This window comes from Cibotium barometz, chromosome 21 (genome assembly GCF_041138505.1).
Source record: "Cibotium barometz isolate CiBa-2024 chromosome 21, ASM4113850v1, whole genome shotgun sequence".
In the NCBI taxonomy this organism is placed as follows: Eukaryota; Viridiplantae; Streptophyta; class Polypodiopsida; order Cyatheales; family Cibotiaceae; genus Cibotium; species Cibotium barometz.
This window is the reverse complement of record NC_141066.1, coordinates 54,510,505-54,654,683: the sequence shown is the minus strand read 5'-3', so window position 1 is coordinate 54,654,683 and position 144,179 is coordinate 54,510,505. Positions and strand designations below refer to the sequence as shown.

Below are 144,179 nucleotides of genomic sequence, written 5' to 3'. Positions count from 1 at the left end.
TATGAGTAGACAAAGAGCCTCAACAAAGCTACTCGCAAGCAAATATTTAAAGAACTCGTCTTTCATCCCAATTTTAGGGATGTTCAACCTAAAGAAATGGGTTACGCTTGGGGGGGTTCACTCTATTAACCCCCTAAAAGCATGTGCGCTCAAGGGGTATTTAAAAAATTCCCTACTTACAGGTTTTCTTATGGGGTGCACTACTGAGAAACCCTATGTATCACGTGCATTCAAGGGGTATTAAAACAAACCCCTTACCTGTGAATTTTTCATGAATATAAAATTACCCCTTTTTCTTTATGGACTATTTTTAGGTGAACCCCTCGAGTAGGTTTTTGAATTTTAAAAACACCCCCTTTTGTAACACTTTTTACAATAAAAGTATCACTTCTATACCAAAATTTTTACCATTTCAATTAAAAATCCCCTTATATATGTAAATTTTCTAAAACTCCACAAGAGAAAAAAACCCCTTCTATCGAACTCCACAAGAGAAAAAAACCCCTTCTGCTGAACTTGTGTGCTATCTTACATATTTTTGAGTGACCCCCCCTAAGGGGTCGTGAAAGAGCGGTGCTGGCCAACATTTGCAACACTTTGACAACACAAGTCAAAGTGCCCCGATCAAAAGATGAGCTTTTCTTAAAGAGGTCATCTCTAATGATGGTAGTTAATGGTGATGGTTTCAATGGAGATGGTGGCAACAACAGAACTATCAGTTTAGCAAAGGCAATAAAGGTTCTATGTATCCACAAGAGAAACCTCTCTGTGTAGCCAATGCTTGCCTACAATTAGAAGAGGATGGCATCTTGCCCCTGCAACCTCAAAGTAACATCATCACACATGAGGTTAAAGATCTTATTTTAAATTTTGGATGTCAAAGACACGAGTCTCCCCCAACAAAAAGCTGTTTGTAGTAGTTACAGGATAGGGAGATGTGTTATTGTAAACAATCCCATATATATTTTCTTGACAAGCCTCAGGTTTGTACTCTACTTTTATCAAAGCCAAATTAAAAGCAGTCCTAGAGCACCTTAAGACACTCTCAAACTTGTAGCATCACTAGCATTAGCTTAGGATAATGAGTTGTGGGATTAGGTCATTAAAAGATGTTATATCAAGAAGTGGTTACGAGAGGGCTAGTGGGGAGTTAGGATCTTGTGGAGGTTATGGGAGCCCAATAGTCACATGGATATCCCAAAAGTTTCATGGTTGGATGGATGTATTAAGCCCCTCTTGTATGCAAATTGGAGGGGAAATACACTCTGATGTTTTTCTTGTGTCTTTATCTTGTTCTTGATCCATGTATCTTACTCCATGCTCAAGTGTACATGTGTACTCCATGGCTATGTGTGTAGAAGCATGTGTTTTCCACCATGTTAGCAAGGGTATGCTAACACCATACTTGACTCACATGTGCCACCTTTTGTTGAGGGTGTTTTTGATCCATGTATCTTACTCCATGCTCAAGTGTACATGTGTACTCCATGGCTATGTGTGTAGAAGCATGTGTTTTCCACCATGTTAGCAAGGGTATGCTAACACCATACTTGACTCACATGTGCCACCTTTTGTTGAGGGTGTTTACCCTCCCTACCTTCATTATTCACTTTCTTCCACTCCTTCATTGGTGGGCATTTGTTTCCCATCTTTCGTGCACCTCCTTTCATTATACCTCCTATTATTGAGAATCTTTCATATTTATTATGCCATTCCTCATCCACTCATTAAAAAAATGTGTTTGGTGGGTTTAGGAACCGCTCATGCATTCACTGCACCACATACATGAAATCTCTATCCTTTTGTTCTCCCCCCATGGTCTAAAGGCATTCTAATAGGTTTGGTTGGCTAAATGACAGAAGGTATAATAAACCTTCCATGTCGTGTTATCCATAAAATACCCTCCCTCCTCATCAAAGGGGTATAGTAAATCATACCACCCTCCCCAGGCATATCGTTTGTTGCCATAGGTGAAGGTGATCGCTCACCTCCCCCAAAGTATTCATCGCACCCACCTTCCCCACTATTGGATCACCAACAGCTCTGAGAAGCCCTTGTTGAGATATCACCACTTGAGTGGCATCGTGAGGATACCACATGCTAGGGAGATGGCACTGCGGATAGGAGTGTGCTGCACTAGGAAGACCTAAAGGACTAGGAATAGGGAAAGTGGAAGAGTGAGAGGTAGGCAAAGTAGAAGTGAGAGGGGTAGGGAAGGCGGTAAGATGTATGAAAATGGGTGACTGTGGGATAGCTGGTCTCTGGTACATAAAAGGCAGGGGATAAGCTTAATGAATTATACATATGATTTAAGCCATAATACATAAGCTTAATGCATTAATGCATTAACGCATTAATACATTAAGTATAAGCCATTATGCATTAAACTTAATGCAAAATGAAACAATACATTAAGAATAATGTTAATGCATAAATGCATTATGCATTATGCTTATGCTTGTGCTTAATGCATTATTACATTATTCATTAAGCTTAAGATTATGCAATAATGCATCAAGTATAAAGCTTATGCATTAATGCATTATGATTAATGCATTAATGCATTATGATTAATGCATAATGCAATAATACTAAAGCACACGTTTAATGCATGGATATTAAGCTTAAGCTTATGCAATAATGCATTAATCATAAAGCTTATGCATTAATGCATTAAGCTTAATACGTAATTCAATAATACATTAAGCATAATCTTAATGCATGAATGAATAAGCTTAATACATAATTCAATAATACATTAAGCATAATCTTAATGCATGAATGAATAAGCTTATGCATAATGCAATAATACATTAAGCATAATCTTAATGCATGAATGCATAATCTTATGAATGCATTATGCATTGGGCTTATTCTACCCCTCACTTCAAGTGAGCAACAACCCCACTCTCAAGTGGGAAAACATTCACCTTTAACATATATATTCTCCCTCTTATTGGATTGGATAAATCCCATGGAATCTCAATGTCCACACTGATGGGTGGTGGTGTATTGGCATCCTTAAATAGATGATCAATCCAATCACACATGAAGTGGAATATGTTATGGCCACCATCAGATCTATGAGATTGTGCAACCCGAAGAGGTAAACCAAGAAAATGTAGTTGAACATTTGAGCCCCAAGGTTCAGAGATTTACAAATAGAGAAGGTTGTAGAGTGTACATGAACACTTATGGGAATAAATTTTACCCTAATATTCTCACATGAGAAACCCTTTTGACCACACAAATGCTCCCTTAGAAAGAGGTTCCCCTTTAGTGTCAAAGGGTAGGTATAAACCCTTTTAAGAAAAATCTATTGGAAAAGCTAGATCCTCTTGCCTTGAACCACCCACCCTTGGTCAAAGATTATTCTTGTGTGGAAATGCCAACTGTTCACACCACATTACCAAAGCGTACAACCATTCCATCAAGTTTAGGACTACCTCATACGTCTTGTGTGGAAGTGCTAACTGTTCACACCACATTATCAAAGCATATAACCATTCCATCAACTTTGGGACTGCCTCATACGTCTTGTGTGGAAGTGCTAACTGTTCACACCACATTATCAAAGCATATAACCATTCCATCAAGTTTGGGACTGCCTCAAACGGCTCAACTTAGCAATGAGCCTCTGGATTTCTTAAAAAACCTAGCAAAGGCACCATCACGTCAAGACCCCATTCGGAGGGACCAAACCTTTGAGAGTATTGTGGGACACTCATTCCTAGGTTGGACTTATGAGAGACCTAGAATAGTGCCATATTTATGCCAAGATGTAGCATGGCTATTCCTTCACCAAGGACAATTGTCATGCCTCAATAAAGACCATCACTTATGCCATTTATACTGCCTATAGTATCAACCTCTCTAGCTCCATAAGAACCTTTAATGGCTCCTCTCGTACTAGTGTGGGGATGTCTCTAGAAATGTTTGCCTTTGTCAAAGCTATGGGAAAAGGTTTAAGGACGAGAATGACACCTACTATTCCTAGAGAACCTCGTGAATAATTTCCATCCAAGGCCCAGCAAGTTCAAATATTGATGATATAAACAAGTATGATGGTACACAGGAAGGTTTAAGGACGAGAATGACACCTACTATTCCTAGAGAACCTCACGAATAATTTCCATCCAAGGCCCAGCAAGTTCAAATATTGATGATATAAACAAGTACGATGGTACACAAGAAGCTCTAGATCATTTAGAGGTATTTGAGCAAATGTGCAAAGGAGTAGGTGTTAGTGAGATGAGTCTACTCAGATCTTAGCTTTTGGACTAACTTTGGATGAAGCAGCTGGATGATCGTTCTAAACCCTAGAGCCTCTTATAAGGCCACTTATGTTGCCTTAAAGAATTCTTTTATGGTAGAGTTCTCAAAGATTGGACCCAAATGGAGTCATGTACACCAATTAAAAAATGTCAAAGCAATAAAAAAGTGAGTTAGTATGGGAATACATTCGACCCATACGATAGATTTACACCCGCTACTCAGTTGATGAGAAACTAACTTAACCACGATTGATTTTGTTGTTTCTTGAGGGATTGAAACGGGAATGTGGATAGCTGCACACTCCCGGGTGCTCACCCATAAGCTTGCTTGACTGCCCAAGTTCTTCAACTTGGGTGCCCTCACCCCTAGACCCCAGATGCACTTGCCGTCCGCACTCTGGCATTCGAGCTTCGCATTTGGTTGAGTTCCCACATGATGTCAGGCTATGTGACATTACCCCCCTCTTCTAAAGAGTTATCGTCCACGAAACTAAACTGGGGAAAGCTTTTTGGTAAGCGCATAGTTGTTCTCCCTTGAGACCTTTTATGACCTATGCTTCCGCTTAATAATTGCTAATCGATACACAATACACCTCATGTTCTGATCTTTAAACCTAGGAATTCTCCTTGGTTCATGTGGAATTACAGTAATTGCAAGGACTCAACTACAACTTTAAGACAAACTACATTGTGTTGGCGATACATTGTTTTCACATGCCACTGACATGAAAAACTAGATGTCCTTGAGAGCTCTCCAGCAACTCAAGTGTGTAGACTACGCTACCAAAGAGTTGAATATTATCCTTTTATAGCTCTGCGGCCATAGGAGATATAGATTAGAATCCATGCAACAACCTGAATGGAATTTATCAAGTCGATAAATGTTAAATAGCAAAAACCAAATTCAAGAGGTGACAGGTACTTCTCTCAACCTGATTGCTTTTACTGCCATATGCACAAGCATATCCTCTAGAACTTGGTTGAATTTTTCAATCTAACCATCAAACTCTGGGTGATCGGTCATATACATTGTTTTCCCTTTAAAAGAGTGACTATATCAAACCTTGTATCTCTACCTAACATTATATCTACGAGCAGGCCATATAGTTTGTAGAGATGTTTGATAAAGAGTCTACCGAGAGATTTTTAGTTGAAAGAAATTTTGTCAACCTATTTACTCTTTCCTACAAGAAGAGTTTTCATCTGTGAAAACGATTCAAAAAGTTGTAAACAAGTTTCTGTGTGTAGACCATATGGTCATCTATGCTTGTAGCTTCCATAAGTACTACGACAAGGAATGCAAGACACAACACATATTTTCCTTAAGTACTATGACCAAGGAAACATGCAACACTCGTGTTTCATTTGGAACCCCAAACTATAGTTGCCACTTGCAACTATGAAAGATGTCAATAAAACACAAATTACTACTAAGGCATCAAATAACATCGTGCCTTTAGTATATGCCAGAAGTTTTCAAATCCTCAAGAACTTAATAACGAATGTGCTTCAACACTCAAGGAATTCCTTTACATGTTCTACAACATCAAAGATATTTATAGATTCTTAGGTAGGTTTTAAGGGGCTACGACTAGTTCCTGTAGCTCTTTGGCAAGTTACGGATTCAATTCTTCCTCTAAAGAGGCTAAAGAGATGTTCGAAGCTACTGTCCTCACCTAATCCCACTTGAACTGTCACACAATCTTTTCCTTGTCCTATCTTCTTGGTTCTTTGTCTTCTGGTTTTTAGGGAAACTCTAGTGTGTTTTGAAAGTTTATTGGCTGGTAGGACTCAGCCGACCTATGCACCCTTTGAGGATGGGAATATGAAGCTTGTTTGGATTCATGTGAGCAATAGCTCTCCTCCTATTTTGCATTATAGTCATGACATTAAGAGGAATCGTTTGTAATAGCCCATCCCTAATTCTTAACAAATTAAGGCTTGTACTTGGTTTGTGCTCTTAGGCTGGATCTAGATTGGATGCTCTTAATGGGAATCCTTGTACCTATGGTCAACACCACACTCTGTGCAGAGTGGTACTAAAGCCTATGGGTTGGTTGGTGCAAGTGTCATAGCCTTATTGATGGGACATTCTACCACCCGGTAAGGTTCCTTATAGTGACTTTGGTGACATACACGATCCTAAGCCATTGATGTCCCTCCCCTTATTCTATGCCATCATACGAGCATCTAATAAAAGGCAGACAAATACATGATGAGGTTGTCAAATAGGGGTTGTTGGAAAAAATCTAGTGTTTGGCAATATTTTACTGGATATGTATGTGAAATGTGGTGCACTTGCAAAAACACAATGAGCGCTTGACGAGCTTCCTATTTGGAATGTAGTCTCTTGGAATGCCCTGATCGTAGGATATGTCTGCAAGAAAAGGGTGAGGAAGCATTGAAGTGTTTCAATAAGATGCAACACAAGGGCCACTCTCCAGATGCAATGACCTTTATCTGTAGCTTGAAAGCTTATGCCATCATATAAGCATCTAACAAGGGAAAACAAATCCTAGAGCTTAGCCCTGATTACAACCTTTTAGATCAAAGCTTTGAATAGTTAGTGTCATTCTCCAAGGGTTTTAATTTTGTAGTCAAATCTTTGCTTTACAGATACTATGACACATTCCTTCCTTTCCTTCTGGAAGCCTCAATGGATGCAAATAATGATGTGCCACAAGTGAGTATGCACATTTGTATTTTTGTTTTCCAACATGAATTTTGTTGAAAACACACGTCTTTCAACTTGGTATACATTTTTTTAAAACAAACAATAATATTCTACTTATTTTTTAGTTTTTTTTATCTAAAGAGTGCCACCAAAGTTTAAGTTTTATTAGAATACAATAACTTGAGGTTAGCAGGTATCTCATAAGCATTGGCTTTCATGTTGGAAATTTGGATTTTTCACTATATGTGAAAAAGACAATAAATGGTTTCGTGGTGATTGTGATTCACGTGGACAAATTGATAGTCACATATGATTGTGGGAATAATATTGTTGAAGTGAAAGCATCATTGGGTAGCTAGCTTAACATGAAAGACTTGGGAGAGTTGAGATTCTTTCTTGGAGTTGAGGTGGTGAGGACATCACATGGCATATGATTGGTGCAAAGATAATATGCCTTGGATATGTCGGCAAAGTATGGTATGACTACTTGCAAGCTTATGGCAACACCATTCAAGCAAAACATAAAACTAAGGGCTAATTTTGATGAAGAGTTAGAAGATATTACCATGTACAAGAAGATGGCTTTGGTCGCTTAATTTATGTAACTATCACTAAAGTAGATTTATGTTGTGTGGTGCAAAGTCCCAGGAAACCACATTTGGATGATGTTAGGAGAATCATGAGATATGTAAATACCACTCCCCATTATGGTTTATTTTGTGATTATGGAAAGAATGTGATGGTTTATCGATGTAGATTGGGCAGGAAGTTCTTATGAGAGGATGCCTACTAGTGGGTATGCATTTAGCTTGGGAAGTGTTGTTGTGAGTTAGAGCAGCAAGAAGAAACCCACAATTAAATTATCTAGCATGGAGGTAGAGTATAGAGGAGACACTACATGTGAAGTGATTTGGCCAAAACTACTTGATGATTTGGAACAACATCATGATCGAGTGGTGGTCATACATTGTGAGATAACATGAGCAATATTTAGTTGGCCAATAATCCGGTATATCATGCGAGAACTAAACACATAGAAGTCCATTATCATTTTCTTAGAGAGAAAGTGTTGGATAAACAAGTTGATTTAGCATATGTGAAGTCTGAATAACAGGTTACCCGCCGCCGCTAACATCTTCACAAAGTCACTTAGGAAAGAGAAGTATAAGCACATTAGAGACAAACTTAGAGTACTAGAGATGGACATGATGTACTTGAGGGGGTTGTTGAGATAGCATGCTCATCTGAATAGTGTCGGTGTAACATGTGTGGTGTGCAAATTAGCAATAGGAATGTGTGGACAATAATTAGTCATGACCAATGGCCAAGTGTGTGGACATTTGGTGTTACATTAGTATGGTGTGAACTTATCATGAAGTGTTGGATTTTAAAGATGGAGAGTGTGTGAAGGAAAATAGAATAAAATAACTTAGCCCAATGGCCAAATGTGTAGACACTTGATATTACATTAGTGTAGTGTGAACTTATCATTAAGTGTGTGGATTTTGAAGATAAAAGAGTGTGTGAAGAAGAATGGAGTCCATGGATGAGTCTCAACTACGATACAGTTAAGGGCATGACTGCGGATGTAAGTAGGGGAGAATATGACACACCTTAGGGTTGTTTTGGGCACATTTTCCTAGTACATGCCCCACCACGACATGGCTAGAAGAGGAGGCCACGTAGCTAATACGACCAAGCAAGCAAGCCTATAGATAACTGCTAATGCCATGTGGCAGTAGCCACCCTTGACACAGTTGAGAGTCATTCTATAAGGGTGACTAGTACCAAAGATGCATACATATACATGCATAGGTAAAAATCATATACGTACTTCTCACTGCTAGACTTCAGCAAAGTGCTTCTCTACACAAGGCATGAGGTTGGCTAACGGATCTCCTGTGGCGTTGTTAACCCCGCTGAGGGAAGATCACCCGTACCTCTATAGCTGACCCCAGCAACAACCAAGTAACCCAACACCACCCATTTGGTGTCCGCCACTAACACCAACCCAACAAAAACACCAATAGTAACCATGAGGGGCACCATCCTTGATAAGGCAAGAAACCTAAACACAATCCTCAATGTCCTCCCATCTCACTTTTTACAGGGAAAAACGAGTGGTCTTCTGTCTTAATGGAAAAGTGTAGGCTCAATATTTTCATCTCAATGGCATAATTAAGGATCCATGTTATCATCACAACACAACTCACACACACACCTTGGAATGGAGTGAAGCTTTAAAAGGTTTTGAATATAATAGACACCACCACAATGACACCAACTCCTCAATACCACCTACCCATGATTATTCCAATGAGAATCATCTCCACAACACACTCTCACAACACACATGCACACAAGATACCCCTTGTCAGCATCAAGCCTAATAGAGAACACACAAGGTGAGAGGCTGAAAATCTTTTTCTTCTTCACTCAACACTCAACACACCATATACAAGATAAGAGTACACACAATATGAAAGGTACTCAACCAATACATACACGGGTTCTCTATAGTGTGAACCCAACTAAAATGAGTTGGCGCTATAACTATGCCAGTCTCTAGAATGGCTGTCACACAGCCTGTCATCCCACTGGCCACATATCACCCATGATCTCACCAACCATGCCAGTGGTGTGTGGGGCCTATCTCCCAGGCGGGTCATCAGTGTCCACCGCCTCACTAGATGAGCTCGATATCTCAACACTCTCCCTCGAGCTCAACTCCATCTCATGTACACCAAGCGAAGCCCTGAATCTGTGGAGCTTCTCTGTACCCAATGCTTTGGTGAAGATGTCAGCTACCTGATCCTCTGTGCTGACATAAACAAGGTCAAGGTCTCCTGCCAAGACCTTCTCTCTGACGAAATGGTAGTGGACCTCTATATGCTTCGTGCAAGCATGAAAAAACTGGTTCCTGGCCAACTGTATAATGCTAATGTTGTCACAAAAAATGACAACTTGTCTATCCACTGATAGACCCAAATCTGCAAGTAGCTTTCTCAACCAAGCTACCTCACATGCTGCCATAGCAGCTCCTCTGTACTCGACCTCTGTGTAGTACTGGATAGAGCAACCATAGGCTGCTTCTTGCTGCTCCAAGTCACAACAGCACTCCCCAAAGAAAACATGAATCCACTGGTAGATCTTCTATCTGAAATACTACCAGCCCAATCACCATCTGTGTACCCATGTACACATATCTCTGTCCCAGTCTCATAGAATAGTCCACAATGCAAAGTAGACCTCACATACCTTAGTATGCGTCTCAATGCATCCAAATACGGTTTTCGTGGAACCTGCATAAACTGACTCACCAATCCAATAGCATAGCTCAAATCTGGCGGCCTGGTGATCGTCATGTATATCAAGCTTCCTACTATGCGCCTATACATAGTAGGATCCTCCAAAATCTCTCCTGAATCTGCACTCAACTTGCCATTCTGATCCAATGGCACTGAGATAGGCTTACAGCCTGTCATACCATACTTGGACAACATGTACAAGCCATACTGTCTGTGCAGTAATCCAATACCATGTGGTGATGTAAGAAAGCATTATGGGCCTAAGGCCATGGACAACTAGTAAGTAGGTGTGAACTCTTGGGTGGTGGAGTATAAATACCAATGTAAATGGGATTATGGCTGATTCATGATAATGTTATCTGTTCCAAGAATCAATGGTGAGCTTCTCCCGTGAGATGCTAAGTGGTGACTCCTTCATGAGCCACTCCCTTGGTGAGGGACTAAACCACCCCTGTTACTTTCTTTCATTGGTATCAGAGCATGGCTTTTGATCCATGATTTTTAATTTTTCTTTTCTTCTTCTCATTTCGTGAAATTTCTGCTTCATTTGATTCATGGGGGAAGGGGATATGGCTAAGGTAGAGTTTGTGGTTCAAATTTGAGCACATGGACCTAATTTTTTTGAATGAGTGGACCAAATTGGGGAAAATTCACTAATCTTGATTAGCAGTTGTTAATCAAAAACGTTTTTCTGTTTGGGAGCTTTCTTGCAAACCCTAGCCATGGAATCTCAACATGAGCAAAGGGCATTGAGTCTCCAAGTCAATTGGGAGTGAAAGCAACTTTTCAAGCACACCAAAGAGCACCAGAAGAGGGGCGGCTAACTGCAGCAGCCCGCCTCAGAAAACGCCATTTTTCAAGCTCACAAAGAGCTTGGCTTACTAAGCCAAGCTCCCCATTGAAGCTTGGGTATGTTCTCTCATGTATGTAGCAATGTTTTATGAAGTATTTCACCTATTTTCCATGAGCAATGGGGCTCCCAATGTGGCTGAAAATCACTACCAAAGCTGCCCACGTTTTTCACCAAAGTGACCCTAATCTTCATCTCCTTCAACAAATTCAAGCATTAAGGCTTCCCGGGTGACATTGGTGAGTTGCTCCATCACTTCCTTACAATTTTGAAGCATTCTTTTAAGCTATGGAGTGAATTAGGGTTTTATTACACATAAAACCCTAATTTTTAAAAATTGGACTTTAATAATGGCCATTCATGCTCTTCTTTATGCATTATGAATGCTTGAATGCTACACATAGCCATTCAATGCTATGTCTTGCATATTGGCATAAGTGAGCATAGCTTTTGGCACATTTGGGGGATTGAATACATACTTCACATGATTTGGATGTTGTTGATGTATGTGGAAATGTATTGACATTGCCATGAGTGGATGTGATGAAGGAAGCACTATGAACCATGTATTATGATATGAATGAGCATGAGTCATGCTATAAATCAATTGTAAGTCAACTCTACTCATTCATTTGAGCTTGTAACCACATTCCACTCACGATTGTACCCCACTTTATTCCTAGAATCTAGAATGAAGTAAGGGTACCTTGGCATTTGGAGGAGAGGCCAAGGGGAGAATGTCTTGAATCTTCCTTGCCGTTAGTGCCGGGTAACGCGGTAAGGAAGAGGATTAGGTACTTGGTGGTAAAGAAATGGCCTCAACCTTCACCTTAGATGTAAACTTGGTGAAGGGGTGAGAAGTGCTTGGCCGGGAGATCGGCAAGCATCGACGTGCTTCATCGACCACTTCATTCAACTTGAGCAAACAAGCAAATCCTCTACATCGACTTCTTATGCAAAAGGACAAAATTGATGCCATAAGGTCACATGCTCAGATATGGAAAAATGATTGAGGATTGATTTGATTACAGTGGTCAAATGCATAAGGATTTTAATACTTGATTGAGATGCTTTGATTTGATTGAGATTTGGTGCAAAAAGAGGGGAGACTATGGCAAAATTTTTGTAAAATTTGCCTACTTGCAGCCAGGACAAATCCTTGAATTTCTAGGGTTTTTCAAAAGCTTTTCAAATCTGTCCTGAAAGCCCTTCAATCTACCCGAAAACCTCTTTCAAACAAGCTAAAGATCACTCAAACCGGAGTAGTATTGAGCGGTCAAAGTCAAGAGTTGACTTTCAGCTAGAATAGTTGACTGGTCAAAGGTTGTTGACTTTTTCAAATCTGTTTTTGAGGATCCTTACTCGTCTCGTTAAGAGCTTCGCATCGATATAAAGATCACCCAAATCGGATAAGAATTGAGCGGTTAACATCAAGAGTTGACTTTCTGCCGGTACAGTTGACTGGTCAAAGGCTGTTGACTTTTTCAGATCTGTTTTTGGGGATTCTTATTCGTCTTGTCGAGAGCTTTGCGTCGATATAAAGATCACCCAAATCGGATACCGTTTGAATAGAGAAAAAAAAATCAAGTAAGTGGTCTTTGCAAGGAGGGATCAATTACGCGCATGGAAATGACTAGAGGAGGTCAAAACAAGGGAGCCCGGAATGAAAATGATCAAAGACAACCGGAAGAAATGATGGCAACGAGTTCATCAACGAGGAATGAAGAAAGTTCAACCATAAAAGCACCATCTCCAAATGAATCTCAGCCAGTGGAAATGCCTCAATCTTTGGGAACTACTCCGCTAACAGTGGACATGATGTTAATGGCTATGGAGAGTATGTTTCAAAGGATTGAAAATAACCAAACAAATCGGCAACAACAATTTGGTGAACACCTCATGGAACGGTTCGACAAGCGACACCACTACCTGGATGACGTGATGCAAAGAGGGTTAAAAGACTTGGAGAAAGCCATTAGTGAATTGGCTCCTCTCAAGCTCAACCAAGAAGCCGATATGAATGCAATGGATGGTGTACATTATGATGCCAAACATGATGGAAAGCCTTCTATGCCAGAAGAGAACAAAGTAAGACAAATGATGCCACCTCAAATGATGCCACATTCTTCTTACATGGACAAGGGCAAGAGACCTATGGGTGATGCTTCTTATGAGAGATCAAATGCCAGTATTCCAAGAACTTCATCCTTTATGCAAGATGCAAGAAGAGGGTATGGACAGAAGGGATTTAAAGATGCAGGTGATTGGCAATTGGAAGATGAGCAAATGCATAGACACTTGGGTGAAGGAAGAGGATTTGATGATCCAAGAGCACGGCAGAGGGGTTCAAGAATGCATGGTGATTTTGACAATGCTGTGAAGGACAAAATCATATTTAATAAGTTCAAAGGAGAATCAAATTCTATCGAAGACTTTGAAGAGTGGGCAAACAAGATGGATCTCTACTTCGAAATCAGCCCAAGGAGCAAGATTGCCAAAGTCTACTTCGCCTCACTTCATCTTGAAGGTTTTGCTCACACTTGGTGGAGGAGGAAGCAATCTCATGGTTATGTCATCACTACTTGGGAAGAATTCAAGAATGACATGGCAGAAGAGTTTACTTCTCGCATGCAAAGGGACAATCACATTGTGGAATGGGACAAGCTAGAGCAAATCACTACCGTGAAGGAATATTCTCACAAGTTTCTAAAGCTTCTATTATACTTGGACGACTTTGATGAGCATTATCTTGTTATCAAGTATATAAGGGGCTTGAAAGCTCCTATTGATGGTGATGTCAAGTCTCATGAACCCGCCACTTTGAAGAAGGCAATGATGCTTGCAGAAATCCATGAAGAGAAGTACTTGACAAAGTGGGCTAGCAAAGGGAATATCAAAGGGGAAGTGATCACAAGGACTGAAATGGGTTCTCATGCAAACACAAGACCTAATCTTCCAAGATTTCCTACCGTGTATGGTAGAGGGTCTAATAGACTTCCATTTAAACCACCATTTATGTCCAACAAAGCTACATACAATGAGTCCAAGCCAGCAAATGGGGGTTCAAAAAGCAAGGTTATCAAGGAGGACCGTTTGCATGAAATGAGGCTCAAAGGTCTATGTTTCAAATGTGGAGAAAAATGGAACAAGGATCACTTCAAAGTATGCAAATCCAAGGATATTTCCATAAGCTACATTATCACTGAGGACAATGCTAATCATGAGGAGAAGGAATTCCTTGAATGCAATGATGCCTTAGGATGGGGAGATCCTCATGAGGGTGGAGGTTCTCATGATGATGGTTTTGATGAAGAAAATCCCGAGTTTCCTTTTGATCCGGGTGGGAAACTAAAGTTTGCTCATGACAAAATGGATGATGGGATGCCTCTATGCGTGTGGAATGAAAACAATAGTGCACATACTACCTTGTGTACAATCTCTCATAATGCTTATGCGGGAAGTAAGGGTGCCAACACATTGAGATTGAAGATCAAGGTGAATGGAAGAACATCATATGCACTCATTGATACTGGAAGCACGCATAGTTTTGTCAATAAAAGGTCTTTAAACACTCTCAAAATGCAACCAACTTCTTTACCAAACAAGCACATGGTGCAAGTGGCCAATGGTGATTCAATGGGTTGCAATATGAAGTGTCAAAGTACAGAATTGGAGTTGTCCAAGAACTACTCTTGCAAAGTTGAAGTGTCAAAGTAGAGAATTGGAGTTGTCCAAGAACTACTCTTGCAAAGTTGATCTTTTGGTGATTGAGTTGGGACCAATTGACATAGTACTTGGATGTGATTGGCTGTCCACTTTGAACTCTTTTACCATGAACTTACAGAAAAGTTTCATGAGTTTTGTGCATCATGGAGGGGTTATTACATTGAATGGAATGCAAGGGTCCAAGCTCTTCATGATCAATGCTACTCAAATGAAGAAAGAGTTCAAGAAAGAGGGCTATGTTTATGTACTACAGCTTTGCAAAGAGAAAGATAATAGCAAAAAGGATTGCATCGAAAATGTGGACATGGTTAAGCTACTCAAGGATTATGAAGATGTGTTTACCATGCCAAAATCAATGCCGCCAAAGAGGAGTGTTGATCACGCTATTGATTTGGAACCAAATGCCAAACCAATCAACAAGCCTCTCTATCGTTTGTCAAAGGTTGAAAAGGAAGAGGTGGCAAAGCAAGTCAAAGAACTCATTGACATGGGATGGGTTGAAACCAAGTCAATCTCCTTTTGCTTCTCCGGTGCTACTTGTGAAGAAAAAGGATGGTACTTTCCGCATGTGCATTGATTACCATGATTTGAATAAGATCACCATCAAAAATCGATTTCCAATACCAAGGGTGGATGATCTTTTGGATGAGTTGAAGGGTGCCACATGCTTTTCAAAGATTGATTTGCGTTCCGGATACCATCAAATAAGGATAAAAAGTGGTGATGAGTTCAAAACAGCATTTCGTACGGAAAGGGGTCTTTACCAATTCATGGTTATGCCGTTTGGATTATGCAATGCACCGGCAACTTTTCAAGCATTGATGAACAAAGTGCTTCAACCTTTCCTCTACAAGTTTGTATTGGTCTTTTTCGACGACATACTTATCTATAGCAAAGATGAGGAAGTGCATTTGAAGCACGTGAAAGAGGTTTTGGAGGTCTTGAGGCAAAACAAGTTGTATGTTAAGGAGACAAAATGTACCTTCATGGCACATGAGGTGGAATATTTGGGTCACATTGTGAGCAAGGATGGCATTTGTGTGGATCCAAAGAAAGTGGAATGTATTAGGAATTGACCGGTTCCTTCAAACACTACTCAATTGAGGGGATTTTTGGGGGTTATCTTCATTCTATAGGCGCTTTATTGTCCACTATGCAGAAATTGCAGCCCCAATGACGGACAAATTGAAGAAGGAAACCTTCTTTTGGGATGCCATTGCCAACAAAAGCTTTGAAGATATGAAGAAGATGCTCACATCAGCACCTATTTTGGTATGTCCAGACTTCACCAAACCTTTCACAATAAGGGCGGATGCAAGTGGAAGAGGGATTGGTGCGGTACTTTACCAAGACCATGGAGTCATTGCTTATGAAAGTAGAAAGATGAATGACAAAGAAAGAGAACTCCATGTGTATGAGCAAGAGATGATTGCTATACTCCATGCTATCAAGAAATGGCACCATTACTTATATGGGAGTCATTTTTATGTGAGAAGTGATCATAGGGTGCTGAAGTATTTCCTCACACAACCCAATTTGTCTCCTAAGCAAAGAAGGTGGGTAGCAACACTACAAAACTATGATTTTGAAATCACATACACAAAGGGCAAAGAAAATGTGGTTGCCGATTCCTTGTCTCGTATGTGGGCCTGCTCATTGTATGCTATTTCTGAGGTGCATAAAGATTGGATCATGGAGATACAAGAAGAGCACTTGTTTGATGAAGAAACCTCACAAATAGTGCAAAAATTACAGCAAGGTGTATGTGAAGAGTTACCCCATTATGAGCTGAAAAATGGTCTCCTCTACTACAAAGGAAAAGTCTACTTGGTTCTTACTTCATCATTTATCAAGAAGATCATGGAAGAGATGCATTGTACTCCTATGGCTGGTCATTTGGGTGTCTACAAAACCTTTTATGCAATAAGGAAAAGTTTCTTTTGGAAGGGGATGTGGAAGAGCATTCATGCTTATGTAAGTGGGTGCCAGTCATGTCAATTGAACAAGGATCCTACACATAAACCGGGAGGTTTGCTTCAGCCATTGCCCATTCCCGAAGGCAAATGGAGTCATATATCAATGGATTTCATTACTAACCTTCCGCGCACAAAGAAAGGGTGGGACAGCTTGTATGTTGTGGTGGATAGATTGACCAAAGTGGCCCATTTCATTCCTTCCAAGGTCACATATTCAGCCCAAAATGTTGCCAAGCAATTTGTTGATGGGGTTTTCAAGTTGCATGGTATGCCGTCACAAATTGTGAGTGATCATGATGTCAAACTCATGAGCCCTTTTTGGAGAACATTGTTTGAATATATGGGAACCAAGCTTACTTCAAGCACCGCCTATCATCCCGAAACCGATGGTCAAACAGAAAGAGTAAACAAATGGGTGGAAACATATCTACGCCACTATTGTCATGATACTCAAAGCACATGGGATGATTGGTTACCTTTGGCTGAGTTTGCTTACAACTCAACATATCATGTGAGCATTGGCATGTCACCCTTTGAGGCTTTATATGGTTACAAGGTCAATTTGCCTATGCTGGTGGGTACATATGAGACTTCTAACCATAATGCCAAGGAGGAAGCTGAAAGGATGCAAGCTTTGTTGCAACAATGCAAAAGTAATTTGAAGGTTGCACAAGAGAAAATGAGACAATATGCCAATGTTCATCGAAGACCATTGGAATTCAAAGTGGGAGATTGGGTTCTTTTGAGAATACCAAAGTCAAGATATGCGTCTTTGAAGGGAAGCACCAACACCAAGCTAGCTCATCGCTATTATAGTCCTTATCAAGTGATACGAAGAGTTGGGGAGGTTGCATATCAACTCTTACTTCCATCTACAACAAAGATTCATGATGTGTTTCATGTCTCTCACTTGAAAGGATATGTGGGTATGATCGATCAAATGGTTGATGAGTTACCTCCAATGAATGAAGAGGGAATGATTGAATACATTCCAGAAGCTATCTTGGGTACAAGGAAAAAGGTACTTCGCACTCGTACCTTGGTGGAGTATCTTGTTCAATGGAAAGGTTTACCTAAGGAAGAAGCTATCTTGGGTACTTCGCACTCGTACCTTGGTGGAGTATCTTGTTCAATGGAAAGGTTTACCTAAGGAAGAAGCTTCATGGCAACCTATTTAAGCATTGGAGGGATATGAAGCATTGATAGAGCAATATGGGTTGGTGTAAATTCAGCCACATGGAACATTCTTCTCCAAATTTGGGGTGTTCATTTGAGGTTTCGAGGACGAAACCATTGGGGAAGGGATGGTTTGTAAGAAAGCATTATGGGCCTAAGGCCATGGACAACTAGTAAGTAGGTGTGAACTCTTGGGTGGTGGAGTATAAATACCAATGTAAATGGGATTATGGCTGATTCATGATAATGTTATCTGTTCCAAGAATCAATGGTGAGCTTCTCCCGTGAGATGCTAAGTGGTGACTCCTTCATGAGCCACTCCCTTGGTGAGGGACTAACCCACCCCTGTTACTTTCTTTCAGGTGACCTAATCACCTCAATGCCCAAGAAATATCTGAGCTCCCCCAGATCCTTCATTTCAAACTTTTGTCTAAGCAAGATCTTTACATCAAAGATCTCTACATCATGGTCCCCTGTAATGATCAAGTCATCTACATAGATGACAACAAGCACAACCCCTCTATCACCATGTCTCACATATAGCGAGAAATCTGCATTGGCTACATGAAAGCCAATAGTGACAAGATGTTCAGAAATCTTGTCAGACCATGCTCTTGGTGCTTGCTTTAAGCCATACAAGGCTTTCTTCAACCTGCAAACATGCTCGGGGTGACTCACACCCTCATAACCAGGTGGCTGTAACATATACACCTCTTCTTGCAAATCCCCATGCAAGAATGCATTCTTTACATCCATCTGATGTAAAGACCATTGCTTTGACGCAGCCACTGCTATCACAACTCTCACTGTTGCCATCTTGGCAACTAGGCTGAAAGTTTCCTCATAATCAATGCCATATGTCTGCGCATACCCTTTAGCTACCAACCTAGCCTTATACCTATTTATGCCTCCATCACTGTTATGTTTTACTTTGTACACCCACTTGCATCCAATGGCTTTCTTGCCTTCTGGCAATTGCACTAAGTCCCAAGTTTCATTTCCATATAGTGCATTCATCTCCTCATCCATAGCTTTCTCCCAACACACATTTCCAACAGCCTCATCAATGCATGTGGGCTCAACAACCTGCACAACCTTTGCCATATATGCAGTGATGTGCCACATAACCATCATAGGTAAATCTCTGCACAGGATTTTTCACTCTCCCAGATCTTCGCAGCTTTTCATTCATGGCTTCCATAGCCTTCTTTACACCAGGTGTTCTCATAGCTGGGATCCCAAGCTCCTCATCAAGGCTCATATCTGAGCCACTAGACTCTCCATCAACATGAGAATGCCCTACAGAAATGTTAGGCATACCAAGGGGTTCAACCACTTTCTCTTTTCCTTTACGTGATGTACTAATCACATTTGTAGGACTGGTATTATGACGCAGCCTGCCACTCCATGGTCTATCAATAGACCCACTAGATGAGGACTCTCCTGGTCCACTCAAAGACTGTCATTGCTGACCTGCATTCTGTGCAACCACACTTCCACTCACATCAGCCCCAACAGCTTCTTTTTCAGCAGCATACCAGCTGCTCATCTCATCAAAGACAACATCCCTGCTTACCCTCAACTCACGTGTAGCAGGGTTATAACACCTGTATCCCTTTTGCTCAAGGGAATATCCAATAAACACACATTTTTTAGCTTTCGGATCCAGCTTAGTTCTCAGCTCATCTGGCACATGCACATATGCAATGCATCCAAAGACTTTCAGATGAGACAAATCTGGTTTTCTGCCAGTAAACCTCTCCTCTGGAGTTACATCATGTATGGCTGCAGTTGGAGTCCTGTTCATGATGTATACTGCTGTAGAAACAGCCTCAGTCCAATAGCTATGCGGCATATTCTTCTCTTCCATCAATGCTCGCGCAATCTCAACAACGTGCCTGTTTTTTCGCTCAGCAACTCCATTTTGTTGCGAAGTGTATCTGCATGTAAACTGTCTCCGAATACCATTCTTCTTCAAAAATTCAGAGAACTCATTGGAAAAGTACTCTCCCCCCTCCATCTGACCTTAGGCACTTTACATATTTCCCTGTTTGCTTTTCAAGTAAAACTCTGAAATTCTGAAAGTGAGTGAACACCTCACTCTTCTCCTTCATGAAATATACCCACACTTTCCTTGTGTGGTCTCATCAATAAATGTCACATAATATCTGCAGCCTCCCATAGACATGGTCTTCGTAGGACCCCATACATCTGAATGCACAACATCTAGTGCATTTCTGCTCACATATCTATTACGTGGAAATACATGCTTTGTTTGCTTTCCAAATTGGCATGCTTCACATATTCTCTGCATACCTTCCACTTTAAACTTTGGCAGCCCTGTCACAATTCCTTTAGTCTCTGCATAGACTTCATTCGCTGCACATTCACATGTCCAATTCTTTTATGCCAAATGTCTGTGTCTGCAACAAATCCTGAACCATTTGCAAACATCGCAGCACTCATTTCAGGCATGTCTACATTCAATGTAAACATTATGCCCACTCTGTTGCCTTTTGCAACCAACCTGCACTTGTCTTTAAAGTCTTCAACATAACAACCTGCACTTGTCTTTTGCAACCAACCTGCACTTGTCTTTAAAGTCTTCAACATAACAACCATCAAGGGTTAAACCGAACCTACAAACCTGCTCAATCATCTGGCCAACTGAAACCAGATTCTTTGTTATGTTTGGAACGTGAAGTACATCTGCAAGGTACTTCACTTTGTCATCCTGCATAGACAATGGCACATCTCCAACATGGACAATTGGATGAGCAGTGTCATCCCCTGTTTCCACAAAACCTGGTCTTTCCGGGTTTTTCATCTCCTTGAACCACTCCCCATGACTTGTCATGTGGTTCGAAGCACCTGAATCCACATACCATACATCATCTTTTTGTGCTGCATCAACATTTTCAGACATGGCATTCACGACATGCTGCATAACAAACAACCTTTCATTATCCTCATTATTTCTGCTTGAGGATGCATAGTTGTTTTGCTGCACTTTCCCATTTTGCATGTCAGCCTGCTTCTTATAACATTCTGCCTGCACATGTCCAAGCTTACCACAATAATAGCATTCATGTGCATCATTATACTGCCTTTGCCAATTTCCACGGCCTCTTTGACTCCCCCTGCCTCTGAATTTACCTCTTCCACCTGCGTGTTGTTGTTGTTGTTGTTGTGTATTCTAGAACTGTTGTTGCTGCTGCTGGCCATAATTTTGATTACCTGTTCGCCCACCTCCTTGACCGCGTCCACGACCTCCTCTACCTCGTCCTCTTCCTGAACTTGTGTAGAAGGCTTGTTGCTCTGAACTGTTTTTGTGACAACTCTTGGTCTTCACCCAAGATCTTCTCTTCTATAATCAGCATAGACACCAAATCTGTAAAGTTGGGAATGTTTTCCCGAGTCTGAATAGACGTCTTGAATGCCTTGTATCGTGGCCCGAGACCACGTAGACAGACCTCCACCTTATCATCATCATCTACTAACACACCAATAGATGCAAGGGATTCTACAATACCCTTTATCTTCAATGCATAGTCATTCACAGACATGCTCTTTTTCTCCACAGTATGAAGTTCATTCTTCAACTGTATCTTACGTGCCTTGGTATTTGTTTCATAAAGCTTTACCAAGGTGTCCCACGTCTCCTTGGGGGACTTGGCATTCTGAATGTGCCCAATCATGGTGTCCTGTATACTAATGGAGAGCCAATACATAACTTTCCTAGCTCCTTGGTTCCAGTCTTTAAACCCTTTCACATCTGCAGCAGTCGGATTTATGTCCGATACCTCTGGTGCCTCTTCATGCTCACCTTCTATGTAGTCCCAATAGCCCTTTCCCATCAGGAAATTCATCAACCTGAACCTCCAAGCATGGAAGTTATTCTTATCAAGCTTCTCGGCCACAATCTGGGTTATCCCATCATTTGACATCTTGGTAAACACACAATTTTACCAGAAACGGCACTCTGGTTTGTCCTGCACAAACTGCTGTATTTTCTGCAGCGGTACTGTAGTACTCTCAAATGTCACAACACCCAGTGGCAACTATTGACCTCTTTGCAGCACCCACAGTGTCTGCACAGTCAATCTGTCTTCCTGCAGTTCTTAAAACAGAGTTCTGCAGAGAATCGATGACTTACCCGCAGTGCTCGAAATCGCCTGCTTTCTGAAAAACAGAGGTCTAGACGCGCCCGAAACGCATTTTCAGCCCAGAAATTGTCGTCCAATAGGACAGTATAGTTGCCCTATAGCTTTACCCCCGCAAAGAAAGCTCCTCAATCAGAGATCGCTTACCGGTGCCTCCCGTAGAGCTCCCGACAAGGGTGTAGTCACCAACACAAATAGGGAAGAGTAGTTGAAGCTCTTACCCTCATACCGCTTCCTGTGGTTCTCTTGCTTGCAACTCAGCCCTTAGCACGAACCAGGCTCTGATACCATGAAAAGATGCAGGGGGGAAGAGAGCTTGAGCTCTTGCAAGCACACACACACTCACAAAACCCTAATAGAGAACACACAAGGTGAGAGGCTGAAAATCTTCTTCTTCTTCACTCAACACTCAACACACCATATACAAGATAAGAGTACACACAATATGAAAGGTACTCAACCAATACATACACGGGTTCTCTATAGTGTGAACCCAACTAAAATGAGCTGGCGCTATAACTATGCCAGTCTCTAGAATGGCTGTCACACAGCTTGTCATCCCACTGGCCGCATATCACCCATGATCTCACCAACCATGCCAGTGGTGTAAGTGTGGGGCCTATCCCCCGGCGGGTCATCAGTGTCCACCGCCTCACTAGACGAGCTCGATATCTCAACAGTATTCACATAGGAAGGTGGCTTAGGAGGCTAGATGGTTTAGAGGCATATTGGATTAGATTTGGCACACCACCAAATAAGCCACATGCTATATTGGACCATAATCTCATAAATGGTCCAGTTGGATCAGATTTGGCACACTACCAAATAGGCTACATGATATACTCTAGACGATTTTCTTATAATGGTCCACACATGGAGTAGGTGGTATTTACTCTTGGATACCATGTCCTGACATTGTGAGGCCCAAACAAGGCCCGTGAGACGATCTTGAATGGTCGTGGGAGGTGGGGATATTGCTTAGCAGACTCTAGTTCGTCTTTTTAGGACATATGGATGTAAAGAGTGTATTTTTTTTCTCGTATCTTGTTTAAGTCTAGAACTAAGACCTGACTGTGGAGTTAATTAATCATTGCCACTCCGATTAACTCGTATGAAAATATAACATTATAAATAGGGTGCAATGTTTTATTTTTAAGGTTTGAAGAGCCCTTCTAGATAGAATTGGATTTGCTATAAAAGTAGTAGCACAGCATTGCTAGAGAAGTGCTTCAAAAAAATATGTCCTCCGCATTGAAAGGTGAAAAGATATGAACCTTGCATATGCAAAGCACTTTTTGAATAAAAATAATAATATATGTTTGCTTGAATAAACATTAGTGTAAATTTAAAAAATATTTATTTTATTGTAGTAATTGATTTTAACTTAAGAAGGAAAACTTTATGTTAGCTAGTTCCTCAAAGGTGCAAAGAACAATCATTTCCCTCTTAGGGAAAAGAAACTTTAAAGGGACATTCCTAGCAAGCAAGGTCCATTCCTTGCAAAAATGAACACTCGAATTAGGTGAATATATAATAATCTTTGAGGCATGTGTATTGTTGAACCTGTCCATGTTGTTATGCACTAGATAGTAATTTGAAAATCTTGTCCTTTGAGTAACTAATATTAGAGGCAACAAGAAATGTGTATAGAAATGGATTGAGTTCAATGGTATGTTACCTCAAATTTGGTAATTTGCAAGTAATGTTTCGTTTCAGCAAATTTCAGAGCTTTGTAATTCGTGGATTTCGATTAGTGAGTAATATGTGTACATTATTAAGAGATTTTAGAGCTTTGTAAAATACAGATTCAATAAGTGGGGTAACAAAAGTGCATATACACTTTCTTGTAAACACACAATTAATATGTGTATACATATATATATTTATCTATATAATGTAGCTATGTACTTTCATGTAGATGGAGCACATTTTCTCTCCAAAAATTACGAGTAACCAGCAATTTATTAGCATTAAATGATTGCAATAGCCACCCCATTGTGAGGCATTACAAGAGCATAATGCATTAAGTAGTAGTTAGTGCTTTGAATGTAATTAGTACACTGGACACCTAAATCTAAATATATATGATCTCCAAAGAAAAAGAAAAAAACAGAACGCCATAACAATATACTCACGCCCACTTAAGATCCTTCAACAACACTATTTCTGGTAGAGAAAACATTAATGATTGCTATAACTCAAAGGCAGCCTGAACCAAGCATTTCAATTTAAGTACAAAAGCCTGTACTATTGCAATGTTCATATCGTAAGCAATCTCTCTCTCTACAGGAACAGTCAAACAATTTTTTACCTATATAAAGACCACCTGAACAAGTCCATCATCCATGAAGTTTTACATAGACTGTCATGTCATGCTGCAAGAATTTACAGACCCAGTATGTGGGAGGGAATCACCCACCCCAACCCTATACGGAATCCAAAACCATGGGCTTTACTTGAGAATCTCGGTCATGCATTGAAAGCCTTAGAGTTGAATCTATGATAGAAGGTTCTGCCATGGCTCCATTACCATAATCTCCACATGCTAGCTTCTTTGGTATGGGGGATATAATTGCAAACCCCAAATCTTTGACTGATTCAAGATGTTTTTGTGTAAAAGGGTTGTCCCACATGAATGTATTCATGGCTGGGGCGACAAACACCGGCTTTGAGTAATCCCAAGCACGAATGATGCATGTAAGAAGGTTATCACACAGGCCACCTGCTACCTGCATGCATAAAACCAGTCTTGAAAATCAGCAACAAAATGAGAAAGCTTACCATGCTATAGTTAATAATACACAAAACTGCCAATGAAGCTCAGAACTAAAAAACCTTATGGATGATGAAGAGGACATAAACCCCATTGTATGTCCACAATTCCATGGCATACAGATGTACATTAATGCTTCTGACCAAGAGACAGATGTCTAGCAATCCCCATGAATGTCAAGAGAGTGGACAGAACAAGCAGTGTGATCCTCCAGAAGAGGCCAAACACTTGCCACCAATGGAAAGTTCAAAAAGGAAACCTTAAGTAAAACCCTCCCCAAGAACACCTTCCTCCTCTTGTTTAAGATCCTCAATTAGTCATGAAAGAACATCTGCAAATGCGGACTACAAACCATTCTCAAGTGGAGTGATATGTACAACCCTCAAATGAGGTGTGATACGAAAAATAAGAGGGGAGGCTCCCTCCCAGCTCGACGCTATCAGAGGGAATTTACATCAGGGGAATGGGGGGGGGGCGCAAAAATGCCATGATGGGTGCTCCAAGCCCGTAATAAGGAATGGGCCTCATTGTTTGGCCCTCCTAGCTCTATTTCACATGATGAAACCCATGCCCGGATACCAGACAGGTGGAAGAAGACATGGGGACAGGGTCCATGAAGTTTGATTAAGAAAAAGCACCATTCTTGGTCAAAAAGCAGGAAAAAAGCAAAAAGCCAAACAGGGTTGACCGCGAGCCAAGGGCACCATTGGAAAGAAGAGACTGAACCCGACCAAAAAGCTAAAAGGCACTTTCTCAAGAAGCAACTCTAGGGCCAAAAAGCAAGGCCCTGAAGTTAAAAAAGTAAAGTTTAAGAACTTTGACAAAAGTGAGTAATATTTTATTATAAAGTGGAAAGCAAAGGAAAAAGGCAAAAGCAAAAACTTGGTTAAGCTTTTGACAAAAGCAAAGCCCTCTTCAAGTAAAAAAAGGCATGAACCTCTCTTGTAGCATCATGAAGGAGATCATGGAGTGTATGTGTGGGAATCATTATGATCATGGAGAGCTTCTTCTTCACCATCAACACCTTCTCCAACTTGCTTTTCAGATGTACGGTTAGCCCTAGACTTGTATGGGCATAAGCATGGGCGATACGAATGCATGTACAAACTTGTACGGAGCTATACGAACATGCGTGGACAGATTTCCAAAACCCTAAAAATTTCAAAAACCCTAAAACTGCTCCAAAAACCCTAAAATATGCTTTTTTGGATGTTTTTATCGCCCGAAAACCATTCAAACAGGTTTCTATCAGTTTTCTTGCGAGAAAGAGCTTTTCCATGGTTTTCTTCATGGACAAGGCTCATAGTTGTCACAGTACGAAAATACGATACCATACGATACAATACCGTACGAGAATTTTTGGTATGATATAAAATTTTCAGATACCGTACAATAAAATACAGTTTTTTTTTAACACTTATAAACTATGGAGCTTCAAGCTTGAATGTGAGGGAAGGTTGGGAGGGGAGGAGTCTACAGTGCTTGAGGAACCAGAACATGGATATGTCTCTCCCAGTTGGATCTCCCGATTGTCTCCAAAAAAGAACCTGGATGGGTAATGCAATACCAAAGGTCTCCCAATGTAGCGTTTATGACTAAGGGACCATCCTTGCACAAATACGAGCAGTGTGAATGGAAGAATTAGGGTTAGGGTTTCATGTGGGAGACATACACAAAGAGAAGGAGAGAGAGAGAGAGAGAGACATATGTGGGGATAAGTCAACTCAATGTATGAGTGTGTGACTCCCCTATCACACACTCATGTATGTACTATAACTTATGGGCTTGTACACACTAAAGGGTGGGCATAATGCCTTTACCCCAACAACTTCCCACTTCAAGGCAAAGTGCCCTTAAGTAAACAAAAAGAAAAATCAGCATGTACATGATAATATACAAGGCCATATCAAGGCTGAAACTGGCCTCATCCAATGAGCAAATCGCTCTGGAGGCAAACTCTTTGTCAACAGATCAGCCGGGTTGTCATCTGTATGAATCTTAACAAGCTGAATTTGCTTGTTCTCTATCACCTCTCTGATGAAGTGATACTTCACATCCACATGCTTCGTCTTTGCATGAAAGACAGGGTTCTTTGCCAACTGGATGGCACTTTGACTGTCACAATGCAACAATGGAATATCCCCTGTATAACCCAAATCAACCACTAACTGAGATAGCCATAATGCCTCCTTGCAGGCCTCTGTGGCTGCAATATACTCGGCCTCTGTAGTAGATAAGGCAGTGCACTTCTGCATCCTGGATATCCGTGACACAGCACCTCCTGTGAATGTAAAGACATAACCGGTAGTAGACTTCCGGTTATCTGGATGACCGGCATAATCCGAATCCGCGTAACCATGCACTAATGCATCTTGTTTGCCAAAGCATATGCACATATCCTGTGTGCCCTTTAGGTGTCTCATGACACCTTTCACTGCTTCCCAATGCTTCTTGCCAGATTTGGCCATGTATCTAGAAACCACTACCACTACAAATGCAATGTCCGGCCTAGTAGCAACCATGGCATACATGAGACTGCCACAAGCTGAAGCATACGGAATCTTGGCCATATCAGCCCTGTCTCTATCCGATTGTGGGCTGTCCATAGCACTGAGTTTCACATATGGAGGCAAAGGAGTACTAGTTTTCTTCCCCCCATCCATATTGAACCTCTGCAAAACTTTGCCAATGTATTCCTTCTGAGACAAATACAACACATGCTGATTTCTGTCCCGAAGTATCCGCATACCCAAAATGTGATTTGCATCACCCAAATCCTTCATATCAAAGGTCTGATGCAGCCTCTTCTTCAAGGCATCCATCTCTTTACGAGATTTCCCGGCAATCAACATATCATCAACATACAAGATGAGGATCAATAGACTGCCATCCAAAGCTTTCTTGGTGTATGAGCAGTGATCTATGTCACTTCTCCTGAAGTCCTGGGATTTCATGAATGTATCAAATTTATGATACCATTCCCTTGGTGCCTGTTTGAGCCCATAAAGACTCTTTTTCAGCTTGCATACAAGCTTCTCCTTTCCATTCACTGCATAACCCTCTGGCTGTTGCATATATATCTCCTCATGGAGATCACCGTGAAGAAAAGCAGTCTTCACATCCATCTGAATCAAATCCAGATCATCATGAGCAACCAAAGCTAATACAGCTCTAAGTGTGGTCATTTTGACCACTGGAGAGAAGATCTCATCAAAGTCCACACCATATTCCTGCTTGAAGCCCTTAGCCACTAACCTGGCTTTGTATCTTGGCTTTGCATCAGGTGCAACTTTGAGCCTGTAAACCCACTTGCATGGCAAAACCTTCTTGCCTGTAGGCAAATGCACCAACTTCCATGTTCCATTTTTGTGCAGAGAATCCATCTCTGACTTCATGGCACGCTCCCAAAGAGCCTTGTCTGCCCTCTGTAAAGCCTCCTTATAACATGAGGGCTCCCCACAGTCAGTGAGCATCGATGTCCATCATCATCAAAGATGACTCTGCCAGGCTCCTGTTGCCTTGCAGGCTCCTTATACATGCATGTTTCATCAAAAATGACATCATTGCTGCGTATAATCTTTCTATCCCCACGGGATCCCAAAGTCTATACCCCATTTCACCTCTGTCACCATATCCTAGGAATATGCATTTGTGAGACTTAGGATCAAGTTTGGTGCGCATTTCCCTGCGTATGCACACGTACGCAACGCAACCAAACACTCTCAAGTGCTTGTAGGACGGAGGCTTCCAAGTCCATACTTCCTCTGGCACTTTCCCACCAAGCCTCGTGTTAGGTGACCTGTTTATAAGATGAACGGCTGTCATAACAGCTTCAGCCCAAAAACCATGAGGTAACGCAGCATGTGACAATATAGAACGGACCTTCTCCTGAATGGTCCTGTTCATCCTCTCTGCTGTCCCGTTTTGTGGAGGATCATAAGGAGTAGAGAGCTCCCTCTTGATGCCTTTAGCATCACAAAAGTCCTGAAACTGTTTGGACATATACCCTCCACCATTGTCGGAACGCAAAGCCTTCAGTGTTTTGCCAGTTTGATTCTCAACAAGAGCAACAAACTTCTCAAACACTGAGAATGTATCACTCTTCAAACGAAGAGGATAAACCCACACCTTGCGTGTGGCATCATCTATAAAAGACAAAATATTTTGCCCCTCCCAAAGAAAGCTGAGGCATCTCACATACATCTGTATGCACAAGCTCTAACTGAGCATCTTTCTGTCCAAGAGCTTTCTTGTGGGGGCACTGGAGTTGCCTGCCATATATACAATGCTCACAAAACTGAAAACTTGAAAACTTTAGAGAAGGCAAGTAACCAAAACGAGACAATTGCTCCATTCCTTTGACACTCATGTGTCCCAACCGGCTATGCCACATAGAGATTTCCGACAGCTCGGTTGCATTTACATTAGCATGGTGACAAACACCTGCATGCATGAAGTAAAGAGTGTCCACCTTAGAGCCTCTGGCAACAACCAGTGAGCCCTTACTAATCTTCCACTTTCCACGACCAAATGTGGTAACATAATCAGCATCATCAAGCTGTCCAGTGGAAAGCAGGTTCTTCTTGATCTCAGGCACATGCCTGAGATCATGGAGCATAAGCTGTGAGCCATCTGAAAACACAAGTCTCACATCACCTCTGCCAAGAATCTTGCATGCATGGTTGTCACCCAAATAAACTACTCCTTCATTGCCAGCAGTATACCTCACAAACAAGTCTCTGCAACCTGTGACATGAAAGGAGGCACCTGAATCAATGATCCATGAGTGCATACCATGACCATCTCCTGCAAGAAGTGAATGGGCATCAAGTGAAGACGTGAATAGGACCTCATCCTCACTGTCACCTGCATGTGACACATTGACTTCTTCAATCTTGACTCCACTTTGCCCTTTGGCTTTGCATCTTTGGCTTCATCTTTGTCTGTCTTTTCCTTTGCCCTTTTCCTTTTGATCATTCTTCCATTTGTAGCATTGCTTTTTGAAGTGTCCCTTCTTGCCACAATAATGGCATTCCAAGTCCTTTTTGGAGCGGGACTTGCTCCTTCCCCGTTCTTGGCTTTTACCCCTTTGCTGGGATCTCCCACGTGCATTCATTGCATTGGACTTTCCAACAAAGTTGTTCTTCCTGTTCATCTCCTCTTGAAGGAGAGCACCCTCCACATCTGCATATGACAGCATAGCATTTGAATTGCTAGTGGCTGTCCTGAATGTGTCCCAACTCTCTGGCAAAGTGCATAAGAGAAAGGTGGCTTTGAACTCATCGTCCATTGCCAACTTTTGATTAATGACCTGGCTGACAATACCATTAAACTCATTTAGATGGGCTGTCATAGACGCCCCTTCCTTCATCTGAAGACCTATGAGTTTCTTCAACCAATACACTTTGCTTTAAAAAGGTAAAAGCAAAAGCTTGGTCAAGCTTTTGACAAAAAGCAGAGCCCTCTCTTGTAGCATCATGAAGGGGATCGTGGAGTGTGTGTGGGAATCATTATGATCATGGAGAGCTTCTTCTTCGCCATCAACACCTTCTCCAACTTGCTTTTCAGATGTACGGTTAGCTAGACTTGTATGGGCATAAGATGGGCGATACGAACGCATGTACGGAGCTGTACAGACATGCACGGAGCTATACAAACATGTACGGGCAGAAATTTCGAAATGTACGGAGCTATACGAACGCATGTACGGAGCTATACAAACATGTACGGACAGAAATTTCGAAATCCTAAAACTGCTCCAAAAACCCTAAAACTGCTTTTTGGATGTTTTTATCGCCTGAAGACCATTCAAACAGGTTTTATATCAGTTTTCTTGCGAGAAAGAGCTTTTCCATGGTTTTCTTCATGGACAAAGCTATAGGAGTTGTGGAGATTAATCATGGGATGAGCAAGTGTTTCTTGGACTTGGACATAGAGCTTGGACATGGAGAACATGGGCATAGAGCTTGGACATATAGCTTGGGCATGAAGCTTGGACATGAACGTGGAACTTGGTTATGGGACTTGGACTTGGACTTGGACTTGGATTTGGATTTGGATTCATTGAACTTGGATTCATTGGATTTGGATTTGGATTTGGATATTAGATTTGCTACTAGCCCGGTGAGAGATACTTGTGGGTCATCCCCATGTTGTGCTTGGCATCAGAGATCTTGTGCGTCGACATCGACATCGACTTGGATATCCTACATCGGCATATATGTTTGTTTTGTATTCATTGATTGTATTGATCCTAGCCAGCGTGCTTGTGGATTGTTCCTGAATAAATTCCTGAAAGGGAGCGGGGCCTGTTCCCCGTTCAATGTGGTGTACTGTGCAAGATCCCTATTCTCCCCCCTCTCTATATCTCTATCTCTTGGACACGTGGTTGTGTCTGTCACGATACGCCCCACTGGGCTTACATGGGATGATGGCTACTGCTCCTGCTGCTGGGGTTTGGGGACTGTCTAGGCTTATGTCATGTGCACACATGGACATGGTTGTTTTCTAGGCTAGTCCTTGATTAGGCAACACAAACAGTAGGTTTAGGGCAGTAACAGCCTTAGGACAAGGCAGGACCCTGTTGGCCTAGCCAGTAATGCCAGGCGTTTCTGAAACGATAGGTATGAAAACGGGTTTCGTACGTTTGGAAACGTTTCCTAAAAGGTAAGAAACGGGTCCAAAAAGGTTTCAAACAAAATAGAAAAAATATGTATATTTTTAACTTGGAATATACCAAAAAAAATGTCTTTAGCCCTATGACATAACTTATAAGAGACCACACAATCAAGCTGCCCTTGTAAAAACCACTCCAAATTCACTCTATATTGCCCATGGCAGGTAGTCTTGGACCTCAATAGAGCAAGGGGAGGAAGATATGCAAGAAATATTGAGCACACAGTAAAAAGTGTGCTTCTTTGTGAGCTCTGCAAAGAAAACGTACATAAAGTACAAAAGAAAATTACCCCTCGAATAGACCTCCATAGGGCCCAAGGACACCAAAAAGCACACGGGGATTTCAGAGGCGCAGAATCACTGGCCAATTGGTACACATACCGTCGAGAAACATGCAGGGAACCGCCCCTGGAAAAACACGCATGGAAAAAACATACAGAATGATGGCAATGTGGTCTAGGGCATTATTAAAATTGAGCTAAAAAAAATGTGTTTCATATAGTATGAAACGTTCGAAACGTTTCGTACGTTTCCACCAAGTAAGAAAATACGTTTCTATGCAACACTGGGCCTAGCATAGGGAGCAGTCGTCCAGCACCATATGCTCACACGTGTGAAGGCACCTCATGTTATGCACGGACAGCGGTCCTAAGCAGGCCAACAACATATTTGGGGCTTAAAAAAAGGCTAGGCCAGAATATGTCCATTCATCTAACCTCTTTTGGGACAGATCAAGGGTCAAGAGTTAGGTCTTTACATTCTCCTTTTGGAAGGCCACAGGTTTTGTAGTGTTTTGTACTATATAATATACAGAAAGCACAGGTGGCACACCGGCATGAGGCAATGGTGATTGTTCATGAGGCCCACAGAGCAGGCAAGTGGGCTATCTACAGAGATGGTAGGGTCATTATCACTGAGCGACGTCCCAAATAGGGACGCGGGGTCTATGAGACCAAACACCTGAGGTTGGTAGTATGGAACTGCAATGGCATGCTGTGGTCAAATCCAGGAGGCTTGAGCGAGATTCTCACAGGCAGGGATGCCATTTTTTATGCAAAGACTCATCAGAGCCCTGAGAGGGGTTACCATACATAGCCGGGTATGAGTGGGAGTCAGCTTTCCGAGGCGAGACCCGCACATCAGGAGGAGTACGTGGCTCGGGGGGGGGGGGGGGAGCTGTCCTTTTTAGATCCCATCTCCGACAGATTCTCAGCATCATCCGGAAGGACAAGGATGCATGGTATCATTGGGTGCGGCTACAGCTTAGCAGTGACAGAGTTATTTTGCACCACGCCACTCCCCTTATGCCGCACAACATGGCCAGTCACCATACTTACCATTATATGGGAATATCATGGAGTTCTCACAGCTGGGGGAAGTCCTGCTCGGGGATTTCAAGGCTAGAACAGAAAGTCAACAGGTCCCACTACTCGATCTAGACGACCCTATCAGACTATAGGAGCTGGACATCACTGACACAGGGCTACAGCGATCATCACAAGACCGTGAGGAGGTCATAGTGTATGGGAGATATTTCTTAGAGCTGGGAGCTGCACATGGTCTCGTTATCTATAACGGGATGTCCCAATGGCCCTCCTCTGGCGCCCTCACCTCCTTCCCTCACTCAGGAGGTACTAGCACCGTGAACTACCTTATGGGATCTCCGGCTTTGGCACACCTTCTCCCCGACTTCTCCATCCCGCCACCCCCTTTTGAAGTTGACCATGCCTACCTCTCTTTCACTCTTACCTGCACACCACCCGTCCCTCCACCACCACCCCCCATCTCACATTACACTCAGGTCCTTTTTGATCACGTGCTTGACCTTGTTTACTCCAACCACATCTACCGCCAACTCCAGGATGTGGAACCTACTGTCCCCCTATCCACCCTCACAGCACAGCTCACCACCATACTCCACACATCCGCCACCGCTTCTTTCATCTGCATGCGGCGGTCTACTACCAAGCCACCTGGCGGTTCCATGCCCCAGAACTGTTGGTATGATGACGAATGCCGGGCCACACACTCTCGTCTTAAGCATGAGGTACAGATTGGGCAAATCACGATGCGCCAAGTGCAACGGATTTCTCAACGGCTCACCCAACGCAAGAAACGCGAGTTCTATGCTCGGCAAGAGGATGAGTTATACCGACTTTTCTTTGGCCTGAACTGCAAAGAGGCCTAGAGGAAACTCTGAGAACATCGCCCTCTCACACCTATCACCTGTCTGGACACATGGCACTCCTATGCACGCTCCTTCTATCATATCCCCCATCAGCCACCCCTACCCCCACCACCTCCACCTTCTTCACAAAGGGCATGGTCCTCAAGGCCATTCGTAGACTACGCAATGGGCGAGCCCAAGATCATGAGGGACTCACTGCCAAGTACATCTCGCATGCCGATGATACCCTGGCGCCCCTACTAGCCTACATGTTCAATAAAGCCCTTTGTGAAGGATTTCCACCCTCTTGGTCCACCAACACCATCAACCCCATCCTCAAAGCCGGAGATCCACTTGATCCTAATAATTACAGGACGATCATGATTGGCCACACATTGGCGACGATCGTGATTGGCCACACATTGGCCAAACTCTATGGATCAGTGCTAGAGGCGGAGCTCAGTTCATTTGCAGAGAGCCAAGGATGCAGAGCCTCAAGACAAGCTAGCTTTCGGAGGAGCTACTCTACCCTTGACCACATCTTCACCCTCCGTGCCATCATCGAGGAGAGTAGAGCACGACATCATAGAATTTACTGCTACTTTGTGGATTTCCGCAAAGCTTTTGATATTGTACCCCGAGCATGCCTCCTACACCATCTATAGGAGATCGGAGTCCCATTTGACATGGTTTGGAGCATCATCACCCTCTATGAGTTCGTCACCGGACGAGTGAGAGCCCCAGGAGGTACATCACAGGAGATTTCCAGCACTATTGGGGTGAAACAGGGCTGCCCTCTATTGTTGAGTGTGAGCGGAAGGTGTGCAGGTGAAGGGCAAAGGGAAAAGTGTGTGTGTGTGCAAGAAAACGCAGGAAAAACAGCCCCAAGAGGGGTGGCGTTGGAGTTACGAAAAAAAGGGAGAGAGAGAGAGAGCTTGTAAGTTTTAGGGCAACCAAGAGTGCCCTCAAAGTGAGGGCACTTGCCCTTTATTGTTTGGGCCTTTTAAAAATATGTCCGGCCAGGTTCAATGTGAACCTGGCCAAAGTGTAAAAATAAATGTACAATGTACAAAGAGATCATTTAGGCCTTTACAGACCCAACAACCTCCCACTTAAAGGCATAAATGGCGCCTTTAAGCTAAGTGACTCCCACCATCTGTATGCATAGCTGATGTTGTGCTTTGGGTAAGCACTTAGTGAGAGCATCTGCAGGGTTTTGTGACGTATTGACCTTAACCAATGTGATAAGGCCATCCTCAAGCACTTCTCGAATGAAGTGATACCGCACGTCAATATGCTTTGTGCGCGCATGAAACATGGCATTCTTTGCCAGACATATGGCACTCTGGCTATCACAACCAAGCATAGGTGCCTTGTCAGGCAAACCAAACTCACTGCATAAACGTGCCAACCATATGGCTTCTTTGGAAGCCTCAGTGGCTGAAATATATTCAGCCTCTGTAGTAGACAGTGCAACTATCCTCTGTAGTCTAGAGCACCATGAGACAGCACCTCCTGCAAGAGTATATACATAGCCACTTGTGGATTTGCGTGTATCCACATCACCAGCCATGTCAGAGTCACAAAATCCCTTCAATTCCAATGGGCCCTTACCATAACAGAGTCATTTGTTTTTAGTCCCTTTCAAGTACCTCATAATGGACTTTACCGCATCCCAATGCAACCTGCCTGGATCAGCCATAAACCGGCTTACAACTCCCACTGCATGGGCTATGTCAGGTCTAGTAGCAACCATAGCATACATAAGTGAACCACAAGCTGATGCGTAAGGAACACCTTGCATGTCATTGGCTGCCTGATCAGATTTGGGGCAATCTTCCTTGGAGAATTTAACATATGGCTGTAATGGCACACCAAGAGGCTTTGCATCAGCCATGTTAAACCTGTCCAGCACTTTTTCAATGTATTTTTCTTGAGACAAATACAATATGCGCTGGTCTCTTTGCCTTTTAATTCTTACTCCAAGAACATGTTCAGCTGCCCCAAGGTCTTTCATTGAAAATGCAGATTTCAGCTGCTGTTTAAGAGCATTCACTGTGCTTCTTTTCTTCGCAGCTAGCAGCATATCATCTACATAGAGCACAAGAATGATAGGGCTGCCATCCTCATCAATTTTTGTATACAAACAATGATCTGCATGGCTTCTTTTGTAACCATGTTTGAGCATAAAAGCATCAAACTTTTTGTACCATTGTCTAGAAGCTTGTTTCAGCCCATACAAGCTTCTGTTGAGCCTACATACCAAATGTTCCTTTCCAGGAATAACAAAACCCTCGGGCTGCTTCATGTAAAGCTCTTCTTCAACATCCCCATGCAAGAAAGCTGTATGTACATCCATTTGGTCTAATTCCAAATCAAGGCGGCCGCTATGGCAAACAATACACGCAATGTGGTCATCTTCACTACAGGAGAGAACACTTCTTGAAAGTCTATGCCCTTTGTTTGAGCATATCCCTTTGCAACCAGCCTTGCCTTATACTTGGGTTTAGCATCAACTGTCTTGATTTTATACACCCATTTGTTAGGAATGGCTTTCCTTCCCTTGGGCAATTCCACCAAATCCCAAGTATCATTAGCATGCAAAGCTTTAATCTCTTCCTGCATAGCAAGCTCCCACTTCTTACTGTGCTCACATGTTTTTGCCTCTTTATAAGTGAGAGGCTCCCCCTCATCTGTCAACATAATATAATGCAAAGAGGGATCATATCTACTCACATTCCACCTTGGACGAGTAGACCGCCTCACCCAATGATCCACATTATCTGGAAATGGGTCTACATCAGGTGGTACAACAATATCATCAACAATGGGCTGCTGTACATCATTTTCAGCCCTGTTTTCAGCATTGTTATGTGGCTGCACATGCCCTTCAGGAGCCTCATTTTGCTGTCCAACATCATCTGGCTCAAACACCACTGGTTCATCTTCATTTTCAGTCATATGTGGTGCATCCTGAGGGTCAAAATCAGGCCTAACAGGTGGCTGTACATGCTGAAATTTGACCTTTTTATGGTCATCCTTAGAGGCACAATTGTTTTTAAGTAACCTTGCCTCATTAAAAACAACATCCCGGCTGCGCACAACCCTTTTGAACTGAGGTAACCAAATCCTGTAGCCCATTTCACCTTCTTCACCATATCCCATGAAGAGGCCTTTAATGGACTTTGCATCCAACTTACTCCTCAACTCAGGTCTTATATGCACAAACGCTTCGCAACCAAAGACGCGTAAGTGATCATATGAAGCAGGTTTGCTTGACCAAACCTCTTCAGGGATGTCACCTTTCAAAGACATGTGAGGGGATCGATTACATATATGCACTGCAGTTTTTAGAGCTTCTCCCCAAAATCCATGAGGGAGATTAGCTGTGGACAGCATGCATCTCACCCTCTCACATAGAGTCCTGTTATATCTTTCAGCCACACCATTAGAAGAGGGGCTGTATGGAACAGTAAGCTCCCTCTTAATGCCCGAATTTTCACAAAACTTCTTAAATTCAGCACTTGTGAACTCCCCCCCATTATCCGTACGCAAGCATTTCAGCTTTTTACCTGTTTGGGTGATCACAAATGCATGAAACTTCTTAAACGCAGCAAAGGCTTCATTCTTAGACTTAAGCAAATAAACCCAAATTTTTCTAGAATGATCATCAACAAAAGAAACAAAGTAGTGTGCACCCCCCATAGATTTGGTAGGCATGCTACAAACATCAGAATGTACTAGATCAAGCACATTAGATTTGCGAGAGACACCGGAGTAATAAGAACTCTTCACTTGCTTACCATATTGACATTCATTACAAAGTCAAGCTTTGTGCCTTTAACATCAAGCTTATTCAAATTACAAAGCTTAGTAAGGCCTTTTTGGCTCATATGGCCAAGCCTCTTATGCCACAACTCCATATGTGAGTTAATTTCAGCCAAAGCAATAAATTTGCCCAACAAGGCCTTTCCATGCAAGCAGTAAAGTGTCCCTTTCTTTGTACCTTTCACAATCAGCCTTGAGCCTTTGGTCATCTTCCATGATCCTTTCTCAAACAAAATGCTGTAACCATGCATATCCATCTGGCCAACAGAAAGCAGACTTTTCTTGATTCCCGGCACATATCTAACATCATGCAAGACAAGCTCATTTGTGCCATCTATAGAAAGATGCACAGTGCCAATACCCTCAATGGAACATGCATGATTGTTTCCAAGGTATACATGACCATGGCTGTCTGCATTAAAAGTAGAGAAACACTCCTTGATAGGAGTCACATGAAACGAAGCACCGGAATCGACTATCCAAGTCTAGGATAATGCATCATTAACAATCAATAAAGCATCAATTAGATCACTCTTGGTGATCTGCATATCCTGTGTATGAACATTGAGAGAGGCATCAAGCTCATAAGCATCATCAGCTGACAAAGTGGCACATAAGATGTCTTCTACATCTGACAGCTCCTCAATAACAACACTAGAGGCCACATTGGCCTTCTCTTTGTCCCTTGAGCTGTCCTGTGCATCTGTTCTGATCTCCTTCTTCTCTTTCTTCTTGTCTCCACCATTCTTCTTCCTTTCCAACTCTGCCTTATCGGGTTTCTTGTGACCTTTCCTGCCACACTGATAGCATGTCACATCACCCTTGCCTTTGCTGGCATTGCCCCTTTCTTTACTCTTACTCCTCCTCCTCTGTGCATAGGCATTCTTCTTCTCTGTCCTGCCTCTAACCATGTTGGCTGAGCCGCCTCCCTCTCCACTTGCTTTCCTCCTGATTTCTTCATTCAGTATTGAACCCCTAACTCCATCAAAGGTCAAATTGGGATTATTTGAAAGTGAGACTACCAATGTCTCCCAAGAATCAGGTAAGGTCATCAACAAGAAGATAGCTTTCAGCTTATCATCAAAGGGGGGCAAGCCTGAATCCTGTAACTGAGATAGAGTCCCTCTAAACAATGACAAGTGCTCTGCAGCGCTCTTGGACTCATCTAACTGCATGCCAACAAGTTTCCGCATTAAATGCACCTGGTTGACTGGCGTTGTATTCTCATACGTTGCCTTTAGCTTCTCCCACAACTCAAAAGCATTGGTAAGACCTTTCAGATCTACCAAGATCTCGTCAGAGACGGCCATTTTGATGTAGGTAATGGCCTTCTTGTTCAGTGTAAGCCATGCTGCATTTGACATGTCTTCTGGCTTCTCTGCTTCAAGTGCCCTATCACAATCTTTAAGAAAGAGGATTCCTTGAATCCTATCCTTCCAAAGATCAAAACCTGTTCCCGCGAATCGCTTGATCTCGAAGAGATTCTTCACGTTAGAGGAACTTGATGCCATATTTGCACAAACGGTGTTGCAAACAAGAGGGATTAATTTCTGAAATTTTTGGCAAAATGCTCCAAAAATGAAATTAAACCTCACTGAAGTGTGCACAATAGCTCCAAAGGGTCACAGGAGAAGTTTGAGCCAAAATATGCAAGTTTAGGCAAAAATATCAATTTCTGAAATTTTTTGCAGGAAATTTCAGCAAGCAAATTTTTTGCCCAAAAACAACAAATGTTGTTTTTAACCTCAAAGAGTGTACATAATGCAAAAACACAGCTTTTGGGAGCATGTATGGACAAAAGCCCCAATGTTTAGCATAAAATTGCAGAGAATTGACTCAAAATTGGCCTTTTGCATCCAAAACTTGCTTGCTATTGTGAAATTACAGCAATTAACACATTCCCCAATCCAAATACATCAAATGTACACCTGCGTAAACCTGCATAAACCTGTAATTTGCTGTAAAAACCTGTTTTTGAGACCTGTTTTCAGCAATTTGTGTGATTTAAGGCAGTGGGGACCAAGTACATGTGTTCCCACAACTTAATACATCATTTGAAAACCTGTACTTTGCTGTTATAACCTGTAATCTGCTGTTTTAGACCTGTAAACAGCCTGTTTTAGGTTAATGTTGCAAGTTCGGAGGCCCTCTTGTGTCCGGGGACAAGACCTTTTGCGATGAAGTTGCAAAACTTCGCGTGAGAAATGGTTTTCTTCGCTGAAAATCAGCCTGCGCAGGTTTTGGAAGAAACCCTAAATACGCTCTGGTACCAATTGTTGAGTGTGAGCGAGGTGTGCAGGTGAAGGGCAAAGGGAAAAGTGTGTGTGTGTGCAAGAAAACGCAGGAAAAACAGCCCCAAGAGGGGTGGCGTTGGAGTTACGAAAAAAAGGGAGAGAGAGAGAGAGAGAGAGAGAGCTCGTCAGTTTTAGGGCAACCAAGAGTGCCCTCAAAGTGAGGGCACTTGCCCTTTATTGTTTGGGCCTTTTAAAAATATGTCCGGCCAGGTTCAATGTGAACCTGGCCAAAGTGTAAAAATAAATGTACAATGTACAAAGAGATCATTTAGGCCTTTACAGACCCAACATCTATCACCCACTCTTTTCGGTTTCTACATTGATGAGATCTCGACCTTCATTGATGGATTAGGCGGGGCTTGTCCCACACTGGCAAGCATATTGATCCCCATACTACTTTATGCGGATGACATCGTCCTCCTCTCAGACTCAGCCGAAGGGCTTCAGAGACAATTGGATGCCTTACACGACTTTTGCACTCAGCAGGACCTCTCTATTAACCTTGGTAAAACCCAGGTAATGGTCTTCAATACCTCTCGCCCCTTCACATCCAGATTGAGCTTCACATATAGAGGGGATCCTGTGGATATTGTCTCATCCTATGTCTACCTTGGTGTCACTTTCAGTGGTCCACGCTTTACCATGGTTCCCACGGCACATGTCAGAGTGACGCGGGGATATGCAACCTTGAGCTTACTTGAGAGGCAGTGCTTCCAGGCGCATTTCCAGGAGCCCAAGACGAAGGGTTGGCTTTTTGACACCCTCGTCACACCAGCCTTGATGTATGGAGCAGCCTTCTGGGTGGCCAGATTTATCCGATGAGGATTGGCAGCGAGTTGAGAGGCCCCAAGTCATGATGTTCTCCCATATGATCCGTAGCAAACCAGTAGTGGATGCACTCTTCCAGACAGTCACATACCTCCATCGCATCAGTCACATGGATCCCCACAGCTACCCAAGGCTTGCCCTGGAGTCCTCCAGACAGCTAGCACTTGAGGGCGACTCTGGAGTTTGGTATGCACTAGTTTCCACTTGGTTCTCAGTATATGGGCTCCGCATGGACCGCCTTCAGTATATGGGCTCCGCATGGACCACCTTCAGTACAGTTTGGACTCCCCTTTTCTCCGACTCTCACACGAGGATACCAACCGGGTTATCTGGTTAGATCTTCTCAGCCTCTACACACATTGCACATGGATCACACCTCCAGAGCTCCCCACGAAGATGCACTTCTATAGAGATCACTTCCTCACACTCACTGAGGATGGATTCATCCAGCAGCCGGGCTACTTGAGTGTTCACATATCCCATGCCATGCGGATTGCGATTGGCTAGCTACGGGTTTCATCCCACCGCCTCAGAGTGGAGACAGGTAGAGCTGAGCGCATCTTCAAAGCCAGGAAGCTCATACTGAGACCCAGAGAGGAGAGGATCTGCCTACTATGCCACACAAAGGTTGAGACGGAGGAGCATTACATATGCCGCTGCCCAATATACTATGAGATCTGCGGGAGGTTTCACTGTCTATTTCGTGAGGGATTTGGTCCACTCTCCAAGATCATTGACTTCCAAGACCAGCGTTGCCTGGGCCTCTTCTTGCTTGAGCTCCGCAAACACAAGGACACCTTCTTGAGAGAGCTTTTGGCCCCAGCCACCCCGCCCCCTCCCTCACCAGCCAACCATCACCAGTTTCTTCCACACCCAGGAGGTGGAGGACACTGACATAGGGGATCTTGTGGACCCTCCACAAGCTGCTCTGGACCTACCTCGCCCGAGAGGAGTTACCTCAAACCGAGCCTCTGCACTCCGGCATGCCTGATGCCCTCAACCCCCTCGTCGGCCACGATCACCTCATTAGCTCTAGATCCAGGACAGGCTCCACAGCCATCGAGCTACCTTTCCACGTGACGTAGCTGAGGGAGACCTCTCAGCCATACTCATTAGCCCCATGCTTGATATTTTGGAGAGTGGTATACCATCTACTCAAAGCTGATGTTGCTCTCATGTTTCTATGTTCTTAGTATTCCATGATGAATTTCCATGGACAGTTTTGTATCACCCCACTGAGATAGCTATGTTTATGTTTTCTTTCTGTTTTATTTTCCATTCCATGATGAGATATGCCATAGACATTATTGTATCACTTTGGTCTCATAGGCCCATTGGGTCTTTAGTAGACGCTTAATATATGTTTCTTTCTTTCTTTCTTCCAGAGATTGGCACCAGTAGCCCAGCCACACACACATTGGGAGTGACATCTCAGCGAGCGGAGGAGATTCGAGCTAGACGACGACCCAGACTAGCCGGCTACCAGACACCACGGCTACACCACAGAGAGATCGCGGCCATCCGGTCTCGACACCAGCAGGAGGTCAAGAAGCAGCTGGCACATTTTCGCTCTGATCCAAGACGCATGTTCCAGACATTTACGGCATCCTCAGATCGGATGTATGACATATTGTACCCAGACTATGGGACTGGATGGAGTTAGGAGTAGATAACATATCATACTTGTCTCACCTCTTCAGCATATAGAGATGCATTAGTAGCCCTAGTACTCCATCCACACCCTCTCGTTTGTACACCACCATTGAGTCCCCTATGGTCGTGTTGTCATACTTGTACATTTTATTCTCACTCCACATTTTCCTCTTGATGACTGGAGGAACATCATTGTACTACTTGTTTGTCTCATAGGCCAATTTTGGCCTTTTGCAGACGTTAATATATCTTTCTTTCTTTCTTTCTTTCTCTCTACCACCTGTTGTTTGCTACTGCCGCCTGCTAGCCCCTCCGCTCGCACTATGCGCCCGCTGCCCATCACCCCCTGTTTCGCCTCGCCTGTTGTGCCCAACATACCCCGCCATCTCTCTCTTTCTGTCTCTCTGTTCGCCGCCTGCGGTTCGCTCTACTGCCGCCCACTAGCCCCTCCGCCTCGCTGCCCTGCTGGCGCTATGCTGGCCCATCTGCCTGTCCGGTAGCCCTTCCTCAGGCCCCCAAGGCAGCAACATAACTCTCTCTCTCTCTCCTCCCTACCTGTGGGAAGGGCTGCAGAGTAATCTCGAGGAATGGCCCCGAGTCTCCAAGAGATACTCAAGGCCCTCGAGACGGCAATGAAGGCACTAATCAAGGAGAATAAGAAGACATCCGATTCCAACCTCAATGAGGTGGAGAACAAACTACACTGGCACATCATGGCCTTTAAAGCACGGGTCACGAACCTTGAACAAGAGAACATAACACTTCAAGGAGGAGGTGAGTGCATTGAAAGTGGAACTGGTAGCCGTCAAGAACACCGAAAAAAAAAGAGGAGATCAATGACAACACTCTCACGGCCATCAAAGAAGAGATCTCCAAGGAGATCACAAAGGACATGGAGGGAAAACTCGAAGCCAAGCAGTCAGGATGGGTTGAGGTGGTGAAGAAGAACATCCGTAAAGAAGTGAGGGAGGAGACTCAAACGGAAGAACATCAAATCATTCACACCACCATTGAGGAGGAGAAGATGAGGCATGCCCGCCGCCTCAACATTCGAGTCACAGGTATAGCCGAGACACCCAACTCTACTCCCGAGAAAGATGGACAGCTTCTATGCATGAAGCTAGGCTACAGGGAAGAGGACCCTCTCCCCTTCACCAAAGCATGGAGAGCCGGGAAAGACTTAACACGCAAGCGAGCCCTCATCCTACAGCTTGCAGGAGAGACGGAGAGGGTCACCTTCATGAGGAAGAGGGTCATACTACGAGGCTTAAAGGGAGCTCCTATTTTCTTAGATGATGATCTCACGAGGATGCAACTAGAGCATAGGAGAGCTTGCATGCCACGAGTCTTACACGCGAGGAGAGAAGGCAAGAAGGCCTTCTATCGAGATGGTCGGGTCATCATTGATGGCTGGCCCATGGATTAGAGGTTTGGGGCCTATGGGACACAGACCATGCCCACTGACAGAGATACACATGGCAGTATGGAACTGTAATGGTTCACTATGGGTGCAGCCTGGACGACTGGAGCATGATATGGTGAGGAGAGACATCATACATCTGACAGAGACACATCAGAGCCCAGAGAGAGGGCTACCTCGAGTAGAGGGATTCCAGTGGGAGTCAACATACAGGAGGACCACACGCCAGGGTACCTCGAGAGGGTCGAGGGGAGTAGCAGTTCTATTTCAGACGGGAGCTAGAGGGGAGACTGAGAGTGGTAGCACAGGATCCAAAGGCCAGATACATGTGGATCAGCTTACAGTTCTCACAAGACAAGGTTATATACATAGCCCTATGTTACTTTCCTCCATCAGGATCCTCCTATTATGTCATTACAGAGGACATGCCACAGGAGGAGGAGACAGAAGCCTCGCCATACACTTGTCTGTCAGAGGAGATTATGCATTATTCTACACTAGGGGAAGTATTTCTTACAGGTGACTTCAATGCCCACACACAGAGCAGACAGTGTGAGGTGTATGACCATGATGACATCAAGGTTGCATCCGTACGTACGTACGGATCGATCCGTACCGTACGGAACGTACTGTACGGATCCGTACGCGTACGGATCCGTCCGTACGTTTATTTTTTAAAAAAAACCCCCTTTTTGACCTTCGCCGTGCGATTTTGGCCTTGTTTTGGAATTTCGCCTGTTTCGCCCAGCGCTCTGTTTCGCTCCGTCTCTGCACACTGTGCACAGGTAATTCACACGCTCTCTCGCTCATGGCCTTGGTCCCTCATGATGCATCTCGTACTGTACTCTCTCTCTCTCTCTCTCTCTCTCTCTCTCTCTCTCTCTCTCTCTCTCTCTCTCTCTCTCTCTCTCTATGACATGGGGCATCTATGCATTATATGAGCAGGTTTTTGGGCGAGTCAGATGTCCAGGAGGTATGTCCGAGACTATTGCTAGCACCATTGGTGTGAAGCAAGGATGCCCACTTTCCCCCACGCTATTTGGGTTATACATTGATGAGGTGGCCGACTTCATTACACGGGGAGGCGGAGATGGAGTTGATTTAGCAGGTACCTCAGTACATATTATGCTCTATGCTGATGATATTGTATTAGTGTCTGAGTCCCCCGGTGGTCTACAGCAACATCTACATGCACTCCATGATTTCTACACACAGAGGGGTCTTACTGTGAACCTTGGGAAAACCAAGGTTATGGTCTTTCATACATCGAGACAGGGCAGGAGTCAGCTGACATTCACTCTCGCAGGATGCCAGGTGGAGGTGGTGACATCATACGTGTACCTAGGGGTTACCTTCTCTGCAGCAGCCACACGCTTTACCATGGGTTCAGCAGCCAGAGCTAGATTGACACGGGGATATGCAGCATTGGCTATGCTAGAGAGACAGTGCCACCAGGCGCATTTTCAGGAGCCCCGGGCGAAGGGGTGGCTATTTGACACATTAGTCACACCGGCATTGATGTATGGAGCAGCAGTATGGGCGCCAGGCCTTGCTACCCATTGGTGGACACAGATAGAGAGACCACAGGCCCTCATGATGGCACGCATGATACGCAGCAAACCGTCAGTACCTCATAACATTATCCGAGCAGAGTTTGCTGCGCCTCCTATGATGGTAGAGGCCATATTTCAGACTATATGCCTGCTAGACAGATTCAGAGAGATGCCACAGGACAGATTATCATACAGAGCTTTTCAGGCATCTAGACAGTTGGCTGAGGCAAGAGACAGAGGATCATGGTATGCACAGGTCACACATTGGTTCTCACAGCATGGCCTAGACATGGATCATCTACCACCATTCCAGTATGACAGGGATGCACCACATATCCGTCTCTCTCATAGTGAGAGGAACAGAGTATTGAGACAGGATCTATGGCAGCTCTATACACGAGAGACATGGATATCGCCTACACAGCCTCTTCCACCGAAGATGCTATACTACAGAGATCACTTCATGAGTATCACTGATGATGGATTTATAGAGAGGCCTAGATACATGGAGGGCTTTTTACCACACGGCTCCCGAGTGGCTATTGGTCAGCTCAGAGTTTCATCACACCGATTGGAGATTGAGACTGGCAGAGCAGCACGGATCCCCCGAGAGGAGAGGGTATGCAGATTGTGCAGAGAGGAGGTGGAGAGTGAGGAGCATTATGTATGCAGATGCAGAGCATATACAGCCATCAGAGAGAGATATCCCATTTTATTCAGAGAGCCACATTCCCTACGCCAGATCTTTGAGGCAGCAGACCAGCGCATACTGGGGAGATACATTCTAGACATACAGCGCCACAGAGAGACATTATTACAGGCTCAGACAGCTCCAGTGGGGGGGCGACACACATATTACTACATTTTTTCAGAGATCCATACCCCTCCCAGCCCCTACACGGCAGGGAATTACTCTCCAGAGAGCAGAGACACTTAGAGCCCGCAGGAGACAGAGGACACCTGGCTTTCGGACACCACGCCTATACCAGAGAGAGATGACAGAGATCAGAGCTCAGTTTCACAGAGAGGGTGAGGAGCGACTGGCTCGCTTCAGAGCACACCCAGGCATGTTCTTCAGGGAGCTGTGGACACCCCCTTCACTGATGTATACCATTTTATACCCCCAGTATGGTGCAGGATGGAGCTAGCTAGGTTGCATATCATGATTGTATACTCCATGCATATAGCTTTGCATTCTCCTAGTAATAGAGCTCCATCCCCTACACACCCAGATTCAGCTTTTTTATTCAGTACTTTTTCATTTTGTTGGGATGACAGAGGATACCCCATACATGTACTCCGATTTGTCTCATAGGCCGAGTTCGGTCTTTTGGAAGACGTTAATAAAATCTTTCTTTCTTTCTTTCTTTCTCTTCTCTGCCAATGTACTACTGTCTACATGATTAATCTCGTCTCTCTCTCACTCCCTCCCGAGTCCGGGGTCCCTCTCCCTCTCTCTCTCTCTCTCTCTCTCTCTTTCCTCCTTTGGAGTATGCTCTACGCTCTCCCTCTCTCTCTCTCTCTCTTTCTTCCTTTGGAGTATGTACTCTGCTCTAAGCTCTCTCTCTCTCTTTGTTTGTGTCACAGAGCTTCCAGGATCCAATATGCCGAAGCCATGCAACCCCTACTGGCAGGAGCACACGAATGTCATCCGTGTTATTAATACGCCTGGTTCTGGCACGCGTAGATGGCAGTGCAAGTATTGCAACTTCGAGCTCACGAGCACAATTTCTCGTGTCGTGATACACTTGACAGGTATTGGCACCACCGGCAATTGTGGTGGGTGCAAGCAGGTGCCGCAGGATATCAGAGACAAGCTCATTGCTGAGAATTCATCAACAGCAAAGGGTTCAAAGAAGGTAAGGGGCAGCCAGCACACTCAAGATGCACTTCATGATGCGCTTGTGGGGGAGATGGGTGATTCTTCCACACAGGATAGCCAGTCTACAGGGGGCAGAAAGAGGGCCCGTGTCATGCAGGAGGGTGATGAGGATGATGATGCACATGCGCTGAGACAGAGTACTTTGCCTTCACGTGTGTCATCTCTTTCGTGGGTGAAAGAGAGACAAAAAGTGGCTGAGATGGAGATTGCAAGCACTCTTGTGGAGTGCAACATCTCCTACAATGTACTGAGGACTGATCAATGGAAGAGAATGGTGAGGGCCATAGCAGAGGTTGGCCACACAGACTCGTGGTCCGGGGTGGAGTATAACAAAATGCGTACCACGATGCTTGAAGAGCAGAAAGCCTTGATAGACAAGGCATTGGTACCTGTCAAGGCAGGATGGCAGTCTTTTGGGTGCACCATCATATCTGATGGCTGGAGTGATATGCGTAGACGACACATTATCAATATTTTGGTGTCCTCATGTCTTGGCACATACTTCTTGCGGGCTGTGGATGCAGGAAAGGCAGGAGAATCCATCAGTGCTGAGTTTATTTATCACCACATCAGACAGGCAATTTTGGATGTTGGGCCAGAGAATGTGGTCCAAGTGGTGACAGACAATGCTTCAAATTGCAAGCGTATGGGTGAATTGGTCGAGGCAGAGTTTCCTCGCATTGCTTGGACTCCTTGTGCTGCACATTGCTTGGACCTGCTGATGGAGGATATTGGAAAGTTGCCATGGGTGCAACCTAATGTTGCAGATGCCATGAAGATTACTACATTTTTTCGAAAAAAACATCAGGCTTTGGCCATCTTCAGGAGCCATAGTGCACTTGATATGGTGCGACCCTCAAAGACCAGGTTTTCTTATATGTTCTTGGTCTTGCAGAGGCTTTTTAGATTGCGGGACCCACTACTACAGACTGTGGTGGACCCGAAATGGAGGTTTATGCACCATGCACAGACAGAGGCCACTAGATACATTCAGCGGAAAGTGCTTGACGAGGCCTTTTGGACAGAGGTACAGAGCTTGACGGTGGCATTGCAGCCTATCCATGTCCTCCTCCGAATCACAGATATGGAGGGCTCTACTCTTGGACTGGTCTATCATCTCTTCATGGAGATGAAGCGCCATATTGCCACCTGTACGACATTGACGGAGTCTCAGTGAGTGTACACTTGGATATTGTTCTTGGTTGATTATATTAATATTAAATAATATGCACATTGCAACAATGAACAATATGTTTAAAGTTATATTATATAATGACTGTTGGAATGTTGGCTTGTCAATTTGTAGCCGTGGTGACATCCTGGCTATTGTAGAGCGGCGATGGACATTTATGAGCCGTCCCATTCATGGGATGGCTGCATTGCTTCATCCCTTCTACAAGAAGCCAGAGCTGTTTAGTGAGAGCACTCTGCTCACGCAGAAAGACCAATACATCAACATAATGTACGACGAGGATGAGCAACTTGAGGTTGATGCAGAGATGGTGAGTTTTATGAACAATCTAGGACCATCCTTTGCTAGAGCGGTGGTTTTGAGAGAGGAGGCGACGAAATTTCCTCTCACGTGGTGGCAGAGCTATGGAAGACAAGGTCTTCCAAAGCTGACTCATCTTGCTCTCCGAATCCTCTCGCAGGTACTCTTGACTCTTTCACAATTGCATCCATCTTTAAAGTTTGATTCATTAAGGGTTTTGAGTCTTGACTCCGAAATCGTATTGTGATTCGTGATCGTAGGATTGTTCTGCTGGTGCTTGTGAGCGCAATTGGAGTGCCTACTCCTTGGTTCACACGAAGATCCGCAATCGACTAAGTACCGCTCAGCTGGAGCGATTAGTGTATTGCCGAGCTAACATGAAGCTCGTGCGAGATTATCATGCTTTGGGGGCACCCAAGCAGGTATATTTAAGTTTTAACTGTCGTACGTCTTTTGACACATTTCAATATAAGTCATTTCTTGTGGTTCTGACTTGTCGGATTTTGCTTTTCCACAGGCAGATCCGACCCATGTGAAGATGGTGCCAACCTCTACTGAGGGCGACGTGGAGCAGCGTGTCAGAGACGAGCAGGCAGATATTATACGACTCCTTCATAGAGAGTTGGAGAGCATCGATCGTCGTGTCACAAGGTCACGCGCACGGGCTTTGGCGATACCTTTGCGTGAGGAGGCTGCAGATTCAGAGAGCGCTAGACGGAGGAGCATTCGTCGGGGGAAGCTGCCTGTTCGTACGCAGCGGACTCGGGCGAATGAGGCTGTCACTCTCATTCATACTCAGAGTGAGCCAGGAGATGATGATGTAGCACATGGATCTCATGATACATCTTTCACATCATCACATGTGCCCGTGATGGCAGAGCCTGAGTATGACGACGAGGGCAATGTCTTGACAGATGGGGACTTGCTCTCTTCTGGTGCATCGTCATCATCATCATCTGATGAGGAGTTTTGACTCTTAGATCATGTTTCATTGTGGAGTCTAGACTCTGGACTAGCCCTTATGGGCCTTTTGAGGACATTTCTATGATGTAGTGTTGCAGCTTGCTATGTAGTATGTGCATTGTATTCAGTTTGTTTTGAATCTTGATGCATTTGCAGCCTTTTGACATGGATGAGAGTCGAGACTTTTGTTGTGTGCACTGTGAACACTGATTCATCAGTTTATATAGAGCTAACTTCTAAGAGTGGTGATTGGTGATTGAAGATTGATCTCTGTCATCTGATTGAAAAATGGTTTTGGTATCTGAATCCTGATGTTTGATTTCTGAAGTAACAAGTTTTACAACATGCGGCAAGGGTTTTGTGATTACTAATCAAATGCTTATTAGCAAAGACCTTATTAGATTGTCTTGTAGGTCTCTCTCACAATTTAAAATGTATTTGGATCTTTTTATGTTTATTTTGATATGAAATGCCATATAGATTGATATTTTTTACAATGGTACGTATTTTTACGTACACAAAAATTTTATCTGTACGGAACAACGTACAAATACGTACCGTACATTACGTACATTACGTACACATCAACCTTGGATGACATGGAGATCCTCCACCCTGTGGATCCAGAGGAGATAGGGACTACTCGGGCATCAAAGGACACTAGACCAGACAGAGGACATTACGGGGACCACTTACTAGAGTTGGGAGCCATGCATCGTCTCGTTATTTATAACGGGATGCTACAGTGGCCGGGATCAAGAGGGCGGACATGCTTCCCACATGGGGGTCATACACGGACCGGAGGCACGGTGGTAGACTACATTATGGGGTCTTTGGAGGCATCACAGCTTGTCACCTCATTCTCCATCCCACCTCGTCCTATTAGGGCAGATCATACATACTTGGCATTTTCACTAGCCGGATCACCAGTATCACCAACCCCCCACATAGCAACGCCACACACTACCATCAACTTCGCACATGACATGGCAGACATATACACTGGTAGAGTAGAGGATGGGCTCCTACTCATGGATCCCCTGGCACCTATGGATACCATTACAGTCCAGCTGGCATCACTCCTACACACGGCTGCATTACAGAGCTTCCCACATCGTGTCCACTCAAGAGAGCCTCCAAGATCTGGGAATATGCCCCAAAACAGATGGTATGATGATGAGTGCAGAGCCCTATACTTATGGCTCCGCATACAGAGAGCCTTGGGAGCCATCACAGAGCAGGAGTCGAGGAGAGAGATGAGGAGACTTACTCGCCGCAAAAGGCGGGCCTTCGCACAGATATAGGAGCTAGAGATTTTCCATTTCTTCATGAGTAGAGATAGCCCTATCTCATGGCCGCACTTCAGAGAGCCCCGGACACCGACACCCATTGCAGACCCACGGATATGGCACACGTATGCAGAGGGCCTATACCACGCCCCACAGCAACCACCTATACCTCAGCCCCACAACAGCCTCGACCTACCACAGCTAGCTTCTTTACCCACTCGATGGTAAAGGAAGCTATCCGCCGCCTACAGCATGGACGGGCCGCCGACCATATGGGCCTACAGGGTGAGCATCTCATATATGCAGTAGTTTCTTTGGCTCCTTTTCTTGCACACCTGTTTAACAAGGCACTAGCACAGGGTTTGCCTGCGGAGTGGACGATGCACACCATTGTGTCGATCCACAAACAGGGGATATGCTCAAACCGAGCAACTACAGGACGGTTATGGTTAGCCACGTGTTGGCCAAACTCTATGGTGCAGTGTTGGAGCAAGAGCTTAGCTTATATGCTGAGCGAGCAGGTTTATGCTCATCAGGGCAGACAGGCTTCAGGAGAGTTTTCTCTACCACTGACCATGTATTCACTTTGAGATGTATGATTGATCAAGCCAGAGTGAGGAAGAGAAAGCTCTATTGCTGCATTGTGGATTTCCGCAAGGCATTTGACATAGTACCACGAGAGAGGCTCTTTCAGTGCCTGCAGTCTCTTGGCATACCAGCAGACATGACATGGGGCATCTATGCATTATATGAGCAGGTTTTTGGGCGAGTCAGATGCCCAGGAGGTATGTCCGAGGCTATTGCTAGCACCATTGGTGTGAAGCAAAGATGCCCACTTTCCCCCACGCTATTTGGGTTATACATTGATGAGGTGGCTGACTTCATTACACAGGGAGGCGAAGATGGAGTTGATCTAGCAGGTACCTCAGTACATATTATGCTTTATGCTGATGATATTGTATATGTGTCTGAGTCTCCAGGAGGTCTACAACAGCATCTACATGCACTCGATGATTTCTGCACACAGAGGGGTCTTACTGTGAACCTTGGGAAAACCAAGGTTATGGTCTTTCATACATCGAGACAGGGCAGGAGTCAGCTGACATTCAGTCTCGCAGGACGCCAGGTGGAGGTGGTGACATCATACCTGTACCTAGGGGTTACATTCTCTGCAGCAGCCACGCGCTTCACCATGGGTTCAGCAGCCAGAGCTAGATTGACACAGGGATATGCAGCATTGGCTATGCTAGAGAGACAGTGCCACCAGGCGCATTTTCAGGAGCCCCCGACGAAGGGGTGGCTATTTGACACATTACTCACACCGGCACTGATGTATGGAGCAGCGGTATGGGCGCCAGGCCTTGCTACCCATTGGTGGCCACAAATAGAGAGACCACAGGCCCTCATGATGGCACGCATGATACGCAGCAAACCGTCAGTACCTCATGACATTATCCGAGCAGAGTTTGCTGCGCCTCCTATGATGGTAGAGGCCATATTCCAGACTATATGCCTGCTAGACAGATTCAGAGAGATGCCACAGGACAGATTGTCATACAGAGCTTTTGAGGCATCTAGACAGCTGGCTGAGGCAGGAGACAGAGGATCGTGGTATGCACAAGTCACACATTGGTTCTCATAGCATGGCCTAGACATGGATCATCTACCACCATTCCAGTATGACAGGGATGCACCACATATCCGTCTCTCTCATAGTGAGAGGAACAGAGTATTGAGACAGGACCTATGGCAGCTCTATACACGAGAGACATGGATATCGCCTACACAGCCTCTTCTACCGAAGATGCTATACTGCAGAGATCACTTCATGAGTATCACTGGTGATGGATTTATAGAGAGGCCTAGATACATGGAGGGCTTTTTAACACACGGCTCCCGAGTAGCTATTGGTCAGCTTAGAGTCTCATCACATCGATTGGAGATCGAGACTGGCAGAGCAGCACGGATCCCCCGAGAGGAGAGGGTATGCAGATTGTGCAGAGAGGAGGTGGAGAGTGAGGAGCATTATGTATGCACATGCAGAGCATATACAGCCATCAGAGAGAGATATCCCATTTTATTCAGAGAGCCACATTCCCTACGCCAGATCTTTGAGGCAACAGACCAGCGCATACTGAGGAGATTCATTCTAGACGTACAGCGTCACAGAGAGACATCATTACAGGCTCAGACAGCTCCAGAGGGGGGGTCGACAGACACAGATTACTACATTTTTTCAGAGATCCACCCCACTCCCAGCCCCCCTACACAGCAGGGAATTACTCTCCAGAGAGCAAAGACACTCAGAGCCCGCAATAGACAAAGGACACCTGGCTTTCGAACACCACGCCTATACCAGAGAGAGATGACAAAGATTAGAGCTCATTTTCACAGAGAGGGTGCGGAGCGACTTGCTCGCTTCAGAGCAGACCCAGGCATGTTCTTCAGGGAGCTGTGGACACCCCCTTCATTGATGTATACCATTTTATACCCCCAGTATGGTATAGGATGGAGCTAGCTAGGTTGCATATCATGATTGTATACTCCATGCATATAGCTTTGCATTCTCCTAGTAGTAGAGCTCCATCCCCTCCCCCACTCATTGTACTTATTGCACACCCAGATTCAGCTTTTTAGTTCAGTACTTTTTCATTTTGTTGGAATGACAGAGGATACCCCACACAAGTACACTGATTTGTCTCGTAGGCCGAGTTCGGTCTTTTGGAAGACGTTAATAAAATCTCTCTCTCTCTCTCTCTCTCTCTCTCTCTCTCTCTCTCTCTCGGGGAGCCAGAGACAGAGCTGCATTATATATGCCATTGTACTGCATACTATGAGATACGTGGTCGTTTCCACTGTTTATTCAGAGAGGGTTTTGGACCACTTTCCAGAGTCATGGGGTACCAGGACCAGAGGTGTTTGGGATTGTTCTTGCTTGAGCTGCGGAGACATAGAGATAGCCTGCTTAGGCGCACAGAGAGCCAGACTCAGAGGCACATTACAGACTTCTTTAGTCCGGCCATCACTGCGCCAGATGGACCACAGCAGCAGCAGGACATGGATACCGCCCACACCAGGGGTACACTGATTGATCGTGCGATTGAGCTTGGGTGGTCCAGACGCCCACGACCACGGAGGAGGGCATCCCAGCATAGACGGAGGTTGCAGCGGCAGATTCGGATTATTCTTGCGAGGCATGCGAGACACCCAGTCAGGGTGCTGACCACAGAGGATATTGAGGAGATCCGCCAGTGTCCGATGCGGCACATATTATGAGATGGAGGTACCTCCATAGTGTACCTTCCAGTTCCAGTTTCATTTTCTAGGTGCCAGTAGTATCATCTTTATTTTTCATTTTCTGGGGTTTTTTTATCCAGACATTGTATCAGATCCACCATGATGTAACTTTTGGTCTCATAGGTCATTATGGCCTTTTGAAGACGTTAATATAACATTTCATTTCATTTCATTTCTCTCTCTCTCTCCATGATGAGTTTCCATGGACAGTTTTGTATCACCCCAATGAGATAACTATGTTTATGTTTTCTTTCTGTTTTATTTTCCATTCCATGGTGAGATATGCCATGGACATTATTGTATCACTTTGGTCTCATAGGCCCCTTGGGTCTTTAGTAGACGCTTAATCTCTCTCTCTCTCTCTCTCTCTCTCTCTCTCTCTCTCTCACCAGCTTGCCATTTCCTCTCACTGGGCCGCTTGTTCTGCCCTACCCACCACCGTCCATTCTACCATGTTCACACCTGTGTGCTGCGCGCCCTGGCTCCTACATGCTTGTTATAGACTACTACACTAAGTTAATCTACATGCGATTGTTCTCCAAGTGGGTTAAGTGACACATACCAACACCTAAGGCTTCAGATGTGACCTGTGTAGATCATGCCTAACATGTCCCTGGACTAGGGCTCACAATGGGGTCATGGACAACCACAAAATAAATCTCTACATGGTTCTATTGTTGTACAAGTGTAGCACTGATGATGAGCTAGTGTGTCACATAGCACCTCAGTGCATGGGTGCAGAGGCTAGCTCCTGGAACTCCAACAAGGTGGTTGGTGCCGGCCAACTCTCCCGAATCTTTTGATGGGTGGTCTAGAGCAAGGCATGCATCACCCATTCACGCACCTAAAGTCGCCAAGGTAAGCCACTAGCACTCTCGTCGCATCCTAAGTTCTGACACACTCTCCCTTAGTAGTAGTTGCAGTTTCCCTAGCTCCTAGAGAAGGTCCTCATAGTTACCAAGTCGGAAGGTGCGGAGGAAGCTGTCCCTCACGGTGGCCCACTCCACAAAGTGGTCGATTGGGAACGAACTGGACCGTTTGTCTGCAAAGCCTTCCAAAGTGGACAGAAAAAGTACCAAGTAGGCATCCTCACGCTCAAGATTTCAGCTCTTGCACATAGAAATGAACTGCCGGATGTCTTGACTAGGCTGACCAAACTAGCACGGGAGCATGTATTGGGAATACAAAGGAAAACAAGACAAGAGAACACAATAGGACTCCAAGTTTCGAGAGTCCCATAGGGCGTGCCAAATTTTAGTGTACCTGTAGCACGGTTGGTTGCCCAGCACACTAAAGTGGTAGTTCTTCTCTAGACACAAGTCCTCGACACTCACAACACAATTTAGCACTTTAAACAGGCCTGCATGTAAGAATTTTCACCATCACAACAAAAAACTCACCACCAAGAATGCAACAATCAACAACGAAACTCTCTAGTATCACCATGAGATCTGGAAATCATATCGTGTTGCGCTAAACAATTCTGGACCACCAAGGTCATTATCAATCAAATGAAGGTGGGTCTTGGTGCATGAATCCATGAAAAGCAAGCCACCAGCCTCTTTTTGGGTACGGGCCCAAAACAACTCGCAACCCCTCCAACAGGCCTTGAAGCATGTGGATTGATCTCTTCAACAACTACATCTCCGAACATCCACAACGTCTTTAACCATGCACAACTCTCTGGAACCAACAACATCTTCACCACCCAAGCTTGGTGACACAAGGATGCGGTCACCATTAGGAAGGAGGGTATATTAAACCACTTCGCTGAAGCCAATTCTACCTCAAGGCACTTCACCATCTTACCCACTTGTAGCGGAAGCCTCTCTCTTGTAAGACGGTGCTAGACTTTATGAAGCGGCCTTACCGTGTGCTTAATGACAAACGGGAAGTGACAAACCTCATGTGTATACTTGTTTAAGACTAGAACTAGTGGCCATGGATCCTTTTTAAGCTTCTTTCGGCCTAGTGTGAAAGGTAGCCATTTATATATAAGTCAATTTTTATTCATTCATAAGCTCTTGTATTGAACAAAGGGCGAAAGGACCTCCCAAGCGCCAAAGAGGCTGGTGGTGGCAAATGTTGATTTAAGGTTGTAAGATCCAAGCTACGCTATGGTGGATCAAATAGATCCATCGTGTGTGTGCACAAAGAGAGAGAGAAAATGAAATGAAATGAAATGATATATTAACGTCTTCAGAAGGCCAAAATGACCTATGAGACCAAAAAGGTTACAACAATTGGTGGATCTGATACAATGTATGTGTAAGAAAAGCTAAAAACAACTAAACAACTAACTGAAACTCAAACAACTATGAGGAAAAGTACGGTACTAGGAGCTCCTAATGGATAACATCTGGGAGGAAAACTCCAGCAACAAAGGTAAGCATCATACACATCACTATCCAAAGATGTCTCTCATCGGTCAATGGTGGATATCCTCAATGTCCTCCATGGTGAGTACTCTGACTGGACGTCTCCCATGCCGTGCTAGTATGGTCCCGATCCTCTGTTGTAGTCTCCGCCGGTGTCGAGATGGGCCTCTCATCTTGGGGCGCCTAGACTGCCCCAACTCTATAGCCCGATCAATCAAGGTACCTCTAGTGCGGCTATACTCTGGGGCTAGCTGCAATGCCTGCTGGCCTGACTGCTCAATCTCTGGTCGAAAGAAGTCTGTAATCTGCCTCTGCAGGTGTCTCTCCCTCTCTGATCCCCTCCCTCTCAAGAGACCCTCTCTATGTCTACGCAGCTCCAGCAAGTATTATCCGAGGCATCTCTGATCCTGGTATCTCATGACTCTAGAAAGTGGTCTGAAACCCTCTCTAAACAGGCAATGAAAACGGCCTCGTATCTCATAATATACTTGATAGTGACATATGTAATGTAACTCTGTCTCTGGCTCCATCTGGCACAGCTGACAAATCCTGACCTCAGCTGGTACTCCTCAGAATCTGCCAGTCTCAATCTCTAGCTGGTGTGAGGACGTGCGCATCTGACCAATAGCACACCGTACCCCATGAGAAAGATGAGTATCCATGTAGCTGGGTCTAATCACAAACCCATCCTCCGTGAGCTGGAGAAGATGATCTCTATAGAAAGCCATCTTCGTACCAAGCTCGTGTGTCGGCTCTATCCATGTCCAAGTCAAGTCCTGCCTGATAAGTCTGGTAATCTCTGCCCGTGTGAGAGAGAGGGAGGGTGCATCCAGAGAGTACTGAAATGGAGGTAGCCTGTCCATACTAAAGCCATGCAGTTGGAACCAAGCTGTTATCTGTGCATACCAGCATGATCCGTCTCCCTGTGATGCCAACTGTCGTGAAGACTCCACGGCTAAGGGAGCATATCTGTCTCTAGGGAGAGCCCAAGTGCTATGTATAAAGGAGACTGGTCGAGTGAGTGCCTCTACTACCAATGGAGGGGCAGCCATCTTTGCACGGATAATATCATGTGGTACGGAGGCCTTGGCCCTAATCATCCGGGAAATCATAAAAACCAAGGGCCTCTCCATACGTCTCCATCCATCAGTGCTACCAGCTCAGCTGTGGTGATCCACTAAGGGTCCCCATAGACGGGGCTCTCTGAGTCTCCTCCAAGCAGCAGCAGCATCTCTGCTCATGAGCATGTGATGTGTCCCAGTACTGAGCCTCCTCATAAGCTCGCCACTTACGGCGGGTGAGAGTATGCATCCTCCTGCCTGCCTGCCTCTAGGTGATCTCCCCGCGAGCCCTCTGCACTCGGAGACTGCGGTAAAGGTTTCTGCACTCATCATCATACCATCGGTTCTGGGGCATGCTCCCAGATGTAGGTGGCCGTCCTGTCTATATGTGGTATGGGAAACTCCTCGCGGCTGCGGAGTGCAGTACATGTGAGAGCTGGGAGGTGAGCATGGCCATGGGTGCCGATGGATCTAAGGCAAATAGCTGATCATGAACATGATAGTCGTACACCTCGGCTAGGTCCTGAGTGAAGCGAAAAATAGTGCGTGGTGGCTGTATGATGGGTGGGTGGGTCTCCAGTAAGCTCCTGAAAGTGAGGGGGGATAGGTATGTATGATCCGCCCCAATGGGGCATGGTGGTACGGTGAAGTGAGACACCATATCTGCTGCCTCCCGGGATCCCATCACATAATCCACTGTACTACTGCCGCCTCCCACTGGAAAGCAAGTCAACCCACCTGAATCTGGCCACTGAGTCATCCCGTTATAAATAACGAGATGGTGTCGGGCCCCAAGCTCCAGCAAATGTTGCCCATATCCAGTCCTGTCAGCTCCTCCATCAGCGGAGATCCGAGTGGTCCCTGTATCCTCTGTAGCTAGCGGCTCTAGTCTCAAGGGATCCTCAAAGTCATAGATCTCGCACTGTCTGCTCTGAGTCCGTGCATTGAAGTCCCCCATCAAGAAGACTTCTCCCAGTGTCGAATAGTGTAAGATCTCCCCCCTCCCCCTCTGTCTTTCGCCCCTCCCCCCTTTGTATTCCGCCCTTCCCCCTCTTCCCCTCCTCGCTCCGCTTTTTCGTGCAGCTTGGTTCTTGCAGGACCCTCCGTCTTCGCTTCGCCCTCGACTCAGCTTCAGACTCTGATGGAGGTTCCTCCCGCCCCACCTCAGAGGGACTCTTCCGCAGCCCCCTCGCCCGCCCCTTAGGATACCCCCATCAGGCTTTCTCTTTCGCCAGAAGAGGAAGCGAGCCTCGCCGTAGAGGTGGAACGCCTCCAGGCACATTCCACCATTTGCCGTATAGTTGGCACTCGCCCCAGCAGAGGGGAGATCCGGGAGCTTCTCCAGGCCCGCCTTCTTGCAGATGTGGGCAAGATCCTGGACGTTCAGTTACTGGGCCGCGGACACTACCAGATTGAGTTCGAGACAGCCCAGAGCGTGGCCAGGTCCTAGCCATGGGTCCCCTTGACATCAGGGGCGCTCGAGCCTTCTTCAGACATTGGCAACATGGTTTCAACCCAACAACGGCCGAGCAGGGAGAGCGCCTATTCCATGTCACAGTTTGCTTTCCTGGACTTCGCCGCGAGTACCTTCCGCTCCTTTCTAGGATAGGATCATTGGTGGGCTCAGTGCTTGAGACTAGCCCACAGCAGCTTCAGTGGTGGGCTCGGTGCTTGAGGCTGGCCCACAGCAACTTCAGTGGTGGCTAGAGCAACTGGCCTTCCTTCGGTCAGAGTTTTGGTTCCTGACATCTCCTCCCTTCCGAAGGTCATTCAGTTACCTAGGATAGGGGGGAGATGGATCGATCAGAGAGTGGAGTTTTCGGGGCTCCCGAACCAGTGTTTTATATGCAGGCAGGTCGGCCACCTGGCCAAAGTCTGCCCTCGCAGGAGACCCCGACCTTCACCACAGCAGCAAACCTCCGATGGCCCGCCCACACATGCGGCTCGGCAGGCAGCCTCCGGGACACCTGCTCAACCCACAGAGACCTCTGATTGGCAGCCTAGACAGGGGCGCCGTAGAGGGAGACAACCACAGCAGCATGCCCAAGACCGACGCAGCAGCAGACACAGTCTCAGCATCACTGGGTTCCAGTGAGGAACAGCTTTGCTCCCCTCCAGGAGGAGACCCCAGTGCAGACTGAGGAGATTGAGCAGTTAGGCCAGCAGGCATTGCAGCTAGCCCCAGAGTATAGCCGCACACCAAAGGTACACTGATTGATCGGGCTATAGAGCTGGGGCGGTCCAGGCACCCCAAGATGAGAGGCCCATCTCGACACCGGCGGAGACTACAACAGAGGATCAGGACCATACTAGCACGGCATGGGAGACGTCCAGTCAGAGTACTCACCATGGAGGACATTGAGGATATCCGCCATCGACCGATGAGAGACATCTTTGGATAGTGATGTATATGATGCTTACCTTTGTTCCTGGAGTTTTCCTTCCCAGATGTTATCCATTAGGAGCTCCTAGTACCTTACTTTTCCTCATAGTTGTTGTTTCAGTTTCAGTTAGTTGTTTAGTTGCTTTAGCTTTTCTTACACAGACATTGTATCAAATCCACCAATTGTTGTAACCTTTTTGGTCTCATAGGTCATTTTGGCCTTTTGAGGACATTAATACATCATTTCATTTCTCTCTCTCTCTCTCTCTCGACACCAGCGGAGACTACAACAAAGGATCAGGACCATACTAGCACGGCATGGGAGACGTCCAGTCAGAGTACTCACCATGGAGGACATTGAGGATATCCGCCATCGACCGATGAGAGACATCTTTGGGTGATGTGTATGATGCTTACCTTTGTTGCTGGAGTTTTCCTCCCAGATGTTATCCATTAGGAGCTCCTAGTACCGTACTTTTCCTCATAGTTATTTCAGTTTCAGTTAGTTGTTTCTAGCTTTTCTTACACAAACATTGTATCAGATCCACCAATTGTTGTAACCTTTTTGGTCTCATAGGTCATTTTGGCCTTCTGAAGACGTTAATATATCATTTCATTTCTCTCTCTCTCATTTTGTTGGGATGACAGAGGATACCCCATACAGGTACACCGATTTGTCTCATAGGCCGAGTTCGGTCTTTTGGAAGACGTTAATAAAATCTTTCTTTCTTTCTTTCTTTCTCTCTTGAGGAGAGCAGCGGAGACCAGATTCACCAAAGCTTATGCAGCATTGGGGAGACTAGAGAGGATGTGTTCGCAGGTTCAGTTTCAGGAACCTCGAACAAAGCTCTAGCTCTTTGACACTTTGGTCACTTCAGCCATGCTGTATGGAGTGGAGATATGGGGACCCTCAGTGGATCACCACAACCGAGCTGGTAGCGCTGATGGATGCAGATGTATGGAGAGGCCCTTGGTTTCTATGATTTCCCGGATGATTAGGGCCAAGGCCTCCGTACCACATGATATTATCCGTGCAGAGATGGCTGCCCCCCCATTGGTAGTAGAGGCACTCACTCGATCAGTCTCCTTTATACATAGCACTTGGGCTCTCCCTAGAGATAGATATGCTCGCTTAGCCCTGGAGTCTTCACGACAGTTGGCATCACAAGGAGACGGATCATAGATCATCTTCTCCAGCTCACGGAGGATGGGTTTGTGATTAGACCCAGCTACATGGATACTCATCTTTCTCATGGGGTACGGTGTGCTATTGGTCAGATGCGCACATCCTCACACCAGCTAGAGATTGAGACTGGCAGATTCAGAGGAGTACCAGCTGAGGCCAGGATTTGTCAGTTGTGCCAGATGGAGCCAGAGACAGAGTTACATTACATATGTCACTATCCAGTATATTATGAGATACGAGGCCGTTTTCACTGCCTGTTCAAGGAGGGTTTCGGACCACTTTCTAGAGTCATGAGATACCAGGATCAGAGATGCCTCGGATTATACTTGCTGGAGCTGCGTAGACATAGAGAGGGTCTCTTGAGAGGGAGGGGATCAGCGAGGGAGAGACACCTACAGAGGCAGATTACAGACTTCTTTCGACCAGAGATTGAGCAGTCAGGCCAGCACGCATTGCAGCTAGCCCCAGAGTATAGCCGCACCAGAGGTACACTGATTGATCGGGCTATAGAGCTGAGGCGGTCCAGGCGCCCCAAGATGAGAGGCCCATCTCGACACCGGCGGAGACTACAACAGAGGATCAGGACCATACTAGCACGGCATGGGAGACGTCGAGTCAAAGTACTCACCATGTAGGACATTGAGGATATCCGCCATCGACCGATGAGAGACATCTTTGGATAGTGATGTATATGATGCTTACCTTTGTTGCTGGAGTTTTCCTTCCCAGATGTTATCCATTAGGAGCTCCTAGTACCTTACTTTTCCCCATAGTTGTTGTTTCAATTTCAGTTAGTTGTTTAGTTGTTTTAGCTTTTCTTACACAGACATTGTATCAGATCCACCAATTGTTGTAACCTTTTTGGTCTCATAGGTCACTTTGGCCTTTTGAAGACATTAATATATCATTTCATTTCTCTCTCTCTCTTGTTGGAGCTAGACAGATCTGCATTGCATTCTTGTATACCCTGCGCATATAGGTTGCATAGTGAGCCTCTAGTAGTAGTGCTCCATCCATCACACCCCCCCACTAGCTCAATACTTTCATAGTTTATTTCATGTTCATTTTGTCCTTTTTTTTTTCTGGACATCCGGAAGACATTGACAGTTGTACATTGATTTGTCTCATAGGTCGAGTTCGGCCTCTAGTAGACGTTAATACAGCTCTCTCTCTCTCAATTTCGAACTAGAAATATAGCTATTTTTATTTTTCAGAGATCCATACCCCTCCCAGCCCCTACACGGCAGGGAATTACTCTCCAGAGAGCAGAGACACTTAGAGCCCGCAGGAGACAGAGGACACCTGGCTTTCGGACACCACGCCTATACCAGAGAGAGATGACAGAGATCAGAGCTCAGTTTCACAGAGAGGGTGCGGAGCGACTGGCTCGCTTCAGAGCACACCCAGGCATGTTCTTCAGGGAGCTGTGGACACCCCCTTCACTGATGTATACCATTTTATACCCCCAGTATGGTACAGGATGGAGCTAGCTAGGTTGCATATCATGATTGTCTCCATGCATATAGCTTTGCATTCTCCTAGTAATAGAGCTCCATCCCCTGCACACCCAGATTCAGCTTTTTTTATTCAGTACTTTTTCATTTTGTTGGGATGACAGAGGATACCCCATACATGTACTCCGATTTGTCTCATAGGCCGAGTTCGGTCTTTTGGAAGACGTTAATAAAATCTCTCTCTCTCTCTCTCTCTCTCTCTCTCTCTCTCCTGTGTTTCCACTTTCCCTTCTTCCGCTGCACATTCTATCATGGTATCAGAGCTCCAGTGATTTTCAGCGTTGGATGCTCCCTCCTCTACCTCTTCATATCTGCGTTTTTCCGCCCATGGACAGATCTGTGTTTTTTGTGTTCATGCCTTGAAGCTTGCGTTTCTTCAAGGGCTGATTGATCCCCATCCAGTGGGCTGCAGTTTCCTCTCTTCAGGGCGTCAATTTGCAACTTCTTGGCAGCTTGACAGGGGTGTTTTTTTTGGACAGCATACCTGTCCTTCTTGGTGGCACCTTCCAGGGGTTCTCAGGCGTTTTTTTCAGGACTGGACAGCAACATAGCTGTCCCAAACAACCTGTGTTTTTTGGCCTGTTTGGGCTTGCTTTCCCAGCCCTGATCTTGGAGCTCTCTGGGCTCCCTTTTGCCTATCCTTTCTAGTTATCTTGTGCCATCCCTCCCACCCCCTGATTGTTCTCTGCAGCAGTTCTTGATCTGAGGCTTCAGCATTTCCATATTCAGCCCGTTCAGCAGCCCCTTATACCTCTGTGTTTTCAGATTTGCAGCCATGGTTGCTGCATTTTTCTGAACCAATTTTGCTGGTAGCTCTACCTTCACTTGGGCTTCATCTGTTGGACCCGATGGTACCTTCTCTTCAGTGTTTTTCCTCATAGGAGGTGTGGACACTGGTTGACCTGAATTTTCAGGTTTGTAGCCCCTTGTTTGGCTGCATTTTCTTCTCCAATGAACATAAATCACTTGCAGAGGGGGTTTCTTGTTTGGATTGTGGCTTTGGAGGCAGTTTGGTACTTGAGGAGGATTCTGAATTTCAGATTTCAGTCAGCGCTTTGCTGAATTTGGAGCATCTATACCTGTGTTTTGTTCCTGGCCTACACGGTTTCCTGGTTTCTACATGATCCTTGCCTTCTGTTGGCAGTGGAGTGCTATTTTTGCTGGATAGCAGTGTTTTGGCTGCGTTTTGCTTCCCACAAGTGTTTCTACACTCAAAGGGGGCCTATCTCCAGCTACTTCACTTGAGGATCAGTTTCGGAGCTGTTTTGTATCTGTGGAGACTTTCTTCTGTGACAGGAGTTTCCAGTTTTCTAGAGGAGAGCAGTGATCTTTTCAAAGATCCTGAGCAGAGTTTATTTTGTCCGAGCTTGTGTTCTTTGCAGTATTTGCAGAACAAGGAGGGTGTTTTGCCCTTTGTAGTGTGATCCTTTCACATGGATCCTTTATTTGTTGCTAATTCTTGGGATCTGGTTCTACTTCTAGAATAGTCTTCTGCTATCTGTGATGCTTTTGAGGACTTTGTTACCACTGCAGTTTATATTCCTGCTTCCCTTTCTCATTGTGAGGAGTCTATCTCTGCATCTCTTTGTGATGCTTCTGAGGATGCCCCTCCCCTTGCCAGTTCTGCTGGCTTGTTGTTTTGGAGGATGGTTTTTTGGACCTAGTGGTGGGATGCTTTGGATCTGTGGTTGCTAACCGTGCCTGGGGCACAGTGGTACTTACAGAGTTTTTTGGATTTGGATCAGAATCAGGTTGGACTTATATCAGTCCAACGATATCTTTTTTCAGAGGGGGATGTGGAGTCCTTTCATCTTGTGATGCCCACCTCAGTGGTGTGTACTTATGTACAGCATTGGGCAACTCATGTTATGGAGTTTGTGCAGATGGACCCCATCTTTTCTACAAAGCCTTTACATCTTGCAATGCCGACCTTTTCAGAGGATTATTTTGTACAGCATTTGGCTACTCTTTGTATAGAGTTGGAGCAGATTGACTCTATTTCTTTTGAGGATTCCAGTGAAGAGTAGTTTGCTTCTCCCAGTGTGTACTTATGTACAGCATTGGGCAACTCATGTTATGGAATTTGAGTAGATGGACCCCATCTTTTCTACAGAGTCTTTACATCTTGCGATGCCGACCTTTTCAGAGGATGCTTTTGTACAGCATTTGGCTACTCTTCGTATAGAATTGGAGCAGATTGACTCTATTTCTTTTGAGGATTCCAGTGAAGAGTAGTTTGCTTCTCCCAGGATTGATTATATACAGGATCTGATCTTAGTTGGTTATGAGGTTTTTCATACCTTCTCCAGGCTGGATACACGACATTCGACTTCGGGGAGTATTCTTACACTTGGGTTTGGAACCATTATTTGGAGCAGCACGTCGCAAACCCAAGTGTTCTTACACTTGGGTTTGGAACCATTATTTGGAGCAGCACGTCGCAGCCTACTTGGTTGTTTTCTTCCAGAGGAGCAGTGTACCTGGCAGCTTGTACTGTTACTTTTGTAGCTGAGTTGCTAAGGAGATTGCTTGTGGAGCTTTCTTGGTACCTGTTTCTGCAGTCTTTCATCTTTGATCGAGGACGGTGTCTCTAGCTTCTTGGAGTTTGCTTAGCATCCAGTGCTGAGAGGGGGTGTTAGACATCATCCCCTACTTGCTGGCTTCCTATTTTGTGTCCTATTTTAGCCTCTAGGACTGACCATGTTAGTCAGAGGGGCTGGTCACCCCTCACATATATTTTACCCATATTTATTCCCCATTTTATGGTCTTGGGATTTTCCCCAGTCGTGGAGGTATTTATCACCAGTCGGCTGCCTTCATTTAGGGGTATATATAGCCGCAAGCCTCCCTCATATTTCACTGCTTAGCATTGCTTGCCTAGCTTGCCTAGCTTGTCTAGCTGCAATCCCTCACTTACGAGGTTCTCCCCTCTTGCTCGGGACATGTATTCCTTTTGGTGATGATATTGAGAGCTGGTTCTCACCTGTGTTTCCTCTCTCTCTCTCTCTCTCTCTCTCTCTCTCTCTCTCCACTTTCCCTTCTTCCGCTGCACGTTCTATCACCGGAGAGCAACAAAATGCTCATCAAACTCCATCCGTACGCCAGTCTTGCACTAACAATAGATGAAAACCAAGGGATGGAACATACAACACCTGGGAGGAATGCTTCCCTCCTCTGCCATCGGGAACTATCTCCAACCTGCCCTCACTGTGAACTGGGATAGTGGATGTATCCCCAGTAAGAATGCGAACAGAATACCTGCAAAGATCCTCTAAAGCCGAACGGGAAGGAGTCATGTGCCTGGAAGCACCACTGTCTAGAGTCCACTCCCGAGTATCCATAGCGGAGAGTCCTCCAGCCTCCTCCTTGCCCGAAGAAAATGAAACATCGGTGTCCATCAAATCCAGGTGCACAAAAGCTGGAGTCTTCATGGTTGCTGCTGAGGATTCTGCACCCTTCTCAGTGCTCCGCTTGGGACATTGCCTAGCTTGTCTAGCTGCAATCCCTCACTTACGAGGTTCTCCCCTCTTGCTCGGGACATGTATTCCTTTTGGTGATGATATTGAGAGCAGGTTCTCACCTGTGTTTCCTCTCCCTCTCTCTCTCTCTCTCTCTCTCTCTCTCTCTCTCTCTCTCTCTCTCTCTCTCTCTCCACTTTCCCTTCTTCCGCTGCACGTTCTATCACCGGAGAGCAACAAAATGCTCATCAAACTCCACCCGTACGCCAGTCTTGCAAACCTAATGCACTAACAATAGATGAAAACCAAGGGATGGAACATACAACACCTGGGAGGAATGCTTCCCTCCTCTGCCATCGGGAACTATCAACCTGCCCTCACTGTGAACTGGGATAGTGGATGTATCCCCAGTAAGAATGCGAACAGAATACCTGCAAAGATCCTCTAAAGCCGAACGGGAAGGAGTCATGTGCCTGGAAGCACCACTGTCTAGAGTCCACTCCCGAGTATCCATAGCGGAGAGTCCTCCAGCCTCCTCCTTGCCCGAAGAAAATGAAACATCGGTGTCCATCACCTCCAGGTGCACAAAAGCTGGAGTCTTCATGGTTGCTGCTGAGGATTCTGCACCCTTCTCATTGCTCCGCTTGGGACATTGCCTCCAATAGTGGCCTTTCTCGCCACAATCATTACAGGTCCTCTTTGCCTTTAGTTTCTTGCACTCTGAGTCGGACTTCTTTTCAGAAGACCTCTCCGGTGAAGCCTTCCCTTTGCCCTTGTTACGGCCTTTCGACCGTTGGCTAGTTAAGGCCTCCGAACCTCCGCCCTATGGAGGGTTCGTGAATCTTTCCTCCTAGTCCAAGACCATGGGCACAAGCTCCTCCCATGTGATGGTGCTGAGCCTACCACTGGTAATCAAAGAAGAGTAGAATGCTAAGTACTGAGAGGGCAAATGTGACAACAATGTTATGGCCATATCCTCCGATGATATCTCCTTCCCAGCTTGAAGAACTTCCTGCTAAAGAGTCTGTAGCTTATTAATGTACTCTCGCATCGTCGATGACTTTGCAAGATTCATGGCCCGCATCTGTACTTCCAAGGAAATCCTCTTCATGGGCGACACCCTGTTATAGAGAGAAGCCAAATGCTGCCATATACCTCTGGCCAACGTCATATGCTTGATATGATTGATTACCTGCGGTGTGCAATTGAGGAAGATGAAAGAACGGACCCTGGCATTGACACGATCCCATAACTGTGCCTGTGCCTCGCGGTCCTTCCGAATCGAGGGTAGCTCTCCTTCCTCTACCTCCGGCCGTGGAACCCCAACAACAATGAAATCACCAACATCATAAGACTCCAAAACAGATTCCATCATTACCTTCTAGATGCTGTAGTTATTCCCATCCAACCGACGGTCCACTGGGAACGTGGGGAGTGTCGGGATCTTCACATGCTTCTCAACCATCTCAAGTAAATCTCCCATTGCGGGGATGTAACTGAAAAGGGTGGGAAAAAAGAACTTCTTAAACCTGCAAGTGGCTGTCCAGCAAATCAGCCCGCCTTCCTCTTGCTTCTCCTCTTCCCGAACAGGCCAAAACAGTCCACCAATCAGCAACAAAACAGTCCCCCTCTTGCTCACACAATTCCCAAGATCTGTCAAGAGCCTAGAGCTCTAATACCATGTCAGAATATGCAGCGGAGATGATGACAAAATCTGAGAACACAAGAGCAAGTGCAGTGCAGAAAAATACAGCAATGGAGAAGGAGAGAGAGAGGCGTGTAACTCTCTCTATATACACAAGAAAATCCCGAAAATATGATACAACAAGTGGGGGGCCATGGGGCCATTTTATATGGCCCCACATGTGCAGCCGGTCAGCAGTAGGACAGCCGACAGCACTTGTGTAGACACCCGACTGCAACATCTCTAGTTGGCCAGCACCAGACAGTCGGCCTTCACACGTGTGAAGTCGGCCAGCAGGCAGAGAGAGGCAGCGGGCAATCGGCCAGTGTTAGAATGCACAGTCCTACAGTCGGCCAGCATACAGAGGTAGCCGACATGCACAGGACAGCCTCCCACAGCAGGAAAAATAGGGAAAAATATGGAGAGTGGGGAAAAGTGAGAAAACACCTAATCCGGGCGGGCACACCCACAACAGAGGCCCTGGTGTATATGTACAGACAAGAGATGACTTCTAACAGATTCATGCGGGGGAGATCTCATTATCTTACTACTCTACACAGGATAATGTTACAGATCTGTTCACGAAGGCATTGCCTTGAGAGAAGTTTGAAGCTTTCCACAAAGCTTTAGGCTTACTCTCCTACAGAGAGTGATCTGCTGCAAACCTTGTACAGGTTCACATTGCCACTACAGGGGGGATTTATTGGCATGTATACTATGAGTAGTGCCACATGTGAACATGGGCTAACCAAGGGCGCTTTAGGTGTGAAAAGACACCACTCATTTATTGTATTTTGATATTGTGGAGTCAACCCCCAATCTCCACACATTGTATGCTATCTTCTTTGTGTGAGCATCAATCACCATCTCTCTCTCTTGAGAGTTGTGTCCTGGTTTCTGTGCAACCCTAACCTAACAAATATGAGCTGAAAAGTGCATGTGTATGAGAGGGAAAAAGGTGTGAGCCTCTTGACAAGAGTCCCTCCTTGTGTGTCCAAACATGCTATTTGGTAAGTGCCCCTCTTGTTTGGCCAACCATGTAGTTGACATGTGGTGGGCTGCCTACTCACACACATGGCCACTCTTTGGTACAGCCAACGCTTCAAAGAGGTACCCAACTTACAAGTTGTCCACAGTGTTAATTATTTTATTGGGTATTTAGTGTAGTGTGAACCTGCACTGTGTTCACATTACTAAAACAGCTGAATTTTATAAGTTGGACCAACGCCAATACTTACACATGCAAAACACATAAGATACGCTACGTCAAATTCAAACACAATTATGCGCACACATCCACGGGTTTCCCACACAACCCCTCACCCTCGGACATGCACATGCATTGAATCCAGGAAATGTCCACACCAGAAAAACTAATATACGCATGCAAACCATATGCCAAACAACATACTCATGCACAATGCAATTGTATTCCCATAATCCACCCATCTTCAGGCATTGTACACCCACAATCATACTCCTACAGTATGCAACCTTGCATGGGAGTCTTGCCAGATGACTCGTAGTCATTATTTATAAGATTTACACGCACAATCACCCAGATGAATACATCACAAGGATAATTAGCCAAACATTGAATTCACACACATAATTTTCCATACTGGTGATGTCCTCTCTCCCGATTTCCTCTTGGACTTTTGGTATCGACCATGGGATAGTTTTTGGCATCGAAAGATTACCCTTTTTCCTTGGCTGCACCACACCTAGAGGTGAGCACTTCGTTAGCCATTGCCAATCATCGTGGTGCCTTTGGAATTGCCTGGAAGGCACGGTAGATTTGGTGGAGAATCCTTTGTTTGTTCAGCTATGAACCCAACACTCTCGACTACGCTACATAGGACAAGATTGCTTGGGCCATGGAGGTGGGAGCACCCCCCCTCCTTGTGTTCTTTGGTTTTCAGACCTCACATCAGGGTCCATTGTGCCTATAGTCTGGATTACACGGACGTTTTCTTTTGACCAATGGAGGATCTTTTCTTGGGAAAAAATAAGAAAGAAGAAAAGTTCCCCATTTTTGTTGTAACACGCCAACACACTTTGAGTAAGAGTGGAAGAAGAGAACGTTGCATCTGAAACTGAACTGCAAGCTGAAGGCTGATACCAACCTTTGAATCTAAGCAGTAAATATCGAAATAAATTTCCTAGACGAGAAAAGCTGTCTAGGTCCAGGCGTTTGCTATGACAACAATGTCACATGGATTGAGTGAAAGCATAGGATCGACAACCGCACACATCAGCTAAATCCAGCGTGCATACATGTTAAGGCAAAGATACACCCTATGTGGTCCTGGAGCTCCCCACCCCAAACCAAGAAATTGCTTTATTGTTGAGAAGACAACGGAAAACAAATCAGCTTGCACTTAAGGCTAAAATTGAAACCTCAATGTGCACTCGTTTAAGCTGGAGATCATAAGCTACACTACTGGCAAACAATCAAGTTTCTGCTGGTGCTGCAGAAGCTGCATACAGGCTGAGAGAGGCTTACAAACAACTGACTCTATAACACAACCTAGAAAGTGGTGACTTTAAAATGCAGTCGATCAGCTTTTCGCCCTGCATTTTGCAACTTGGGCTTCTATAGCTCCAAAAAATCCAGCCACCTGCCTACCAAGTTTGGACTTCTAGCTCCCCCTTCTTCCATCATCTTCTTTCACTTCATAGCAAGCTGATTATGATTTCTTGCTCCCATATGTCTCATATCCCACTCCAATGGTAAATTCTTTGCCATACACCTTATCCTTGGGGAGTGCTTCCCCGTCCACATCTCTCCATGGCCACCGATTCCTCCCATTACAAGACAAGTATTCTAAGCTCTGTTTGAAAAATTTCTTCAGTTATTGTCCATATCCAGGGAGTCCTTAAACGACTTTACCTAGAAAGCCAAGAGAAGAATTTATGGGGCAGAAAAGAGGCCCTAGAGGTAATAATTTCAAGACGAATGGAAGCGAAGAGCTGACAAGGCTAGGGCAAGTGGCAATGAGAGAAATAAATCAACAAAAGATGGTACCATAACACAATAAAGCTACTACATAGGGATCCAGAGGGAAACAAGAACTCAGCATAGTCACAACCATAGCATCAACTACCTGCAGATTGAACAATTTTGGAAACGGAAAAATTATACCTTCGCAAGTGTGTTTGCAGAAAGAGGAGCAATCACCATTGCATCAGCCCACTTGCGCAGCTCAATGTGGAGTACATCATCTCCAATCTTGCTCCAACTTGACCATTCATCCTCATCCGTGTACAACTTTACAGTTGTTGGTAGAGATACCTTGTCTATGAAGTGAAGGGCAGATTTAGTAGCCACTGCCCTTACTTCTGCCCAGTCACAAAGACTATCAGCAAGTATCCCAAACTTTATAGCAGCCACACTCCCGCTTGCAGCCAGAATAATTCGAGGCCTCTGGATTGCTGGATTTCCTCCAGACTGTGAGGTTACACCCAAGGGTACTTTCAATGCCATGCCAGAAGCAGCAAGTCCTACATTAAAAAACAAAGTTCTAATAAGGAGCATTTTGAAAGAAACAATTGAAAAAAAAATGTCCCAAAAATCTGGCTTGGCCCAGCTCCACTACTTCATTCATGAAGAGAAGATTGAATTCAGGTGAACTGCAAGTGGCCAAAACTTTCAAGAGGGATCTTAACATGCAAAAGGTTGGATAGTAGCAAGTACAATGGACTAGCTAACAATACACACAACCCTATGCTGAGATATAATATGAAAAACCGTTAGGTCACAGTACAATCACGTTCAACACAACACAAATCGATGAACACATCCTTCAAGATGAGGATGTAAATAGAGAAAAGCAGCACAAAAGTCAGAAGAGTACAATGCTGAAAGACCAAAGGAGCATGGTGATTACAAACCTCTTCCCCATCAACAATTACAGTGTAGAAATGTCCGAGCATCTTTGTGTTGGTGGGTAATTTGCTTGGTGAGTCCATTGTTGTGGTTGAGAGATCTTCCATTATTTTCTTCATTGAGTGTCACCTTGGAGTGTGTGAAAGGAAGTTCATTCTGTGAGTATTTTGTTAATCATTCTCATTCTCATTCTATTTCTCCATTGGGTGGCAACATTAGAGATTGACAAAGGGAGAGAGAGAGAGATTGATTGTTGAGCAGAAAATTGAACTTTCATGTGGCATTGTGAGTGGAAGAGAGAGCTCCATTTCAAGCTATTCCTTGAGTAAGAGAAGGGTCACATTCTTTGTGTGAAACCTTAGATCTGAATTTCTGAGTGAGGGGAGGCTTTCTATTCTCCATTTCCAAGAGGAGGAGAAGACAGAAAAAAAGAAAGAAAGTAATACTTTTGTGAGAATGTGAGCAAAAGTGAGAGAGTGAACTCTAGCTCATCTGTGGAGTTCAGCTAAACCTTTGTAAGAATCGTCCTCTGTTTGAGAATGAGGGAAAATGGTGAGCTGCCTCAAGCTTGAAACATAGCTTAAATAGGCGCAATTCTACATCACTGGCCAGCTCAACTACTCAGTGATTGAGCTCCATCTTCTGTGTGTAAAAGAAGCTACTAGTTCAGAACAACTAATCTCAGTGATTTGCAGCTTTTCCAAGCAGTCGTGTGTGATGATTTCTGCACCTCTGTGCGCTGATTTTTGTGCCCCATTTCTGCTGTTTTTGACCAGTATTGAAAGCCGATCAGAGCTTGTGTGTGTGAGCTCTCTGTGGTGGAAGAACTGAGCTCATATCTGAGCTAAAAGCAAGCATCCACAGCAAGAACCTACAGGCCATCTCAAGCAAATCTGCCATCTCAAGGGTTCACAAGGTCTTGTGAAGGGAGGGTGGGTGGGAAAAGAAGAAGAGGCTGCAAATCGAATGCAAGGTGGCTGTCCAACGGTGATGGCCGCCTTCTACCCGATCTCCCAAGTCCCGTATAGCCCAAACAGTCTCCAATCAGCACCTCAATCAGCAAACCCTCGACGTCCCACTGTCTCCAAGCTTCGAGCCACCTAGGGCTCTGACACCATGTCAGAATGCACAGCGGAAATGAAGGCAACTGCTGTAGAGAGCAATACACAGATGAAAGAGAGAGAGAAGCTAGTGTAACTCTGCTATATACACCAATAAAATCCCAACTCTGCTATATACACCAATAAAATCCCGAAATACACAATGATGGAGTGTGTGGGCAAGGGGCCACTTTACATGGCCCCTAGCTGCTGGTCGGCCAGCTCAGAGACAGCCGACAACAACCCACGACCAGAAATATCCAGTCGGCCAATAAAAAAACAATCGGCCAGCACTGAAAAAAAGGTTGGGCAGCCAACCTTCAAGCTGCGTTTTGTTTCACACACGCAGGTTGAGGAGTTGTGGCTGCATTTTCTACTCCAGCATATGTTAGTGGTTAGTTTCTTGCATGAGGTGTTGCCAGACAAGTGGCACTACATCTTCTTCTTCTTCCTCCACGAGTCCATGCCCTGAAAGCACTCAAGAGGAGTTTTGGAGTGTTAAGATTTGTGTTCTTTGTTGCTGTGGATATGGCTCCCCCCTCTACGAACAAGGATGACAAATTGAACGGACCCAACTATGCCCATTGGAAGCTGCAAAAGCGGATCTAATTCATCCACAAGGGTTTGTGGGAGATTGTTCAGTCTAGGCAAAGTTCCTTACTATTCGTGGTGGCATTTTGTTTCAAGGAAACAGGTTGGCGGGTGCTATCTCCGAGGTGATTCCAATATTCGCGGTGCTGGTTGCATCTTCATCAACTTATCTTCTTCAGACTCTTGCACACTATGAGCTGCAGAGGGAGTGTTAGAATTTGTGCATCTCAGTGTATTTAAGCAGTGCCGCCTATTTTATGGGCTTATATCTATTTTCACATGATTTATGGGTGTTGGCCAGCTGTATCATGCAATCGGCCAGCTTCTGGCCTCTCTGTATAAAGGGCCTCTCTCATCACTTGTTCAACCATCCAATCCCTTACACATTGTTCAACACTTCTGTTGGCTATTGCCATTGTAAAGCTAGTTGCTATTATAAAAGGTGATCTTGTCCACTCTCTCCATCTCCTTTACTCTCTCTCTCTCTCTCTCTTGTTTTGTTTATGCTTCCGCCTATGCATTCTCCACTATCTAGGAGACTAGCCATGTCCACGTGTGTGCGCGTAATCTCCTCTTTAACCCAAGAAGGTTAGTTCTTTGCAAGAAAGAAATTCATATTGTAAGGTTTATTCCAGTCAACTATATTGGAAAAGCTATTGGATTGCCAAGCGATAGGATATTGATGTATGGAGGTCCCAAGTGAGTTCGCTCTACGCGTAGACTAGTCTTCTGCTATGGTTTCTCTTTTACTAGGGGGGTAGGGGTCTCACATTTAGTATCAAAACACGGTTATGAAAATAAAATTTTATAGTATTTTATTGGGTTTCTTTTCAGATGGTGCACGATGACTCTGACATGTCTTTCCGGGGATACCTAGATTTTCCCAGGAGGATGACATGATAGCTTTCACATTCGAGCATTTACTGTGAGGCCTCGGTTGGACGTGAGAGACTTGTTCTAGTTCGGCATTTCGAAGAGCTATATTTTCCGACCTAGGCTGAGCGGTGGCATTGTTGGTTTACTCACAACAGTATCACCACTTATTGCAGTCAGGAAGTGATCATCCAGGAGAAGCTCTCTCTAGCTATGATCCGTTTCAAGATGAGGACCGTAGCTCAACTTAGACTGTGTGGACATATGCCTAGGAACTTTATAACTTTTAGACGAGTTTCCGTGTTCTCAGTTACTTCATCCCCCAACCCAAGATTTTTGCTCCTTGAGTCATAGACTGCATTTACCGCGGCATGAAAAGGAGAGAGTATCATAGGGCTATCCAAATGCAAGTTGAAGACAGAGCTTGTGAGAGAGCAGAGGAGTAGGAATGATGAGATTTATGAATCTATTTGTACATATATAATGAAATATATGACGTTTTTCCTTGTTTGTCTACTTTCTGTGCAAATTTTAAAGTGTGTAAAGTTGAAAAGTGTGGTAATGGCTCAAAGTTTGATGTCCACACAAGAGCAAGAGATTCTTGAGGCCGCATTTCAACATTTAGCCAATAATAGACCTCTAGCAACAGGAGCTGCCTTTTGTCGAAGCTGTAGAGAGTATTATGTTGGCCGGCCGTATCAGCCTCTTTTCATGTGGAGGCATATTTGGTATCAAAGCGAAGCAAAGTTCAGTACAGAAATTTGGTTTGATGAGGATCAGTTCACAAACGAGTCTCGCCCATTGTTGAGAGCTTATTAAGAGGCCGTGAAGCTGAGGACAGTTGCAATGCAAGTAGGGGAGAATGTGACACTCCTACGAGTATGTAAGGCACATACAGGCAAAAGATAGCAACCAACACACAAAGTCGGACAACAAAGAGGACACGTGGCACTGCCTCGTGGTAAAGATGATGTGGCATTGATGACGTTGCATTGATGACATGGCAATCGGGTACAAGTGACCGATAGTAGTACTACTAGCCGACTAGGAGCATTGGTGCATATAAACTAGAGAGCCCCCCCCTTGACCAGAGAACTCTATACACCCAAATGATGGTAAGAGAGTAGGAATTTACGAGAATGTGTAAAAACACCAGGATTTGAATGGAAGTTAGATACATCGTCCAAATACACCAGGAACAGGATGTGGGCTAAACTCTGGGAAGTGAACAAGAAATGTTGTGGGATACCTGTGATGCTCCCACTTCACTGACTTTCCCCTTCTAAACAAGACAAAAATGATACGTGCAGGACAAAGAAACTTCAAGATGATTTACCTCTGTAAAACGTGTACTGATCTTCCTTTCTTTATGCTCCCCGCAAAGTCACAAATGTGTTGTATGCAAGCGACAGAAAGAACCCCAGGCTGACCAGCAGACTGCAGGGTCTCGAGACTGACCAGCAGACAACAGGCGTACACCTCGGCCTTGAGAGATGGCGTAGACTTCTAAGTAGCAGCCCCTTAGGCTTCAGATGGCTCGTGCAGACACACGCAGAGCTGCTGATGAAGTACTCGACCTACCGCAGTCACCAGAAGTGGCAAACTGGCCGGCGTGGCTGAGACATCTCACTGGGAGCGATGCCGCCAAAATGGGCGGACCCTCTGCACTCGCGCCCCGCACGGTAGCGGACCCTCTCCACTAGTTCGGGCCCGAAGTAGCGGGCGGAAGGTGGAAAAGTTTGCGGCGGGCAACAGGGAACGGCAATGGGATGGCGGCGCTGGCTCTAAACGGCGGCTGCGGTGACGCTTGGCTCTGCAACGGGCGGCAGCTCCTGCGCTCTGTTGGTGCAGGTCCCTGTATAGAGAGAGAGACTTTACTCACATAAAAATGAGTTTTTAAAAAAGAAAACCAATTATTTAATGGAAGTAACTTCTTCATGGCAAAGATTGTAAGGTGATTTGAATTAGGTTTTTTTAAGTTGTGGTGGAAACAAATTAAACGTTGCAAGTTTTGGTGGAGGCTCTTGAGAAGGTTGATGGAGATGCATAGAGGATGGGAATACAATGCTCCATCTCGCCATTCCCTGTAATACTCAGGGCAGTAGACAATCCCAATTGGTTTCATGTCTCTCTTTCAAGTTAACTAGCTTCACTCTCTTTTCGCTTCGGTACTATGTGCTCCTAAATGAGATCATGAACCGTGATAAAAAGATCTCTATCCTCTTAACATAGTTTCAATCACGGACAGGATGATACATGTAGGGCCTTGCTCGTTTGCCTCTCTATTTGTAGGGGAGAAAATGTTCTCCATCATTCTTGGTCTCTACATCCCTCTCCGTAGCCCTAAAGTTTCTCCTTTCCCCAAGGTTAACAACAGCTTCCATTAACTACAAGGTTCATATCAGAAAATGATGTGTGTCTTGTTCATCACCACCATCTTCAAAATTTTCCCATTATCATGATTCATAAAGCACAATTAAATTATGTAGGCAATCTGTTATTTTTTTCCAATACAAAGGACCTAAATCGTACACTTAGAGATCACGAGTTGATTTTTTTTCCATATGATTTTTTATCATGTTTTTAAAAAATGTCTATGGAAGAAGAGGCGTTCTCTAGAAGGCTTTTTTTTTCCTTTAAAGGCTTCAAATTTCAGCAGAGAGAGAGAGAGAGAGAGAGAGAGAGAGGGAGGGAGATGACGAGACCAACCCACAAAGGGGATGAAGGGAAATCAACAGGAGTCGTGAACTTGGGAAAAGCACGATTTGTATGAAAGTATAATCCTCCTTTTATTACAAGAGATGGCCTTTGGCCCATATGAGTAATGAAGACACATGTATACAAAGGTTATAGCAAGTATACAAATTATCTTCGCTTGTGCTAGCTTTTAACTAGGATAAATCTTTTTAAGGAGCTAATATATATTGATCACACTTTTAAGGATAATTATTGTGCGCATAGCCTCCTACCAAAAAAAAGAACTCCAGTGTAGAGCTTATGGCAAAGAGTGCAAGATAAAGCACAACCCAGAGATTCACGGTCGCAAAAGCTCCTAACTATCCTCTTAGTTTATAAAAAATGATGGCCTTATTTGCCTTCCACCATAATAAGATTAGAAAATAACTAATTGGGAGCTTGCAATCGTGTGCTGATATGTTGTGTTTTTCAACATTTCAACTTTTTGAGGTGGCTCTCCACTCTTTGTTGAAATGATGCAGGGGGAGAAGAGAGCTTGAGCTCTTGCAAGCACACACACACTCATACAAACCCTAGAAGAGAATACACAAGGTGAGAGGCTGAAAATTCTTCTTCTTCTTCACACAACAAAAGAGGTCTATAAAGAAGATAAAGTGACTAACACACATAATAGAGTATATACAAGTGGTCCATAATGTGAACACGCTAAGAGGAGTGGGTAGATGTGGACTAGTCGGTGTAGTCCAGCTATAGAATCTCTGGTGAAGATATGTCAGTGCCAGCTACCAAACCTGCCAGTGATATAAATGTCGAATGGTCATGCAAGCGCCTCGTGAGTGTCAGCTCATGTTGAGCTTGACATCTCAACACTCCCCCTCAAGCTCAACTCCAGCTCATGAACTCTAAGCATATCTTGAAATCTGTGGAGCTTGTCAGCTCCCAAGGCCTTCATGAAGATGTCAGCAACCCAATCTTGTGTGCTGACGTAGGCCAAGTTGATGTCACCTGCCAAGACTCTCTCCGTGTTGAAGTGGTAATGCACCTCAATATGTTTCATCCACGCATGGAAAACTGGGTTCCTAGCCAACTGTATACTGCTAAGATTGTCACAATATATGACAACCTTTCTCTCCACATGTAACCCCAAATCAGCCAAGTAGCTTGCGTAACCACATATGCTGCCACTGTAGCTCCTCTGTACTCTGCCTCTGTACTCGACACAAGGCAACTGTGGGCTACTTCTTGCTGCTCCATGTCACAACATCACTCCCCAATGAAAACATAAATCCACTAGTGGATCTCCTATCTGAAATGCTACCTGCCCAATCTACATCTGTGTACCCATATAGCTCCAACCTGCCCAATCTACATCTGTGTACCCATATAGCTCCAACCTGCTGCATAAAACAATGCATAATCAACAGTGGCCCTCAAGTATCGAAGTGTGCATCGCACACTGTCAAGATCTGGTTTGCGTGGAGCCTGCATAAACTGGCTCTCTAGACCAATAGTGTAGCTCAAATCTGGCCTCCTGATCGTGACATAGATCATACTCCCCACAATCTTCTTGTACATAGTTGAATCCTCCAACACATAACTTGCATTCGCACTGAGCTTGCCATTTTGATCTAATGGCACCGAGATTGGCTTACAATCATCCATCCCATACTTAGACAACATGTCCAATGCCATATTGTCTAAGTATGGGATGGCCTACAATCAGCCATCCCATACTTAGACATTGTAGGCCATCCCATACTTAGACAACATGTCCAATGCATAATACCCTTAGGTGTGCGAATGACCTCAATTCCCAAAAAATAGTGCAGATCTCCCAAATCCTTCATCTCAAACTTCCTTGTCAGAAGACTTTCACATGCTCAATCTCTTCCAAGTTGTCACCCCCAACAATAAGATCATCTACATATATGGTGATGATCACAATACCCTTATCACTCTTGCGCACATACAAAGAGTGATCTGCATATAAAAACCAATAGTGATCACCAATCTTGTCATGCCATGCTCGTGGAGCTTGCGTCAGCCCATACAAGGCCTTACGAAGCTTACATACATACTCTGGGTGACCTGTATCCTCTAAACATGGTGGTTGATCCATATACACCTCTTCTTGCAAGTCACCATGCAAGAACACATTTTTTACATCCATCTGATGTAAAAACTAGCCTTTAGCTGCAGCCACCCCAATCACAACTCTCACAGTTGCCATCTTTGCAACTGGGGCAAATGTCTCCTCATAATCAATCCCATGTGTCTGTGCATATCCTTTGGCTACCAATCTAGCCTTGTACCTGCTTATGCTACCATCACTGTTATGTTTCACCTTATACACCCACTCACAACCAATAGCTTTCTTGCCTTCAAGCAATGGCACCAAATCCCAAGTTTCATTTCCATACAATGCAACCATCTCCTCATCCATAGCTTTTTCCCAACAACACACATTTCCAATAGACTCATCAAAACATGTGGGTTCTACAACCTGCATAACTTTTACTATATACGCATAGTGATGTGCCACATTATCATCATAAGTCAACCTTTGCACATGATTTTTGATTCTTCCACTTATGAGCAATAAGCTGCTGCTGTGTAGGTTGTCAAGGTAGCTCAGGCTCTGGCTCAGCACCTGTTCAACCACTTTCTCTTTACCTTTATGTGATGTACCAACTACATTTCCAGGACTGCTATTATGACGCAGCCTGCCACTCCATGGTCTATCAAGAGAACCGCTGGATGAGGACTCTCCTGGTCCACTCAATGACTGTGATTGCTGACTTGCATTCATCAGTGCAACCACATCTCCACTTACATTAGCCCCAACATCATCTTTTTCGACAGCATACCAGCTACTCATCTCATCAAATACAACATCCCTGTTTACCCTCAATTCACGTGTAGCAAGATTATAACATCTATATCCCTTTTGCTCAAGGGAATACCCAATAAACACACATTTCTCTACTTTTGGATCCAGCTTAGTACGTAACTCATCTGGCACATGCACATATGCAATACATCCAAAAACTTTCAAGTGAGACAAATTAGGTTTCTTGCCCGTAAACTTCTCCTCTGGCGTTACATCATGTATGGCTGCAGTAGCAGTCCTGTTCATGATATAAAATGTTGTAGATATAGCCTCAACCCAATAGCTATGTGGCATATTCTCCTCTGCCATCAATGCTCGTGCTATCGCTGCAATGTGCCTGTTTTCCTGCTCAGAACTCCATTTTGCTGCGGAGTGTATCTATATGTAAATTGTCTCTAAATGCTATTCTTTCACAAGAATTCAGAGAACTCATTAGAGAAGTATTCTCCCCCTCCATCTGACCTTAGGCACTTCACATGCTTTCCTGTCTGTTTTTCAACCATCACTCTGAAATTCTAAAAATGAGTAAACACTTCACTCTTCTCCTTCATGAAGTACACCCACACTTTCCTCGTGTGGTCATCAATGAATGTTATGTAGTACTTGCAGCCACCCATAGACATAGTCTTCTTGTCGCAGGACCCCATACATCTGAATGCACTACATCTAGCATATTCTTGCTCACATTTCTGTCATGTGGAAATACATGTTTTGTTTGCTTTCCAAATTGACATGCTTCACAAACTTTATGCATACCTTGAACTTTAAACTTAGGCAGCCCTCTCACAATTTATTTAGTCTACATAGACTTTATTCTTTGCACATTGACATGCCCAATTCTCTTATCCTAAATGTCTGTATTTGCAACAACTCCTGAACCATTTGCAAACATTGCAGCACTCACTTCAGGCATATGACCTCAATTCTCAAAAAATAGTGCAAATCTCCCAAATCCTTCATCTCAAACTTCCTTTTGAGAGAAGACTTTTCACATGCTCAATCTCTTCCAAGTTGTTACCCACCAAAACAATAAGATCGTCTACATATATGGTGATGATCACAATACCCTTATCACTCTTGCGCACATACAAAGAGTGATCTGCATCTGCCATATGAAAACAATAGTGACAAGATACTCACCAATCTCGTCATGCCATGCTCGTGGAGCTTGCGTCAGCCCAAACAAGGCCTTACAAAGCTTACATACATACTCTGGGTGACCTGTATCCTTTAAACCTAGTGGCTGATCCATATACACCTCTTCTTGCAAGTCACCATGCAAGAACACATTTTTGACATCCATCTGATGTAAAAACCAGCCTTTAGTGGCAGCCACCACAATCATAACTCTCACAGTTGCCGTCTTTGCAACTGGGACAAATGTCTCCTCATAATCACTCCCATGTGTCTGTGCATATCCTTTGGCTACCAATCTAGCCTTGTACCTACTTATGCTACCATCATTGTTATGTTTCACCTTATACAACCACTTACAGCCAATAGCTTTCTTGCCTTTAGGCAATGGCACCAAATCCCAAGTCTCATTTCCATACAATGCAACCATCTCCTCATTCATTGCTTTCTCCCAACACACATTTCCAATAGCCTCATCAAAACATGTGGAATCTACAACCTGCATAACTTTTACCATATATGCATAGTGATGTGCCACATTATCATCATAAGTCAACCTCTTCACAAGATTTTTGATTCTTCCAGATCTTTGTAACTTTGCATTCATGGCTTCAATAGCCTTCTTCACACCAGGTGTCCTCATTGCTAGAATCCCAAGCTCCTCATCATCAAGGCTCATCTCCGAGCCACTATAATCTCCATCAACAAGAGAATGCCTTGTAGAAATACCAGGCATACCAAGGGGCTCAACCACTTTCTCTTTGCCTTTATGTGATGTACCAACTACATTTTTAGGACTGCTATCATGATGCAGCCTATCACTCCATGGTCTATCAACAGAACCACTGGATGAGGACTCTCCTGGTCCACTCAATGATTATGATTGCCGACTTGCATTCTGTGCAACCACATTTCCACTTACATCAGCCCCAACAGCATCCTTTTTTTTAGCAGCATACCAGCTACACATCTCATCAAATACAACATCCATGTTTACCCTCAATTTACGTGTAGCAGGATTATAACATCTATATCCCTTTTGCTCAAGGAGGGAATACCCAATAAACACACTCCTGAACCATTTGCAAACATTGTAGCACTCACTTCAGGCATATGACCTCAATTCCCAAAAAATAGCGCAGAGCTCCCAAATCCTTTATCTCAAAGTTCCTTTTGAGAAGACTTTTCACATGCTCAATCTCTTCCAAGTTGTCACCCCCAACAATAAGATCATCTACATATATGGTGATGATCATCTACATATATGGTGATGATCACAATACCCTTATCACTCTTGCGCACATACAAAGAGTGATCTGCATCTGCCATATAAAAACCAATAGTGACAAGATACTCACCAATCTTGTCATGCCATGCTTGTGGAGCTTGCGTCAGCCCATACAAGGCCTTACGAACCTTACATACATACTCTAGGTGACCTGTATTCTCTAAACCTGGTGGTTGATCCATATACACCTCTTCTTGCAAGTCACCATGCAAGAACGTATTTTTGACATCCATCTGATGTAAAAACCAGCCTTTAGCGAGAAGCCACCACAATCACAACTCTCACAGTTGCCGTCTTTGCAACTGGGGAAAATGTATCCTCATAATCAATCCCATGTGTCTGTGCATATCCTTTGGCTACCAGTCTAGCCTTGTACCTGCTTATGCTACCCATCACTGTTATGTTTCACTTTATACACCCACTTACAGCCAATAGCTTTCTTGGCTTCAGGCAATGGCACCAAATCCCAAGTCTCATTTCCATACAGTGCATCTATCTCCTCATCCATAGCTTTCTCCGAACACACATTTCCAATAGCCTCATCAAAACATGTGGGTTCTACAACGTGCATAACTTTTGCCATATAGGCATAGTGATGTGCCACATAACTATCATAAGTCAACCTTTCACAGGATTTTTGATTCTTCCAGATCTTCATAACTTTGCATTCATGGCTTCCATAGCCTTTTCACACCATGTGTCATTGCTAGAATCCCAAGCTCCTCATCAAGGCTCATCTCCGAGCCACTAGAATCTCCATCAACAAGAGAATGCCTTGCAGAAATACCAAGCATACCAAGGGGCTCAACCACTCTCTCTTTGCCTTTATGTGATATACCAACTACATTTTCAGGACTGCTATTATGATGCAGCCTATCACTCTATGGTCTATCAACAGAACCACTGGATGAGGACTCTCTTGGTCCACTCAATGATTGTGATTGCTGACTTGCATTCTGTGCAACCACATTTCCACTTACATCAGCCCCAACAGCATCCTTTTTTTTAGCAGCATACCAGCTACACATCTCATCAAATACAACATCCATGTTTACCCTCAATTTACGTGTAGCAGGATTATAACATCTATATCCCTTTTGCTCAAGGAGGGAATACCCAATAAACACACATTTGTCTGCTTTTGGATCCAGCTTGGTACATAACTCATCTGGCACATGCACATATGCAATGTATCCAAAAACTTTCAAGTGAGACAAATCAAGTTTCTTACCAGTAAACTTCTCCTCTGGCGTTACATCATGTATGGCTGGAGTAGGAGTCATGTTCATAATATAAACTACTGTTGACATAGCCTCAGCCCAATAGTTATGTGGCATATTCTTCTCGGCCATCAATGCTCGTGCTATCTCTGCAATGTGCATGTTTTCCCACACAGAACTCCATTTTGTTGCGGAGTGTATGTACATGTAAATTGTCTCTGAATGCCATTCTTTCAGAGAACTCATTGGAGAAGTATTCTTCCCCTCCATCTGACCTTGGGCACTTCACATGCTTTGCTGTCTGTTTTTCAGCCACAACTTTGAAATTATGAAAATGAGTGAACACTTCACTCTTCTCCTTCATGAAGTACACCCACACTTCACTCTTCTCGTGTGGTCAACAATGAATGTTACGTAGTACCTGCAGCCACCCATAGACATAGTCTTCGGCAGGACACCATACATCTGAATGCACTACATCTAGCACATTCCTGCTCACATTTCTGTCATGTGGAAATACATGTTTTGTTTTCTTTCCAAATTGACATGCTTCACAAACTCCTGCATACCTTCAACTTTAAACTTAGGCAGCCCTCTCACAATTTATTTTGTCTGCACAGACTTCATTCTTTGCACATTGACATGCCCAATTCTCTTATGATAAATGTCTATATCTGCAATAACTCCTGAACCATTTGCAAACATTGTAGCACTCACTTCAGGCATATGACCTCAATTCTCAAAAAATAGCGCAGATCTCCCAAATCCTTCATCTCAAACTTCCTTTTGAGAAGACTTTTCACATGCTCAATCTCTTCCAAGTTGTCACCCCCAACAATAAGATCATCTACATATATGGTGATGATCACAATACCCTTATCACTCTTGCACACATACAAAGAGTGATCTGCATCTGCCATATAAAAACCAATAGTAACAAGATACTCACCAATCTTGTCATGCCATGCTCGTGGAGCTTGCGTCAGCCCATACAAGGCCTTACGAAGCTTACATACATACTCTGGGTCCCTGGTGGTTGATCCATATACACCTCTTCTTGCAAGTCACCATGCAAGAACGTATTTTTGACATCCATCTGATGTAAAAACCAGCCTTTAGCGGGAAGGCAACACAATCACAACTCTCACAGTTGCCGTCTTTGCAACTGGGAAAAATGTATCCTCATAATCAATCCCATGTGTCTGTGCATATCCTTTGGCTACCAGTCTAGCCTTATACCTGCTTATGCTACCCATCTTTATACACCCACTTACATCCAATAGCTTTCTTGGTTTCAGGCAATGGCACCAAATCCCAAGTCTCATTTCCATACAGTGCATCTATCTCCTCATCCATAGCTTTCTCCGAACACACATTTCCAATAGCCTCATCAAAACATGTGGGTTCTACAACGTGCATAACTTTTGCCATATAGGCATAGTGATGTGCCACATAACTATCATAAGTCAACCTTTCACAGGATTTTTGATTCTTCCAAATCTTCGTAACTTTGCATTCATGGCTTCCATAGCCTTCTTCACACCATGTGTCCTCATTGCTAGAATCCCAAGCTCCTCATCAAGGCTCATCTCCGAGCCACTAGAATCTCCATCAACAAGAGAATGCCTTGCAGAAATACCAGGCATACCAAGGGGCTCAACCACTTTCTCTTTGCCTTTATGTGATGTACCAACTACATTTTCAGGACTGCTATTATGATGCAGCCTATCACTCCATGGTCTATCAACAGAACCACTGGATGAGGACTCTCCTGGCCCACTCAATGATTGTGATTGCTGACTTGCATTCTGTGCAACCACATTTCCACTTACATCAGCCCCAACAGCATCCTTTTTTTTAGCAGCATACCAGCTACACATCTCATCAAATACAACATCCATGTTTACCCTCAATTTACGTGTAGCAGGATTATAATATCTATATCCCTTTTGCTCAAGGAGGGAATACCCAATAAACACACATTTTTATGTAGACTCTAGCTCCTTCCTTCCAGAGTAATCAGGTTTCTTTCCACCAAAATCAGAGAAATCCCAGAGATAGACCCTCTAACCAACCTGTAGTTTTAATCCAAAGTAATGCAAGACCTCCGCCTTAGAATAGGGGAAGTCAAAGAGAGATGTTCCCAAATCGGTTGTCCACTTCCAAGGCAATAACGCTGGAAGTGATTGAAGAAGAAGAAGATGATGAAAAAGATCTTACTCCACCTACGAGATGAGGACATCTTATGTTTTTTTAAGTGGGGTAGGATGTAAGATTCCTCCCTCCAGCTTTTGAGGTGTACAAGTGTAAGAACCTCCCCTTCTGATCTTGTAATTATTTCCCTCTTTGAAATAAAAGAAAGATTTTATTTTACCTTGTTTTGACCTAGAGAGAGAAAATATCTAGAGAGAGGTAATCCAAAATTGAGATATTTTTAGATATAAAAATCCTCCTAGTGTTTAAAATGGTTTTCCCTGAAACAGTGATTCAAAAAGAACTTTCCAATGTGCAGTTGGAATTAATTGAAAATAAGTATAAAGGACCTTAGCCTAAGGGTCTAGATTTTCAGAAATTTTTGGATTATGGTCCAATTAAGGTTCCTATGGGCCAATAGGATCAATACAAGTGTGGGGAGGAGATAAATCCAATTTATAAAAGAAAAATACCCAAAAATGAGTAAATGCCCACTTAAGATGAAGAGTTGACTAAGTACAAGGTTTATTAGTAAAAAACTATGAGTATTACTTAAAAAATGAGATATTTTGGGTATAATGATTCAATTTTGACACCTTGGTAAGGAGAAGGCGGCTCTTCAAGGAGGTGCCTATTTCACATGTGTTCAAGGAGGTGCCTATTTCACATGTGTGGTGGAGTTTTAAACTCAAAAATATTATGATATTGTTATCTCTCCTCTCTCCTAGATCAAACCAAATCAAAAGGGAGCCAAACTAGGTCCAAATCTTGTCCAAATTCAGCCATTGAACTCAACCTGAAAAATTCTAGAAACTAGTTGGACTTGGTTAGAGGCCTCCCTCACCTATAAATAGATCCTTAGCCCTTTGTAAAAAAATATGAGAACCATATCATGCCAGTATTATACTGAAATAATGATATTTTCTATTATCCTCTACAAATTGGAGAGATTGGAGTTTCTCTCTCTCTTCAATCTTCCTTGGAGTCTTCATCAACATACCAAACCAATTGATTGGTTGGGGGCCTCTACATTGATCAAAGAATCAAGCAATCTAGGAGGTAAAGTGTGGTTTATGGTCTTTTTTTTAAATCTCCAAATGTTCTCTCTTCTCAACCCCTCTCAAGCTTGAGAAGCATTCAATTGAATGGCTTTTTAATACAATTGAAGTTCTTTAATGAATTGTAGTAATAAAACACATAAATTTTTATTTATGCTTAAATTAAATGTTTTTTTAAAGCATGTCTCTCTCTTCCCCAAAGAATGGCCATTCCTATGACCTATACTATATTCAAATGAAGCTTCTCATGAAGAAATTCTCTAATCTAAAAGTAATATCTATGCTTGTCAAATTGAGGTCAAAAAGTAGCTTTTTAATGCTTTTATGCTATTTAATTCATGAAAAAATTAAGAATCAAGTCCATAATTGGATATTGATCCAATTAATGGTTATTCTATCATATGATATTACTAAACTTTATGTTTTCAAAATTATTGAGAATTATCAATAATAGCAGAGCGAAGCTATGGTAAAATTTTTAAAAAATTAACACAAATCATTTTCATTCATAATATGAAAAGAGGACTTCCTACCATATTCTAGGATTAATCATCCTAGATTAATTGAATGATTCTCATTATAATCATGAAAAAAATAATTTTTATGTTTATGCATAAATAGTTAATTAGAAAAAAGAGAAATTTCTAGTAATTCATTTTTATGTTAAAAGAGTAATCCCCATGAAATTGGAAATCCATGTATTCCAATGAAGTAAGAGAAAAATTGGGATGCTAAGATAATGTATATTTTATTTAAAAATTAAAGAAAGATTTTAGTTAAATTTATCTTTTTGCATTGATAAGTTTAAATGATGAAAGAGAAATTTTCACCATATTGCAATTCAAATATTTAAATGAGAAAAGTGTAATTTTTAGCATATTGAAATTAATGGGTATTTTATTTAAATTCAAAGATAAATTTTAGATAAATTTATTTTTATTTATGAGAAATATTTAAATGGTAAAAGAGGAATTCCTATGACATTTGGAATTACATCATTTAGATGGGAAAAGAGAAATTCCTAGCATATTGAAATTAGTGGGTATTTTACTTGAATTCAAAGATGAATTTTAGATAAATATATTTTATCTATGAGATGGATGTGAAGTAATAGATGTGAATGTATGGATAGATGTGGGTAGTAGTACATGTGAGCGATTGGAGGGATATGGATGAATGAGATGAGATGTGTATGAATGATACATGATGTGGATGTGATGTAATGTGGATGGGATGAATGAGATATGATGTAGGTAGATGTGATGTGATGTAATAGAATGTATGTGATGGGATGGTGATGAGAATGAATGTGATGGATGTGAATGGATGGATGTGATGTGATGGATGTGAATGGATGAATGTGATGTGATGGATGTGAATGGGTGGATGTGATGGGTTGGATGTGATGTGATGTGAGTCCAATAAGTATGAATGAATGATATGTGATATGAATGGATGAGATGTGATGTCATATGAATCAGGATGTGAATAAATGATATGAGATGTGAATGGATGAGATATAATGTGATGTGAATTGGGATGTGAATGAATGAGATGTGATGTGAATGAATGTAATGTAATGTAATGTGATGTGATGTGATGTGGATCGGGGTAGATATGAATGGATAAGATATGAATGAATGTGATATGATAAGATGTGGAGATGGGTAGATGCGAGTGGATGAGATGTGATGAGGGTAAATGAGGAAAGATGTGATGAGATGGAAAATGATACGATTGGGTATACATATGAATTGGACGTGGATTATGTAATGTGGATTGATGTGGAACAATGTGGATTATGTAATGTGGATTGATGTGGAACAATGTGGAAAGACGAGAGTTAGTTATAGAAACTGTATTTATGACCTGTTTTAAAATGACTATTTTATGTCAATAATGTAGGGGAAGCATTTTGATCATCTTGTTGAATGAGGTCGTTTAGACCTAACTAATAAAGTTGCAATAGCTGACAGAGAGTCAACGGAGGACGTCTCACGGTATGCCAATTTTTGTAGAAGTTGAGAGTGAAAATGCAACCGAGTGAAAATGCAACCGAGTGAGCACGTTTATTGTGTGGACCTAACATTGGGACTTGGTCAGATCTAGGATGGGCTTGTGTCTCAGTTAGTTATTGATATATATTTAGAGTTATGCATCCATGTAATGTTTTGTCCTTTGTAATGGAAGATGCTCCATTATTTTTAAGGGTGACTTTGCGATCTCAACTCTATTTTTGTAGCTCAACATGACTTCATAATATTATGTATATTTATTATGAACTATTTAAATGTGTTGGTACTCTTTCATCTGAAGTTAATTATAGTTTATAATTAACATTGGGGGACATTGGTTAAGTTAAATGTTTGTGGCACATTGGTTTTGCAGATGTTTTCTTTGTTGAGTTAGTTGTGGTTTCACAGATGTTTTCTCTATTGAGTTAGTTGTGGTCTTCTAGTCAAACGGTTGGTTGATCACAGGATTGTTTGATCCTAGGGTCTCAGCCTCTGAGGATGAGCTATTTGGGGGAGGATGAGATTGCTTGACAATAGTTTGAATATCTCGGGATTGGGACAGATCACATGGTATATTTCCCTGTTAGAGATCCATTAGGACGAGATTGCTTGACAATAGTCAAAATATCTCGGGATTGGTACAGATCACATGGTATATTTCCATGTTGAAGAAAAATTAGGATGAGAGTTGGCGGATGTGTCACATGTGCACATGTGTGAATTATTTCATTGTTATTCCAATGGTTTACGTGGACCATGATATGGGGTGGAGGTGTAGTGCACCAAGACTTAGTTGGGAAAGGATTGATCACCCTGACTTGGCTTTAAAAGTCTCAAAGAAATTTTATATGGTGTGTATCCTAGTGGTATGGGATGCTAGGATTTGCAGCATGTAGAATTTTTGGGTGTGTCTATATTTTCTAACCTTTTTATTTCCTATCCTTTACGAGGGGTAGTTATCCTATGATACATAGAGCTACGTAAGACTTTACAAGGAAATCAGATGGGTAATTTGGATGGGGTACTAGGATTGGGGTGGGTGAATCTTTTACCCAGTTAGGTTAGGCAGGGATCTTCATTGATTTAGACCAAGACTCATTGATCATTCCACTTGTTTGAGTGGAAGGTAGTCAGTACTATATTTAGAACTGGTTGTTTGCATCGTGATGATGATACAATTTGTGTGTCAAATTGTGCTGAGATTAGGAGAGAAATTTATTATGTCGTGATGCTCATACATTAGGTAATCCAGAGATTCATCGGACTTGTGTTTTCTAATCATCCTTAGTTCGATGGTGGACAGACAGAGAGGATGGGATTAGGTTTTGGAGATTATTCTTTGTGCATATGGCTCTAGGTGACCATTTTACCCAGATTTCCTTAGATTTTGATAGCTTGAAGGACACATAGTTATGGTGCCTATTGCTAATACATTAGGAGTCTCTGAGAGAGAGGAATGATTTTCCCTAGGTACGAGGATTACCAAATCTTGAAAAGCATGGGCATGATGTTGCAGCTTGCAGATATTTATCTCGGCGATTTCAAGTTTTCAATTCCATGAGGAGTTGGAGGATTGAAGAATGGTTTATATTCTTCATAGATCTTAGAAGCTTTTTTTTTTTGTCTTGTTCCCACGGTCATATGCTGGAGAAACATCATCTTCAGTCAAGTATGCAATTGTAAGAAAGCTGGCATGTCTTCAGTTAAACACTTTGTATGGGGAAAATTTAAGCTTTAGCGAGAAGAAATTCGATGAATGGAAAGCTCTGTTGGATGTTGGTTTAGAAAAAAGCCACCTGAAGTACAGTGTGAAGGGTTGCCTTTGCATTGAAGTCAAAGAAAAGCTGATTCAAGTGCACATCAAGAGAAAAGTGAAGGGAGTTTACATGACTAAAAAGGTTAAAGAATCGAACTTTCCAAGTTTGGCTAGCTTTGTGAAGAAAGAACTTTTTTTCCATATGCAACACTTTGACTGCTGAGATTAGGGAGAGATTTCCAAGGGAGGATCTCCTTGAATCCATGGCCATTGTACATCCATTATATTGGAATAATACAAAGGATAAGAAGGATTTGCTCTTGGACTTAAAGGGAAAAGTAGTGCTACTTTATAATCACTTTGGGAAAACCATGAAGCTCCAAAATCAAGTGTTGGTGGAGCTAATCAAACCCAAAGATTTGATAAATTAATCAAGTGTATTTGGGAAAACTATGTGGGAGCAATACAAGTAGAGGAGCCTTCAAAGCCAGGGCAATGGCTAGATTGTGGACAAAGCTGGACCAAAGGGTGTACTTGAAGGAGCGTATGTCAGAATATTTCAAGTTTGTTGATTTATGCCAAACAATGATACTAGGGTCTGCTGAGGATGAGCGCTTGTTTAGTAGCTTGACCTTCATCAACAACTCTCTTCGGAATAGACTCAATAAAAAATTGGATACATGTCTACAATTTTTTGCAGCAAAGCCTAGCGAGACATCATGGCTAGTGATCACCTTTTTGGTGGACAGGTCATATTTTTTGGCAAAGATTTTAGACAGATCTTATTGGTTGTTCCAAAGGGAGGACGAGGGGACAGTGTTAATGCCACATTATGTCACTCATAGATATGGAGGGACACTAAAGTATTGAAGCTTACATTGAACATGTAGGTCCTTCAAAACTGTAAATAATTTAATGGAGCATGAATTCATATAGTGGGTTTGAGACATTGGCAATGGAATAGATAGGGAGGGGGTAAAAGAAGGCATTGTGTCAATTCCACCAAAAATGCTTTTAGAGAGAGGGTCTATTGATTGAATGGGTGTATAGGGGGATTTTAACACTAGTTTGGTACCGAAAAAGGACACTACACTTAAGTGTCCTTTTTCGGACGATGCAAATAAAATGCTACTTGCGCTCAAAATCCCTCTTGAGGAGTTTGAATATGTGACCTAGTGTGTCTTTAAAAAATGTAACCTTGCAATTTGGATGCTAGCACGATAAGGAATTACACCCATAAATAGGACTTGCATGAGACTGTAACTCAGGTTTGAGAAAATCGCCTTATAAGCTTAGAGAAAAAAATCACTAAGCCCCGTGAAAAATTCCAAGTAATTATTTCATATTTGTGTCAAAGATTTTGCCAAGTTTCACATGAAATAAAATTCAATTGAGAGTGTCTAAAATAGTAGGAAGTTGTGTGTGTTTGATACACCACTTTTTAGCATCCATTTGTATCCAAACCAATACATGGTTTTAATGTGTTTGCAAGTTTTTTAAGGTGATGCAATGTTTACTCTATCCATTGAGATCTTAAAGTTATACGTAAAAGCCCCTTAGTAAGCTACAAATATTAATTGTTTCAAAAATTTGTCAAAACTGTACACAACAAAAATTCTGGATTTAGATTCTTGAGTCATACGCATTACATTCCTTAGTAAACTTGCAACATTTTGTCTGTATAGAATAATTCCGCTAAGGTACATTGTACAAACATAATTTGGGCACCTAAAACCTTTGTTTCATGGTTGTTGAGAGAGAATTTAGAAATTTTGGAAAATGTAGCACGATTGAAAAACTAAGATAACGCTCAAGTAGCAAGATTTACTTGAGCTTGGGACCCCAAAAAATATGTATTAACTTGGTTTTGAACTATATAATCATTTCTGATTGCCAATTTGCACTAACATAACCCTAGTTTTATGGAAGTACCTTTGGAAGGCCAAAATTTTCCTCTTTTTCAGCATCTTGGTAATTATGAGATTTTTGTTATAGTTCACAAGTAGCTTAGGAACTAGGACCTAAAGGAGATTGTGTTGTTTTGAAACCCCAAGTTCTACCAATTGACTTTTACAAACATGAAAAACATGATTTATTCAAGAAGTTATAGGTATTTTATGGGATTTTTGACAAAACAGCTTCAAATTTCAATGAAATTTTCAAGTTAGAGTTTTTTGTCAAATTTCTAATATAGCTTGTGTTTTGACATCATGAAAAATCTCCTTTAGTTTTTGACTTTTAACTGACCTATGGCTGAAACAAGGTGTAGAAATGTTGTTTCTAGGTTCCCCAAAAAATTCCAAAGTTTTGGTGAGAAACAGGACACTAAAGTGTCCTCAGGACACTTTAGTGTCCAATTACAGAACTAGTGTTAAGTGTTGTAAATTATGCATCATATTTTAAAGAGATACTATTCTTATACCTCAAAACCTTGAGGTTGATGCAATCAATAGCAGTGTACTAAATGCCATTCCTAGGGAGAGCAAAGAGTACTTGAACATAAATGCAGTCAATAACACTGGGACAAAGGTTATTTTTTGTATGTAACAAAGCACCTAAACAATATTAATCTTGGTGGTTTGGGTATCCATCTCATCAGTTGGTGTGGGTAATCATGAAGGAGTGGAGATGGACTCACCCAATTGATTGAGAACGTGATACCCAAAACTAAGAAATCAAATGGCAAGAGGTTTTAGATTTGACAACTAGATGTTTTTTTTCCAAAAACACTCAGATATATGATGATGTATATCATTAAGAAAGAGCTTTTTGGTTACTACCACGATTACGTGTAGAAGGGCATGTTGCTCCAGTCACTTTATCCTCAAGTATTGCTCTACTATTGGCAAATGGTCATACAACACATTCAAGGTTTAAGATACCATTGTACCTAGACAATTCTTCTATGTGCAAATTTCCTATGCATGGGCAAATTGTTAAGGTTTTGAGAGTTTCTAAATTGATTATTTGGGATGAGCCTCCTGCTATGATCCATCATAATGCTTTTAAAGCATTGGACATGAGCTTGCAAGATATAATGTATTCTAATAAGCCAATTTTTGGTGGAAAATTGTGTTATTGGGGGGGGGAGATTTTAGATAGATCTTGGTTCTGGTTGTGAGGGGAAGATAAGACGATATTTTTGATACATCATTGTGTCACTCTTTTCTATAGAATTCCATAAAAGTTTTGAAGTTGACTAGAAATATGCGGATTGTGTCTAGCACCTCTAATGAAAGCAATAAGTTCAAAGAGTGGATTATGAATATTGGCAATGGAAATGGCTTGTAATGGTGATAATCAAATGGTGGCTCTATTAGCATACATGGTTTTACAAAGATCATCTCTAAAAAATTTGGCCGATTCGGGGTACTCAAAATTGACTACCACTATAGACTATGCTATATAATTCAACATGCCATTCTTGATACAAAAAATAGTGAAGTTAATATTGGGAATAAAACTACTTTGCATGCCATGCCTGGTTAGGTTAGAGAGTATTTCAATGTAGATTTAGTTGTGTTGAGAGTGAGGATAATTCCTTTATACACTCCATTGAATTTTTTAATGGTCGAGGAATGGTCTCAATTTGGGGGAGGATATCCACTTGGTTGCTTGGTTTTAAGGTTAAAAGCCCCCAATATATTGTTGCATAACTTGGATCTAAGACATGGGCTTTGCAACAGTACTAATGAGACTGATTTGTAAGGTATTTCACTTAAACGTCTTGGTGGATGAGGTCATCACTGTCTCTAAAGTTGGAGAAAGAGTTTTTATTCTATGAAATTACCTTCATATGCATTGAGACACACCTGACATTCAACATGACAATATCCCATGCGACTGGCATTTGGAATGACAATAAAAAAATCATAAGGAAAAACCCTCAATGTGTTGGGGTTATATTTAGTAACACTTGTATTTACACATGGGAAATTGTATGTTGCATTGTCATGAGCACAATCTCTCGATGGATTCAAGGTTTGCTTAAGGATAGTGATGTAACTACTTTAGCTCTATTTGAGAGTTGTAGCCTTACAACAAGTAACATTATTTACAAGGAGATATTCCAGGTGATAATTTTGGGTATTATATTGAAGTTGTGTTTTCTAAATTTTTGTATGTCTTTTTATGTGTACCTTTTTGTATGTATGTGCATCTTTACTATTAAGCATGTTTCCTTTCCTTGCCATGTGGCGAGTGGAGGATGCATGCCAAAAGGTGTCTCTATGGCTCTTTGTGCTTTCTTTTGTGTGTATGTGTTCTAAAAAAGTTACTTTTGGTCTATGGACAAGCATGTATGACATCATATTCACTTTGGATATGTAATTTTATATCCATGTTTTTCTATGTATTCCTTTTTTTTTCTATTTATTCATATTTTTTTAATATATGACATTATATAACTTTATTTACTGAGCCATCTCTTTGGTCTGTACCCTTTCCTTATCAATATGTTGCTGGGATTACACTAGATGGTCTCACAAGGATGGCTATGTAAATAATAAGAAATTATGCTAGACAATCACACGGATAGGTACGTAAACTATAAGAAATTGTAAATATACAAACATTTGCATGTTTCTTTATGTAACTTCTAAATTTCTTATTTGTTTTAGGATTCTACCTATAGTGGACTTTTTCATGGTTAGAGTTATGGATGAGGCATTGAGAGATATGGGATTAGCATTCCCGTGTGACGAGAGTTGAGGGTATATTTGTTTATGAAAGAGTGCATTTCTAACACTATCCATGACATGGAAAGATGTGTTGCCTCTTTTGGAGGGATACTATATATACGAGAGACCTAGGTCTTATTAACTATATATAGGAGCTTCTCCTTTTAATAAAAGTTTTGTAGTACCTGCCATAGCTTTATTTCTATTTTCATTTGTGTCTAGTAATATTAACTATAATGATAGATTTTTATTAATTAATATTTCTCGCTTTTATGTGTAGGTCCACAAAAGAGAAAGACATTTGCACTTCATGGTGGTCACTGTAGTGTAGATGTGTTGCCATCATACCATGTAGGGTGGCAATGTCATGCATTGCCTCTCATTGACGGCTCTAGGCAGAGGAAGCTTTGCTTTTCTATTGATCACTAGATCGATTGATTCATTCTTGCTTCTTCTTCTTTTTTTTTATCTTTTTCGTTGCTATACAACGAGGATGTTCTTTGTATGATTATTTGGATATCTGTCCTTATTTGATGATATTAATAATACATACATGTGTTATTCTTATTTTTCATGGAGAGAGAGAGAGAGAGAGAGAGAGAGAGAGAGAGGTGATGGACTACCACATCTCCAAGAGGGAACTCAATGCATTCACCTAGAAAGAACAATAGAACACAACTGTCGTAGGGCACTTACCAATGCTTCAAACTTGAGTCCCTTGAGGCCTCCAAGCTCACTTATTAAGCTCTAAACCTCCAAGCTCCACCTCCACGCTGTCATTGTAGAGTCACTCGCACCGTCTCATAAGGTAATCACTCTCTCTCACTCTCCCACACAAGCATGAAACATACAAGCATAGAAGAGGCACAAACATACACGCTGTCACTATAGAGTCACTCGCACCGTCTCATAAGGTAATCACTCTCTCTCACTCTCCCATACAAGCATAGAAGAGGCACAAATGCTAGAATGCTCTATCTCAATCTCTCTCAAGACACAAAGAAGAGCTCTCAATAGAACAAAGAGGGATTGTCTCTTCATTATGACAAAATGCCTTATATAATTTTAGCTCTTATTCACACTTGGGCGCCTAAAACTTACTTAACTAAGGCCTTGGGTGGCCAATATCTCATAATGATAACTTTTATAGTGTCTTACATGACACTTATTAATTTCCTCAATTGGAGGAGCATAATTGTTAATCCAAAATGGGATTAGCATCCTCCCCTACCTGATGTAGGTTCTGTCCTCAGAACTTGTTACCGAGGTCCAAAGACCTGGTCACCGAACTCATGATGGTAAAAGTTTCGACGTGATTGAAGCTTTTTGAGGGTTCTTCTGAATGCTGAGTGTGATCTCTAGAACCCTGTGTCCACCATCATGTCCTTGAATGTGACATGCATGTAGGCAAGAAGACATCATAGGCAATGATAGTACATCATCATGTCCCTGTCAGATGGACCTTGATTCATGTCGAATTGCAGCTGTTCAGCTTCATATCCATCATATGGTTCCTTGGGTTAATCAATCAGGACCACGAGCATCTTTAAGAATCTAACATTGGCCACTATTACTAGGTCTAAGATACAACGCCATGCCTGTATCCAATCCAGCATCTGTTTTCTTTACTCCCTTATGTCTATAAATGTTACTGGCATGAAGATTGGGAAGTTATAAAAGACATGTGAGTCTCGTTTCTTGGCCTCTTAAAATTCCAGCGGAGTCCATCTTCTCTTTAGTGGCATGTACAAGGGATTAACTCGTTGAGTTGGTGGCTCACATATATATACATGGTTGTATTCTGGAATTGTTAGAAATTCCTTTCTCCAGTCTGGCTATATTCCAAAATCTTCTTACTTGGGGTGTGCATCATCTGTGATTATTGTTGCATAGCCCCCTTGTGTGTGGACTGTGGGTGAGCTTTCCTCCACCTGCGGAAGTAATAACTGATCATAAATGTAACCACTTTGATTTACAGCAGGTCGGCCAATTGTGGATTGGCTAATTTGGTCTCTTGTTCCACGTTAGACAACAAGGTGCCCTCTCTAGCCGCCAAAGGTCGTAGTTCTTCTAAATCTGGGCGAGGTGCTCGTAGAGGGTACGGTACATAATGTTGTTTTTTTGGTGTGACATTGGAGTAAGCCTTTGGTAGAATCCTTTAAGTTGGTTCAAATGGTGTTATTTGCATTAACACCTTGAACATTAGCTTTGGCTTTAGTAGTGGATTGCCAACTCGTATATGAATCGTTCATACTCTGCACGAGACAATGACTCCAAAATAATATCATCAGTAAAAGCTTCAATATTGTCTTGGGGAAGAGTATGTCGTACCTCCTGAGTTTACCGTGGGGGAGACAAGTCAGGTGCCAATATCTCCTCGTGGACAAGAGGGTTAGTGGGAAATTCTATATGTTGAGAAGTGAGTAGAAAAAATGCAGTCGGCTTGAGACTTGTTAGTAGGCAGTGCATAAGGATATGGATCAAGTAGTTTACTAGCTATATTAGAATATAATGGGTAAGTGGAGATGGATGATGAAGTTGGTGTCTCTTCCTGACCATGGACTAAGCTGGGGGGTGGGTGGCTAGGTTTGTGGGATTTCATAAAATCGTGAAGCTCAATGATATCCTCAGGACTTATGTTAGGATATTCAATATGGGTGTTATCAAAAGTGTAAAGGACACTAATTAACATGGATTCTAAATGTTTGTAGATATTATGGTATAGTTTTAGAATACCAAAAGGGTGATATAAAGAAGACTCACATAAGTTTAAGTGCTGGTGAGTATTGTAGACTTCTAGCCACCCATGGCTTATAATCCATTGAGAACTATGTGCTACCACCTCCTAGTTGGCCAGTGTTTCGGGAATATCATCTGGAACAAACAGGTCTAATTTTTTGACATTGTTGTCCAGGATTTCAGAGTTTTGGAGTACCCGACACCAACTACAAAGGTTTAACACAATAGAGTGCAATGGATAAAAGTAAATATCCTATGGATTAGTTAATACTACACCCTCCCCCCGCAAAATTCCCATAATGATAGTGGGATCAACATCACGATCAGTATTTTGCATAATGAGGGTTAGTTCACCTAGGATTAGGTCCTCAGATAGATTTATATCATATTGAAGCAATGAGAGGGTTAGTGTAGACAAAAATAGAGTAAGAGTTTGAAGAGGGGCCCGAGGAGTTACTGGCAATTGACCTATCTCCGAGGCTCGCTCAAGGAGTAGGCGCATTTCATCTATAGGTACTTTTCTTTAACTTCGGTCTTGTATGGCCAGTTGTCGTTCCAATTCCTATAGATGGGAGTCATTGGTGCGCTGAGAAGGCTTGATATGGCTGTTTCTCAGACCATCCGTGCAGCATCCAACTCCTTGAAGCGCCTTGTTGCTTCCTCTTGTGCACATCTGACGGTAGCCTCCCTTTCCTAAGCTTCTATGATTCTTTAAAGCCTTTCGACAGCCATTCTTTGACTGTCTTGTAATTGTTGGGTGACTTGCACCATTGCCTCTTTGTGTGCAATCACCATTCTTTGCATCTCAACTTGATTGGTGCTAATGGTATCATTAAGGGCTCTCACCTTCTCTGCATGTGCCTTGTTTGTCTGTTCCATTTCTAGTTGCAAGTGGGTAGCTCTACTTTCTGCTTCCTTCAGGCTTAAGGATAGTGTCTGGATCTGGCTTTGTAGCTCCTCTTCTTTGGCTAGGGACGTATGCTAGGGCTCTTGTACCTATTGGGCATGAATGGTTGTTAGCTCGTGGTTATGGGTAACTTCCTTCTGAAGTTGCTCTTTAGCTTGCTTCAGCTGTGCCTTAAGATCCATATTCTCTTTAATTATTTGGACAATAGTTTGGTTGAGAACCAAATTATTGTTTTCTAGCGCTTGGTACCTAGCCTCTTGTTCCTCGGTGGCCTTTAAACTCTTCATGATCACATCTTGATGTGTGACCTTTGCTGTTGTCAGGTGTTCTTTTAAGGTCTGTACTTGTGTGTTGGACTCTTAAACTTGCTTCCAAAGTGTGGCATTACGATCATGAAACATATGTGTTGTGAGAAGATGGCACTGTTAAATTTGCAACAATGTGATGAGCTATGGTGGATCAAATTCAAGAATTAACATCATTAGCAAAGAGATTAGATGATAATTAAGATGTGATTAGTGAGAAATTAATTGATAGCTTAATGTAGGCATGGATAATAAAAAATCAGCAAATTCTCACTAGGCCAATGCCTCAATTTATAGAGTTTACATCCAAGCATCTAATCCAATTGATCTCTCCTTGATTCACTCCACCTCTTTTGCTTGATTCTCTCCACCTCTTCCCAGAATATCTCCACATATCCTAAATCTTCTCATGCTACCCTTTATTCTCTCCCAGTAGATACTTCTCATCTTTTCATAGCTTCTCACTCATTTATAGATTCTCTTTTACAGCCTCTTGCTAAGGGCTTGTTCCCGCACACACCCTATTCACTTGTATATTTCAACATCTCCCCTCAAGTGAATACTCCTAGCACACCTGGACCCTATACCAAGTTTCCCTCTTACTTGGTAGTCCGCGACCAGTACCTCAAGTCCCTAAACTCATAGTCCTTGACTCTCTCTCTCTCTCTCTCTCTCTCTCTCTCTCTCTCTCAACTCTCTCTCTCTCTCTCTCTCTCTCTCTCTCTCTCTCTATGAGTCCAAGGCTACTACAAGTGCCCGTGACCTTGACTACAGTGCTCACACATACATCTACCACATGGCCTACATCATCGGTGACTCAGAGGTGGTTTTACTCTGTTGGGGTAGGTTACATTGGGTTGTGGAGTTTCTCTCGCTCTCTCTCTCTCTCTCTCTCTCTCAGAAAAGATGATTTGACTCCACTTCCTTAGGAGCCTCCATGAAGTTTGCCGATGTCGTTCCTTCTCCACTGGGTTTGCTGTAGCAGTCTCATGCCATGTGTCCTGGCTTTCCACAGTTGTGGCAAGTGAAGGTCCTTCCTCCTTGTCCTCGTCCTTGAGAGAATCCTCCTCAGGTGAAGAATGCTTTTTCCTCTCCAGCTATTGAGTCCAGCCATTTCTTCTCTTTGACCTTGGTCTCTTGCTCTAGTAGAGCTCCTTCTATCTCATGTAGCTTCAATTCAGGTCATAGTAGAATCCTTGAGCAAAGACAGGTTTTTGAATATTAGCTGAGCTGGGCTTTGAGGAGGAGTCATCTGCTATGTTTCTTCTTGTGTGGTCTCACCGACAATGGCTTCTTGCTATTCAAGTACTTCTTGGTATGATTTGATCTCTTGTGCGAGCTTAGCCTCAATCCGTCATGTTTCCTCAGCCACATCTGGAATGACGCCCCTCATCTTTCTTTCCATCTTCTTTTTTCTTCCTTTATTGATCTCCTTCATTATAGCTTTTGTTTCCATGAGGACAGCTTGCCCTTCTTGCATCTCTGTAGAAAGCAGTCAGCGCTGGTTGCTCTGGAAGAAGTGCGAATTGCATTTGCTCTCTTTTGGTTCTGGTTCTGGAAGGGTCCTCTCTGAGCCACATGGTTCAAGACTTGTGTCATGAGGTATGGGTTGCATATCTTGGATTGATTGGCTGTGAGGTAGTTCTCCATTTCTCGATGTATGTAGTATGCCCAGTCCTCCTCCTTTTCTTCATGTACTTTCATGATTCTATTCAGCGGTACCGTGTTGTATCGGTCCATTGGCTGCACCTGCATGATTAAAGACATTGCCCTGCATGCCTTCTCTATTGCTTGATCTCAAATGTTCTCATATTTGGCTCCATTAGAGTTGTAGGAGGTCTTCTTCAACATAGCATCTAGAGGCATCTTGTCAAAGGCGTGGCTATGTATCTTGACTGGTGATGGGAGCTACAGAGCTTCACAAATTAGATTTTCAGTGATCAGTGGTGCCATCGGCTTTCGTTACTGTACCCCGCTTTGGTGGCTTTGTCATATGTCTTTATATATTCGGCACAAAGCTCCGTGTCGATATTCTTGGGAAGAACCTATGCCATTCTGCCAAGGCCCACCTTCTCTAGCTTGTCCTTTACTTCTGCCTCCTCCAAAATTTGGAGGCACTCCAGGCTATGGTATTGCAGCGCCACCTTTCCATGTGCCGTATGGATCTCCTTGTTGATGATGGAACCATGGAAGGCTTGGGGGTATGGGTCCAGGTAGTTCATCTTTGGTTCCCATGTTGGCCTTTTCTTCTGGCTCACCAGGGAGCCCATAGCACTGGCTTGTGTTACCACGGGTGTCTCTGCGGCTTTTGGGTCTGAGGTCAACATCTGTTTATGTAAAAAAGATCAGTCTATAGGCTCGTGGGGCATGTACCACTCCCTGCTGTTTTTCTTTTTCTTTCTTTCTTTATTTCTTTTTCTTTCTTTAATTCTTTCTTTATTTTTTTATTTTTATTTTGTATAGATGGCAAGAAGGTTAGTTGTGATGAGAAGGGTGTTAGTGGTGTGAGTAATAAACAAGGTGTGTTAGTTGAGTTGCGATATTGAAGAGGTCAAATTATGTAACGTGAAGGTGCAGGTGCTCAAACCGTGAAAGTGCAGGTTGTGAGTAATCTCTTGAATCGAGGAAAACCCGTGAGAAGAAAATCCGTGAGAAGGATTTTCCTGAGACGAAAATCTGTAAGTTAATAGCATGAGATGGATTTCCGTGAGATGGAAATCCATGAGAAGGATTTCCCTGAGGAGACGAAAATCTGTGAGAGTTAATAGTGTGAGATGGATTTCCGTGAGACGAAAATCCGTAGAAGGATTTTTGTGAGACGGAAATCCTTGAGAGTTAATAGCATGAGATGAATTTCCGTGAGACGAAAATCCGTGAGTTAATACGGAAATCTATGAGAGTTAATAGCGTGAGATGGATTTCCGTGAGACAAAAATCCGTGAGAGTTATTTGCGTGAGAGTGCAGGTTTTTGGGCATTTCCATGAAACTGCATGTTTAGCCGTGAAGTATTTGTGTTGTTTTTCTTATAGATTTGATTAGTTCATGATGGGATGAGACTGCCTAGCAGAGTTTAGATCAATCATAGAGCAAATAATAATAAATCGTTTGTTGAAAATGCAAGACGGTTGATTAATCATGCAATGATTTTGTGTGCCCACACGACATTTAATTGATTATGATCCTCTTATGATCAAAGTTTGGAAAGATAAAAAGAAAAGAAAAACAAAGAAGGACCCAAGCTCCCACCTCAATGCGTGAATGTCGATTAGGATTCGAAGAAGTGACGAGGGATGTGATGCAAGGAGACAAAATTGCGTTTGAGCACACGATGGAAGACTATTGCAAAATGATGGAAAAAGGAAAGAATTTCGAATTTATGGCATAGCCATCGGATTGGGCAACTGCCTTAAAGAAGAATGCCATGTGTCATCCTATGATTGGTCTAAGAAAAGTAAGAGTTTCACGGTGTGAAGCACTTTGGACCAGTTCACAGCGTGAGCTATTTTTGCACCAGTTCACGGCGTGAACTGTTTTGAATTAGTTCACGATGTGAACCTTTTAAGATTGGCTCACAGCGTGAACCTTTTGTACTAGTTCATGGTGTGAACTTTTTCGGATCATGAGTGTGCAAGATTGATACATTCTATTTTTGTTCATGCTCAGACATTCAAACATGCATATAGAGGAGTGAATGATACCCAGTTTTACCACGTATCCATTTTGTGACTAATGGATACCTTCATCTTTTATTGCCATGGGAACCAAGGTGACACCTTGGCACTTCTGGGTAGGTGTTATTGTAGGCGTTTTAGTTCCGTGTGGGAGTGTTTGATTCTTCCCTCCACCCAACTGAACAATTTTTCTACTAAGTCCTGGGGCTTGTATCGGTGTCCATTTGTTGAACTGAACTTCCTGTTTTCTCCCTTCAAGGTCCTTGTCCAACTTCTTGATCGAGGTGGTTACTAGTACTGTTTTGGCTATATTTAACCCATCTTGTTGAGTTGGCTTCTTCCTCCACACCAGTGTTTGAAAATGCAAGACAGTTGATTAATTATGCAACGCTTTTGTGTGCCCCCATGACATTTGATTGATTATGATCAAAGTTTGGAAAGATGAAAAGAAAAGAAAACCAAAGAAGGGCCCAAGCTCCCACCTCAATGCGTGAATGTCAATTAGGATTCGAAGAAGCAAGGAGGGATGCAATGCAAGGAGATGAAATTGCGTTTGAGCACACGATGGAAGAATATTGAAAAATGACGGAAAAAGAAAAAATTTTGAATTTATGGCGCAGCTGTCAGACTAGGCGGCTACCTTATGAAGAATGCCATGTGTCATCCTGTGATTGGTCTGAGAAAAGTAAGAGTTTCACGGTGAGAAGCACTTTGGACTAGCTTATAGCGTGAGCTGTTTGGCACCAGTTCACGGCATGAACTATTTTGGATTAGTTCACGACGTGAACCTTTTAAGATTGGTTCACGACGTGAACCTTTTTGTATTTTCGGGATTTACTTCATCTATCGTACTATAACAAAATTGAGTCTCATTTTACGGATCCATCAGTCCAGCCTAACCCCATCCAGTCCCATGGGTCCAACCACTGTAGTGATGGGATCCAATTAGGAATTTGGTTAGGTTTTATCCTGGGTGCCATGAAAAAGAGTTCCCAGGCCCCCTAGCCGGATATTCATGCAAATTTAACGCTAGTCACACCACTTACACACCTAATATGAAATTGCCTTTTTCACAGACTCAGCTATCTTTAAAACAATCATTTAATGAAACCATAGTGTCACTAATCATAATCTTCCAAAATATTCGGTTGAATCTAAATTTTCAATTATTCCTTCATCGGTGTTTCTATGGCATCATTGGCAACCAGATTACTCACCACCTGTCCCTCAGGAGCCTTTTCGATAGTTCCTAGCTCAGTACCCGACAATAAATTCACTTAAAAAATCAAGATAGAATCTCCGTTAAAGATCAGCAAGATCAACCAATAGATCCATATAAAAGAGCCATGGACTCATATGTGGAGGACCAGCAAGGTCAATCAACCAGATCCATGCCCGGTTTTAGAAAACAACTCTTACTCCTTGTTCCAATATCTTCCTCGATGCACGCGTGGGTATCTTCGGTGACCCAGAGCCCGAGCACCATATGATAAACACCCTCTAGGATCGTTCGCAGGTCACTTAGCGCTTCACTCATAGGCCGCTTCCTTGGTCCCTCATCCACCATATCGGAAGCTTACTATTTAAATCGAACCAAGGCTGGTCAAGACCTCGCCCAACCTTGCTACGTGAGACGTCAACCGTTGACTCTTCGTCAGCTGTTGCAACTTTATCAGTTAGGTCTCCACGACCTCATTGAACACAAGACGATCAAAATGCTTCCCCAACATTATTGACATAAAACAGTCATTTTAAAACAAGTCATAAATACAGCTTCTATAAACGAACTCTCGTCTTTCCACATTGTTTCACATCAATCCACATTACTTAAACCACGTCCAATTCATATGTATACCCATTCTCATCCAATCACATCATTTTTCATCCAATCGCATCATTTTTCATCTCATCACATCTTTCCTCATTTACCCTCATCACATCTCATCCACTCGCATCTAGCCATCTCCACATCTCATCATATCACATTCATTCACATCTTATCCATTCATATCTATCCCGATCTACATCACATCACATTACATCACATTACATTCATTCACATCACATCTCATTCATTCACATCCCAATTCACATCACATCACATCTCATCCATTCACATCTCATATCATTCATTCACATCCTGATTCACATGACATCACATCTCAACCATTCACATTACATATCATTCATTCATACTTGTCTGACTCACATCACATCACATCCACCCATTCACATCCATCACATCACATCCATCCATTCATATCACATCTACCCACATTATATCTCATTCATCCCATCCACATTACATCACATCCACATCATGTATCATTCATACACATCTCATCTCATTCATCCATATCCCTCCAATCGCTCACATGTACGACTACCCACATCTATCCATACATTCACATCTTTTACTTCACATCCACATATATTTCTTGATAGTTATAGCATTTCACTCCCTTGTTCAAGGGTGGAACTTCTGAAGTTGAATTCCAAGGGATTGAGTTCTGGGAAAAAGACATTTCTTTCATTCTGGAACTTTCCATATCCTGGGCTTGACCCTTATATCTCTTAGAGGATGGAAGGTTGGAATTACCTTCTGCTGGAGCTAAAAACCTTTTGAAAGGTGATGGTGCTGGCTTTGGCGAGACCTTGCCATCAAAGGCCTTGGCGAAATCCTTCGCCATCCGCACTACTTCGGCCATGGAAACTGGCTTGGCATTCTTCACTAGGATATTCAAAGGTTCGTTCAGTCCCCAAAAATGAGCCTAGCCATCAGGCTATTCTTCACCGAGCAGTGGCGAGTATTTGAGGAGGAGAGCGAACGCTTGGTGATATACTTCAATAGTTCTGTTCCCCTGGGTTAACTCTAAGAATTCGTTCATCTTTGTTTTCAAAAAGCCGGGAGGACAAACTCTCTTCCTTACGTAAATTTTGAGATCATTCCATGTCTGAGTGTTTCGATCCACATGGTTTATCTCGCAGTGGGTTCTCCATGCTACTCTTGCTGTTTCTACTATCTTCAGCCTTGCAAGAGCCATTTTGCTCTTCTCATTGTACTCGGTGACATCGAAGTACTCTTCCATTGCTTCGATCCACTTCTCCACAGTCTCGCCCAAGTTTTTCCCTTCACCCTTGAAAGGTCCAGGCTACGATCTACGAAGAGTTTTACGAACATCCAAGTCGAGCTCTTCCTCATCGAGTTGTGGGTTATCATTCCTACCATGACGACCTTGATCCATGATCCTATCAATGCAAAAATTCTTGTTAAGTCCTTTTATTTACAATTCAAATCCGACTTTAGATCCAACTGATTTTGGGGTTCTTTAGATTGGTCAGCTCTCCACAGAATCATGGGATAAAGATCCCTTATATAGAACTCATTATCAGGTAACAATTCATTCAGAGCATATCATTCATATTCTTAACACAATAATGGTCCATCAAACCAAAAATTCCTCCATGGAAGTTTCAGTTATGCAGGTTTTTAATTTGTCATCCCTTAACTAGATCCACTAGGTCAAGTATTAACAGTAGCAGTCTGTCAGCACAATCCACTAATCTCGTAGTGATTTGTTGAATTCATTATCGTCATTCAGTTACAAACATCATCACAGGGACTCGTCCCATTCATCTGTTGAAATTACAGCAATGTGATGAGCTATGGTGGATCAAATACTAGAATCAACATCATTAACAAAGTGATTAGTAAATAATTAAGATGAGATTAGTGAGTAATTAACAAATAGCTTAATGTAGGCATGGATAATCAAAAACCAGCAAATTTGCATTAGGCCAATGCCTCAATTTATAGAGTTTACATCCAAGCATCTAATCCCACTGATTTCTCCTTGATTTACTCCACCTCTCCCAGAATATCTCCATCTCTTTTGCTTGATTCTCTCCACCTCTCCCAGAATATCTCCACACTTCCTAAATCTTCTCATGCGGTATACCCTTTATTCTCTCTCGATAGATTCTTCTCACCTTTTCACAGGTTCTTTCACATTTACACATTCTCTTTTACAGCCTCTTGCCAAGGGCTTGTTCCCGCACACACCCTATTCACTTGTGTATTTCAACACCTCCCCTCAAGTGAATACTCCTAGAACACCTGGACCCTATACCAAGTTTCTCTCTTACTTGATAGCCTGCTCGACCAGTGTCTAGCACACCTCCCCTCAAGTTAACTTAGCACACCTGTACCCTGTACCAAGTTTCTCTGTTACTTGATAGCCCGTGACCAGTGCCTCAAGTCCCTAAACTTATAGTCCTTGACACTCTCTCTCTCTATGTGTCCAAGCCTACTACAAGTGCCCGCGACCTGACTAAAGTGCTCACACATACATGTACCATGTGGCCTACATCATCGGTGGCTCTCAGAGGTGGTTTTACTTTGTTGGGGTAGGTTACATTGGGTTGTGGGGTCTCTCTCTCTCTCTCTCTCTCTCTCTCTCTCTGAGATTTTCACATGGCTCCTCACTCTTTGGAGCCTCACATCTTCTCTTGTCTTTAGTCTTCTTCTCGTGGCAGCTTCTCTTCATGCGTCCATGTCTTCCTCTTCTTTCAGTCTTCTTGTGGGTGGCAGCTTCTCTTCTCGTGTCCATGTCTTCCTTCAATGCTTCCTTTAGATCTTCTTGGTGTGGATCCTCTTCTTGGAAAGAGATGGTCTTCTTCTTTCATGGGTGGCTGGGGCCATGAGCTTGTTTGTTAGGTCTTCTTGCTCCATGTGAGCAACATGTTTCAATGTTTTGTTGACAATTCTTTTGGGCTTTTGATGTTTATCTTGTGTCATTATGCAATGCAAACCCAAATCTATGCGGGAGGTCTTACCTCTTGCCTTATTCTGGACAAGGGCAGTGTCTGATCCCATTTTTACATTGATGCAATGTGCCCAATACATAATGCATATAGCATTCATTCTTATGCACATTCCAAATGCAACTCTGGCTGTGAATAATCTTGAATTTGAGTGAGATTTATAGGCATTAACCAAGGGTTAAATGCAAAATGATGATTATCACATAAATTTAAGCACAATTTTACCAGAAATTACATTAAATCAAGGGTAACCAATTTGTACGGAATGGTTGGAGTATCAAACCAACTCCGAATTACAATCTAAAGTTATAGGGATCTGTATTAGATACCTAATGGTTAATTTGAACCCTCAATTGCACCAAAATATAGTGATTAGTATTGATTAATCATTGATTAGCGAATTCATCCTCTATTTTGTGTACAAAAAACAGAGTATGCGGGGAGTCCAGATCTGGGGCCTTAGACTTCAAATGAGCTCAAATGCTTTCAAGGCCATCAATAGCAATGAGTCTAGTAGAGGATTAAGCCAAGGAACACAATATTTGACCAAACATTGAATGCTTAATCTCTGTTTTACCAAAGTCACCTGCAGATTTGATGAAGAGCTTGGATCTCACTGTAGACTTGATCAAATTGAATTTTGACTTCACCAGCTTGTAAAGCATGCTTGAAAACCCCTGGAGCTATGAGGAATTAGAGCAATTTGATTGGATAAAGACAAGATCTGCAATCTTCTCAGAAAAAACTACGCTGAAGAAAAACGTGATTTCTCCTCATTCTGTCACGGTTTGCACTTCTGTTTCGATTGGCTGGAGCACCTATGGGTTGGCTATGTATGGCTAGAAGCAAAGGAGCTAGAGCTCCTTTGCTGGAGCACCTATGGGTTGGCTATGTATGGCTAGAAGCAAAGGAGCTAGAGCTCCTCCACCAACTGGGGGTACAGAGGTGAGTTGAAAAATAACTAAAAAATTGATTATTTTCTAATTATCTACTAATCTTAATTAACTAGATAATTGGCTCATAAATTTGATGGATTCTAGGCATGGCTCTGATACCATGTTGAAATTACAGCAATGTGATGAGCTATGGTGGATTAAATACTAGAATCAATATCATTAATAAAGTAATTAGCAAATAATTAAGATGAGATTAGTTAGTAATTAACAAATAGCTTAATGTAGGCATGGATAATAAAAAACCAGCAAATTCTCATTAGGCCAATGCCTCAATTTATAGAGTTTACATCCAAGCATCTAATCCCACTGATTTCTCCTTGATTCACTCCACCTTTTTTGCTTGATTCTCTACACCTCTCCCAGAATATCTCCACCTCTTTTGCTTGATTCTCTCCACCTCTCCCAGAATATCTCCACACTTCCTAAATCTTCTCATGCTACTCTTTATTCTCTCCCAGTAGATTCTTCTCACCTTTTCACAAGTTCTTTCACATTTACACATTCTCTTTTACAGCCTCTTGCCAAGGGCTTGTTCCCGCACACACCTTATTCACTTGTGTATTTTCACATCATCCTCATTGTGGCTTTGTTCAACTGGTCACTTTTTGACCAAAATTCAGGAATCATCTGTTTTTTTTTCAATCAGAATCCAAATCAACTCATCAATTCTCAAACCAGAATTTTAAAATCATATCAACCACATTTGAATTCATCATCTGGATAGCATTTTTACTTATAATTTCAAGGTCTTAGATTTACTCATATATACTGCCAGTAAAGAGCTGCAGTTATACCCTCGCTATATACGGGTAGTCATGGTCCTTGGAATTATAAGATAAATACCATCATGACTAGGCCTCAAGCAAGTTAGGGATTTCCATACAATTGCGGTACTTCATCTGAAGGCCCACTTTCAATTTTATGAATCTTCATTTTGAATATCAATTTGTATGAATTTTATCACACAATTACAACCTTTTACTGTTACTTCACAATTTTTTGACATTTTTGGCTTTTTAATTGATCCACTTTAGTTAATTTGCTCTGATACCAGCTGAAAGATCCCTGTCCCCTCCGCGCAACGGGTTCGGGGGTGCTAGCAGTGGAAGTAGCACTTCTTACGCAGGGCGGCAGGATCCCTCACTCGGGGCCTCGCCCACAAAACGGATATCCGGACAAGAGACTAAATACTAAAGTTTATTCTATGTCTCTTTTGGGTGTTCATCCTCTTTGTTTATTCTTCCGTAGCCGACCTACAGTCAACAAAATCTCAGTCATCAAACTCAAGGGCACGGCGGAAACTAGTCAAATTCAAATAGAGGTGCACCCGAAACTGGTTTATCCGCCCTGCCAAAGTGGCGAAGTCAATAAAACAGCTTTTTCCCTTGGTTCTTCAAAAACTGAACCGGAAAAAACTTTTCCCTACTGGAAAGCACGGGCGATTCCTCCAGGATATTTGTACTCTAACGTAGTCAGGGTCATTACTGACCAAACTGATCCGACTGAACCTATGAGTCACTTGGTCAGATCAAGGAAGAAACTTGCACTTGAATAATAGAAACCAACACTTTTTTCCCCATTGAGAGGCACAATCGTTGATTCTTTTTCCATAGAACAATTACTATCCGGGATTTACTTCATCTATCATACTATAACAGAATTGAGTCTCATTTTACGGATCCATCAGTCCAGCTAGAGAGACGGAAAACTCTCTCACTTGTAGCATGAGTAGTATGATCCGTGTGTAGCTCAATCCAATGGGATTTGCATCCCTTTCGGAGCTAGGGATTCAACCCGTACCGGTGCACAAAAGCTTATCCACAAATGGAGAGAATGCTATGAACACCACTACCTTGACATAGACTTAACACACACAAGCTCAATCTTGCCATTACTCATTCACTCATCATCCCACTTATTCATGCATCCAATACAAGAAGAAAGCTAAGCTAATGCATACACAAGCTCAAAGCATACTTCATTCTCAAGCACTTACTTCCCTAGCATGCACACTAAAGAATAGAAATGAGAAGAGAGAAAAACCTCATATCATTGCATGGAATTAGAAGAGCATTGCTCATACAATAATGTAGATGGGGAGAGAGAAGAGCTTGCACCTCTATGAAAAAGAGGGAGAGCTAGTCTCAAGAGAGCTCAAACATGAGTGTAGCCCAATGTGTCCCTAAGCTCTCAAATGAGCCACTTTTTATACTAAAACTCCTAAAACTCCCAAAACTTCCCATGTGGGATTATTCTTAAGCCCACTCCCACACTCATCTACAACTTGGAACTCTTTACAAGAGCCCTAAATAAGAATGTCAAGTCTCTTGTTTTCCTGCTTGCATCTTTGCGTTGCATCCTTGCATTGATCACCACTTGTCACGCAACACTCCCCCCTTCCTATTTTACGCACGTCCTCGAGCGTGGTAGAAGCAAAAGCTGTAAAAAACAATGGATACAAGTAAAGCCTTTTATTGAAAAAAAACAGCAATGACAATCTCACACGTGAGCATACAAGTGAAAGGCTGATTAGAGTTTTAAAGAGTGCTAAAAGAGGTGAGTAAAGACTAGTCAAAGTGAGACTAAGTGGTAGATAGTGCTATGCAAAGGCAAGTGTACTTGCACACCACAGGTTATGACCGCAGTCTCAATGTCCTACAAGTATTTAAGTTATTCCTAAGTGGCAAACCTACTCCTAAATATGAGCAATGGTGATTGGACCTCTTTTTTTTTTTTTCATTTGGTGTGTGTAAAAGATGATAAAGAGGAAGGTTCCATCCCAATGAGACCCAAGCAATGGCCAAGAGACCTCTGCCAAGAGAATCTAAAGGCCACTAAGTATCTCAAGGGCGACAGACCCTTTTCTTTCTTTTTGACATAAGGAGTATCCCATGAAGATGAGGGCATCGGTCTCGAGGGCCCATAATGTACCCCAGAGTCCTACCAGCATCTATCAAGGCGATAGAGTCCTTGAAGGTCTTTCTTAACCTTTTAGACGTCAGTGTTCACCCCATGGAAACCAAGGCGTCGGCCCCAAGGTGCTAAGACAACCCCAGGTCGTCCTACCAAGCATTACGTCATGTCTCGATTCACTTGTATATATTTTTTAGGGCATGATTTTCGTAAATTTTTTATTAATCCTAGCACCTAAGAGGTAGCTACCACTAGGGATAACTAATATACTTCGAGAGCATAAGAACATGGCATACTCCGTTGGTATATATCCTACACCGTCTTCAAATAGAAATACCTTCTACTAAGTCCTCTAAGAATGTAGAAATCACCACCACATTTTAACAACTAATTTAAAACTTAAACCAGCCAACTGTGTGTGAACATGCAAACAATATATCCAAAAGTTAAAAGCACATAAAGAACAAAAGATTATGATTTGAATACACCTGTTGTAGTGCTCGTTGATGTTGTGCGTTTGCATTGATGCATTGCTGATGTTGTGCAGATTGTTTTTCTTTGCTCTTTGTAGGCATTGCATGTCTCCCCCCTTCCTAATTTGTGTGCACGGTAGGTGGACTATTGGGGCGTATTTGTATGCTCTTGTTTAGCTGAGATCTCTGCAAAATGTTTATTAACAAACAAGAAAAGAAAAGAAAGGAATAAAATTTGTTATTGGTGCCAATCACCGAATATAGCCGAGGGGAAAAACCCAGTGGGAGAAAAGTGCCCTGGCTTGTTGATCTTATTGTGGAGTTGATAAGATTACCCTTATACTGGTGGTGGATCCGTGTCCACTTCTGCTGGAAAGATGGTATCAGTCACTTCAGGATGCAAGGACAACCTTGTACAAAAACTGGCCTCTGAAGAAGGTGGTAGAGGAAGGAGTGCTTCCTCGCTAAAATATGGCATTGGTTCTATGGGAAGGTTAAGCAAACAATTTCGATTTTGGAACTGCTCAATATAGGTACTCATAGCGATCCAAAATTGACATGTTGAGGCTTGGGGAAGGAGGGCTTGCAAGATAGGTGGTTGCAAGTCATGTATCCCTCCATTGTTGTGCTTGAACCTCCTCAGGTAATCTACGTTGATTTGGTCCTCGGTCTGGTACTCTCACATTAAGAAGGTTATTGCGTTGGGGTGTAATTCCCACAATTTGTTTCATTAAGCCTGTGCCATATCGTCGAAAGTAAGAGCAGCATAGCCAACAAATGTGTGAAGCTTCTCCTAATACGAGTCGTGCACACTCTTGACAATGTGGAAATGGGTGATGCTGTTGATAGAATAAAGTGACAAAGTGATGTCCACAGCAATTTTCACCTAAGAGAGCATAAAAGTACCTAGAATGAGTTTGAAAAGGAGTAGCACTATAACCCCCGCGATGTTCAGGTTAAGTATCAGGGTCAATGCATGGTGGACATGTATCTCGCCAAGTATCCATCAGGAGGTATTTGGTCGTAGAATAATGAAATTTAGAAACTTCAAACTTTATACACTCATATCCATCATTACAATCCCAATCAAAAACATTGTAGATAAGATCATCTAAAAAAGAACACAATCCTCTAAAGACATAAGGAACCACATTAGTAAATGTGAGACTATTCAAACACTGATCTACCAAAGAGCTTCAATTGTAGTGTTAATGCCTTACCTTTGGTTTTGGGTATGTCCTTCTTAAGAGGTGGGAAGGTTAGCAATTGTCGAGGAATTTGAGCAAGATAAGAGGATTTAGGCATTGAAGTGCTAGAATCTATGCTGTCAAAGGAGACTCATGTAAAGTTGGATTTGTCTTAGGTACACAAGTTGATGGTGGAATTGTGTAACAAGGAGAAATTGGGACAACTGGTGATTCAATACATGTTTTGGGAAGGTCAACACAAGGAGATTTGTAGGTTCTATCACAACCACCTATCCTATCTTGAAGAGGTTGTGTTGATTTCCTTTGCACCCACTGATATGGAAAACCAAGGGTGGCTTTTGGAATCTTATTGATACACTCTTTTACCTCTAGTAAACCATGGCATTTGGGAAGCCAAAGTGCTGTTGCACCCTCATAATAGCCTTGTGCTTTAAGAACATGCTTTGGGACCCAATGAGTAACAATCTGAGGTTTAGGCTTGGAAAAGATGTGCTTTTTAGGAGGCTTAGCAACTAGGCTAGATGGTACAAGTTTGTATGCATCTTTGGGTAGCCAAATTGATAATTCCTTCTTGCCTGGCCTTCTTTGAGCAGTGACTAGAGTAGTTGGAACATGCCAACCATGGCCCTCACTTGAGGACTCATCGATTATCCACATCATTTGTGTTGGAGCTTCAAGAGTAGATTTTGAAAGTGGGTTGTGTAAGGTAGAAACACCACCCTTTTGTTGACATGATAAAGCTCGTGGAGTAGCAGATCGCAAGATGCAATCAGAATCAATTTGCAATTTGTATTGTCTATTCTTCCAATCTAATGAACAATTGGTAGCACTTAACCATGATCGACCGAGAACAGCCTCTACCACTGCCTTGGACTTACTTGCCACATAAAAGGGAACTGACATCTGGTGATCCTGAATGGACATCATAATGACACATTTTCCCTCTATAGGGTTATCTTCACCTGAGAAGCTTCGTAAGTCAATAGGAATGTGCAAGTGTTGGTTGTCCCAAGGCTATCCATGTGTCAAATGAGAGAACATTATAATCTGCACTAGAGTCAATTAAGGTAGAGACAAAGTAGGTAGTCTCATGAAGATGAAGACACACTTGAATATTGAAAGGATCGACATATTGTTATCAGTAGCCAACTGTAAGGCCAACATAGAAGCCTTGTGACGCTCCTTGGCTTTTGTAACTCTAGCTTTAGCCTCTTCTTGAGCCTGACATTTAAGTAGGTCATGTGCTTCTTTCTGTGTGTGTGCATCATGCATTTGTTGAAGCATGGCTTCAGTTAATGGTTCATTGTATTTCTTGAGACGACTTCCATTAATGAAGTTAGGCATTTTCTCACCTTCGAGTGTCTCTAAACGCACTGTACCACTTGGAGTAAGCTCATTAATCACAAACGGTCCTAGGCCATGTTTCTTAAGCTTTCTCTTATGCTTCTTAAGTGTGTAGTACAAGAGCACAAGGTCCCCTTTTTTGAATCGGCCAGTTGTTACATTTCTATCATACCATTGCTTTTGTCTCCTCTTCTCAGCATACATCCCCATTACCGCCAATAAGCGGGTCTCATCAAGCTTTTCCAATTTATCAATGCGTTGTGAAAGCTCATGACCAGTCCAGTCCAATTGTTTAGCAACTCGTAGAGTAGGTACAAGAAATTCCATGGGAAGAATTGCATCTAGCCCAAAAGCAAGCTCAAATGGGGTTGTGCCCACAGATGTTTTATAGGCTGTCCTATATGCCCAAAGAACTGAGTGCAACTTTTGCTCCCAATCAGTCCTATGTCCCTTAACAACCTTTGTGAGTGCTGTGCAGAGAATCTTGTTAGTACTCTCAGCTTGTCCATTGGTCTGGGGATGATAGGGTGCAGAACGCTTGTGAATTACCATAAATTCTTGAAGCAAAAACTCTATGACCTCATTCACAAAGTGCACACCTTGATCACTAACGATTTCAATAGGTAAGCCATAACGTGTAAACACGTACTCATACAAGAACTTGGCTGTGGTTCTGGCATCATTTTTAACTGTAGCCTTTGCCTCTACCCATTTGGTCAAATAGTCAATTGCGACTATAATATATTCGGCATGCGTGTGACGAGCTGGAGGTTTAATGGGACCGACAAAATCAATACCCCATTTTGCAAAAGCACGTGTGCTTAACATAGGCCGCAATGGCATATTGTCCTTTGTGATGGGAGGTTTGGTCACAACGTTTTACATATTCTTCGGCATCTATTTGTAAGGTTGGCCACTAAAGCTCAGACCACCTAATCAACTTAGCTATGGTATTGCCCGAAAAGTGTCCACCCCCAACACCTGCATGTGCATGAGTCAAGATTTTCAAGTAGTCAGCTTAGCTATGGTATTGCCCGAAAAGTGTCCACCCCCAACACCTGCATGTGCATGAGTCAAGATTTTCAAGTAGTCAGCTTCACATACACACATGCGTAAGTTGCCATCCTTGCCTCTCTTGTAGAGTTGGCCCTCTATCAGCATATAGTTTGCCGCTTCAACTTCAATAGCATGCTTTCGATATTTAGGATGTTTTTGATCAGTATGACCATGCTGAAGATAGTCCACAATATGTTGAAATTTGGAATAATGTGACATTATGAATTGGCTGTTGAATTTGACATGAAGCATAGTTACGAACAAATTTTTCAGCATCCGCATGCATGGTAGGCCACCATTGCCCATCCTGAGATATACGTCGCACACAAGTAGTAGTTGATGCATGGATTCCACCGATACCCGCATGTGCCCATTCCAAGATCTCCTCATATTGGTCAAGGTTAGGTATAAGCCGCAACACTCCATCATTACCCTGACGATATAATCTCCCTGAGATTAACTTGAATGGTCGCCATAGGTCCACATTAGGACCCGCTAGTTGTATCTGCCCACTTGTCAAAATTTCTAAGATGGATTCAGACCATTTAGGAGCTGTCTCTACAAGGAAAAGTGTTGAATCTAACATATCATCATCCACACCCACACAGGAGCTTCGCCAGAGGTGATTCGAGACAAATGATCTGCCCTAAGATGAGTTGTTCCTTTTCGGACTGCCACTTCAAAATCAAACTCAAGAAGGATGACAAACGACCTCACAATCCTTCCAGTTGCACAAGGCTTATTCACCAAATATAGCAATGCTTGATGGTCCACAAAAAATATGAATTTGTTTGCCAAAAGGTAATGGCGAAACTTTTTCACTGCATATATCATGGACAAACCTTCTCTTTCTGTTGTGATATAATTCTTCTCAGCATTGTTCAACTATCGACTAGCATATGAGATTGGGAAATCCTTATTATGTTCTCCCGATTAGCCAAAATACATCCAATTGCAAAGTTTGAAGCATCAATATGGACATGAAAGATTTGGTTCCAATCTAGTGCCCGTAAGATGGGTGCAGTCACTAATGCTTGCTTCAACTTTTCAAAGGATTCCTCACACTCATCAGTCCAATTAAACTTTACAAGAAGAGCATATAATGGTCTGGCTAGGACAGCGTACATGTATATGAATCGACGATAATAGCCACAATGTCCCATGAATATTTGTACCCCTTTAGGGTTGATAGGCCGAGGTAATGAGACAATGACATCAATTTTATCCATATCAGTTGAAATCCCATTGCGAGAAACAATATGGCCCAAAATTTTCCCTTGTCTTACCATAAATTTGCACTTGTCAGGATTCAAGCATATACGATAAACTTGACACTTTTGAAACACAAGTCTGAGGTGTTCTATATGATCATCACGCTCTTGTGAGTGAACACATAAATCATCCATGAAGATCTCAAGAAATTGCCTAAGGTACTCCTTGAATACATGACTCATTAACCGCTGAAAGGTTGCTGGTGCATTTGTTAGACCAAATGGCATAACACGATAGGCAACGATGCCATCTTCAGTAGCAAAGGCTGTCTTGTGTTTATCGTTTGGATCAATTGACACTTGATTGTAACCGGAGAATCCATCCAAGAAACTATATGCCTTTTTCCCTGTAACTCGTTCCAGAACATGATCCGTGATTGGAAGTGGGTAATGATCACGTACAGTAGCTGCATTTACCTTCTTGAGGTTTACACATACTCGAAGTTTTCCATTTTTCTTCGGCACCACGACAATAGGGGAGACCCATTCAGTGTGTTCAATCTCATAGATAAATTCTGCCTCTAAGAGCTTGTCTATTTCTTCTTTTATCTTTCGTGCAAAATTCTCATTGTAAGTATAAGGACGTTGCTTGGAAGGCTTTGCATCCTCTCGCAATGGAATTGTATACTGACATATGCTTGGATCAACTCCTTTGAGGTCTTTATAACTCCAAGCAAAAACATCGCGATACTCCTTCATTGTTTGAATTAATAACTTCTCCTCATCTAAGGACAAGTCTGTGGCAATCCACACATAGCCAGGCTCTTCTCCTAGCTTAGCGATATCAATTTTTTTTGCATCTTCTGGACCATCATATGAAACCCCTGGCATGCTTGGATTTTGTCGCGTGGGCTGTTGAAGAACAATCTTCCAATCTTGAAGAGTGTACTGTGTGAAGTTGGGGGGAACATTGAGACCTTGTTCTTGTCCACTTGAGTCGTCACTCATTGAAGACCATGCGGTTTTGAGCTCTCCTTTGCAATCTTGTTTCAAATTTTTTTGTTCAACCGTTATCTTTGCACTTCCAACATTCTCTTTTGAATCGGTTTTAGAATTGAGTTTTGGTTTTTGTTTCTTCGTTTTTTTTTGTGATTTTTGCTAACAGTTTTTAGCTTTTCTCCTGGTTGGAATCCATCTGATTGTTTTACTTGGTGTTTGATACTATCTTGTGCTTGGACATAGTATAGATATCCATTCTTTCCTGAGAAGTGAGGTGGTGGTCGAGAGTGTTCATTCTTAAACTCCTCCTTTTCTTTTTGTAGTCTCTCACGTCGTTCCCTCTCATCTTGTTTACAGATTCTCTTATGGCTCTTACAGCATTTACGTTTAGGTCGGCTTCGAGGGATCTCTACTTGAACCTCCCTTCCTCTCAAGAGCAGGCGTGCCTTTCCTAACTCTTCCTCAGGGATTATCACATCATTATCAAAATCAGAGTCCCATCCATCTTCCTTATCAGCATCATTAGCAGATTCGAGTGTTAAATCCTCCACTGAGACTTCCTCTACATGCAGTGTTGTTGTGGATGCATCCCCATAGTACAAAACATCTAGAAGGTCACGTGGTTGTACCATTCGTATAGGAATAATGTCATATCCATCTGAGTCACAAAATTGAATTGGCTTAGGTAAAGCACATGTCGATAATGTTGCCAGGACATGACTCCATTCTAGTGGATCAATTAAGTGCTCAGGGAAGGGTTGTGGAATGTATGCCTCATCTGATACACTTCGATTATCCTCCTTAAGTCTCTCAGTGTTGAAATCCCTACATGAGGCTCCAGACATCCACAAATCTTCTCGCCCATCTGACAATGTAACTCTTGAGCCCTGAGATGAAGCAGAATCAAACTCATCTATTGGAGACCTTGTTACATCACGATATGAGTGATTCTTTAGGTTGACCCTTGTGATGACAGAATCATGTCGGAGGTACAAATAATTATATCCCCAATCTTGAATGATTTGAAATTGTTGCATGAATGGTCTACCCATTATCACTTCATAGTTTGGATGTTTTCCAAAATCCACTACTACAAAGGTGTGCTCATATCCAATCCCACATGTGGTGACCAATATGTTCTCAACAAGCAGCCCAAGGGGATGTTCTAAGCTTCCATCTGCTAGCTGCAAGCGCATCCTGGTACTCCTAATAGCTGGTTTTTCCCACTTTTCCCAAATGGACCTTGTCACAATGCCCACTCCTGCACCACTATTAAGTATTGCAGTTGAAGCTACTTTTTGCACTTCTAATGGGAGGGTAGCATTTCCCTGATCGTCCTCACAAATTTTTCCTACTTTGTTGATAGGAACTGGCATAACATGCTTTGTCTCAGGGTGTATAGTACAATGATGGTGACCCTTTTGTAGCAATACCTGCTCTGACAAACATGTGGCAATATCATTCCACAACTCAGGTCGAAGCTTTATCAAATCAAGCAAAGGTAAGGTACAAGCCACTGGTGCCCTGACAAAATAGCTTGCACGATACCCATATCCATCTCCTTTGTCAACCTTCTATGCATGGAGGGTATCCTCAAGGTTTGAGAACAGTTCTCATATTCTCCCAAATATGATGGTAAGGTTTTCATTATATGCTTACTTCTAGGAGAAACAATTGTTTGAACTTCCTCCTGGATGCTTGGGCGTCTAAAGTTGTTTTCTGTGCTCCTGGTAAAATCCACCTCTCAGAGAATGGAGGTGAAATAATAGAGGACATATTCTCATTAACTTTCTCATGAACTGCTGCCCACATCTCATTTGCCATGTCCTCGTTAGCATCAATAACTTCATCATTGCATGGGAAGACAAGGCTAGGTGTGGTGGCAGAATACCTTCTTTCAATGGGGTGGCAATTGGTGCAGACTTCTCGCTATGAGATTGTGAGATGAGCTCACAATCTCACAATCTCGCTATGAGATTGTGAGATGAGCTCACTTTTCATTTTCCAACTTGATGACACTTCTGGTATGGTTTCTAATGTTGGCTTAAGAGAGGTTGGGCCCCGAGGGATAGGTAGAGGTAGGCCCTCAAGTATTGATTGAGCTTCCCTAATGAGTTGCTGATGTATAGCTAGATTAATCTTCTCCTCATCACTCACGAGGGTTTGGGTATTCTTAAAGCTTCTTGGGTAGCTTAGATAAAGCTGCAATGCGACTTCTATGAGCATCAATGATGGCATCTAGAGTCTCGTTCACCTTATCCACAAAAACAGAACCCCCAGAACTATCCTCGGTCGTACTAGCCTCATCTTGTTTAGCACTAGGCCCAGGTTGAGGTTGATGCTCCTCATGCACTTCTTGGGATGTAAAAGCTTGATCCCTCATGTTTTGTTTAGAGGCTTCTTGAGAACTAGTGGATGCACTCTTAGTTCGCTTGTTGCGGTTCTTTTTCCTCCTAGTGGTCCTTTTTCTATTGGAATGTAGGGTCTTGTCCCACTAGATTTGCCTTTGCATCCCTAGTTCGAGGTGTCTCATCAGTTTGCATTTCGGCATTTCGTGTCTGTGATCTAGTCATGACTCATAAGTGGCACGACATCCTCATTCTCTGATGAAGGTGGCAATGGAACTGCCCCTACAAAGTTGAGTGAGACCTTTGGTTGAAAGGTGCCTTCCTCATGTGGTTTCAACAAACAATCCTTTGGGAAGTGTTCTACACAACACCCTAGACAATATCTTTCAATTGGTGAAAACTGTGGTACTGTTGTATTGGATCGAGCTGCTTGCCTTGAGCGATGTGGACAATCACGAGCCCAATGGGGTTCTCCGCACTCATAACAGGGGCTCATTAGTTTGGCTTCTACTTTCCTTTGCTGCTGCCATTGACCTCCTGAGGGGCCTGGAGTCCTAGGTTGGTAGCCGCCTAGCAACATCAAAGAATTTTGTTCCGCTGGTTGAGCCTCCAGTGCTTGGCTTGGATATGCGGGACTTTCAAAGAGATTTTCCTTGGATGAATATGATGCATATTCCTCCTCCAAATAGCCTGGGTTTACCAAGTCTCTACACATATTTGAATTGTTGTAGTCAACAACCCTCACAGGAGCAGTCCCAGGAGCAGGAGGTTGAGCTCCAAGAATAGGTCGTGCTTGCTCTTGTGCCATCGGTGGCTTACGTTCAAAATTAGTATACTGTTGATGCATTTGTAGAGCCACTCCACCCCTTTGCTACTCACGCTCCTATCTCATTCTTGCAATGTGAGTACATTCCTGTGTGGTGTGGGTAAAGTTCCAAGCACAGGACTGGCACCACTTCTTTGTGGGTTGGTTTGTGACTAGAGGAGAAACGGTATTACATTCTTCGGTTTTATGGTTACCGCCACATGCTCCACAAAGATGAGGACCTGTAGGTAGTACACTCCTCATTCGCTGCTGCTGCTGCTGCTACTGTTGTTGTGGCTGCATGGGTGGGCGATAGGTTTGTCCCAATCTCCTTAGTACTAGGTTAGCTATGTGGTCTGGACTTACTAGCACGCTAGACCCTGAACTTTGGTCATCACCCCACTGATCTCTAGGTTTCACCTCAGGGCCAGTACCATCTTGGAATTTGAAGTTATCGGTGAAATCCATAGCATCATGGCAACACTCATTGAAATTTGTATGCTTCTTTGCATAGAGATGTGTGTGTAGTGTTGAATTTTTGAGTCCTTTTAAGAAGAGAGAAATTAATCGACTCTGGGTGGGGCTTCTCATCTTCTGGGCAATGATTAATGTACTGCTTCATTCTATTTACACAATCTCTAACACTCTCAGTCTTGCCTTGCTTGAAAGAGTAGATGTTTGCTACTGTGTCATGCTGAATCCCCATCAAGGAAAAAGCAACAATGAATCTCTCTTCCAGAACTCGTAAAGAAGATTTGTCTGAAGCCTCTAGTGCCTGAAACCAAGCAAGGGCCTTTCCCTCAAGAGTGAGCCCAAATCCTTCAATTTGAGTATGCTTGTCAGTCACTTGCTCAGCTCAAACTACTTGCCTAAATGCTGCTACATGGTCATATGGATCTCCCGACCCTTCGTACTTCTTTACCAGTTTCTAAAGAGTTGATGGCCTTACTTGTCTTGAATACTCATCATAGGGCCTACGGCCTCTCACTCTCAGTGGGAATTGTTCCTCTCTTTGGTAAGATGGTCCACATGCATCCCAAATTGGTGTGGGTCTCCTATTAATTGCCTCACCAACCCCCTCCAAAGATCTTGTTACCCACATTTCAGGAGGTGCATTTATGGGAGGCCGAGTTGGCTCCCCTACCCTCCGATTGTCATAGTGAGAGAAACGTTGTTGTGGTGTGATGTGTGGTCGCACTTTTGGTGTAGGATAATATCTTGGTGCTAGAGTTGGGCTACTTTTGCAGTGGTCCACTTTGATGTTGAGGGTCCCTCTCTAATGAACTCTCGTAGGGGAGGAGCAGCAGTTTCTCCAAGAAAGGCTGTCTCTCTTGGTTTAGCTGTATTTGTTGAGAACCCTTCCATGAATAATGGTTGTGATCTGTGGTCGCACTTTTGGTGTAGGATAATATCTTGGTGCTAGAGTTGGGCTACTTGCAGTGGTCCACTTTGATGTTGAGGGTCCCTCTCTAATGAACTCTCGTAGGGGAGGAGCAGCAGTTTCTCCAAGAAAGACTGTCTCTCCTGGTTTAGCTGTATTTGTTGAGAACACTTCCATGAATAATGGTTGTCCTTTCCACGTGAGCTCTCGAATCTCCTTCCAATCTAAGGTTCGGTATTCATTGGCCCATTTATCAATGATTCGGTTCTTGTATTCTGCAAGCTTCTCGACTACCACCCACAAGTGCTAGAGGAAGATCTAGCTCTGGCAATCTAGTTGTGGCATAATATCCTTCTAAAGAGTCCTTATAGACCTCTTGAAGTGGGTCATCCTGTAAGACCTTTGTCACTGGAATTTGTCGTACAAACTCCCATTGGTTCTCAGCCCCCCGATCCATTTTGCTCTTGCCTTTCCTATCCCTTTCCAAATTTAGATCTACAAAAAGTAAATCATCTATGGATGGCTTTGAGGACTGGGCATTGGATGGTCCAAGCATGTCCGGCTCAATGAGCCAATCATCTCTAGACTCCCTTGCTCTGGAAAGCTTTGATAAGTCTAAGAACTCGCTTTTAGAGGGCTCCCCTAATTTATCTACATTCTCTGGATGATAGGTGACTTCGTAGCGAACACCATCTCCACCTATGTACATGTTACCCTGGTCATTGACTAGAGGTGCTCTATCAAGCTTTGAGAAAAAGTCTGCGATCTTAACAAGATACCGTTGTTGTGGATCCCTAAAGATCTCAGCTCCTTGAGCATTCGTGTAGACATATTGAAGTCTCACATTGAGTGGTAACCCCATGGTGTCGGCTTCAAATGGATTAAAAGATCTTGTGGGTGTCCTATTTGGGGCTAAGGGATGACTATTTGACGGCCCTAGATTGTCCATGGACAATGAGCTAGTTGTTCTGGAAAGGGTATCAGATTGGGATTCGAAAAAGGTTTCAGCAATATCTGCCAAATTTCCTACCGATTGGGTCCTGCTTTCCTGCGTAGGTACTCTAGAAGGTGCCCTAGGCCCTATGGCAGTGTCTATATGACGTCCCCCGCAAATGCATAAGGTCAAATTTTAAGGTTTTATATATATGTATATATATATATATGTATATATATATATATTTTTAAACCCTACCTAACCACTAAATGCAACTAACATGAATATGTGTGTAACTATCTATTTTATTTTTTTATTTTTATTTTTTTTAATTTTAATAATTACACAAAAATACTAAATATGCAAAAAAATTTACAAAAATTTAAAAAGATGCAACTTACACTAATTATGCAAAAAAAATTTACAAAAGTTTAAAAAAATGTAGAATATGCAAGAAATATGGACTCAAAATAAAACACATAATTTATAAATTTTTTTATTTTTTTATTTTCTTTTTATTTTTTATTTTTATCTTTCTTTTTTTTATTTTTTTTAAAATACAAATAACATGGAAATTAACAAAAAATCAAAAATTAAAAATTAAAAATTAAAAAAAATACTAACCTTTTTCCTCGGCGCTTTCTCTGCGGATTCACCGGCCGTGCTCCGTGCTTATCTTCTTTCGTCCACCACACGTTTCCTTGCGGCCCTTCACAGCACTCCACTGCCGGCTACCTTATCTTCTGCACCTTATCCTCCGGATTTCTCTGCTGTGCAGATGCTGTGGATGTGGATGCCTTCACCGCCTTAGCTGCAGCCGGCTAGCTCAACCTCTCCTTCGCCGCCCCCTTACCTTCTTGCGGCCACGACTGCTTTGTCGCCAGCAGCAGCTGAGGCTTGGCACTTCACCTTCTGACGCCGGCCGCCTTCGCCCCTGCAGCCCCTTCACCTCCTTCACGTCGTTGGCCAGTACGGCCACCTAACCTTCACAGCCCACTCGCTTCTCTTTCACCTTCGAGGCTAAGATCTTGAAACAGTTCGCTAAGGTGTTTGTTGCCTCAGGGTATGGGCCCTCGGCTGCTGCTGCCTTGGTGGCGAGCGACTGGGTGAACCTTGGCGTGAAGGCTGGTCTTGGGCACCTTGGCGGCTTCCTTCACTGCAGCCAGGCGCCTCCTTCACATCCTCCTTGCCGCCACAATCTTCTCTGCCACGGCCTCCAGCTGCCAGCAGCCCCGCCTACGCTTTCTTTGCCTTCAGTCGGCCTTGCTTACTTGCGGCCACCCCACTTTCCGCCTTCAGCGGCCCTTCAGCCGGCCTTTGCTTTCGGCCTTCAGCTTCGCCCGGTGCTGCTGACGGTGACACAGGCCTCTTCTCACCACCTGCCTGGCTCCGCTCGCTTGGCCAGCCCTTCACAGCTGCAGCCAGCCTTCGCACCGGCTAGTCGCCTCCACTGCTGACCAGCCTTCTCCCCGGCAGCGACGCCAATGGAGAGACGGAAAACTCTCTCACTTGTAGCATGAGTGGTATGATCCGTGTGTAGCTCAATCCAATGGGATTTGCATCCCTTTCAGAGCTAGGGATTCAACCCGTACCGGTGCACAAAAGCTTATCCACAAATGGAGAGAATGCTATGAACACCACTACCTTGACATAGACTTAACACACACAAGCTCAATCTTGCCAGTACTCATTCACTCATCATCCCACTCATTCATGCATCCAATACAAGAAGAAAGCTAAGCTAATACATACACAAGCTCAAAGCATACTTCATTCTCAAGCACTTACTTCCCTAGCATGCACACTAAAGAATAGAAATGAGAAGAGAGAAAAACCTCATATCATTGCATGGAATTAGAAGAGCATTGCTCATACAATAATGTAGATGGGGAGAGAGAAGAGCTTGCACCTCTATGAAAAAGAGAGAGAGCTAGTCTTAAGAGAGCTCAAACATGAGTGTAGCCCAATGTGTCCTTAAGCTCTCAAATGAGCCACTGTTTATACTAAAACTCCTAAAACTCCCAAAACTTCCCATGTGGGATTATTCTTAAGCCCACTCCCACACTCATCTACAACTTGGAACTCTTTATAAGAGCCCTAAATAAGAATGTCAAGTCTCTTGTTTTCTTGCTTGCATCTTTGCGTTGCATCCTTACATTGATCACCACTCGTCACGCAACACCAGCCTTACCCCATCGAGTCCCATGGGTTAGCCAACCGCCCAACCGCTGTAGTGATGGGATCCAATTAGGAATTTGGTTAGGTTTTGTCCCGGGTACCAGGGAAAAGAGTTCCTAGGCCCCCTAGCTGGATATTCATGCAAATTTAATGCCAATCACACCACTTACACACCCAATATGAAATTATCTTTTTCACAGATTCAGCTATCTTTAAAACAATCATTTAATGAAACCATAGTGTCACTGATCATAATCCTCCAAAATATCCGATTGAATCCTAATTTCTAATCATTCTTTCATCGGTGTACCTATGGCATCATTAGCAACCAGAATGCTCACCACCTGTCCCTCAGGGGCCTGTTCGATAGTTCCTAGCTCATAGTACCAGACAATATATTCACTTATAAAAATCAAGATGTAATCTTCCTTGAATATCAGCAAGATCAACCAACACATCCATATAAAAGAGCCATGGACTCATCCGTTGTTGAGGACCAGCAAGGTTAATCAACCAGATCCATGCTCGGTTTTAGAAAACAACTCTTACTCCTTGTTCCAATATCTTTCCCGAGGCACGCATGGGTATCTTTGGCGACCCAGAGCCCGAGCACCGTGTGGTCAACACCCTCTAGGATCCTTTGCAGGTCACCTAGCGCTTCACATAGGCCGCTTCCTTGGTCCCTCATCCACCGTACCGAAAGCTCACCATTTAAATTGAACCGAGAGGCTGGTCAAGACCTCGGCTGACCTTGCTACGTGAGACATCCTCCGTTGACTCTCCGTCAGCTGTTACAACTTTATCAATTAGGTCTCCACGACCTCATTCACAAGGTCAAAATGCTTCCCCAGCATTATTGATATAAAACAGTCATTTTAAAACAGGTCATATAAATACAGATTCTATAACGAACTCTCATCTTTCCACATTGTTCCACATCAATCCACATTACTTAATCTACGTCCAATTCATATGTATACCCTTTCTCATCCAATCACATTATTTTTCATCTCATCACATCTTGCCTCATTTACCCTCATCACATCCCACTCGCATCTACCCATCTCCACATCTCACATATCACATTCATTCACATCTTATCCATTCATATCTACCCCGATCCACATCACATCACATTACATTCATTCACATCACATTACATTCATTCACATCACATCTCATTCATTCACATCCCAATTCACATCGCATCATATCTCATATGATTCATTCACATCTCATTCATTCACATCCCAATTCACATCGCATCATATCTCATATGATTCATTCACATCCTGATTCACATGACATTACATCTCATCCATTCACATCACATATCATTCATTCATACTTGTCCGACTCACATCACATCACATCCACCCATTCACATCCATCACATTCATCCATTCACATCCATCACATTGATTCTCATCACCGTCCCATCACATACATTTTATTACGTTACATCACATCACATTTACCCACATCATATCTCATTCATCCCATCCACATTACATCACATCCACATCATGTATCATTCATACACATCTCATCTCATTCATCCATATCCCTCCAATCGCTCACATGCACGACTACCCACATCTATCCATACATTCACATCTTTTACTTCACATCCACATATATTTTACATCACATCACATCTCTTTACATCACACCATATCTTATTCTCATCTACATCACATTCACATCCACATCCCCTTACATCACATCACATTTCATTCTCTTTACATCACATCACATCTCTTTACATCACACCACATCTTATTCTCATCTACATCACATTCACATCCACATCCCCTTACATCACATCACATTTCATTCTCATCCACATCCATTCTTTCACAAACACATCCACATCCATTCTTTCACATCCACATCCACATCCACATCCACATCCACATCCACATCCACATCCATATCCATTACATCACATCCTATTTTCATCTTATCACATCCATTCACATGCTATTCCCATTTAATAGCTTTTTCTAGTTTGATACTGATAATGGGACTTTTTTCTAAATTTCTACCAATTGCTTGGCCTAATTAAAGGTTCCTTTTCTTGAACGACTATTTCTATATTCCTTCTCAATTCCTCGATTGAATTAGATTCAATATTCCTCTTTTGAATAAAAGAATTCATGGAATTTGTAGAAATCAATTCTACCCATATTTTTACTTTTGGTAAATAATCATAAATTGAATTATACTAAAAATTCCTCTTCTTCCCATTGAATTTCTTGGACCTCAATTACCATGGGAATTCCTCTTTTTTGCATTTAATTATTTGCATTCCAATTTCATGGGAATTCCTCTTTTATCATTTAAATATTTCTCATAGATAAAATAAATTTATCTAAAATAAAGTATTCATTATTTCTTTCTCATAAAATAAATTCATCTAAAATAAAGTATTCATTATTTCAATATGCTAGGAATTTCTCTTTTCCCATCTAAATGATGGAATTCCAATGTCATAAGAATTCCTCTTTTACCATTTAAATATTTCTCATAGATAAAATAAATTTATCTAAATTTCATCTTTGAATTCAAATAAAATACCCACTAATTTCAATATGCTAGGAATTTCTCTTTTCCCACCTAAATGATGGAATTCCAAATGTCATAGGAATTCCTCTTTTACCATTTAAATATTTCTCATAGATAAAATAAATTTATCTAAAATTCATCTTTGAATTTAAATAAAATATCCATTAATTTCAATATGCTAAAAATTACACTTTCCTCATTTAAATATTTGAATTCCAATATGGTGGATATTCCTCTTTCATCATTTAAATTTATCTATGCAAAAAGATAAATTCAACTAAAATCTTTCTTTAATTTTTAAATGAAATATACATTATCTTAGCATCCCAATTTTTCTCTTACTTCATTGGAATACATGGATTTCCATTGTCATGGTGGGGATTACTCTTTTAACATAAAAATGAACTACTAGGAATTTCTCTTTTTCCTATTCTACTATTTATGCATAAACATAAAAATTAAATTTTTCATGATTATAATGAGAATCATTCAATTAATATAGGATGATTAATCCTAGAATATGGTAGGAAGTCATCTTTTCATATTATGAATGAAAATTATTTATGTGTTAATTTTTCAAAAATTTTGCCATAGCTTCGCTGCTATTACTGATAATTCTTAATAATTTTGAAAACATAAAGTTTAGTAATATCATATTATAGAATAACCATTAATTGGATCAATATCCAATTATGGACTTGATTCCTAATTTTTCCATGAATTAAATAGCATAAAAGCATTAAAAAGCCACCTATTTGGCCTCAATTTGACAAGAATAGAAATTACTTTTAGATTAGAGAATTGCTTCATGAGATTTGAATATAGAATAGGTCATAGGAATGACCATTCTTTGAGAGAGAGAGAGAAAGAGAGAGAGAGAGAGAGAGAGAGAGAGAGAGAGAGAGAGAGAGAGAGAGAGACATGCTTTAAAAAAACATTTAATTTAAGCATAAATGGAAATTTATTTGTTTTATCACTACAATTCATTAAAGAACTTCAATTGTATTAAAAAGCCATTCAATTGAATGCTTCTCAAGATTGAGAGGTATATCATTCTTATGGGTTGAGGTATGGCCCTGGCTTCTCTATTAATTGTTAATAGTGATCTATTTGATTGATTTACTAGTTAAAGTTTGTATTCGTTTCAACAGCAACATATGCCTTAATAAAGAATGTCTTATCGCAATCTTAGTTCCTAGTTTTTTCAACACCATTTTGTGATGATGCTAACCCCTACCCCACCATCTAGGATAACCAGTGTGCCTGGTACCCATTATGATGAATCGGGATTGTAGCATTAGTGTTGTCACTTTCGTAATAACATCCCAATTGATTAACTGGTATCTTGAGGACTCTGGTTGTTCTTTCCCTTGTGTGTTTTAGGGTTCTTTCTGCCAGAGGTGGCAGAACATCCTCTGTAGTGTCGGCTGGCCTTAGTCCACCTTCTACCCATTCCTTTATGTCTACCCATAGTGTTGATGAACTGTGTAGCAGCTGTCCCAATGGCATTTGCACAAGCGTGGATAGTACAGCCACGAGGCTTCCTATGTCTCTGGGTTCTTTGGCAATTAGGGTTCCTTCCATAGGTGTGACTCATATCCATCCCCATGGAAGGAATGGTGGATGGACTCATCCTACGCATCCTTCTCAAACATTCTTAAGATTGTATTCCCTTGAGATTCCTCTTCTGTCTCTTCTGGAATTGGAGTAGGTACATCCAATTCTCTTTCCCTTGTTGGCTTGTTTCTTGGATACATTGTATCCCTAACCCAGTTAGCCCTTAGCTTGGCTTCATGAAGTTGTTGACATTCTTCCACTAAGGCCCTGGCATCTTCGAGCTTCCTTATCTCCTCTTTGGCATTTGCGTACTCCCCAACTCCTTTAGGGGTTGATGGTCTTTCACCTTGCACCTCTAGGTCAGGCTCTTTTTGATTGACCGCTTGATCCCCTTCTTCTCTTGATTGGGTGGATCTGGTGTCGATTGTATCTTCTTCGGATCCATCTTAGATTGTGACCCTGGTGTTACCCTTACCCACTTTCTTCACTCTTCTTCTTTGGCCAGTTCTGGAAGTGGTTGCATCTGCTCGGTTCTTCCCCTTGTCCCCCAATTGGGTCTAGGCTCGTGTCAGGACATTGAGTGGCATGATATTTCTAGGCTGCACATTAATGGTCTAGATAGTGGCCTAGTTAGAAGTGGAAGTTGAACCACTTGCGCGGTATGGACAATCCTTGATCAGATGATGATCAATGCCACATTTAGTACAAGTAAGTATTGGCATGTCATTGGGTGGAGCAATCAATTATTGGGGTTGGTGTGTATGAACCACATTCTTGTTTGGACACTCAGTGATTAGATGTAGCTCTCCGCAGTCAAAACATTGTAGCAGTCCTCTCCTCATGTTGAACTTTATGTCCTTTCCCTTCCACTGTATTGTGGTTTGAAACATAGGTACTAGTGTGTTATTCTGTAGGACATAAAATTCTGGTGCGATCTCTGCAGCTTCCTCATAGTACTCTCCACTAAGTTCTACTTCACGCACCATATCAATATCTTCTCAAATCTCTTCAATCAATACTTGGTTGATTTTAGCCTATGGTGGTAGAGGTGAAGTGTCATGCACCCAAAACATCCCCCTAGGTAAATAGGAAGAGTTGGGTTGTTTGTCCTACAGCAGCAGAGCAGTGATTTGCACAGGTGGTACTGGTAAGGCCAATGGAGCTCTAGGTGCCGACAGCTATGTGACTATTCAGAACCTTGGATATCTGCACAGATGGAAGTGTCATGATTCCCTAGTTTGACACAGTGTGCACAATAGAGTAGTGGCCTTGCTCTTAACTATGGACATTCAGTGGTAGTGTGATTCAATCTACACATAGAGCACCACACCAATTCCCTATGGGGGTAAAGATGGATATGCCCATGCCCAAATGTTTCTCTTCCCTCCTTTACCTTCAATTTCTCAAGTATTACATTACTGAGCTCGTCCACAATCATCGTCCACAGTCATGTTTTTGACTTTCTTGATCTGAGTTCCAACCTCTTGGGTGACTCGAAACACACGAAGTTATTGTTGTGTCGCCGAAGCTATTCTGACATCTTCCGGTTATTATGGAAACTCTAACATATTATCTTCATATTCAATTGCCAGTTTGCAACATGCATCTAGAGTAGCCGTTCGGCGGGCTAATACCAGAAGTAAGGCAATAACTCCTCTCCGGAAGTAAGGCAATAACTTAGCCTTTCCCGTAGTTTGCACCTTGAATTCAAGTGCTTTAGTAGAGACACAATCTCTCATCGACTCCATTTCCTTTTGTTTGATATTGTGTAGCTATGCCACAGGACTCCATCTGTCTCACCACTTTTGGCAAAGCTGGGCACAAACACATTCTTGAGTCGTGTGAAGTTGACCTTATCCTTGGGTTTAAGGGTTTAGAATGATATCATTTCCTCCTTATTGGAATAAGAAAAGAAAATCAAATAGAAACAAGGGATATTTAAGCATGATATCACCAAGAAGACAATCAAAGGGTCTACATCAAAAGCTATCTCTAAGGCCAACATGAAGTGTCACTTTTGTGGGAAACCTGGCCATTTTGAAAAAGATTGCTACCTCAACAAGAAAATTTTAGCAAACTTGGTGTAAGGATATGAAGAAGAAGACAACATCGAGACAAGGTTGAGGTCTCCAATGAGGTGAATCTTGGGCTTTGTAAGTTTTTTTCTCATGTGAATCCTAACCCATAATACTGTCATAAAGTTCAACTTATTTCTCACTACTTTATAAACCAAATAGTCCAAATTAAAGTAGTTACACGGGTGGGGACATAGGTGTTAACATTAGGAGGTGGTCAAGCTATGTAGTTTTCCTTTGACTACTACTATCAAGGATGAGGGTCATCAATTTGAGGGGGTCATTGTTGGAAAATTTTATGAGGTATATTGAGAAAATAACCTTTTAATTATTTGTCAAAGTTTGAACACCTACGTAAAATCCTTCAGTAGAACTAGGGAGAGTTACTAAGGAATCTCTACACATGCAACTTGATGGTAGATTCCTTGAATCTAGCTAAGCTGTAATCAAGGAGGGTTACCAAGGAATCTCTACACATGTAACTTGATGGTAGACTCCTTGAATCTAGCTAAGCTACAATCAAGGAGAGGGAATAGTGGACTAGTGGAGGAATCTGAGGAGATAATTTAGGAGTTGATTTGGCTTCTTATATATCCTTGTACTTGTCTATTCAAGAGGCTCTCTAATGAAGAGCAACTCGTGGGATTATGCATCATTTTGAGCTCTTCATCTCATTAATCTTGTTTTACATCATGCCTTGATTTATCATCATGAATTTGATGATTATGAGTTTTGATCCATGTTAATGCTTAATCTTGTTTTACATCTTGGTCATGCTTTGATTTATAGCTTAGCTCTTTACACTAGAGGTCTTGAGCTTGATTCCCAACTATGCCTACCAGAAGTAAACCTTTTATTTTTTGAGACATGGGACTTAGATTTTTTTGGGGGTATGCTTGACTTCAAGGTAAACTAGGAAAAAAGTAAAAGTATGGCCCCTAGTTTACTCATCAGAAAAGAGATGTCTGAAACCTTTAACAGCCATTCCTAGTTTATTTTTATATCCCATGGATTTAAAACAACAATGGGACATGATTCTCTCTCAATCATTCATCCCACATAAAGGGGGGTGTAGGTTGTGTAATATAGTGATTCACCACCGTCAATTATATATCGACAAGAAATTGAGTCATACTGAGCACCCGCGCTCATCTATATCTATACTATATATAAAGGAGATTGAAGTCACTTTTGACATGTCATCTAAGAATGCAAAGTGAGAGAGAGAGAGAGAGAGAGAGAGAGAGAGAGAGAGAGAGAGAGGTGTCAACCCCGTCATATATGGGTGAGAGCTGACTTGTATCACATAATGGAAACCACTGAACTTTCTATAACTCTCTCTCTCTCGTTGTCGTAGCACAAAAAACAAAGCATTCACTCCCTAGCTTATACATCAACACCCACTGTCCTCTTCCCTTGTCTTGCCATGTGCCCGTCCTCTCCTCCATGCTTAATAGATAGTATAGAAAAAGATATCAATTATAATTCATGGACTTGCACATTGCTACATTATACAATGAATGTTCCTACGTGTGTGTGTGTGTGTGTGTGTGTTACATATAATGAATGTTCCTACTTGTGTGTGTGTGTGTGTGTGTGTATGTGTGTGTGTATGTGTGTGTGTGTATCTCTCTATATTACATACATGTATATACACCTGTTAATCCCATTTTGGATTAACAAGTATGCTCCTCCAATTGAGGACATTAATAAGTGTCACGTAAAGGCACTAGAAAAGTTGTACACATTATGAGATATTGGCTACCCAAGGCCTTATAGTTAAGTAAGTTTTGGGCGCCCAAGTGTGAATAAGGGCCAAATGTATATAAGGCATTTTCTCATAATAAAGAGACAATCCCCCTTTGTACTATTGAGAGCTCTTCTTTGTGTCTTGATGAGAGAGATTGAGAGAGAGCATTCTAGCATTTGTGCCTCTTCTATGCTTGTATGTTTCATGCTGTGTGGGAGAGTGAGAGAGAGTGATTGCCTTATGCGACGGTGCGAGCGACTCTACGAGTGACACCGTAGAGGTGGAGTTGGGAGGTTTGGAGCTTAACAAGTGAGATTGGAGGCGTCAAGGGACTCAAGTTTGAAGCATTGGTAAGTGCCCTAGGACAATTGTGTTCTATTTCTCTTCCTTTAGGTGAATGCATTGAGTTCCCTCTTGGAGGTGTGGTAGTCCATAACATTTTTGGCACCGCTGCTGCTAGGGAAACACCTTTGTTTCTTCCTTTCTCTTGGAGTTTCAGCTCCCATTGCATAAGATTCATGATTGCCTTTACATTCTAATAGTGCATTGTGTAGGAAATGAATGTAAGATTTGTGTGGAAGTGAAAAAATCATGAGAAGTTGGTTGTGTTTGTTGTGTATTTGTATGGTGGAGTGGTCTTGGAAGACAACTTCACTATTTTCTCTAGTTACTTTTGATGTTTGTATCATTGGAATCATCAACGTGAACGAGCAGGTTGGTGTTGTGTTTTTTCTTATTTTTTTCAAAAATTCACAAAATTTGAAAAAATAAGGAGCCATTGATTGTGCCTTAAACTTGTACTACAGTCCTTAGGTGTGGCACAATCATTTTGAAAAAATAAGGAGCCATTGATTGTGCCTTAAACTTGTACTACAGTCCTTAGGTGTGGCACAATCATTTTGGAAAAAGTTGCATAAGTTCCCACGTGAAATTGCAAGAAAATCGTTCACGACGTGAACCGTTTTTTGTAACTTCACGCCGTAAACCGCTCTTAGCATCAACGTCGTGTGATTAACACCACAATTCACAAGATTACCTTGCCAAAAATAGGTAGCCTTATCCTGACACCACAAGGTTTGACAAAATTAAGAATCGTGAACGTGCAGAAAATCATTCACGATGTGAACTATTTCAGAACACTTCACGCCGTGAACCATTTTTAGAACCCTCTCACGGCGCGAACTATTTTTAGTTCACGATGTGAAACCATTACTTTTCATGACGTGAAACCTTATCTCTTCACACGCAGTGAACTTTTTATGTAATTTCACGCCTTAATCAAATCAAACTCACGAACTTGGTATAGTCAGATTAAGGCCAAGGAAGTCTTGAATTTTTTAAAGATCATAACAAGGTAATGTGGAATTCTGAGTCCAAAAGAAAAAATTTTAAACAGGTAAAAGTGCAATAAATCGTTCACCAACGTGAACTGTTTTCTAACACTTCACGCCGTAAAATTGTTCTCTTTGCAATCTCACGGCCTCAGAAACAAGTCGATAAAATCTGACCAAAATTTAATTAGGGAAGCAAAATAGCTTATCAAATCATACATACATGCACTTGAGGTCTGGAAAGCTCATCGGAGACGACCTTACTCCTGACGATAGTGCATCAAATCACCCAAGATCTTCCTATAAAAAAAGTGTGGGTTCAGGCCACTTAGTAAGAACTCAATTGAGTGTCTTAATAAGGAATTTGACCACCGTTGAAACTAGTAGCCGAATCCATGGAAGAAGGGCTGCGATACTTTGGGTTTGGGGAAGAGGAGAAACCACCCTCCCCAACGAGATCCAGCGGTATCATTGATATCGCCCCCGGGGATGTTTTGGTCTCCAAACTAGCAATGACAAAGAAGCGCAATCTGCGGCGGCGGGCATGGGTCCATCAACCATCGCTGGACTTGGTCCAAGGCAAGAAGTGTCTATCCAACTGTCAAATTCGAGGCTGTCAAACATTAGCACCCCCTGAATGAGAAGAGACATGGAAAGTGCGGCTAGGACGGGTCAAGTATTCTTCCCAACCTTAGAGGAAGTAAAATTAGATCTAAAAAGGATTGAGGTGGAATGGCAGCTATATGAGAGTTGAGCTTAAGGGAATAAGAGCTCGATACTCGAAGGGCGAGAACCGAAAAAAGGAGATGGGAACTCTAAACTTACTCCAATCACATGGTAAAGAGCCAAAAATAGTCATGGGAAGAAGTGAGGAATAAATTCCAAACTTAGAACCCATGAATGAAGAGCCCAGAGTGGAGGAAGGGGTTGTAATCCTAGAAGAACTAGATAACCTAGCAAGAGCGGTGGGCGAAGTGAAAGATCGCCTGTACACCAAAAAGGACATCAAGTAGATGATCAATCATCCTACGTTCCTACACAGGACATGGAACACTTAATTCTGCAAAGGCGTACAGAGGCGACTAATGATGAGCTATTCCAAAGTGAAGTGGCAGGACCATCCCATAGACCAGAGATGCCTATAAGAGCCAACATAGGAAGAGGACGAGGTCTAGGTAGGGGGGAGCCATTCCTTAAGACCAAGGGTGGATCCAACCCTCGATCTTAATGCAACCACAAGGACGAATCTGTATGGCCGTACAAATGGGCCGAGGAATGGTCATGGAACTAGGCACTGTTCTAGAATCTCGACCCTCCCCCAGATGAAGCCACACATCATTTCCAAGCTTGTTTAAAAATTCTCTGGGGATAGGGATCCTACTCAACATGTAAAAATTTTTGAATCCACATGCAAAACTTGTGGGCCAGTCAGTGATGTAACAATGATTCATGCTTTCTCGCTGACCCTAGAAGGGAAAATTGCCAAAGTCTTCCTGAGGTAGGCTTTTGAGAGCAAAAGAGCAATACTTACATCTTCCTCAATGTTCATTTTAATACCAACTAATTGAGTGATTATACTTTTCATGTGATTTAAATATGCTAGTAAAGATTCACCAACTTTTAGGTTGAGCTCAAAGAGTTGAATAAGCAGAGTGATTTCAAAGATCTTGGCTTTATTTCCAAAGCATGATGAACCAAATGATAAAGAAGGGGGTCTTAACTCTTATAATTGAGGCAATGTCTACTCTTTTACAAAACTAAGATAAAAATGAAACACTAGAGCTCTCCTTCTCCATACAGATGCATGTGATTACCCAGGAACTCCGAGAACCCTAAGGTTTTTGCATATGAGTAGTAATGTGGTTTGGGTTTTTTGTTGAACTTCTTCTTGAGTGTTTTTCTTTTCAACTTGTGGTGGGGCTGATTCTCACATATTTGACATATTTTGTATTTGATGATTCCCCCATTACTAGGCATTATGAGATCCTTACTTTAATACAAATAGTGATACTAGAAAGGTTGTGCAAATTGGAGGCATCAAATGAGCAAAGTATCAACCAGAACGATGTAATGAGCAAGTGAGGAGTGATTAGAAACTCCTTAAGTTGAGATTTATACTTCAAGGATCAATGATGATAAGATCCAAATTTAGTGCTAATAAGAGTTAATTATCAAAATTAACTCTCTATTTTGTGTGCAAAGAGTAAATAGCTTTGGAAGGTTAATTTTAGCCTTCAAATCAAGGGGTTTTCTTCAAATAATGATGTAAAGTTGTTTAGCCACACCTTAGTTAATTGCTAGAACCACCAATGATCCATAACGACATCTTGATCATCCTTAATTGCTCTATTAATCAAAGTTAGCTCAAAAAATAGAGGTGACTAAGAATCTGATAGGTACTACTGTGATTCTTCACCACTAGGCATGAAATTTCAATTATACCTTGCTTGACTAGAGCTCCTCTTACCCATAAGAGGAATCAGATCAAATCATTTGCTTAGTAGGTGAATGGTCAATTTGCCCTCTTTTTGATAGTTTTTTGATGATGTGCTGAAAATCAGAGCTCCCACGCACATACATCAACAAGAATTTAGTAAATGGATTCTAGACATTGGAAATGGTATAATAGACATGCCAAATAATGAAGGTATGGTGGTAATTCCACAACGAATGCTGCTTGATGGAAGCTCTTTGCAGAGTTTGCTTGAATGCGTTTACAAAAATCTTCAAAGAGTGCAAGATTATGCAAGTTTCTTTAACGACTGTTTTCCTTGCACCCCAAAACAACCACGAGGTTGATGAGATCAACAATCTTGCCTTCAGTGTAATGGTTGGACAATAAAGGGAGTACCTTAGTGCTGATTCAGTGGCTTCTTCTACACATAATAGTCTTTTGTATTCAGTTGAGTACCTAAATAATTAACATTTGGGTGGATGTTATCCTCCCATCACTTGCTTTTAAAGATAAATGCCCATGTTAGCTTACTTTGCAATTTGGATCCCCACTCGAGGACTGTGTGATGGGACCACACTAATATGCAAGCAATTTCACACAAAAGTGATAGAAGCAAAAATTACCATGGGTGCTCACATTTGTGATAGGGTCTTTATCCCAAGGATAACATTCATACCGACTATGTTTCAGCTTCCTTTTGATATGAGGAGGAGACAATTTCCAATGAGGCTAGCATTCAGTATGACTATAAATAAGTCTCAAGGACAGACATTGAGTGTCTTGGGGCTTTACTTGGCTACCCAAGTTTTTAGACATGGATAATTATATGTTGCTATGTCATGTGTCCGATCATCAGATGCAGTGAAAGTGCATGTGAGAGATAATGTGGACAATGAAAGTAGCAATGCAACTTTGGATGAAGTCTATACAATCAATGTTGTGTATAAAGAGGTTTTGAATATGGCATCCGGATGAATACAGATGACATATGTTTCCAAAAGGTAGTGAATATGATATTAACACCTTTGCTTGCAATTGCTTTGGAGTACTCATGGAGATCTTTATATGTGGTATCAACTTATGTTGTTAAAGTAAGTAAATCCAAGGTAAATGATTGCAAAAATATCATACATATATTCAATGTGATCCTTGTGTGCATTGTTCTTCTTTCAAAATTGATTAAAGATCTGTTTTGACCTAGACTTATTCATTATCGTGTTATATGAGACAATATTCGTTAGGAGATTAAGGATGACCAATTTCTTCAGCTTCAACTCACTGGCACTAACACTATTATTTCTGGTAACATTTTTCAAATGTATGCATTGTTCTTAATTTTAGTTTGATAGCACATCTCAAGCTAAAACTAGAGCACTGTGCAGATCCTCAAATATGAAGAGCACCTATTGCCTCTCAGCTGAGGTTCTTGAAATTGCTGTCAAGGCTAGATAAGTTAAAAAGTATGGTTACTGTACAAGAAGGCATGCATAATTTTATGATGGAAGATATTAAAGTTTGTGTTTACAGAGACATTCCAAATGAGTGCGTGTTTGCAATGGTTCACTTTGAGATTATAGACGGTAACAAAAAGTGTCAATTTACTTGCTATGGCTATTACATGGTCAATGCTATGAGGACATGCAGACATCAATGGCAATTTCAATTTCATGTAACTTACTTGGGTCAATATCCTTTGAACGGATGGCAAGTGGTTGGCCGTGGAGTATATCATGACATTAGATATACATTTTTAGGCCCATGACCATTACCTGGAATGATCAATAACATGTCAATATTTTTAACGCATGATATAATGTTTGTGAATTGTGCAGTGAGTCCGGAACATCAACAAGGTTCTTCAAAAAGATTTAAAAATAGACTGTTTGGTAGTAGAACAATTTCTCCAAAGGGTAATGCCTCCTACAAGACTAAATGATCTTCTTCTTTGATGTCTTTAGTTTTTTCTTCTAATATGAGACATAATTTTATTTAAAATGCAGATGTTTACCTATCAATTTGAAGGAGATGTATTTTTTACTTAAATTAAAGTGCTTTTTCAAATTGTCTCTTTCAAGCATGCACACACACACACACACACACACACACATACACACACACACATGTGTGTGTGTGTGTGTGTGTGTGTGTGTGTATATATATATATATATATATAGAGAGAGAGAGAGAGAGAGAGAGAGTTTTCTACATGTTGGTTAACATGTAAGAGAAGTTTAGAAGATTTTAATGGTGGTGAGTGACTGATATTACTTAGAATGTCATTGACAAGGAGAACATTTACCTTTATATTTGGTGACAGGCAAGATATCCCAGGCAATGATTATCTTAATTAGTAATTATGGTTCTCATTGTTTGCTATCCTCTAATTAATCTTTATTGTTCATATTATAGATCCTCCTTCTTAGCAGGGTCAAGCAAGTGTGATGAAAAGAAGTAAAGTGTAATACACACACACACACACACACACACACACACACACACACATACTTATGAACTTAGAGAGAGGTAGAGAGAGAGAGAGAGAGAGAGAGAGAGAGAGAGAGAGAGAGAGAGAGAGAGAGAGAGAGAGAGAGAGAGAGTTTTCTATATGTTGATTGACATATGAGAGAACTTTAGGAGGGTTTTCTATTTAACGAACACTAAAGATGTCATCGACAAGGAGAAGGTTCACATTTATATTTGGCGAGGCACGACAGATCCAAGGTATTAACTAATCCAATTAATCATTCTTTCATATTATTTGCTACAATATGGTTTTCATTGTTTTCTATATGCTAATAATCCTTACTATTTATATATTATAGATCCTCCTATGTGGAAAGGGCAAGCAAGTGCATCACTGTTAATGGATCTCTTAGACTGTACAGGTGTTTTACGGTATGGAAACTTACATTCTACACATTTATTTTGTGGCATATGTGAACATTTTTTGTGTATTTTTTGAGTGATTTATTTTTGGAACAGGGAATATCTTTATTCTTTTGAACCAAGATTGTTGCTAGGGTTGTATGGATGAGACCTTTGGACAGAAAGATTTAGCATCCTTGGACTCTACAATCTCGGCCTCCAGATCATCGTTGATCAGCTCCATGTTACTGTCATGTTTATGGACTGGAGGTCTGTTTCCTGTCTTTTTACTTTTGTTACCTACAGTGCTGAGGTTTCACCATCTTATTGTGAAGGCTCAGCCTTCTTGTTGTGAAACACACATCATAGGCTATATCTAAGTCAAGAAACCAGTGTCTACCAGCAGTGCTTGGTTTCGTTTTCAGCAACGCATCATCGCCTTTATCATCATCGACATCATTTTGATAGCATTTCTGATTGTGTACTAGCAAGGTACTAGCTTTGGACAATATGGTCCCTTTGGCTTCGAGATTTATAGGCCAATCGTGTTGCCTACACATACACCTCCCTTAGCTCACAACAGTAAGGTTTAAATTTCTATAAAATTTTCCATCCTAAACATTAAAGTCTTATAATCGTTAACATTTTTTTGAAATATTGGTTCGGTACGTCCACGTGATGATTACACGCCTCCAAGGCAAAGGCACCCGCTTGCTCGAAGACTCTTCTAAAGGTTCGCCACAACACTTCTCTCTTAATGAGATAAACAAAAGTAAAGAGTAATATATATATACATATATATACGTGCAGGTCAATGATGATGGAACTATATGGAGTGTTTTGTGCTATTTAAGAACTTGACACTATTGTGGCTCATGGGGAAGGATATTTTGGTTATGAATAATTTTTTGACTACACTTTTTTTGGACGATTTATTCAAGTAATCATAATTAGTTGACAGAGAGATAACAAATATGTGACTATTGAGTATAAATTTTGTTGTGGAGGTTGTTCTTGCTAAAGTGTTGAGAAGTTTGTGCAAAGATGAGTAGTTAACATAAGAAAACAAGTTATATAATGTCTAGTTCAATTCACTTAAAAAATAATGTTTGTGTATCTATGTGCAGGCAGGTATGTGTTTTGATGCATGTAAGAATATCTCTTGCGGGTAGGAGAAGGATCATGCCACAAGTATCTGTTAATGAGATGCGGTCACCATCTGAGTAGCCTGCTGAGCCGCCCATGCTCTTCGACTCTCATGACGACGACTCACGAGTCCCCCATGCTAGCCACTTACTATGTACGGCAGCTGGTAATTATCTCATATGTACAAACAAAAGCCCACGTTTCCGTTTTCTCTGCAATCTCGAATTGAAAAGCTTTTGTATGACGACGATCCGTATTGATGGAACTACTCGTGTGTGTTGAGGAGTTCCATCAAAATCACGGGACGTGCTTTTCTTTGAATTACATGAAGGGGAGTCTGCCAGGCGTGTCGGGACCTTAGAGGAGGAGGAGGAGGAGGAGGAGGAGGCGGCGGCGCTGCTCCCCCCCGAAACCCACATGCAGCTCAGCTGAGCGCAGTTCAGAGACTCTGTCGGGATCAGAGCAGCTCCGTAAACTAGTTTTATATATTTATATCTACATCAATCCTTCCTTTTCACCATAGGTTAAAAAGGGAAACGGTAATTTTAAACAACCATGATTCTGAGGAGTAATATTTTATAACTTTGGGAAATTTCCAAAGGTCCTATTTCTGTGACCTGTCTCCCACCATTTTGAAGAGTTTTTTTTTTTTTGGGTTGTGTTTTTTAAGGGGCGGGTTTCGATGCAACTAATTAGTGCTCTATTTGAAACCTCTGGGAAAAAAAAATTTAAAAGAAAATATTGTATTCCCCTTGAGATCTTACTCTAACCAAAAATTAGACATGAAAAGGCATATATTTAAGTACTGACTAATTAGTCCTGATGAAAAGGCATATATTTTGGTATTGAGTTAGACCTGATGAAAAGGCATATATTTTACGATTCAGCCATTTTTTACAAAGGGGGCTAGATTCCTTTTTGAGATGAGATAAAAGATAGAATGGGGGATGGGCTTTATGACAATTACTTTTACTACCCTCTGCTAGGTACTACTCTTCATAGCAGTCCTTTTTTTAATAGTACTCAATTGGCACCTTCTCTTGCCTGCACAAGGGTTGCCTTCTCTTGTCTGCAACCCATGGACTTTAATTAAACCTTAGTACAGGCTAACCAAGGGCGATTGATGATGGTTTGCTCAAAGCATATTGAAGGGTCCTTAGGCGAAGGCCGTGCTGGCACAGGTTAGCCCGCTGGGCGCTGGCCTGCCCCCTTTGATTCCTGCATCCTTGGTGATGGTCACGCAGGTCAAAAATGGCTTTTGCAAGATTGTTGCTAGACATTGAAGTAGAGAGAGAGAGAGAGAGAGGAGGGAGGTGGTTACCCGTGACTCTGTGCCTTGTGTACAGTCAGTGAGGGTACGCCGTGTCAAGTGAGTGAAGGATTTGACCTATTATAATACCTAGTGTTTTTCCGTGAGCCTGTAGCGTGAGGAGGAGAGCAGGCAGCAAGTATCAAATCAAATTAATCGAATATAAGGCAGTCCCAAGTACCCCTCCAAACTTCAAACTGAGAAGAGATGTTTGTGTGCATCAAAGAAGAAGCCATTGAATAGGACCACATCGAAAACCGAGGCCTGCCACGGAGCGCCTCTATAGGTGAAACAAACACGCTCAAGCTGAGTACTTCCTCCCATGCTGCTGCAGGGTGTAATGGGGCGCGGCAAAGTCGTGTGCATGCGTGTGTACGCACGCGGGAGTAAGAGATGCTTTGTATATCGGTTTAAAAGGAAAGTCATTCATCTCTTTTCTCTTCTCTTTTTTTTGACCAATAATATTTATTTATATTAACTGTTCCAAATCTCACATACACCAAACCCAGAAACTCTACTATCTACTCTTTGGGAAGAGTCTTTTCTCTTCTCTTCTCTTCTCTATATCTCTATATTCTATTTATTGGAACAATAATTATATATATATATATATATATATATATATTCTGAAGATTCTTTACAATAGGGCCTTGAACAAATTATAACCGGTCTATATATATATATATATGTATATATTCTAGAGATTCTTTACAACAATAGGGCCTTTACCAAATTACAACCAATTGCAAAGCTTTGTCCCGGCAAAGCTCTATCCCCTTCTTTACATATCTTTGTTAAGTACCTTTCATCTTCCCACACAAAAGAAGATTGCTCCCAGGAAATGTGATACCCCAATTGCATGCATGCCTCAATCATAACTTCAAAAGTATAGCTTTTGGGAGATTGCCTCTCCAAGGTTTCACCTTTTGTTCAAATTTTTAAGTGCCACATAAGTGTGGACAAGTTACTTCTCTTTCAAATACCACCTCTTTTTCTTTGACCTAAATTTCAATACCTTTGCTTTCACATCTAGCCCCGTATATCCCTGAAACATGAGAACACTTGTTAGGATAACCTAGTATGCACAAGAGTCTCCTCAGCTGATATACAAATCATCCCATCCCAATTTGCAGAGCTTGAAGTAGTTGTGCCACACCTTCCTCATTCAGCTTATTCACATGATATACATACCAGCACATATATATACATTTATGCATCAACTTTGACACATTAATCCCAAGAGTAGTTTCTTTTGAGAAAATTATGCAGTTTATGGTATTCTATATCTCCCGCAAGCAGTAGGATCTAATTATGTTAAATACCAAATTAACAGTCCCATCACTAACTATCTCCCTAGAACCCAATCCCCCCATTGGCCTTGAATCCCTATACTGTAAGAGACCCACTTGCCTATTCTACCCCATGCCCCTCTAATAACAAGACACTTCCAAAAGGCATGTCTTCCATCATCCAAAGTAATCATACATCTAGGGAAGCATCCAGAAGAAGTGAAATTTCTCTATAAAAGCTTGATCCCAATAGGTAAGGCCCACATGCATACC

At 42.5% G+C, this 144,179-nt stretch overlaps 2 protein-coding genes across 3 annotated transcripts; one reads left to right on the top strand and one right to left on the bottom strand.

Moving 5' to 3' along the window:
- Positions 1-24,310: 24,310 nt before the first annotated feature.
- On the bottom strand, positions 24,311-76,270 carry LOC147627372 (phosphopantothenoylcysteine decarboxylase-like). 2 transcript variants are annotated; one of them, XM_086816023.1, is made up of 3 exons: positions 75,715-76,270; positions 71,071-71,429; positions 24,311-24,876 (listed from the first exon to the last, which is right to left on the bottom strand). In XM_086816023.1, the coding sequence occupies exons 2-3, from the start codon at positions 71,410-71,412 to the stop codon at positions 24,574-24,576; spliced, it is 645 nt and encodes a 214-aa protein (XP_086672149.1). In that variant the 5' UTR covers positions 71,413-71,429; positions 75,715-76,270; the 3' UTR covers positions 24,311-24,573. The 2 variants fall into 2 exon arrangements, with proteins under 2 accessions (XP_086672149.1, XP_086672148.1); XM_086816022.1 differs by lacking the exon at positions 75,715-76,270 and having other exon boundaries at positions 71,071-71,478.
- On the top strand, positions 46,772-49,841 carry LOC147627373 (uncharacterized). The gene is made up of 4 exons (XM_086816021.1): positions 46,772-48,393; positions 48,527-48,872; positions 48,973-49,134; positions 49,230-49,841. Exons 1-4 carry the CDS (start codon positions 46,880-46,882, stop codon positions 49,683-49,685), a joined length of 2,478 nt encoding a protein of 825 aa, XP_086672147.1. The 5' UTR covers positions 46,772-46,879; the 3' UTR covers positions 49,686-49,841.
- Positions 76,271-144,179: the final 67,909 nt, after the last annotated feature.

Bases quoted from the DNA above. Each gene is read 5' to 3' on its own strand.
- LOC147627373 (XM_086816021.1), top strand. From the start codon at position 46,880: ATGTACTCTGCTCTAAGCTCTCTCTCTCTCTTTGTTTGTGTCACAGAG. The intron at 48,394-48,526 runs GTGAGTGTACAC...GTCAATTTGTAG, and splicing joins ACGACATTGACGGAGTCTCA to CCGTGGTGACATCCTGGCTA. The intron at 49,135-49,229 runs GTATATTTAAGT...GCTTTTCCACAG, and splicing joins CTTTGGGGGCACCCAAGCAG to GCAGATCCGACCCATGTGAA.
- LOC147627372 (XM_086816022.1), bottom strand. From the start codon at position 71,463: ATGCTCCTTATTAGAACTTTGTTTTTTAATGTAGGACTTGCTGCTTCT. The intron at 24,877-71,070 runs GTATAATTTTTC...TTATGCATGCAG, and splicing joins CTGCAAACACACTTGCGAAG to GTAGCAGGTGGCCTGTGTGA.